The sequence below is a fragment of the Liolophura sinensis genome, chromosome 2 (genome assembly GCF_032854445.1).
Source record: "Liolophura sinensis isolate JHLJ2023 chromosome 2, CUHK_Ljap_v2, whole genome shotgun sequence".
Lineage (NCBI taxonomy): Eukaryota > Metazoa > Mollusca > Polyplacophora > Chitonida > Chitonidae > Liolophura > Liolophura sinensis.
Window position 1 is genome coordinate 1,009,651 of NC_088296.1, and position 144,179 is coordinate 1,153,829.

The 144,179-nt window shown below is 41.7% G+C and overlaps 5 protein-coding genes and 1 long non-coding RNA gene across 6 annotated transcripts; 4 read left to right on the plus strand and 2 right to left on the minus strand.

Moving 5' to 3' along the window:
* The first annotated feature begins 1,415 nt into the window (after positions 1-1,415).
* On the plus strand, positions 1,416-9,923 carry LOC135462868 (uncharacterized). The gene is made up of 4 exons (XR_010443503.1): positions 1,416-1,603; positions 5,978-6,075; positions 6,726-6,802; positions 9,785-9,923. It is a non-coding gene; the product is annotated as an uncharacterized LOC135462868 (long non-coding RNA).
* Positions 9,924-15,955: 6,032 nt separating this feature from the next.
* Positions 15,956-23,395, plus strand: LOC135462913 (H/ACA ribonucleoprotein complex subunit 2-like protein). Its single transcript, XM_064740221.1, has 4 exons — positions 15,956-16,136; positions 18,768-18,837; positions 20,243-20,348; positions 22,736-23,395. The coding sequence occupies exons 1-4, from the start codon at positions 15,983-15,985 to the stop codon at positions 22,859-22,861; spliced, it is 456 nt and encodes a 151-aa protein (XP_064596291.1). The 5' UTR covers positions 15,956-15,982; the 3' UTR covers positions 22,862-23,395.
* Positions 23,396-24,796: 1,401 nt separating this feature from the next.
* On the minus strand, positions 24,797-29,460 carry LOC135462806 (serine/threonine-protein kinase Nek8-like). The gene is made up of 2 exons (XM_064740075.1): positions 28,317-29,460; positions 24,797-27,069 (listed from the first exon to the last, which is right to left on the minus strand). Exons 1-2 carry the CDS (start codon positions 28,737-28,739, stop codon positions 25,408-25,410), a joined length of 2,085 nt encoding a protein of 694 aa, XP_064596145.1. The 5' UTR covers positions 28,740-29,460; the 3' UTR covers positions 24,797-25,407.
* A 79-nt stretch (positions 29,461-29,539) lies between these two features.
* On the plus strand, positions 29,540-69,893 carry LOC135462720 (CTD small phosphatase-like protein 3). Its single transcript, XM_064739941.1, has 12 exons — positions 29,540-29,564; positions 49,132-49,285; positions 55,354-55,465; positions 57,389-57,517; positions 57,857-57,982; positions 58,774-59,005; positions 59,726-59,837; positions 60,456-60,542; positions 61,129-61,271; positions 62,087-62,213; positions 63,182-63,277; positions 64,311-69,893. The coding sequence occupies exons 2-12, from the start codon at positions 49,154-49,156 to the stop codon at positions 64,371-64,373; spliced, it is 1,359 nt and encodes a 452-aa protein (XP_064596011.1). The 5' UTR covers positions 29,540-29,564; positions 49,132-49,153; the 3' UTR covers positions 64,374-69,893.
* A 1,240-nt stretch (positions 69,894-71,133) lies between these two features.
* On the minus strand, positions 71,134-94,057 carry LOC135462680 (superkiller complex protein 8-like). The gene is made up of 11 exons (XM_064739904.1): positions 94,029-94,057; positions 90,229-90,256; positions 89,894-89,999; positions 88,874-88,959; positions 87,213-87,299; positions 86,569-86,717; positions 82,227-82,320; positions 75,571-75,664; positions 74,436-74,528; positions 72,787-72,865; positions 71,134-72,460 (listed from the first exon to the last, which is right to left on the minus strand). Exons 1-11 carry the CDS (start codon positions 94,029-94,031, stop codon positions 72,371-72,373), a joined length of 909 nt encoding a protein of 302 aa, XP_064595974.1. The 5' UTR covers positions 94,032-94,057; the 3' UTR covers positions 71,134-72,370.
* An 18-nt stretch (positions 94,058-94,075) lies between these two features.
* LOC135462681 (tetratricopeptide repeat protein 23-like) lies at positions 94,076-120,549 on the plus strand. The gene is given in 14 exon segments (XM_064739905.1): positions 94,076-94,128; positions 95,097-95,273; positions 96,417-96,585; positions 100,644-100,767; positions 101,428-101,584; positions 101,969-102,094; positions 103,792-103,918; positions 104,808-104,890; positions 111,846-111,870; positions 111,872-111,932; positions 113,441-113,568; positions 115,901-116,050; positions 119,095-119,177; positions 119,965-120,549. Coding segments are annotated over 13 exon segments (1,497 nt in total). The 5' UTR covers positions 94,076-94,128; positions 95,097-95,124; the 3' UTR covers positions 120,080-120,549.
* The last annotated feature ends 23,630 nt before the right edge of the window (positions 120,550-144,179 follow it).

The following is a 144,179-nucleotide window of genomic DNA, read 5'->3' on the forward strand; positions in this document are numbered from 1 at the left end:
CATTTTCCAGAGTCATTCTCTTGACGGCGGTCAGCATTATGGCGGTTAATGCTGAAATGACGCTTCGAGGAGGTGCTATAAATTTAAAAACGACCAATATTTGCAAACACAGATTACCCGTTATAACGGGTACTATTATTTGTCGCCATGACTACTAAATGCATTGAGATATTTACCATCAAATCATCATCACATAATCGATACCTGAGGCCTTGGTGGTTCAGCTGTCAATAGAACGATAGTTTCAGCGCAAACATTCGGACTCTGGCTGCGCCAGTGGTCACAAACTCGAAACTGGAGGTCACAGGCTCGAAACCGGAGGTCACAGACTCGAAACCGGAGGTCACAGGCTCGAATCGGGCTTTCGCTGGGTCAGCTGAAGCTTTATTTGATTTGACTTGATTGGTGGTTCACGCCGTACTCAAGAATATTTCATTTATACGACGGCGGCCGGCATTATGGTGGGAGGAAACCGGGCACAGCCCGGGGGAAACCCACGTACGGCCGGACAGGAAGCCAGCATAAGCTGAACTTGAACTCAAAGCGACCGCATTGGTCATTATGCTCGGTCATTACGCTGAGCTAGCACGCTAAACAACTGAGCCACGGAGGCCCCAGTTGAAGCTTTACGTCAGGAGGTTTGTGACGTATTGACGAAGGGCAATGGTTTACTCCGGGCACCCCGGTGTCCTTCACACATAGGCCTAAACACAACAGCGAACGCAAAAGTTTTTTAAAAGTCTATATCGCGTTAAATATTAAGTGAATAAATCAAAAAATATAATCTCCTCTTTTCATCTTGTCGAAAACTTCCAGCCGAACATACGATACAAATACCGCATATTCACATGAAATAACGATTAGCAACAGAGAATCTACGAACGCAGTAAATGTAAACAAATGTTTGAGAAGTATTTTCAGCCGTGGGGGACTTTTGATGCAGTGGTGTTAACGTCAAACCTTACAGTCATGTATACTGAGTGTTATCCCGTAAGGCATGACGCTGCAAACACCAGAAGAGGCCTTGGGATAAATTGCAGCCATTTAACTGAATTTTCTTGCTAATTTTAATTTCCTCAGTACCCGCGTATGTACAAGAGAAATGAAACCTTCATGATGAGCTTATGACTCTAACTTTACCTCCACCATGCATGCGACGGAAGAAACGGTTTCCTTTAGTCATGGCTTCCAATCCTACCAGGGATTCCATCGCGGATCGCGGAAGTGGGACCTCCGTTTAGGGTGACATGCTCATTGACCCGTGCTGTCAACACTCTGTATTGATATGCGTGAGCTATGATACACAGATGCATGTATGCTAATAATGAGGGTACGCAAACACTCAGGTACATAACTGGATAACATAACGACGTCACAGTGACTTGCTAAATCGTTGATCCGGGCGTCTACACAGTAGTATAGAAAGTGTCGTTGAAAACATCGGGGAACTGAGCGATTATAAATACTTGTAGCCATAGGTGTTTGTTACTTGCTATAGCTCACATCTGATCGGTGGTCGCGTCATATCAGAATTGCCTTGAGCGGGACGTAAGAAAGCAGGACCAGTCTGCAAAATGCCCGTAAAGGTACACGTGGAGTATTGGTAAGTCGTGATATAGTTTAGAACATGCATACAGTTATTTATTTATTTATTTATTTGATTGGTGTTTTACGCGGTATTCAAGAATATTTAACAAGTAGGCCTACGAAGGCGACTAGTGTTTTGGTGGGAGGAGTCCCAGGGAAAACCCACGACCATCCGCAGGCTGGTGACAGACCTTCCCACATACGATCGGAGATTCCTATATATATAACATTTGGGAATGTATATATGGCTTATGTATAATACCGGTATGTGCTTTGTAACGCGAGGAATGGCCATATAGATCTATGCACACTGTGGGGACTCGTGCAAGCTCTACCATTCATAAAACCGGCCGCCATCGAGTACAAGTGAAGGTTTCGTGGAGTGCGGAGTTTAAAAACAGTGAGACAAATAAATAAATAAACATCGAGAGATGTAAGATGTTTCATGAATTTCTCTGTTGATAGTCTCTGAGACTTGATAGTCTCTGAGTGTTTATTTTAAACACGTGTCACACTGTAAAGACAGAACACTGATTGTTGATTGAAAAACACTTTTCTACATTACTCGGACTGTAGCCAACTTTATGGTATTTTGTTATAAAATATCTTGTTTTCTCCTTATCTGACCCATGCTGATAACCGCTGATGTACATATACGAGAGGGTATATTAAGTTTGTGGACCTGTCGATTCAATCAGTTCTATATATAGAACTTTACGGTTGATATATTTAAGAAAGTATGGCTTCAGTCACGGCGTATACGCTGGAAGTGCCCATTAGTTTTGTACGAAGCTGCAGACCGAGTCCTAAAACAATGGACGCTTTCTTTTTTACTGCAGTTATCACAGCATACACCCAGTGATTGTAGCCAGTGTTTCCATTCTAGTATTCACATGTATTTTACACTAATTTGCTGTTTTTAGTCCCTTTCGATTTCCAAATAAAAAACTGTGGTCACATTTTGGCTTTAGTTTAATTCTTTATTGCCCTTCTAACCATACGCTCAAAAAATTAATCCGTTGATTTTAACAGAAAGTCTGCTGTCTGAATTATGCTAGAATATATTCTGTTAATGCAGCAGATTGTTCTGTTAAGGTGAACATAAAGTCAGACACTATTAAGCAGAATTAATTAATTAATTAGAGTAGTATTCCAGAGATGTTCTAAAAATATTTTAAAAAATTCTACACCGTTTATGAACAAAGTAAATAGTAAACAATCGTCAGTACCTAGCCACTCATTTGGTGACGCCATTTTGCCATGTTATACCTATCTAGAGTGACGTGACAAAACCTAGGAGCTCTCCCATACCATCGGTATGGGAAAATACAAAATAAAACGCCTGATTCCCAGCACAAGAGTATCAGCGGTAAGGGCCGATTTTTCTTTTAGATCGGCACTCGGTTAGTGTGATGTTCGTGGACACAGGCGTCGTGTTTTAGCCGTCCTGATGGTAATGCAAAAGTAATGCACAATATTCTTCTTCAAGCAATCACTCCCCCGAGGCTCACCCTGACAAGTTACTGCAGTATCATGGCCAACATTTACGCATTGTGACATGGGCAGCCGTTCTCAGTTCCCAGCTCATCAATGTGTACTAATACATGAATCAGTTTAACACTTAAATTGAACGAAAAATCAAATTTATTGTATTGATATCTGTCTATTCAATATAAGGCACCACACTGACAATCGAGAGCTAATAGTTCCTTTTTTTGGACGTCACATCCAATTATCACGTGACGCTTTCAGCGCTAGTGAGTGGCCAAATTGATAAGGACTTCTACAACATGGCTACTTGGAGTGAATTGTCCGTCAGTGTCATATCCCCAACGCTGAACTTCATCTTCTCGGCTCTCAAAACAGAATTTTTTACATATTTTTCTGTGATAACTGTGTCCTATATCCTTTTTTCTATGTATATATACTTGCAGACCTTACGTTCACTTTAAAAGTAACACACATATTCTATTAATTCAACATAACGATTCTATTAGACTGACAGAATATTGTGTTATAATAACAGTATACATTCAGCGCCCCTCATTCAGACGACATACTGTCTGTTAAAATCAACAGATTCATTTTTTGAGTGTAAAACCTTCGTCTTACAGATAGTTTTCTTGAATCCTGTAAAACATTGTATAACATAACTTACGACTGACAGTTTCATGACAACTATTAAAGACACTGCCCCATACATGGTAAACATACTTGACCCAGAATTATGACAGCTTCGTTTTCAAGGAAGCCCTGGAGTTGAACATTGCTTTATTGGTATACCGGTACTATATACAGAAATGGTGTTGTAATCTGTTGGTTTCTTCTAACTGGATTAAGGGAAGGGGTGCTTGTTATGGTCATACAGATATTTTCAACACCAGTTATATCTACATATTAAAGTAACATATCTCTTCCTTATACATGTATGTGTATGCCGCACAGGTTAAATGTCATTATACGTATAACTAAATGTACAGGTGTGAACCATTTTATGTATGTACATCAAGCTCCCACCCCCACCTCCCCGGTATTCTCAGGTCCCGGCCATGCTTTGAAGTTAAAGGTTCGAATCCAATTCTCTCTGCCAGGTAATTAGCAAAAGGCGATGCATAACTTCGGACAATACGTTTCTTTTCACCCATCATGGCATTATTATGAGATATTTCGTGTAGTTTCGACCTTTTCTTTCCTTCTCAAATTGTTGTCGGAAATATCTGTATTTTTCAGGTTGCTCAGTGTATGAAACACGCTCTCATGTATTGACCATCGCTAGCTCATTCACCCAAAGCGTTGTTGTCGTAGTCGATCCACACCTGATCAGTCAGACCACAGTTCGAATCCTAGTTCGGCCGCGTCTTCGTACCTGCATGGCGAAAGTCGGCCATTTACTACGGGCACTGAACCAATAAAACTGACCGACTTCATATCAGAGAAAAATTATTTAGTACAGCAGTTTTTTTAGTTAAACACTAACCAAAACAATGAAATAAATCTTATATATACGTTTTTCCATGGCATGTTTTCCTACCTACCATTTCTAGTTTACAGGATATGAAACATTTTATGCATGTCAAGCCACACAGATATGATTTTTTCCCTTCGCCCTGCAGGAGTTAATTGTCTCCTTATCATCGCTTTTCTTAATCCATTGCTATGAAAAATTTCCACCTTATTTCTTCTTTCCCCAGTTGTGCTTTTTAAGATGTTCATCTCTGTTTTCCAGAACACTGGTATGAAACTCCTCATGTATTTAGCCGCTGTTCATCTCTGATTTTCGGAACACCGGAATGAAACTCCTCATGTATTTAGCCGCTGTTCATCTCCGTTTTTCAGAACACTGGTATGAAACATGTATTTAGCCGCTGTTCATCTCTGCTTTTCGGAACACCGGTATGAAACTCCTCATGTATTTAACCGCTGTTCATCTCTGTTTTTCGGAACACTGGTATGAAACTCCTCATGTATTTAGCCGCTGTTCATCTCTGTTTTTCAGAACACTGGTATGAAACTCCTCATGTATTTAGCCGCTGTTCATCTCTGTTTTTCGGAACACTGGTATGAAACTCCTCATGTATTTAGCCGCTGTTCATCTCTGTTTTTCGGAACACTGGTATGAAACTCCTCATGTATTTAGCCGCTGTTCATCTCTGTTTTTCGGAAGACTGGTATGAAACTCCTCATGTATTTAGCCGCTGTTCATCTCTGTTTTTCGGAACACTGGTATGAAACTCCTCATGTATTTAGCCGCTGTTCATCTCTGTTTTTCAGAACACTGGTATGAAACTCCTCATGTATTTAGCCGCTGTTCATCTCTGTTTTTCGGAACACTGGTATGAAACTCCTCATGTATTTAGTCGCCTGTTCATCTCTGTTTTTCAGAACACTGGTATGAAACTCCTCATGTATTTAGCCGCTGTTCATCTCTGTTTTTCGGAACACTGGTATGAAACTCCTCATGTATTTAGCCGCTGTGTTTCTGATTAGTGTTTCTGGCAGAAGCACCATCAGTGTGACTTTAATCCCTAAGCATTCATTCCTTCTAAAGGATAACAATACCTGTCAGAATACTGAAATGCAACTATGTCATGTATTCCGCCGCTGTGCTTTTGATCGTGACATACGGCTGAAATACTACCATTGTGGCGTTGAAGCCCTATCATTCTTTTATTTTATTATACGGATAGAAATAGCTATTTTTCAGAACTCTGTATACTGCTATGAAACGTCCCATGTCTTTTACATTATTCTGTGTTTCTCCCCGCAACACATCGCTGAAATACTGCTAATCCGATGTTAATCCCTAATCAACCCTTCATTCTTAAGGTCAGCATCACAGTTTTTTTTTAGCATAAATATATTTCTCCTTTCTGTGTTTTCCCGTGAGCAGCGGCTCCTGAGGGCACTCCTCCCGGTACCGGGAGCTCCGCAGGGTCATCCTGCGTGAGGTGCCCGATGCTGAGATCGACGGAGGTACCGGCCGCTCAAGTAAGTTCTGTGTAAAACTATATCTAATGCATTCTTCACTCACAACATTCATATTGAAACCAAAACCACGGATTCCATAATAACAAGTCTGTCAAGTTTAATTTTATCCTGTTCGTTCATATATTCAGTTGTTACTCAGAGTTACCTGTAATTTCTCTTAGCGACGGTTACTGTGAAGTTGCGAGAGGGTGAGGATCGAGTTGAGGTTGGATCACATACAAGCACACCTTACTGTACCCGAGAGTCTTGCCAGATGTAGTCGTTTTTTCAGTTTTTTAACCAATAATGAGCGGACGGATTTTTTCTCAACACATTTTGCTCAGATCGCTTTTTATGTGCTCGGTAAAATATCTTGTGTGATGTAATCTATGTGTGAACGGCCCTTCCATGGACAGATGACGAAGTTTATCAGTAATTAATCAAATTTGTCAGTCAACAAACAAACCAGATCTGACATCACTTGGTCAGTCAATGAATGTTTAATAAGGTCTTTCGCTGGTCGAGGAGTGAAAAGCGCTACGTTCTTATCCATCGTATGTATATCCAACAAAGAGGCGAGGTGAAAATTCAGTTCTCAATGGAGCATTTCCGGCAGTTATAAATACATGTATATCTACAGAGTAAAGTCAAACAAACATTTCTTTTCACAGCATCGTTTGAGATCACGGTCAATGGCCAGCTGATTTTCTCGAAACTGAAGAACAAGGGATTTCCCGACTTTGATGAGGTAAGATCTATGGACCTCCTGTCTGTGGTGATGTGAGTTTGGGAATTCCTGTTTGAATGTAAGGCAGAGATTTCCTGACTTTTATGACATCAACTCTGGGATTTCCTGTTGATGTGAGTTTGGGAATTGAAGTCTGAATGTAAGGTAGAGATTACCCTACTTTAATGACGTAAGCTTCGGGGATTTCCTGCCTATGGTGAGGTGAGTTTGGTAATTCCTGTTTGAATATAAAGCAGAGATTACCTGACTTTTATGAGGTGAGTTTTTGGATTTTTTTGTTTTGTTGCGAGGGAGATTACGAATTCCTGTCTAAATGTACGGTAGAGATTTCCTGACTTTCATAAGGTAAGTAGGGTTTCCTGGCTATGGTGAGGTGAGTTTGGGAAGCCCGGCTCTAAGTCTTACACTAAGAGTAAATGTACGGTAGAGATTTCCTGACTTTTATAAGGTAAGTAGGGTTTCCTGGCTATGGTGAGGTGAGTTTGGGAAGCCCGGCTCTAAGTCTTACACTAAGAGTAAATGTACGGTAGAGATTTCCTGACTTTTATGAGGTAGGTGGTATTCAATGACGAGTTTGGGAAGACCGGTCTTACTCTAAGGAAGAAATTTCATGACTTCACTGTGATGTATTTGAATTTGGGATTCCCTGACTGATTCCCATAACGTATATTTTTATTGTATATAAGTGATGAGATATGCCTTGGGATTCCCTGTCTTAGATGAAGGCTACGAATTGGGGAATTCCTGTGTTGGATTAGGTTTAGGCTTTGGGGATTCCCTGTCTTAGATGAAGGCTACAAATTGGGGAATTCCTGTGTTGGATTAGGTTTAGGCTTTGGGGATTCCCTGTCTTAGATGAAGGCTACGAATTGGGGAATTCCTGTGTTGGATTAGGTTTAGGCTGTGGGGATTCCCTGTCTTAGATGAAGGCTACGAATTGGGGAATTCCTGTGTTGGATTAGGTTTAGGCTTTGGGAAATTCCTGTCCTAAATGGGGTATACGCCTTAGAGAATTCATGTCTTTGGTGAGCATACGCTGTGGGGATTCCCTGTCTTGGATGAGGTATGCACTTAGGAGAGTCGTGTCTTGGATGAAGTATATACTTTGGGGACTTCCTTCCTTGGATTAGATATGCGCTTAGGAGAATCGTGTCTTGGATGAGGCTTATACTTTGGGGGCTTCCTGTCTTGGATGAGGTCTGCGCTAAGGAGAATCGTGTCTTGGATAAAGCATATACTTTGGGGACTTCCTGTCTTGGATGAGGTATGCGCTTAAGAGAATCGTGTCTTGGATGAGACATATACTTTGGGGACTTCCGGTCTTGGATGAGGTATGCGCTTAGGAGAATCGTGTCTTGGATGAGATATATACTTTGGGGACTTCCGGTCTTGGATGAGGTATGCGCTTAAGAGAATCGTGTCTTGGATGAGGCATATACTTTGGGGACTTCCTGTCTTGGATGAGGTCTGCGCTTAGGAGAATCGTGTCTTGGATGAGGCATATACTTTGGGGACTTCCTGTCTTGGATCAGATATGCTCTTAGGAGAATGGTGTCTTGGATGAGGTATATAGTTTGGGGACTTCCTGTCTTAGATGAGGTGTCCGCTTAAGAGAATCGTGTCTTGGATGAGATATATAGTTTGGGTACTTCCTGTCTTGGATGAGGTCTGCGCTTAGGAGAATCGTGTCTTGGATGAAGCATATACTTTGGGGACTTCCTGTCTTGGATCAGATTAGCGCTTAGGAGAATCGTGTCTTGGATGAGGTATATACATTCGGGACTTCCTGTCTTGGATGAGGTCTGCGCTTAGGAGAATCGTGTCTAGGATATGGGTATACGGTTTGTTGAATTCCAATATTGGGAATCCACGGTGTAGGGTTGGGATTTGCTGACTTTAATGACATATTTAAATGAATGATCCTCCTTGATGAAGTAGATGTTTTGGGGTTAGACATTCCAGGACTTTGATATATTAATTTTCCGAAATTCTTAACTCTGTAATTAGACAACTTTTATCAATACCGGCTTAAATAGTTCCCGTATTTAATACATGTTTAAGCCTAAGTTTAGGCATTGGATTACACTGCAGAAGTCAATTTTGTGATTACTGATCTTTGATAAGTTCTGGTTTAAGGAGCATTTCCCATAAAATCGCTGAGAGGCGATTGTTCTTTCCTGTAATGAGTCACAATGTCTCGGTAGTTTTGCTCCCAAATTAAACACATGGTTCACAAGCACCGTGGCGTAACAGACGAGAATGATACCTTTTTACACAGCTTGGAACCCAGATGTACATCCGAGAAATGTGCCTATGTCTTGGCTTGAATAGTGTACATTTAGATGTTCCCTAATTTTGACGATTGAAACTTACTTATTCCTTGAATTGGATGTTCTATAGAGTCAAGGAATCCTGAACTATTTGATTTATTTATTTATTTGATTGGTGTTTTACGCCGTACTCAAGAATATTTCACTTATACGACGGCGGTCACCATTATGGTGGGAGGAAACCGGACAGGGCCCGGGGGAAACCCACAACTATCCGCAGGTTGCTTCCAAACCTTCCCACTTACGGTCGGAGAGGAAGCCAGCATGAGCTGGGCTTGGAAACCTGAACTAGGATGGGGAAATTGACAGGGGTTTCCTGTTATGATAGTGTAAATTAATCTCCTACAGTTAGGTGATAAATAATTGAGGACTTTGCCACTTTTATAAGGCGATTCCATGCAAATTTCCCGTTGAGATTTGTCAACAGGGCTCATTTTCACAAAACTTGGTAAATCAATTTTTAGCAACTCACCTCGTCAATCAATTCACCATACAGGTCTAATTTCAAAACGACGAAGTTACCTGAAATGTAAATGACGAAGTTTTGAGAACGTGCCTCTTGAAAGTTATTTTCAAATATGAAGTCCAGATTTAAAAAAGACGAAATGGTAACGATCGACTTGTACGTGTACACATGCGATTGTATTTGCAGATTGCGGATACCGTCAAACGGGCCAGTCGTGGAGAAAAAGTGGAGGAAACTGACAAGACTGTCAGTTGCTCATGCACTATTCTGTAGCGGAAGTCTCAGGAAGTTATGGGAGATGTATTAGCGCTATCTGGTGACGGATGATGAGGATTATATCATATATACCTAAACGCAGGTCCATTTTTCTGTAAAATTTCCAAATTGTATATTTTCGTACTTTTCCCATTTTTTCTTATAAGTGACATATTTATTGGACATGGACAATGACTGCACTTCTAAACACCTAAAACTTGCAAGTCTAGTTTATCGTGGAATTAAAACACTAATAAGGTGAGGAAAAAAATGAACATGAACATGTTCAACAACTGAAATGTGAAATTAAAATCCACTGACATTTTGTACAAACCGTATAAAAAGGCAAGGATGGAATGTGGTAAAACAAAATATACGTCCCCGGGGTGCTATATACGCAGTTCCCGTGGAAACGGTGGTCAAGCACTAATCTTTGGGCGTCAACAGAAAAAAATCTTTTCAATGACGGGGAGACGGGAAACCACGTAACGTGAACCCGACTCCGCCTGATGATCCAGAAGAATTCTTTTGCGCGCAGATATCAGTGTTTTTTCATCGATTACCATGGTAACTAACTCCCAAATATGTAGTAATTATTTTGTTAGAATATTTATACTCAGTTGGAGCTCTAATTTGTCCTGTAGTACATGTTTTGTAATGTGTATATATTTGTATATTGTTTCCACCTCAGTACTGTTGATACTTTTAAATACTCAATTGTTGTGGGCCTGCACTTGCCATTTTCTGGTGCTGTCCTTATCTCAGCATTGATTTCGTCTGCAGGCAGAAATTACGTTATTCAAACGTTACTGCTACATGTAGGCCTTTATACATGTATTTTCACACCTACACCACTCTACTGCTACACGTAGGCCTATATACATGTATTTTCACATCTACACCACTGTGCTGCTACATGTAGGCCTCTATACATGTATTTTCACACCTACGCCACTCTACTGCTACACGTAGGCCTCTATACATGTATTTTCACACCTACATCACTCTACTGCTACACGTAGGCTTATATACATGTATTTTCATACCTACACCACTGTACTGTTACACGTAGGCTTATATACATGTATTTTCACACCTACACCACTGTACTGCTACATGTAGGCCTATATACATGTATTTTCACACCTACGCCACTCTACTGCTACATGTAGGCCTCTATACATGTATTTTCACCCCTACACTACTGTGCTGCTACACGTAGGCCTATATACATGTATTTTCACATCTACACTACTGTGCTGCTACATGTAGGCATATATACATGTATTTTCACACCTACACCACTGTGCTGCTACATGTAGGCCTATATACGCGTATTTTCACACCTACACCACTGTGCTGCTACACGTAGGCCTATATACACGTATTTTCACACCTACGCCACTGTACTGCTACATGTAGGCCTATATACATGTATTTTCACACATACACCACTGTACTGCTACACGTAGGCCTATATACATGTATTTTCACACCTACACCACTGTACTGCTACATGTAGGCCTATATACATGTATTTTCACACCTACACCACTGTACTGCTACACGTAGGCCTATATACATGTATTTTCACACCTACACCACTGTACTGCTACATGTAGGCATATGTACATGTATTTTCACACCTACACCACTGTACTGCTACATGTAGGCCTATATACATGTATTTCCACACCTACACCACTAGGCCAAAAGATCCTTCAAACGTCATGCAGTCCGGATAATACAAATAAGCAAAACCTTCAATGATTTGTTTTGTAGACTTCTTCACTGATTTGAGATATCGCCTGTGTATAAATCCTTTGCGTGTTGGACATCCGGCCGATTCCACAATGATAACTAGTTCTGACTTCAATCAGAGTTTCTCATGCGATGTTAAAGGTTATTTTGGGGCCCTTCGGATTAAAATTTTCACCCCGCCATAAATGTCATGTTAGTGCAAATATGGCAGTATACCAAAAACTGAACATTGTGCATTTTAATAGTGAAAAAAAACTAAGAAAAGAGTGAGGTAAATAGACTGAAAACGTCCTTCACAGATACGGTCGCACAACTGAGTGACGGCCTTATGGCCACATATGGTCCATCCACACGAAAGAGACAGGAAATACCACTGATACTTGGCTAACTCTTCCATATAACCTAGGCCGCAATGACCCGTATATCACCCACTCTAAATTTAAGCGTAAAATCAGTATACATACTTATATACCAATATATGACTCTGAAGTTTTCTCACAAGTACATATATAAATGTATCTTAAATATTCTGTTTTTATTTATAACTTGACTTCACAAAAGGACTTCTGTCATTGCTAAGTAATATGGTTGTAACTTAATTATTGTCTGTATTGTCTTCAATTTGTTTTCATTATTGCTACATAAAAGAAGATTGTATACAGAGACATTTGTGCCTTGAAGTTTTGTCTTCTTTAGTATGTAAATCAAACCAATCGAACCAATGTGACGTATTTTCTGTGAACACCATCGATTTTCGAGAGTATTGATTGAGTGAGTGATCGGTATCTAACGCCGTTCTCAAGAATATTCCACTTAAAATGTGACGGCCGTAAGTATACTGATTTTGCAGAAACTGGAGAATCTGGTATAAACCAAACTTGCAGAACTTCCATTCGTGAGAAACAGATTTATCCATGGGATATATTTTGGTAGATAACAAACGATCTCTTGGAACGAAATCCATGTAAGTGGACCTAAAACGGCCTTGCGATCGCAGCTGACACCACCATCAAAGCTCCCAGATGAACATGTGACGACGGATGATCAGTTCCACGCTCACTTTACATCACTGCCACCATGTGCGAGATAGACTTGACCTTTGGCACCTGTGCATAGCACGTAGGCACGTTTAAGCTTAATCTCATCACCTGTGAAAAGCTCTGCATATGTGGAATAAGCTTTGAATGTTTAAATTTGCACCACTTTCCGACTTATTTCTCTTGCGAATTAGTCCCATCATTTATCCAATACCCACGTCCTCCTCTGTACATGTAAGATGGGAAATTGTAAAAGTGATCGGCCCTGTGTAGGATTCGAACACACGACCCCATCGGCGATGATTGTTATTAGTCACAATCTACATCCCTGACCTAGTACATTTTTAAAAAAAAAAGCCTCCTGTAGTATAACGGTGTATTACAGTTTCTAAACAAAGAACTATCTTATAACGTCCATATGTAAGTGAAACACAATGGCATAACCATCCACCAACTAGGTCTGCGTGTACATGTAACGGGTAATGTGTAAGTAAAACACTGAGTAATGTTTAATACGGCATAGCCATCTACCAACTAGGTCTGCGTGTACATGTAACGGTTCATATGTAAGTGAAACACCGAGTAATGTTTAATACGGCATAGCCATCACTCAACTAGGTCTGCGTGTGCATGTAACGGTTCATATGTAAGTGAAACACTGAGTGATGTTTAATACGGCATAACCATCCACCAACTTGGTCTGCGTGTACATGTAACGGTTCATATGTAAGTGAAACACTGAGTAATGTTTAATACGGCATAACCATCCACCAACTAGGTCTGCGTGTACATGTAACGGTTCATATGTAGGTGAAACACTGAGTAATGTTTAATACGGCATAACCATCCACCAACTAGGTCTGCGTGTACATGTAACGGTTCATATGTAAGTGAAACACTGAGTAATGTTTAATACGGCATAACCATCCACCAACTAGGTCTGCGTGTACATGTAACGGTTCATATGTAAGTGAAACACTGAGTAATGTTTAATACAGCATAACCATCCACCAACTAGGTCTGCTTGTACATGTAACTGTTCATATGTAAGTGAAACACTGAATAATGTTTAATACGGCATAGCCATCCACCAACTTGGTCTGCGTGTACATGTAACGGTTCATATGTAAGTGAAACACTGAGTAATGTTTAATACGGCATAGCCATCCACCAACTAGGTCTGCGTGTACATGTAACGGTTCATATGTAAGTGAAACACTGAGTAATGTTTAATACGGCATAACCATTCACCAACTAGGTCTGAGTGTACATGTAACGGTTCATATGTAAGTGAAACACTGAGTAATGTTTAATACGGCATAACCATCCACCAACTAGGTCTGCGCGTACATGTAACGGTTCATATGTAAGTGAAACACTGAGTAATGTTTAATACGGCATAACCATCCACCAACTAGGTCTGCGTGTACATGTAACTGTTCATATGTAAGTGAAACACTGAATAATGTTTAATACGGCATAGCCATCCACCAACTAGGTCTGCGTGTACATGTAACGGTTCATATGTAAGTGAAACACTGAGTAATGTTTAATACGGCATAACCATCCACCAACTAGGTCTGCGTGTACATGTAACGGTTCATATGTAAGTGAAACACTGAGTAATGTTTAATACGGCATAACCATCCACCAACTAGGTCTGCGTGTACATGTAACGGTTCATATGTAAGTGAAACACTGAGTAATGTTTAATACGGCATAACCATCCACCAACTAGGTCTGCGTGTACATGTAACGGTTCATATCTAAGTGAAACACTGAATAATGTTTAATACGGCATAGCCATCCACCAACTAGGTCTGCGTGTACATGTAACGGTTCATATGTAGGTGAAACACTGAGTAATGTTTAATACGGCATAACCATCCACCAACTAGGTCTGCGTGTACATGTAACAGTTCATATGTAAGTGAAACACTGAGTAATGTTTAATACGGCATAACCATCCACCAACTAGGTCTGCGTGTACATGTAACGGTTCATATGTAGGTGAAACACTGAGTAATGTTTAATACGGCATAACCATCCACCAACTAGGTCTGTGTGTACATGTAACGGTTCATATGTAAGTGAAACACTGAATAATGTTTAATACGGCATAGCCATCCACCAACTTGGTCTGCGTGTACATGTAACGGTTCATATGTAAGTGAAACACTGAATAATGTTTAATACGGCATAACCATCCACCAACTAGGTCTGCGTGTACATGTAACGGTTCATATGTAGGTGAAACACTGAGTAATGTTTAATACGGCATAACCATCCACCAACTAGGTCTGAGTGTACATGTAACGGTTCATATGTAAGTGAAACACTGAGTAATGTTTAATACGGCATAACCATCCACCAACTAGGTCTGCGCGTACATGTAACGGTTCATATGTAAGTGAAACACTGAGTAATGTTTAATACGGCATAACATCCACCAACTAGGTCTGCGTGTACATGTAACGGTTTATATGTAAGGGCAGCACCGAGTAATGTTTAATACGGCATAACCATCCACCAATTAGGTCTGCATGTACATGCAACGGTTCATATGTAAGTGAAACACTGAGTAATGTTTAATACGGCATAACCATCCACCAATTAGGTCTGCATGTACATGTAACAGTAAACTATATTAGGCCTGCACGAGTATCTCCGAAAAAACCCCCCAGTTATTTCGACTCCATATTTTACAGTCTGATCACTGGTATGAAATGCCACATTATCCAATCAAAATGAGTTGTTTTCGGAGGTCAATCTAACCAAGGAACTATTTTTATACCTGGAGTTCCAGTGGAAACTAATCCGGAGTGAGACATTTTCTTTAGACCTACAATTTACGACCAGCAATTAACTAACTGTCGGCATGAATATTTATATACATCTAGTCATAAACAAGAGTAACGAGAGCAACCTTCCAGTGCTTATACTAGCAATGGCTAGGGGGAATTTCCCTTTAGCTTAGTTGAAAGAACGCTGGACTTCGACTGATGAGACCCTAGTTCGAATACTAGTGTGACCAGCGTTGGTAAATCCTTTAACCATTGCACATAGGTAATGACTCAAAAACGTGTTTCCAAGTTTAGTGTAATAATGGCCATAAGCCATAATGATAATAATAATGGATATACGTTAAAACCCAGGCATTCATGCATTCATTCATTAACTATGTCGGCCAAAAGTTCAAGGGAGGCAACTGGAACATCGATTGGATGACTGAATGACATTGTTCGCCCACCAAGAGTTGTCTTCGCCTGGCATGTTAAAGCGACGAAACCTGTACACACACACACACACACACGTGGGGACGAAGTTAGAAATGGGGAAGACGAAGAAACTAGACGAGTCAACAGCCGAGGACGGCACAGACGACAAAACCGTCTACCAAGAAAAGATAAAGTTCCTGAGTCCGATATCACAGCCGCTGGCATCCAGAAAACTAACGAAAAAACTATACAAAGTCATCAAGAAAGGTGAAGACCAAAGTGTAACAACAACAACGCCACTGTCGCCAGCCGGTTCAGGCATGGTGTTTTACGCCGTACTCATTTCACTTATGCGACGGCGGCCAGCATTATGGTGGGAAGAAACCCACGACTATCAGCAGGTTGATGGCAGATCTTCCCACGTACCGGATTTTAAATCTAAGGTCAACTCCTCGGTGACGGAAAGCAAACTTAAAATCCTAAGTAAAATATAAAGTCTAGACTTGGTTTCAGGGAAGGCAAACCATCATTCAGTGTGAAAAGAACATCATATGGAGGGCTTCTGTAGCAGAAGGGTGGAGTGCCTGGCACAATTCCAGGGCTAGTCTTCTAACAGTCTAGCTCAACCACAGTGTTATGCCTTAGCCAGTATTCGAGACTGCTCAGAAACTGAGGCTGTGAATGTTCCTACATGTATTCTTAGTAAAACCCACGTGTTGTTCGATTGTTGGCCTAGCTTGTTAGAAAGAAACCCGAAGAAACATTAAACCGTTATGTTTGACTTCGCTATGACGTTGGTAGCCTAAAAGTGCAGCTAGAATTCAACTTTCTCTTAGAGAAGATGTAAACTACCCACGTCAAACTGAAGCCAAACTGAAGCCAAACATGGTGGTGGAGGAAACCTTAAGTTGATGAGTTTTATGTTTATCTTCAGGTTTCTTTATAAGAAGGTAGGCCAACAAGGAAACAGTATGTGTATTTGCTAAGAATACATGAAGGCAGATTCAGAGCATAGGTTTGATGGAGTGCTCCAAGCGCTTCAGTATGATCTTGTCTACAGCCAGATAATAGCATAGAGATGTGGTAGGGCTAGAATATTATAAGGCTAGCCCTAGAAGTACGGTCTGTTTTCCTCAATTTTTGATATTTACCTGTCTAATCAGTGATTAATCATCACACTTAAAAAGTTGTCGTCAATCGATTTGTCGCAAGCACAGCATTGGTCCGATATTTTCTTAAGCCGTGCTAATGATTCCTCGTTATCAAATGACTGAAAAATGTTAAGTACGATGTTGAACTCTGACCATACATACATACTGAGTGAGTACCTGAGATTCTTTGTTAATGCTTAAAGCTACTCGCTGTGCTGATAACCTCGACATATTTGACAAAAGCAGGTAACTGTATCCGATATGGGTTTGGGCCCATGCTTGGCGAGAAGGATTTAAAAACTTTCTGGAGAGTTCAGAGTGATTGCTAAAAGCTGTAATCTCACCTTGCATTCTGAATTGGTATCTATTCCACCAATCTTGCTAATTTCACAAAGTGAATCCATTTCACCCATATTTTTGTTCAACTTTCCCTCATTTACATGAAAAGATGACAAATAATGTAACTTTGGTTGTTTCAGAAGATAGTTGGAAACTAGATCTAAGACAGTGTGTTCTGGCCATGTCACATCTGTGTTTGGATTTGTACTTGTGTTTTACTGTGTTCTGGCTGTGTCACATCTGTGTTATGATTTGTACTTGTGTTTTACTGTGTTCTGTCTGTGTCACATCTGTGTTTGGATTTGTACTTGTGTTTTACTGTGTTCTGGCTGTGTCACATCTATGTTCGGAGTTGTACTTGTGTTTTACTGCGTTCTGACTGTGTCGTGAGTTGTACTTGTGTTTTACTGTGTTCTGGTTGTGTCCCATCTGTGTTATGATATGTACTTGTGTTTTACTGTGTTCTGGTTGTGTCACATCTGTGTTATGATTTGTACTTGTGTTTTACTGTGTTCTGACTGTGTCACATCTGTGTTAGGATTTGTACTTGTGTTTTACTGTGTTCTGGCTGTGTCACATCTGTGTTAGGATTTGTACATGTGTTTTACTGTGTTCTGGCTGTGTCACATCTGTGTCAGGATTTGTACTTGTGTTTTTTCGTGTTCTTTCCATGTCACATCTGTGTTATGATTCTTACTTGTGTTTTACTGTGTTCTGTCTGTGTCACATCTGTTTGGATTTGTACTTGTGCTTTACTGTGTTGTGGTTGTGTCACATCTGTGTTTGGATTTGTACTTGTGTTTTACTGTGTTCTGGCTGTGTCACATCTGTGTTTGGATTTGTACTTGTGTTTTACTGTGTTCTGGCCATGTCACATCTGTGTTTGGATTTGTACTTGTGGTTTACTGTGTTCTGGTTGTGTCACATCTGTGTTTGGATTTGTACTTGTGTTTTACTGTGTTCTGGCTGTGTCACATCTGTGTTTGGAATTGTACTTGTGCTTTACTGTGTTCTGGCTGTGTCACATCTGTGTTTGGATTTGCACTTGTGTTTTACTGTGTTCTGGCTGTGTCACATCTGTGTTTGGATTTGTACTTGTGCTTTACTGTGTTCTGGTCATGTCACATCTGTGTTTGGATTTGTACTTGTGTTTTACTGTGTTCTGGCTGTGTCACATCTGTGTTTGGATTTGTACTTGTGTTTTACTGTGTTCTGTCTGTGTCACATCTGTGTTTGGATTTGTACTTGTGTTTTACTGTGTTCTGGCTGTGTCACATCTGTGTTAGGATTTGTACTTGTGTTTTACTTTGTTCTGACTGTGTCACATCTGTGTTTGGATTTGTACTTGTGTTTTACTGTATTCTGGCTGTGCCACATCTGTGTCATGATTTGCACTTGTTTTTTACAGCCAATAAACAGAAACAGCTGCGAAAAGGAGTTCGGGAAATCCAGAAGTTCATTCGGAAAGGAGAGAATGGGTTGGTACAGATTTTCAGTCCAGTCTAAAGTTTGTGTAAGTGAGAAGGCCTGCCAGCAATGTGTGGATGGTCATGAGTTTCCCCCAGGATCTTCTCGGTTTCCTCCCACCATAATGCTGACCTCTGCCGTATTAGTAAAATATTCTTCAATCAAATAAAAAATAAATCTAACATTTGTTTTCGGCCAATGTGGCATGTATACCTGTCAGGTAAATAATTTGTGGTTGTTGCTGGTTGAAATACCACTTAGGTGATCAATTCATCGTTCAGTCACTCAGTTTTCACACATTCCATCCTTGCTGGGGACACAAACTCTGCTTAGATCGTGAATCCATATGACTTCTTGTGTTTTCACACATTCCATGCTTGCTGGGGACACAAACTCTGCTTAGATCGTGAATCCATGCGACTTCTTGTGTTTTCACACATTCCATGCTTGCTGGGGACACAAACTCTGCTTAGATCGTGAATCCATGCGACTTCTTGTGTTTTCACACATTCCATCCTTGCTGGGGACACAAACTCTGCTTAGATCGTGAATCCATGCGACTTCTTGTGTTTTCACACATTCCATCCTTGCTGGGGACACAAACTCTGCTTAGATCGTGAATCCATATGACTTCTTGTGTTTTCACACATTCCATCCTTGCTGGGGACACAAACTCTGCTTAGATCGTGAATCCATATGACTTCTTGTGTTTTCACACATTCCATCCTTGCTGGGGACACAAACTCTGCTTAGATCGTGAATCCATGCGACTTCTTGTGTTTTCACACATTCCATCCTTGCTGGGGACACAAACTCTGCTTAGATCGTGAATCCATATGACTTCTTGTGTTTTCACACATTCCATCCTTGCTGGGGACAAAAACTCTGCTTAGATCGTGAATCCATATGACTTCTTGTGTTTTCACACATTCCATCCTTGCTGGGGACACAAACTCTGCTTAGATCGTGAATCCATGCGACTTCTTGTGTTTTCACACATTCCATCCTTGCTGGGGACACAAACTCTGCTTAGATCGTGAATCCATGCGACTTCTTGTGTTTTCACACATTCCATCCTTGCTGGGGACACAAACTCTGCTTAGATCGTGAATCCATGCGACTTCTTGTGTTTTCACACATTCCATCCTTGCTGGGGACACAAACTCTGCTTAGATCGTGAATCCATATGACTTCTTGTGTTTTCACACATTCCATCCTTGCTGGGGACACAAACTCTGCTTAGATCGTGAATCCATATGACTTCTTGTGTTTTCACACATTCCATCCTTGCTGGGGACACAAACTCTGCTTAGATCGTGAATCCATATGACTTCTTGTGTTTTCACACATTCCATCCTTGCTGGGGACACAAACTCTGCTTAGATCGTGAATCCATGCGACTTCTTATGTTTTCAGACTTGTGATCTTGGCTGGGGACACAAACCCCATTGAGGTGATCTGCCACATGCCCCTGGTCTGCGAGGAAAAAGGGATGCCCTATTGTTACACCCCCTCAAAAGAGGTATGTCATAAAGCATTGCCATAGTTATGCACAGTTCTTGGCCTCCTGATGTGTAAAGAATCCAATTCGAAAATCTTGACTTTCTTGACGTGTTCTTTGCAAGTCTGTAGTGGACAGTACCACCGAGTGATTTATGCTGGAATGCTACATGGAAACATGGCACTGTATGGTTTATCCTGTACTGTATTGAGCAGAGAGGCCTCTACCAGAGTACAGCCCCACTATGCTGCATGGTTCACAACTGCACGGCTGTTCTGCAGTACTACAAGGTTGATTGCTGCCTGACAGAGCCATGGGTGTGCAGCCATTGACTGCACAATCCACACATGAATTATCTCCCTTGTCACACAACAGCAGCTATTATGTCATGCATGAGACTGTGGCATGAGATTAGAAGTGAGCCTATTGATGTAGGCCTATACAGTATGTAGGCTATAGGTCCAAACTCTTTTAATTTAGTGGACAGCATAATTACATGTACATAGAAAAACATGACATCTTTCAGCTAAAATAACGGAAAAGAACATACCAAGTTTGATGATTGAAATGTTGACGTTAGCCTAAGGTCGCTTCATGACCCTCGGGCCATGGAATTAGATTTGTCCTAAATACATTCAGACAAGGGTTAACTGTGAACTGTTGCCAGTTGTTGACAGCGCAGTATGGTCTGCAGCTGGTCAGTACCATGTGACCACGGCTTAACTGTGTACATGTGTACTGTAAATGTCCAACCTTTTCAACCAATAAAACACTTCTTTCAGTGGAATTTATGCCTATAATTATCATGAAACTAATGTCAAAAATGATTTGTTTGTGTTGCTAAAGATACAAGCTTCATTTAACTGTGCAGGTTATTTCTCTACACCTCATAATTCTCTGAGAATGTTTCAAATATTGGTCACAGAGATGGTTGAAAATATGGCAGGATTAGGCTATATGTAGGTACAATAAAGGGAAATACTTTTTCTGAATAAATTTTCAGAAATATATCCAGGAGACTTACTCCAGTTGTAATGGGGGCCTCAGGGGCTGAGATGGTTACCCCGCTGGGCACAGTTGTGAGGGGGCCTCACAGGATGAGATGATTACCCAGTGATGGGGCCAGTTTCACAGAGATGTTGTACATGTACGATAATCCCACATATAGGAGTACGATAATGTAATAATGACGTACAAAATATTGTATGACAATGTACGATCAAAAAATGTCGTACACTGCTTTGTGAATCCAGGCCCATGTTTGAAGGGAGCATCTGACCATTGATCAGTGGGGTTGCATGTTCACATCCATCTTTCACTGTTTTCTCTTAAAGGCAAAGAAGACGCTGAAATAAAGTATTTATCAGATAAAAAACCATTAAACACTGTCCAGGAAAACTTTAATTTTTTGAAATATTTTTCTAACCCACTAAAATGCATTTAAAACAAAGGATTCTATGGTGTTCGCTTGGGACCCAGAGGGTATCAGTGAGGGTACTGATATCAGTCGCAGCCATATTTTGGCTTGAAATAGTGTGTGTCAAATGGCAAAAAGCTGAAGTGACATCACAGGTTTCAGTATGGTCAGAAAACGCCACAATAGAATCCAAAGTGTTAAATGCATTTTACTGGGTCAAAAATTATTTAAAAAAAATATAAAATCAAAACTATTTTCCTGGACAATATTTAATGGCCTTTCATCTGATGTGTAAGCCTGCTTCATTCTAGTGTGTCATTTGCGTTTAAGTCAAGGTGTTTGTCATGTCCGTCTGGCAGGGCTGGTGGGTTACTGTGGGATAGGGTAAGGTGGGTGGGTTACTCTGGGATAGGGCAAGGCTGGTGGGTTACTCTGGGATAGGACAAGGCTGGTGGGTTACTGTGGGATAGGGCAGGGCTGGTGGGTTACTGTGGGATAGGGCAGGGATAAGGTAAGGTGGGTGGTTTACTCTGGGATAGGGCAGGGCTGGTGGGTTACTCTGGGATAGGGCAAAGCTGATGGGTTACTGTGGGATAGGGCAAGGCTGGTTGGTTACTGTGGGATAGGGCAGGGCTGGTAATTTACTCTGTGATAGAGCAAGGCTGGTGGGTTACTCTGGGATAGGGCAGGGCTGGTGGGTTACTCTGGGATTTGGCAGGGCTGGTGGGTTACTGTGGGATAGGGCAGGGCTGGTGGTTTACTCTGGGATAGGACAGGGCTGGTGGGTCACCCTGGGATAGGGCAAAGCTGATGGGTTACTCTGGGATAGGGCAAGGCTGGTGGGTTTCTCTGGACTCTTCAGTTCCCTCCACCCATAAACCTGACTGCTTTCTTATAAGTGAAACAGTCTTAGGCATGAGCATCAAGCAATTAGTCACTTCATTTGTGATGTCCTGTCTAATGCCTAACCCCATCTGTTTGTTGGTTTCAGGACCTGGGTGCGGCCCTGGGGTCCGTGCGCCCCACCTGTATGGTGATGGTCAAGCCGCACGATGACTACCGGGAACTCTACGACGAATGTTCTGCCGCCCTCTCAGAACTTCCACTTCCTGTCTGAGCTCCGGGGGACCTTCTTCACAGAGAAGGGGCTGTCTTATCTTGACAAACACTTCAGACAAAAGTCTCAGAAACTGTCACCGTAACCTTTTTTGTCTTTTTTGACAGTGGAACCAAACGAAATGGATCATTCCGTGCCATCCTATAAGAAGTGAAATGCTACAGCTCAGTCTGAAGTGTTGTTCTGAACTGTTTCATCTGAGCGCCATCTGTCTAGAACACTAAGACTGAGATAAGACTCACTCTGTACTGAGGGCCAGCTATTATGGCTCGTACAGATGGTTACATGCAGGGCACAGCCAGACTTGAGAACCAGGCCCCAGGATCACAAAGTGATCTTAGACTTAAGGCAAAATTTCAAGTAACTGTAACATTGTTACAAGGTGAAAATTTTGTTGGAAACGTAAACTGTGGGTAAGTTATTGTACAACAATTGAAGGTTTGCCTTATGTGTAAGATCGATATGTTTGTTAATAGCCAGTGATCTATCATTTGTTTCATTCAGAGCCCAGAAAGTTCAAGCATCTTCAAATAAAACATCTCTTAATCATTAAATGTTGGGGAGTTAGGACTTTTTTCTTTAACCAGGTCAATTCTTATAATTTTGTGTTGATTTTCAGAAAAAGTAGAATGTAATTTCTCTCTTGAACAATTTTGTTATTGGTTCAAATGTCAGTAAAATGTCAGTAAATGCTTGACGAGGTGCCATGGGTTCTGCAAAACCACAAAACTAATCCCCCTTATATTTATTTATTTGATTGGTGTTTTACGCCGTACCCAAGAATATTTCACTTACACGATGATGGCCAGCATTATGGTGGAAGGAAGCTGGACAGAGCCCGGGGGAAACCCACAACCATCTGCAGGTTGCTGACAGACCTTCCCATGCAAGGCCAGAGAGGAAGCCAGCATGAGCTGGACTTGAACTCACAGTGACCGCATTGGTGAGAGGCTCCTGGGTCATTACGCTATCTCACTTAGAAGTGATGTATTTTATGACACACTTCTTTTAGTGCTACATCCTACTCAAGTACACTTCTGTAAAGTGCTTTGCTAACCATATGAACGCGACTTGATGTGCTAACATGCAAATTTCACTCTGAGGCATGGTTTTGCCTTGCATACATTTTATGTATTTCAGGCCAAGATTTTTCAGCTTGAAGACAAAAGGCATAAGCATAAATTTATCTCTGCCAGCCAATTGTTACAAGAAGCCAGGGCACAGTATATCTGTGCCACAAGGCAGATTTCTTTCGGCTTGCTCTACAAATTTCTAAGCTGGACAAGCTGACTTGATGATAGTGAAATTTCTTACAGGTGTGTGTATTTTGGGGATGTACTTGTACGGTGGTGGTTGTGGGGGGGGAGGTGGGGGGCGGAATGGGTGTCTTCTGTAGCCTAGTGATTACCATAGCACACCAGAATGACCTTCGAGGCTCTCACCAGTGGTATTGCTGTGAGTTTTAGTCCAGTGGTGCGAGCTTCCTCTTTGGTCATACATGAGAAGGTCTTCCACCAACCTCAGCTCTGCACGGTTTTCTCTCACCGTAATGCTGGCTGCTGTCATATAAGTGAAATATTGTTGAGTACAGCAGAAAACACCAATCAAATAAATGAACATACCTGTTGTAGTTCCACGTCTATCGACCATGTGAACCTTACCATTCTTCTTCAGCCTTACTGCATGTGTGCAAGGTGTTTATTCAAGCATACTCTGAAGGCATTATACTTACTGTGAAGCCCTGACAATGGTCAATCCAACCAATGAGCTGGACTTGAACTCACAGCGACCACATTGGTGAGAGGCTCATGGGCATTACGCTGCGCTAGCGCACTAACCAACTCCCTCCACCAATAAAGTTTACATCTCGTGTATAAGAGTAATATATTCTTAACAGCATACAACTGCTGTGAAAGCACTAAGAAAAAAAAAACATAGATCAAATAAATTCATTAAAAGTCTCCACTTTGAAACAATGTACAGTTAAGAATCCAAGAAATGTACATTAAAAGAAAGACAGAAGATGAACAAGATTCTTATGCTGTATAAATCCAGGAGTATTCCACGGAGAGCAGTACCTTTAGACACAGCCAGTATCGTACAGGATGAAGGTTTATGGCATGAAATAAAATGAATAAAGATTAATGATCAATGATAAAATGAGAAATGAAAAAAGAATGGCGACGGTATACTTTGTGCTGAGCATTAACGTGATCACAATCCCTACCAAATGTACATGTCCCGCATGTACCATGTAGCACTTACTGCACATGCTGTTCAATTTCAGAAATCCAAAACAGAAAAGAAAAAACAAAGGATGATCCACCTTTTCCTTTAGTCCACTCTTGGTGTTTTTGTGGCTGTTCAGTTTTTAAAGGCTTTCTGATCATGTGCATTGATCCTTCAACAGGATAAATTGCTGAGATAGGCCACATTAAAACATTTTTTAAAGTTTCAGTTTCATGTTTATACCCTTTTCTGACATTGAAAAAAGGTTTATTCTGTCCACAAAACAACTGTTTAAATGTTGGTGGGAGGTCTTTTGATCATTCTAACGGACTAGTTGCCCTTGAAATGGGTTTAGTGGCAAGCAACGTGTTGCCATGGCTACACGATAAGGAGATGACGGTGAATGGATCCTCCCCAGAGAAGGTCACAAGATGAGGGCAGGAGGTTTCTCCGTCCCGCCTTCCCAGACGGCCTCGTGATGCCTTCCCCCAGGAGAACACCCTACCTTCCCGAGTGACAGCCACGGTGAATGTGTCCCCACATGCCACAGCACACACCAATAAGTCATTCAGAGAATCCACGCACCTTGGCATGCACGAATCGTCATCAGACGTTGCCTGGACTCCGAGCTGACCAAACTGATTGGAGCCGAAGGTGAAACACCGGCCATCCACAGTCACCAGAGCTGTGTGCGACGTACCCATGGCAACCTCTTTGACAGCCAATGAGCTTAGAGGCAGTGTCATAACCGGACTGAAGCTTAGTACTTCCTCCACAGAATGAACCGGAGTAGGCTCCCCTCCCACCAAAACCTCATCCATGCCCAGTTTGTTGTAACGGTTGCTCCCACAGCACAGGAGCTTGTTGTCTGATGTCAGGATGACGGAGCAGTCCACTCCGCAGTGGACAGAGCGCGCGCTCAAATTGTTGGGAATGGGCACGGGCTGCGGTGTGCACTGTGTCTCCTGGTTCCCCAGCCCCAGACGGCCATTGTCCCCACGGCCCCAGGCAAACACTTCATGCTCGTTCGTCACTGCCAGAATGTGTGACGCACCACACGACACTTGAACCACCTCATACCCCAACAATGCCTCAACAATCTTTGCCTGAGACACCTCGTTGAAGTTTCCATGCCCGAGACAACCATTGGCGCCGCTGCCGAATGTCATGAGGATGCCTCTGTCAGTGAGACAGGCCGTGAACAGGTCCCCGCAAGCCACGTGCTGAATCACCACAGCAGACTGCCCCTCCAGGTAACGCGGCACGAAGCTTGGCGCCTCCGTCGACGTCCCCGGGAGGATACCCTCCCCAACACCCAGCGACTCCCAGACAAACAAGCGGCCATTCCTTGTCACCGCTGCCTTCTTTGTTCGCCCAGCAGCCACCTGCATCACCTGCGTGTCACTGCTGGGTAGTGGGAGTTTTACAGGTGCATTTAGCCCGCCACCCCAGCAGTACACAGAACTAAGCGTGGTTGGCTTCCCGCTCAGCGAATCCCGTGCGAGCACGTGACTTCCTCTGATGGACATTCTACCACGCGCCGTGGCGGGGAGGCTGGAGAGTGGGCGGTGTACACGGGTGCATGGAATCCTGCCCATGTCCGTATGAAGGTTCATGATGGGGTTTATCAGCAGGGGCTGGGCCATGATCTGGTTGATATGCGGTCGTTTCAGTGGGTCATGGTAGAGCGTGCTGAGGATCAGCGACCGCAAGTCCTCACTGTATGTCTCCGAGATCGGTGCAAATGTCCCCCGCATGATCTTCAGCACAAGCGCTGGCAGGTTAGCCGCCTCAAATGCACGCTTCAAGCTCGTCAATTCATACAGTACGCACCCCAACGCCCAGATGTCGCTCTTCTGGTTGTATGGTTTGCCCTCACACAGCTCAGGGGAGATGTAACTAGGCGTCCCCACTACTGTGTAGGCCTTACTCTTACTACTCAGCACCTTAGAAATCCCAAAGTCACCAATCTTCACCACCTGTAATCAAAAAGCACACAGCCAACTTCATAAGCGTGAAAGTTTGAATTCCAGTTCCCATTTTTATTAGGACTCCTTTTTCATAGTGTTTTGTCAGAGATTCTCATAGCTTCTTATCCCGGAAATCCATTTTAGATTACTGTACATTTAAACTGTTGCTTGATACTTTTTCTCAAGACAAATGATTGAATTCTTCAGACAGGTACAGATTCTACTAATCACTTTAATCAGCAATCAGATTTGAATTACTGTCTCCTTTTTATCTAGATTTTGTTTTGTCGCTTTAACACTGTAACAGGAATTGTATTACAGGAATTTTTATATTGGGTTCCATTTGAAAAATGAGTCTTGCGTTTGACATGTTTAATGACTTTTCAGCAGTGCCAGGTCAAAAACTGAGCACATAACCAGCCAAAGAATGGCAGCCTGTGCATTTAGATGTACATGTATGTAGATTACTGTACCCCAGCAACCAGGCTTACCAGCTGTTCATTTGGAATACAGTGACCTCTGGATCTGCAGTCAGCACATGTATCTCTAGCCTCGACAGAATTTCCCTTTAAACACGTACAAATACATGTACGTGTAGTCTAGAGGTAGAAGAGTGGACGGTAAATCCAGAGATGGTTGATTTTAGTTACATGACAAACCTCCTCTCATTCCCAAAAATGAAAAACGAATTGAGCTTATATCATAACCATGCTATATCACTAAATCCATGATGCTGAAGTAACCAGACACCAAGCGGAACCCAAGTACCTTATGCACCAAGTACCTTATGCTTAACCCTAAAGATCCCGACAGTATCATCATAGCAAATCTGCTGAACGCGCTAGCACAGCACAATAACCTTCCAATCTCACCAATGTAGTCGCTGCGAGTTCGAGTCTAGCTCATGCTGGCTTCCTCTCTGGTCATACGTGTATGTCAGCAACCTTCAGATGTTTTGGGTTTCCAAAAGGCTCTACCTGGTTTCTTTCTGCCATAATGCTGGGCACCGTTGTATAAGTGAAATATTGTTGAGTACCCATATAGAGCAAAACTTCAATCAAATAAAAAAAATGTCTTTCTTGTGACTGAGGATAGTGAAGTTCATCTTGCTGCCATTTGTCCAGTTTTTCACCCTCTTCTTCATGTTAAAAACGGGGCCTTTAATGGACCGATGTCATATCCTCTACAGGTACTACCTGATGTACACAGCAATATGAACTTCACAACTCCCTGACAAACCCTGTCTTACAACTGACCTGTTTCTTCTTGTCGAGCAAGATGTTCTGCGTTTTCAGATCACGGTGCAGAATTTGCTTCGAGTGTACGTGTCGCAACGCCAGCACCATCTGTGCAAAGAACTGCAGTATCTCCTCTTCGTCCAGTAGATTCCCATTGCGCTGTTGCAGATACTCAAAGAGCGTCCCTCCCTGGGCGTACTCCATAACGATCATCAAGGCTTTATCCTCCAAGAAGTTTTCATAGTACTGTATGATGTACGGGTGGTCTAACATTGACAAAACCTTCACTTCATTCAGTGCAGCTTGGCGTTCCTCTTTCGTCATCTGCTCCACCGGGATCTGCTTTATTATCACTAGCTTTTTGTCGTGGAGCCGTTTCGTCAGATGAACTGTCCCGTAAGCCCCACGGCCCACAACTCTTATTTTCTCATATTTCTCCATGTTACAGACTCAGTTTTCCAATCTCACATTTCCCTTAAAAAGTACAAGAAAGTTTTGGCATCACCAAGCAGGGGCCTACCATACTGCTGATGTCACTCACTTTTGTCATGAATATCATCAAATATAAATGACACCATTTTCAACATGGTACATACTGTAGTTTAGTTAAAATCACCTTGTCTCAAGAAATAAGCTCTTCTTGGTAGGAAGGGTGATGAGGAATTCAATATCAGTGATCTTGATGCTGAAATCTTCAGAATTAAACGGTGACGTATGGATGTCAACTTGACAATGGTGTCGTGTTGTTATATCACTATCATAGTACAAACGACAGAGGTGTCTGCAAAACTTTCTTCAGACTTAACTTTTATGCCGACATATCGAGAAGTTATTTTTCTTGCCCCTTCCAAATGTATGCACGTTATTTTTGAAAGTAAATGTTTCTTATTTGTGTCGCAACCATTATATTTACACTTTTTGTTGCTGTTCCACTAAAACTAAAACATCAACTGACACAGCCAAGAACTTGACCTAGTTTTTTTCTCAGGCCTCAAAGCCATCTGAACTTATGCTGGGCCTGTCATCAATGGTCTCGTCGGCAAAATACTTCTTGGTGTCAGGTTTACTACTCCATCGTGGCCAAGATATTGTCCAGCTACCGACTGAGAAGATTCTACACTTAAATTTGAAGAAGACGTCCAAAATCTCACGAATCTTTCTCCATCACCGTCCAGACGGCCGGCAGACAGTGCGCATGTGCAATGGGTTATTTCCGGCTACTACGGCCTACGCGCGAAATGGAGTCGAAGTAAACATATCTTCGGGGTAAGTTGATAACTTTTCTCATCTGTCTGTCGGAAATTTCACACGATCGCGGACGCAGCGTGTGGCAAACGATAGGGCGATCATTTCTGCGCGTAGACTAGCTTATTAAGGTGCTAATTGATGCACAACTGAGTCTGTCTTGGTAATTTTCTTGTGGGTGGCGGGTAGCAGAAGCCGGCATCGCGTACATGAAATGGCAACACTGAAAATGATGTGTCCCAAAATTAGCCTATTTTTTTTTTCTCGGGCCTTCCGAAAGCCAAGTAGTAGATATTAATGGATCCCTTTGACCGTTGTTGTAACATTTGCAGAAAGTACTCCGTAGACTATGTTGGTTTCAAACTCTGTTTTTATTTGGTGAAATTTTGACAATGTTTCTGTTTTTGATGGAAAGATCTTTTTTTCGTTCAGGCCATACACAAGTATCGAGGCCGTCAGTGAAGCGCGGGGAGGGTCTCGAGGTGGGGGGGAGGGGGTCTCTGTGGTACACTTACAGAAAAGCAACTTTACATGTACAGTAGTACGGATTTGATTTATGTGTGACATGAAAAGAATAATAAAATCAGTGAAAAAGGAATTTTACAGCTGAACACATGTGGAGTAAAAAAATGTTTGTATCATATCCTTTGAAATATTTTATCAATTTTTCAGGAAATAAGTGATGAAGGAAGCAGTTGTGTTAAGAGATTTAGAGTAATTTGAGTTTTATGAAAATTGTGTTTCATCAGTTTTGCTGGAAGTAGGTGATAAACAGTGGAGTTAACTAAGAGGAAGTGATATTTAATGTAAAATTTCAACTCTCATTAAGTTATTCATTTTGCCAGATTCCTGAAGTTTTGTTGCCATTTGAAATGTTTTATGAGGTTTTTGTTGGAAGGCACGTGTATGATGATATCCTTTGTATAAAATGTAAGTTTCAAAACCAAAAGTAATTTTATGATATGTAAATTTGATGAAGAATGATTTATTTACTGCTACGTAATTTCCAGGCAGATTTTTAAGGTGAACACGGTATCCCTGTCCTGTTAATACCCACAAAAGTACAACATATCAGTGGTTGTGGTTTTAAATACATTTAGACGACTGAGCTTCGACTGCATGTACATGTAGGCTATGTTTGGATAGTGATTTAATGTATAGCAGGATACTCCTTCACTTTAACAGATCCCAGTGTCACATCAAGTCTTTAAGTACGCAAGTTGACTTGTTTACTATAATGTAAGGTGGAAAGTCCTTTTAGAAGAGTTGAGACATCAAAGAGGAGAGAAACTTTTGAGGATACATGAAAAGATACTAAAAAACGAGTATTGTTCTGTGGAATATGAAGTAGGATATGCCAAAAATTGAGATAAAAAAAGTTTAATTGTGAGGCATATTTTATATTTCCTAATAACCAATGTGTCTTTATGGCATATTTTCCATCAATGGTGGGAAATATTTCGAAATGGTGCCCTAGATGAACATACTAGGAACACCCGACCAGCTTAGTCGCCCAATTTGGGTTGTCACCAAGCAAAGTGGTTTTGACTGCTCTCACCATTGACATCACCACAGTAGGCTACTTTATCCCAAGACTGACCTGGTGGGGTGGGGGTGGGGGTTGGTGGGGGGGGTGGGGGTAGGAAAACTAGTTTAAAGCCCTTTTTACGCCCCAAGAAGGAAAAGGAGAAGCTTTTTTGTACTTCTACATGTTAGGCTACATTATACACTCGGTATTAAGAAAAAAAAAACAGAACGTTTCATGTATCCTTTAAGCTTGCTGGATCGGGGTGTGATGGGGAAATTTTTCTGGAAATTCTGGTACATTTGATGAAGAACGATCCCTGACCTTATTGTCAAGGTCAGCTGATATTCAGAGAAACTTCAAGACATGATCATTTGAATAGTGTATAAAAGACATTGATTTATTTGCAGTAGTTGTGAGGGAATGTGGACTTGAGGAATATTTTATTTCACACCTAAGTTTGGCCTGTAAAAATGCACCTGCAGAAGTTATCATTGGACTTCATTATACGTCAGGTGCCATAACAATCTAGTTTTTGTGATAAGAAACTGACAGCAAAAAACCTCCTAAGTTGCCCTATTTTGAGTCAATCAAAATCAAGTAAAAGTGTCATTTGAAAAGCTAAACCGTAGGTGAAATGCATATATGTACGTCTTAATGAATCGGTTTAGGTCTTCATAGAAATTAATACATGCTGGAAATTAGAGTGGCCATGAGCTTATTTATAGTTTACAAATAGAGCTAAGGGAAGTAAGTCTGAATATTTAATCAGGCAGCAGGTAAATAAGGTGTTAAGTAAAAATGTATATATAAAGTCATGAATTTTGTTTGACACTGTGCTTCATTCATTGTCATTTACATTACTTTCAACACCACGTGGGTGGGTGGGGCGGGAAGGGTAGATGGGATGGAATGGTCTCAGTGTCTTTGAGCTACCCTATTACAAAACTAAGGAAACCGAAGAAAATCTGGTGATGAGACAGCATGATTTCAAATTCCATCTGGATGTATGAAAACAACAGAAAAGATCTGAGCCCTCTGACAGCAGATTGCACAGCTCACTTGATCCACATCAAGGAGCAAGACAATGCCCAGGGGTCGACTCAGGTTTCAACAGCTGCTTGTTACATGTACATGTATGCCATTTTATTTTGTGCTAGTCAGCAATTTGAGCACGTGAGTTTCTTAAAAATAAAAAGAAAAAAGAACAAAAAGTTCATCAGCAGTATATGGATATATATATATATATATATATATATACCTGTATAGCATTATATGCCGGGAGATCATTAGAAGGCAGGTACCAGTTATGATATCATACATGTACCTGTAGCCGCCTAATGTTATAAAAAATTAGCCAGATACATCCAGCTAGCCACCGACATGTTCTTTCTCCAAAGCACTTATTTTTCTTCGAACATTTTAGTGCTCTGTCACGTTGATAGCTACTGTTCCAAGGTTGCCTTTTCTCAATTTATAGTTAATAATGAAAGCCCTGTGTACGGCCTGTCTGACAAGACTGCGTTCTCCTGTGTCTGTGGATAGCACATGTTCACGCGTGACAAAGCTGCGTTCTCCTGTGTCCGTGGACAGTACATGTTCCGCGTGACAAGGCTATGTTCTCCTGTGCCCGTTCACAGCACATGTGCACGTGTGACAAGGTCTACGTGTACATTATGTGGTGTGTTCTGACCAGGCTGTGTGTTTCTAACCAGCCTGACATCAGCCACTATATAAAGCTTGTCACTGCTCTCCTCCTCCTGTCTATTGATTGAACAAAACAGCCAGAATCGTGTTGGCGGCCGTGCGTGGGTGTCTGGCAGGCTGATGGCAGAACACAAAATCAGGCACATGTACATGTAAGCAAGAAAAAAAAACATAGACAAGGCCGAACACAATTACATGTAGCAGGTTCTGTATATAATTGGGAATGTTAATGTTTGGGAATGTGTACAGGATCTGGTGGTGTCCTTCACAATGACTCTTCCACTGAATTCAGGTGACCAAATGTAAAAAACAAAAATGAAATGAAGCTGTACATTCGCACATGAGATCTTGGTACATGTAAGTATGTGCTTTCACACTGATTAACTGTTGAACTAGGTGACAAATGACTTAATTTTCCTAACTCACATGTTTAGTTGATGTATTTCTTGCGGAGTAGGTGTGGAAACAGACCCTCAGAAACTGCCACAGCTGTTTCCTTCTGATATGCTTGTAATTGTATGAATCAGTTTTTAATCTAGAATTTTAGCAAACCCATAAGCTATGCCATTTTTGAACATTTCACTTCACTTGCTCATTCAGTTTACAGTGTACATGGCAAAAAGGCAAAACAAACCTTATGTGACGTCCTAGCAGAAACATGTCATCGTGCGTTCTTGGGTGATGGAAAACCTTGTGGTTGATTGGCTGAATTTGATTACTTGACAGCTGGCTTGATTTTCTGTGTGTATGTGCCATTTTGTTTACTTCAAATTGCAGTATCTGGGATATAAATAATCATGAAAACATGTATGCTTTTTAAACTTTTTGGTGAGATACATTTTGATACATTTGGTCTGCTGTTGTCTTTCGTTTAAAGAATCAATTGAAAAACAAAATTTACAAATTTTCAAGCTTCACCTTGATGATTTTCTCTAACTGATGCCCAACTTTTCATTAGTCATTAGTGTTAACGAAAAATTATGGCCTGAAAGATTTGAAGACAGTAAGGAGACCAGCCTTAGAGCCGGCTTGCAAATTTCTCAGCTGAGGGGGTGGGGCATATGCAGATTGGTGGTATTCTTTGTGTTCAGTGCCAACTTGTTTAGCTGTAATTTTAAATGGTCACATGCAGAAATTTGATTGGCTGATAACTAATGTCATTTAATCTAAAAAAAAAAAATGCTTTTTATCTCGCGAGATTTTCATTTTTGTCTTGTTTTGCCTGTCAAGACAGTTTCCATTGACATATATATGTACCTGTCAAACCGTATGTAGAAAGCCAGACTGAAAACTATGAGCGGAAGCTCAGGCTGCCCTTGTACAGCTTTTGGCACTACCCATCACCAAGGCATTGTGGACATTCATGACCCAGGCACCCATGTATATGTAAGTCTGAGGACAGAGACAACACCATTGGAATCCTTCTGGGGTGGCTCACAGAAAAGTTGTTGCCAACACCTCATACCCTTTCTATTACACTGTTGAAGTCTGCATAACTATCTTTGTTGAACAGCGTACTTCTTATTGTGGCTACTACATCTAGGTTGTATGTCAGCTGATGCACTGCGTAATACCTTAGCGGTAACAGGCTACCAGCGACCCATGAGGGTATGCAGTAACAGCAACTACAGAGAGGGTTTCTGTTAGTCATGATTTGCCATATAAGTGTTCAGTGAAATCGATTTTTGCATTTGAGTTTCAGAGTGTCTATGAAAAATAGTTTTCTTCTAATACCCATATTTTAGGCTTTTTACACTAAATGAAGTTTGACATGACCTTTTTTTTCTTGATTTCATTAGCAGGTCATGCACAGGCCACTTCATCAAGCACTGTGTTTGATGACGGTCAGGTCATGCATACACATGCATATATACAGAGAAATATGAATATGATAACCTGTAACTGTTTACCTTTGTCCAAGAAAAAAATTTATGTTTCACTTTCTTTTGTACTTTGAGGACTTATGAGCCACAAGTGTCACTCTTGGGTTTCGGTAAATTCTGTTTTACCCTATTTCCTCAAACTTTTAAAGTTTTAAAAGCATGAAAAAAAGCAACTTTCAGCGCAATTTATGCACATTTTTAATTTGATATTGGTGACAAAACTACATTGGTTGGATTGGTCACTTACAGGGCCTCACAAAATGTATAATTTTATCAGTCAATATGAACTAATGCCTTTAGAATAACTTTTTAACAAACACAGAAGAAATGATGTGAGAATAATTTCCTTACAATTCATGACAGAATAAATAAGACCACCCCACAAGACATTTGCAACTGTACTGACATCTACATGTACATGTATGTAGGCTGATATACGTTGAAAACACGGAGGAAAGGCATGTGTACAATGGAGAATGCACAGTGTGATGATGTATTGGTATGTGTGTACCAGGGAGACTGCACAGTGTGATGATGTATTGGTATGTGTGTATAACAGAAACTGCACAGTGTGATGATGTATTGGTATGTGTGTACCAGGGAGACTGCACAGTGTGATGATGTATTGGTATGTGTGTATAACAGAAACTGCACAGTGTGATGATGTATTGGTATGTGTGTACAACAGAGAATGCACAGTGTGATGATGTATTGGTATGTGTGTACAACAGAAACTGCACAGTGTGATGATGTATTGGTATGTGTGTACAACAGAGACTGCACAATGTGATGATGTATTGGTATGTGTGTACAACAGAGACTGCACAATGTGATGATGTATTGGTATGTGTGTACAACAGAGACTGCACAGTGTGATGATGTATTGGTATGTGGTTACAACAGAGACTTCACAGTGTGATGATGTATTGGTAGGTGTGTACAACAGAGACTGCACAATGTGATGATGTATTGGTATGTGTGTACAACAGAGACTTCACAGTGTGATGATGTATTGGTATGTGGTTACAACAGAGACTTCACAGTGTGATGATGTATTGGTATGTGTGTACAACAGAGACTTCACAGTGTGATGATGTATTGGTATGTGTGTACAACAGAGACTTCACAATATGATGATGTATTGGTATGTGTGTACAACAGAGACTTCACAATCTGATGATGTATTGGTATGTGTGTACAACAGAGACTTCACAATCTGATGATGTATTGGTATGTGTGTACAACAGAGACTTCACAATCTGATGATGTATTGGTATGTGTGTACAACAGAGACTTCACAATGTGATGATGTATTGGTATGTGTGTACAATGGAGACTGCACAGTGTGATGATGTATTGGTATGTGTGTACAACAGAGACTGCACAGTATGATGATGTATTGGTATGTGTGTACAACAGAGACTTCACAATGTGATGATGTATTGGTATTTGTGTACAATGTATTGGTATGTGTGTACAACAGAGACTGCACAGTATGATGATGTATTGGTATGTGTGTACAACAGAGACTGCACAATGTGATGATGTATTGGTATTTGTGTACAATGGAGTCTGCACAATGTGATGATGTATTGGTATGTGTGTACAACAGAGACTGCACAGTGTGATGATGTATTGGTATGTGTGTACAACAGAGACTGCACAGTGTGATGATGTATTGGTATTTGTGTACAATGGAGTCTGCACAATGTGATGATGTATTGGTATGTGTGTACAATGGAGTCTGCACAGTGTGATGATGTATTGGTATGTGGTTACAACAGAGACTTCACAGTGTGATGATGTATTGGTATGTGTGTACAATGGAGACTTCACAGTGTGATGATGTATTGGTATGTGTGTACAACAGAGACTTCACAGTGTGATGATGTATTGGTATGTGTGTACAATGGAGGCTGCTCAATGTGATGATGTATTGGTATGTGTGTACAGCGGAGGCTGCACAATATGATGATGTATTGGTATGTGTGTACAACAGAGACTTCACAATGTGATGATGTATTGGTATGTGTGTACAACAGAGACTTCACAATGTGATGATGTATTGGTATGTGTGTACAGCGGAGGCTGCCCAATGTGATGATGTATTGGTATTCATATGTGATGTAGCGATGTGATACTTGTTTATTACAACACAATGCTGTAAGTTATCCTGAAGAATGGGAGACAAGCAAATTACAGTTCTCTGTCTATAACTCTGGTCTTAATAGAGTGTAGAGTAGAGAAACAGGTCATAGCCATCCTCACTGACCAATGAAAAGAGGGCTTACAATACACGTAAGTGACAACGAAAAAGTTCTTCAAAAGCTGTAACAAGTAGGTTATTTGTCCATGCACATGCATGCTTTTTTTTCTTAGAAATCAGTCATGTTGACAAAACTGAACAAAAAGCCTTATTTTATTGCCCTTTGTGTATTAATGTATAAATTAATTAGTAATCCAGCAAAGTCCTGGAAGTACTTGTACATGTATCTTATATCTAGTGCTAGCGAGCTAAATTGATTTACATATGATACTGTGGCAAGCGGGCACCCCCCTCACTATCCCCATTTTGACAAGTGGAAGTGGTGCAGTACTGCGTAGACCATGTGTAGGTATGTGTGTCAGTGAGCTTAAGGACTTGTGAGTCCAGGTGATCCATTGAGCAGGAGCATCGTTACACTATCACAGGTGAGGTATCCCCGTGAGGCGCGTGGCTTGCCCCCCCCTCCCCCACCCCTCAGGTCTGGCTGTGGTAGTACACTGTACAAGCAAGGATGTTAGTTTAGATTTGCCCTGGTTACTATTCTCTCCAATACAGAGTCCCAACTCTGTGAGGCCAAAATATTGGCCGTCTGCCAGTAGTGGTTACTCCATGGAGGGCCTGGAGTGGGATGACCGCTTGTCGGACTTCAATGATTTGCCGTTCTAATGTGTATAGATGTTTCTTCAAGGTGCAAACAAATACGGAGACTTTGATGGGGTTGGCTGACCGGCCAGAGGCGGTTAAGATTAACAAAGCCTGTCTGACCCGTGCGGATAATTTTGTCAGTTTTACTGATGTTCTACATTCTGTGCATGGACAAAATCCTAATCTCTGTCCTCCCTTGGCCGATAATTGTGACAAGCAATCGATTATTGATCGATCGGGAGCTCAGCGTTTTCTGTGAACACTTGTCAGAATGTAGGTCAATGTATGCTCATGGTTTTCTCCAGCACAACCTGGTGTGGGCTGTCTGTAAGTTTGCTTGTACGAGGGTCTCTACCTGGGGGGCCCTCTACTACACCATCCCATTCTGAACTTCTTCCCTGTTTACTGTACATCATATGCACTGAGAAGCCTGCAGAGCCAATTTCATAAATTTCTCTGTGGATGAATATGTTGGGGGTTTGCCTATAAATAGCGGGTGTTGAGTATTGGGGTCAGGACTGCTGTGCTGTATGGAACTCCACATACACCTATACACTGCAGTGTAGACAGCCAGTAGCTGTCTGTAATAAACCTGGGGTATCACAGACTACATGGTGTGTACACTTGTCAGTGTGTGTGCATACATGTGCTATTATGATGATGAGGATGATGCTAATCACAGTGTGTGGGGGTGGGGGTGGGGTGGGGGGCAGAAGAGTGTGGGAGATTTCCAGAGGGCTGTTATTCTCTTGGGCATTTAGGTTAGGATCTTAAGCGAAGACATCCACGGGATGAATGCTGCCTGTGTAGATGCCATTTTTCTTACACCTTCCCTGTGACATTTCTTACAGGTTTACATGGTTCAAGAAAGAAATCAATAATTAAACGCCTGATATGACCACTTTTTTTTGGCCCTGTGGAATACCGTCTGTTGTTTGTTCCATTTATCTCGTATTCCTGACATTGTTTTATTGTCTACATCTTTTAGCTGACCAAAGGCTCCTTTCACATGTACCAGGTATGTTATGACAATTTTGAAAAAGGTGTCCAAGATAGGCAAGAGTGTTTAAATAGGGCAGGGTAGAGTGTTCAAGATAGGCAAGGGTGTTTTAATAGGGTAGGGTACAGTGTTCAAGTTAGGCAAGGGTGTTAAGGTAAGACAGGTATGTTCAAATGAGACAAGGTGTTTAGGACAGGTTGTCCAACTTAGGCAAGGGTGTTAGCGTAAGACAGGTATGTTCAAATGAGGCAAGGGTATTAGGGTAAGACAGGTATGGCCAAATGAGACAAGGTGTTTAGGACAGGTTGTCCAACTTCGGCAAGGTTGTTAGCGTAAGACAAGCATGTCCAAATGAGACAAGGTGTTTAGGACAGGTTGTCCAACTTAGGCAAGGGTGTTAGCATAAGACAGGTATGTTCAAATGAGGCAAGGGTATTAGGGTAAGACAGGTATGGCCAAATGAGACAAGGTGTTTAGGACAGGTTGTCCAACTTAGGCAAGGGTGTTAGCGTAAGACAGGTATGTTCAACTGAGGCAAGGGTGTTAGGGTAAGACAGGTATGTCCAAATGAGACAAGGTGTTTAGGACAGGCTGTCCAACTTAGGCAAGGGTGTTAGCGTAAGACAGGTTGTTCAACTTAGGCAAGGGTGTTAAGGTAGGACAGGCATGTCCAAATGAGACAAGGTGTTTAGGACAGGTTGTTCAACTTAGGCAAGGGTGTTAGCGTAAGACAGGTATGTTCAAATGAGGCAAGGGTGTTGGGGTAAGACAGGTATGTCCAAATGAGACAAGATGTTTAGGACAGGTTGTCCAACTTAGACAAGGGTGTTAGCGTAAGACAGGTATGTTCAAATGAGGCAAGGGTGTTAGGGTAAGACAGGTATGGCCAAATGAGACAAGGTGTTTAGGACAGGTTGTCCAACTTAGGCAAGGGTGTTAAGGTAGGACAGGTATGTCCAAGTGAGACGAGGTGTTTAGGACAAGGCGCCCAACTTAAGCAAAGGTGTTGGGGTGGGACAGGTATGTCCAGATGAGGCAAGGTGTTTAGGACAGGGTGTTCAACTTACATATATGTGAGTTTGGAAATTTTAGAACAGGCTGACCTAAAGACAGAGATGACACCTTGGTTGATATCCATGGAGCATTCATACATCTACATAGTGCAAGACATTTTTTCTTTTTGTTTTTTACCTGCAAGTTGTGCACCGCTAAATGTATGGGATACACAAACACACTAAAATGAAAAGACGTGTTAACACTTCGAATTAGCACTTTGTTTAATACATTGTCATAATATCAGAGCTAATCAGTTCCTTTCTCATGCTTCTGCAATTGTCAGATTTTTGCCACTTGGCTATTGATGACTTGTTGTTGCAACATTGTCATTCTACACTCCTACATGGCAATGCTTTCTTCAGCATGTTTTTCCGTGTCGATAGTTTCTGTGGTTTGTTTAACAACATTTTTACATGATTTCTGATTGTAACTGCTACTTTTAAAGATTTCTTTCAAATTTTATCAGCACTTCATCACAGTTCACTTAATAAAAGTATATATAAGAAGTGAAATACTCCACCAAATTTTATCCCACCCTGAGATAATCTGTTTTCAACACGTGATACATTGGCCAAAATCCCACTTGACTTCTAGGGGTTAATTTGTGGGTTAGGGTACCTTTCTATTAATGTGCAAACAATCACAACAGTGGCAGAATTTTGATAGACTTTATATGAACTTTTAAACACAAATCCTAAAACATGATTGTATCACCTATCAGATTCACTTGGTTGCAAGCGGTGCTGTTACAGGGAAATGGTTACCTGCACTTCCGTAAATCCTCATGCACTTTGTGCTCGTCTGCATTGGGAATTCCAGACCTACAGGGAAAAGGTTACCTGCACTTCTGTGAATCCACATGCAGTTTGTGCTTGTGTGCATTGGGAATTCCAGACCTACAGGGAAATAGTTACCTGCACTTCTGTAAATCCACATGCAGTTTGTGCACATGTGCATTGGGACTTTCACACCTACAGGGAAATAGTTACCTGCACTTCTGTAAATCCACATGCAGTTTGTGCTCCTGTGCATTGTGACTTTCACACCTACAGGGAAATGGTTACCTGCACTTCTGTAAATCCACATGAAGTTTGTGCACATGTGCATTGGGACTTTCACACCTACAGGGAAATGGTTACCTGCACTTCTGTAAATCCACATGCAGTTTGTGCACATGTGCATTGGGACTTTCACACCTACAGGGAAATGGTTACCGGCACTTCTGTAAATCCACATGCAGTTTGTGCACATGAACATTGAGACTTTCACACTTACAGGGAAATGGTTACCGACACTTCTGTAAATCCACATGCAGTTTGTGCACATGTGGATAGAGACTTTCACACCTACAGGGAAATAGTTACCTGCACTTCTGTGAATCCACATGCAGTTTGTGCACATGTGCATTGTGACTTTCACACCTACAGGGAAATGGTTTCCTACACTTCTGTAAATCCATGTTCATTTTGTGCTCGTGTGCATTGGGAATTCCGCACCTACAGGGAAATGGTTACCGGCACTTCTGTGAATACACATGCAGTTTGTGCTCGTGTGCTGTTGTAAACTGCATGTGTGCCTTGGGAATTTCAGACCATTTTCAAACATGTGCACATATACTGTACATGTGTGTCCTGGCTAAATACTATTTCCATACCTTTTTTAATATGAAAAGTGAAACAATGAAACCATAATTAATGGTCATTATAATGATCATTATTTTAGCATGGACTAACAGGCTGTACACTTCATGTAGGTGTGTGTGATTAGCCACAAGGGACCATTTCAGCCCCTCTGTGTATAGTATTATACTGGGCTGTACACTTCATGTAGGTGTGTGTGATTAGCCCCAGGTGACCATTTCAGTCCCTCTGTGTATAGTATTATACTGGGCTGTACACTTCATGTAGGTGTGTGTGATTAGCCACAAGGGACCATTTTATCCCCTCTGTGTATAGTATTATACTGGGCTGTACAGTTCATGTAGGTGTGTGTGATTAGCCCCAGGTGACCATTTCAGTCCCTCTGTGTATAGTATTATACTGGGCTGTACACTTCATGTAGGTGTGTGTGATTAGCCACAAGGGACCATTTCAGCCCCTCTGTGTATAGTATACTGGGCTGTACACTTCATGTAGGTGTGTGTGATTAGCCCCAAGTGACCATTTCATCCCCTCTGTGTATAGTATTATACTGGGCTGCACACTTCATGTATGTGTGTGTGTGTGATTAGCCACAAGGGACCATTTCAGTCCCTCTGTGTATAGTATTATACTGGGCTGTACAGTTCATGTAGGTGTGTGTGATTAGCCCCAAATGACCATTTCAGTCCCTCTGTGTATAGTATTATACTGGGCTGTACACTTCATGTAGGTGTGTGTGATTAGCCCCAAGTGACCATTTCATCCCCTCTGTGTATAGTATTGTACTGGGCTGTACACCTCATGTAGGTGTGTGTGATTAGCCCCAGGTGACCATTTCATCCCCTCTGTGTATAGTATTATACTGTGCTGTACAGTTCATGTAGGTGTGTGTGATTAGCCCCAGGTGACCATTTCATCCCCTCTGTGTATAGTATTGTACTGGGCTGTACAGTTCATGTAGGTGTGTGTGATTAGCCCCAGGTGACCATTTCAGTCCCTCTGTGTATAGTATTATACTGGGCTGTACACTTCATGTAGATGTGTGTGTGATTAGCCACAAGGGACCATTTCAGCCCCTCTGTGTATAGTATACTGGGCTGTACACTTCATGTAGGTGTGTGTGATTAGCCCCAAGTGACCATTTCATCCCCTCTGTGTATAGTATTATACTGGGCTGTACACTTCATGTAGATGTGTGTGTGATTAGCCACAAGTGACCATTTCATCCCCTCTGTGTATAGTATTATACTGGGCTGTAGAGTTCATGTAGGTGTGTGTGATTAGCCCCAGGTGACCATTTTAGTCCCTCTGTGTATAGTATTATACTGGGCTGTACACTTCGTGTAGATGTGTGTGTGATTAGCCACAAGGGACCATTTCAGCCCCTCTGTGTATAGTATACTGGGCTGTACACTTCATGTAGATGTGTGTGTGATTAGCCACAAGTGACCATTTCATCCCCTCTGTGTATAGTATTATACTGGGCTGTACACTTCATGTAGATGTGTGTGTGATTAGCCCCATGGGACCATTTCATCCCTCTGTGTATAGTATTATACTGGGCTGTACACTTCATGTAGGTGTGTGTGATTAGCCCCAAGTGACCATTTCAGTCCCTCTGTGTATAGTATTATACTGGGCTGCACACTTCATGTAGGTGTGTGATTAGCCCCAAGTGACCATTTCATCCCCTCTGTGTATAGTATTATACTGGGCTGCACACTTCATGTAGGTGTGTGATGAGCCCCAGGTGACCATTTCAGTCCCTCTGTGTATAGTATTATACTGGGCTGTACAGTTCATGTAGGTGTGTGTGATTAGCCAAAAGGGACCATTTCATCTCCTCTGTGTATAGTATTATACTGGGCTGTACAGTTCATGTAGGTGTGTGCGATTAGCCCCGGGTGACCATTTCATCCCCTCTGTGTATAGATTATACTGGGCTGTACAGTTCATGTAGGTGTGTGTGATTAACCCCAAGTGACCATTTTATCCCCTCTTTATAGTATTATACTGGGCTGTACACTTCATGTAGGTGTGTGTGATTAGCCCCAAGTGACCATTTCATCCCCTCTGTGTATAGTATTATACTGTGCTGTTCAGTTCATGTAGGTGTGTGTGATTAGCCCCTGGTGACCATTTCATCCCCTCTGTGTATAATATACTGTGCTGTAGAGTTCATGTAGGTGTGTGTGATTAGCCCCAAGTGACCATTTTATCCCCTCTGTGTATAGTATTATACTGTGCTGTACACTTCATGTAGGTGTGTGTGATTAGCCCCTGGTGACCATTTTATCCCCTCTGTGTATAATATACTGTGCTGTACACTTCATGTAGGTGTGTGTGATTAGCCCCAAGTGACCATTTCATCCCCTCTGTTTATAGTATTATACTGTGCTGTACACTTCATGTAGGTGGGTGTCATCCGAGCATTCACAGCACTGCATCACTAAAGCCTGTCAGTGTAAAAACCCAAGCCTACATATTGTTAACCAGCTGTATTAAATTGGTGGATGGCTTTACCTTAAGGCAGACCTGAGCTTTTTGGTAAGGTTTTAACTTGACCCCTGACCTTTGCCTTGTTGTAATAGTTTGTCAATCCCTGCTGACCCTCCCAGTCTTCAGCAAAGCAGATCCTTCTGGTTTATTGAAGATAAGAACAATGTAAACAATGTCAGGTTGAATGTTCCCAAACCTTCAGGTTGGGAAGACACTGGCAGCTGTAGATGTACATGTGCCAGACCGTACACTGTAACTCACAGACATTTCTGTTTTACAATCTTGCCACCAGGATCTTGGTACTGTGAAGCTTAGACTTCCTGAATCGACATTGCTGTGGAGCACATGGACTTAAATTAATGCTGCACAATTATTTTAAGGATTTGAAAACAACCGATTTCTACCAGTTGAATTCCTACCCGTTGGATTTCTACCTGTTGGATCAGGACGTAAGGGATGTGCTTTTGAAAGTAGGACATGTACATGTAGGTATAATGTATGTACTTGTGAGTGTTCAGAGCGATTCATCAAATTCAACTAGTAGATGGAAACACATCTAAAACAGTCTTTTCCAAAGACACTTTCTGGTGATGTGAATTTTGCAAATGCAATATTACAATCTCATGAAATACCAGTTTTGTTTTGACTGGTCGACTCATGCAGTTGTGACTTAACCCTGAATGTTTGTGAATTACTGTACATTTACATGTGGGTTTAATAGTGAAAATTACTGTTATTCAATTGTTTTTAATGCTGTTCAGTGTCCCGTTCTCAAGAATTTTCAGTGGTCGAAATTAGCACGTCTGCATGCCTGTACTCTTCCCATGGAAAGGTTTGTAGCCTTCCGTCCACTACCTCTACTGAAAGAGCACACAAATCACATTCCAGAATGACTAGTGGAAACGACTCATCCATTGTAAGCATACGTGTACATGTTGTAAAGTTAATGTGACGGATTGATGCAGGAATGTAAATTCTGGCCTTTGAAGTTTCGCCAAATCTTTTAGTATTAGAGATCAGGTTTGTGCACTTGGTGAGGGATTGGTGACACAAGGTATGATACTGCTGAAGTAGTTTGGGTTTGGTCGGAAATTCCATACATGGTTAGTCTGCACGCTTACGCTTTGACCAATGAAAAGTTGTACTAGTTAGCCAAAATATTTTGCTCCAAGTTCATAGGGTAACATGGATTACATGTAGGTCACTTTTCCCGCTGATAAGAAAACCAGGGGCCTTGTGATAGAGCGTACATGTGGAAAGCTGAATCAGTAATCATAATATTATAAATAAAGGCAAACGAGAGAGCCTCTATGGCCAAGGTTTTTAGCACACCAGCATGGCGCAAAGGCCCATTGGAGCCTCTCACCTATGCAGTGGGTTCAAGTCCAGCTCATGCTGGCGTATGTGGGAAGGGCTGCGGATGGTCGTGGTCTTCTTCCAGGCTCTTTCCAGCTTCATCCCACCACAATGCTGGCCACCATCGTATAAGTGAAATATTCTTGAGTATGGCGTAAAACACCAATCAAATAAACAAATAAGTAAAAGCTTTGTGTTTGATATGGACTAAAAATAGAGGCTAGCCCAACCACAGCTACAGTGTCTGCTGTACATGTACACATACATGTTTGACCACATAACACTGAAAGCTGCTTGGGGCACTGTTGTAACTTGTGCACTATCCATGTTATTTATCCTGCGTGTATGTGACCCCTGTGACCTCATAACACTGAAAGCTGCTTGGGGCACTGTTGTAACTTGTGCACTATCCATGTTATTTGTCCTGCGTGTATGTGACCCCTGTGACCTCATAACACTGAAAGCTGCTTGGGGCACTGTTGTAACTTGTGCACTATCCATGTTATTTGTCCTGCGTGTATGTGACCCCTGTGACCTCATAACACTGAAAGCTGCTTGGGGCACTGTTGTAACACGTGCACTATCCGTGTACATGTAGCTATTTAATTCCCGGATGATTTGATTGGAGTCCTGTGTTTATCCTCTAGCTTTGTCTGATTGCCTTTAGTGTGCTTTTGTCAAACCAATATTGATGATAAACACCGGAGTTTGGGAATTCTTCTGATAGTGCAACGTCTAAAACAACCCAGTTGCCCAAATATTAGAAATTTTTGCGTCATTACAAAATGACATGAGTGTGTGGTATTTTTCTGTAGAAGTAAAGGCTACAAGCTTTTCGTTAATCCCGCCCCCAGCCTTGTATGTTAAGTGAATGTTTAAAAATAACAACAAAAAAAAAAATTAAAACCTACCAGAATATTTAAATGAGACGCTGTGAATTTAGTGGAAATGGATCATGCGCACAGCACTCTGTAAACTTCATATGTAAACAAACATGGCTGATTACACGCGTAAAAGAAGGACTTATGGCTCGTAACGGGATCCGCTAAAAAGAGGCATGTTAAAGAGCTTGACAGGTTGACAAGCAAGTATAGAGTTATACTTGCTGGTCATTTTGAATGGTGGAGTACATTGAAGAAAGAAAAGGGCCTTACGAGGATGTTGCTTACATAGCGCTTGTTGAACTTGCCGCTTACCTGCATACTGCTGCAGCTTACTTTCTGGACCACCCCATTCGGCCTTAAAACACTGTTATGAGACGCATTTTTTATCGAGCTTCCTCTTTTTGTTGCATGGCAGTTATAATACAGTACATGTATGTATATCTTCAGAATAATGATTAGATGGAGCAATATCGGTTGAGTGGGAAAGATAGCAAGATCGCGCTGTCACTGTTACCCACACGGACCGTGTTTGACATGTTTGTTTTGACCGGAACTTTCCTAACGCTGCACATATGCTTCTGCCTTTCCAGTAGACTGTTAATGTGGCAAAATGGCTGCCTGCTTTGTGTTGAAGTCGAATAACAGCAGGACTTCTCCGGGCTTGTACAAGCTACATGCTCAATAAATATTATTTATTTCAAAGTGAGTGATTTCGTTTTAAAACTTCATTGAGACATCGCAATCAGAGATTGTTTAAAAATCCAAATTGTGGGCGACTATGTCACTTTAAAACCAATCAAATAAATTACCACATGCACATAATCATGTAGCATTGAGTAAGACTGTATTTGCACATGAATTATTGTTAATTTCTCATGGTTTTTCACCAGTGAATTAGCCCAGCCTGCATATAGTCCGTCTCAGATGTCCACGCAGATTTAGCCGGGACAAGGTGAGGGCTGTCGCATACTCCCGCAGCTAAAAGATGTGATTTTACATCAGGTGCCAACGGCGCTGTTGAGTCGACAAACACATGTGTATTCAATCTAGTAACTACCATCAGAAAACCTCATTTATGTACGTTCGTTTGCGAGAACTGCCACCTGTCTTGCCAATATCTTCGTGAATGTGCGAGATCCGTGAAACGCTGATGGAGCTTATTACCCTCTTGTGCTACAGTCTGTTCAGCAAGCTGATTGGTTGGTTAAACAATCCATGAAATTTTGTGTTAATATATCGATGAATTCACAGAAATTCATTATTAAAGGAGTCAACAGAAAAGATTTTCTGTAATTGATGGGCTGATGTTTCAGTGGCATCACTTTTTAGAGCCCTCAGTTAAGAGTGCTCAGCCTAAGTGTAAATGTACTGGTATCTTTACTCAGGTAAGCACACAGGTACAATAGTTTGTACACATTCACAGACAGTACACCTGAGCCACATGTATAACTGTCAGCAAGGTAACCTGACCTTATTTATGGCCCCTCCCCCCTCCCCTCTCCCCCCATCAACTACTGTCAACATCCCCCCACCCCCCAAGGCCTGTCTGTTTTCTTACTATAAGTTGGCAACCAGCCAAGACCTACATTTCTTTAAGTATACCTGAACAGACTGTGTTTTGGTGTGTACACACACATTGATACATTGTAACTGTCATGCCTACATTGTACGCTGTACATGCACTGACACTACATGATCCATACTGTAATAGTGCTGTACTACATGTGCATTTCCTGAGATTTGACGGAAATATACATGATGTACTTGCAGGTTACTTAGACATGACACATATAAGTACGCATTCTCTCTAAAACGAGAACAGATTTAGGCTTGTTACTAAAACAGGTGCCTGTTTCTGCTGCATATGCACATATTTATGCCCATGAACACTGTATGGATTTAGAATAGAGAGAGTTTTACATGGACCACTTCAGGTACATGTAGCAATGTTCGTACACAAGGCATTCATATATTTCCTTCCTTCACACATCTACTGTTCATAAGTAGAACTGTTACAAGATTTTCTATTAAAAACTAAATCTAACGTGTAACAAACTCAATATTACATGTATACATGTGCTTTCAAGGCCCAAATTCCCAATATCTAGCATAAAGTAACAAAGTTTGTCTTCCAGAGTACAGTGATTTTTTGCCTTCCATCCAGCAGTGGCACATGCACATGTAGGCTATATGGTCATGATACCAGTAAATAAATGCAACATGTGAAAATGAAAACATCCTTAAAATGTAAAAACAAAACCAAAAAAAAAAAAAATCAAATCAAATTTTTTGTCATTTTGGGCAAAAAGAAAATTCTTTTTAGGCATAGTGCAATGCTATCAGAAATGATAATAATGATAATGAAGATAGGAATTTTAGAGAAATTAACATGAAGGGAAAATACAATTTCCATCAGAATACAGATGAAAACTTCTTTGTATACATAGTTTCAGTGGTGCCCTCTTTGGATACATAGTTTCAGTGGTGCCCTCTTTGGATACATAGTTTCAATGATGCCCTCTTTGGATACATAGTTTCAATGATGCCCTCTTGGATACATAGTTTCAGTGATGCCCTCATAAGAATTCGGACAGCTATGACTCCATGAAGCTGCTAAAGGCCAGGGTTTTTTTATGGATCCTTGGTGACACTATGTTATCTTGATGACAGCACTTGCAGTAATGTGCCATATTGACGATTAATGAGTCATGAAACTATGAATTAGCACTACAGCCACAACAATTTAAACTTTTGTTTGATGGGTAGAATGAGTGCTTTATTAAATGTGGCAAGAAGGAAGAAAAATAAAAATGAAAAATCATCTAGGTAGCGGAAATCACTTTCTCAGCCATTGTTTGTGTGAAAGACAAATCTACCTGATCAGAAGTCATGAAAAACAGAAGAAAAAAATCAGAGAAAATACCATCAAGATCTGACAAAAAAAAAATACGTGGCTTTTCAATTTGTTTTTTTTTATTCCATTTTTGGATTTTTTTGGGTTGGACCCATAAAACACAAAATAAAAATGGTGTCACCTAAAAGAAGAAACAAAAAACAACCTTAAGTGAATAAAATGTGTTGCATTTTTCAAATTTGTGACCAAAAGATCATTTTGCTCTGTTGACAGGACAGAGCGTGTTGTGTGGGTGATGCGACTCCGTGGTAAGCCAGAGGTGCCCGCACCCGGGGCTATGTCGGGTAGGGGCTGCATGGCCTTGGCGGCCGGCAACCATGGTGACCAAAAGGTCAAGCGAACACCGATAGAGGTCGATGGTACAGAGGTACGTTGTCTGTTGTTTTGTTCTCACACAATCAGGGCTTTCATAATTTTTATTTGATGCATTTTTTACGCCATACCCAGGAATATTTCACTTATGCAATGGCTACCACTTTTGTGGTGGAAGAGACCCCACAACTACCCGTAGGTTGCTGGCAGGCCTTCGAGGTATACGACCGGAGAGGAAACCCTCCCACCATAATGCAGGCCGCCGTCATATAAGTGAAATATTCTTGAGTACGGCGTAAAACACCAATCAAACAGCTAATCTGGGCCACGTACATGTATGTCCCACTTCGTTTTGGGGCATAGGGCTACACTCAAAAAGTAGCCAGCTGCCTGACGAGGATAAAACAAAGTAGCTTACACATAGAAGCTTTGATCAGTTCAGACAGCTACATGCTTAGTTTTTCCAGAACAGTGGCGGTGCATGTACTGGTATCCACCCTCATTTGATTTCCCTGGCATACACATAGTATGTATCCAGATAATGGGTTACTGTATTTATGCACGCATCTTTTCCTGCATTAGGTGTACAATGTACATGATGCATGTACATGTACAAGTATCAGTTGAAATCATTGAATTAAAATAAAAATCAATTGAAGCTTTACAACACATGTAAGAAGTCAACTAAAATCTAGTACAGAATCAATTTAAATCTTGGGCACTAAGAAATCAAGATCCAGTGGATAAATTAGTTTTCTAGATTATAAAATTTAATATTTTTGCCTTATGGCAGTACTTTTGCGTTGAATGCAGTTGTGTCTGTAATGGACTGTTGGACATTTTTACATTGATAATCAGCTTAGTTCTCATTATATCTAACACAACAATGACTGAAAGCTTTTAGCAGATACAACTCATTTCCTGCGTGACGTTAAATTAACTTTTTTGGGTAACTGTGTAGAAAAAAAAAGTTCAGAATAGGGTAAGGACCTTGTGATGTGATATATGAAATCAAAAAAGTAACAGAGTTGAATGTTTGTCTGTTATCTTGTCATACTTTCACTCAGTTGTAAGCAAGACACTCATCTGTTGAAACTAGGAGTATCATGCATGCAACCACAGTGATCTCCCTTTGATGCACTCTCTCGCTTGCTCTCACAGAAAAGGTATTATTGTGTCTAAGGACATCCCCTCCTGTTCCTGGTTGCAGCCGTCAATCAGTGTGGTTGCCATGGCGACATGGCTGTGAGTCAGCGTGGGGACGGGGTGTGTGTGTGTGTCAGATCAATAGTCTGGTGTAGTAAGGTGACTAAGGCTGCGACGACAATGCCACGGCTACACACAGATATCGATCCCACTCTGATGGAATGTGTGTACGTCTACTGACGGCAACACGCGATGAATGCCTGTGTTACGACCTGATGCGGTCACCGTGGCGATCGCAGATCTCCCCCCTGCCCCCCTCTGGCTGGCACAGAGCCAGTGTTGTGGTACAAATAATAACACAGCACATCCATGGCCGACAGCTTTTTGTGGATGTATGGTGCCATATGTGTTAAGTCAGCTACTGGTTCATACACTGTATAAAGCCACTCAGTATTGTGTAACAGTGGTTATACATGTAAGTGGCTTTCACTACCAGCTGGTTGGCCAGACATTTTACACCCACCAGCTGGTTGGCCAGACATTTTACACCTACCAGCTGGTTGGCCAGACATTTTACACCCACTATCCATCAGTACGATGAGATCCTTCCGATAATTTTTACATCATTTTATAGTTTTTTTGAGCAATTTTGCAATGTAAGTACAAAGTCAATGAGACCTGTTTTTCACTATGTCTTTCAGAAATAAAAAAAAAAAGAAAAAAAAAGTCATAAGGACGTTGATAAAAAAAAAAATACATCAAGGATTGTTATTGTGGTTTCTGAGTTGGACTATGGGGGGGGGATAGAGGGGGGGGGGGCTCCGTGGCTCAGTTGGTTAACACACTAGCGCAGAGTAATGACCCAGAAGCCTCTCACCAATGCCGCCGCTGTGAGTTCAAGTCCAGCTGATGTTGGCTTCCTCTCCGGCTGTCCGAGGGAAGGTCTGCCAGCAGCCAGTGGATAGTCGTTGGTTTACCCGAGCTTTGCCCGGTTTCCTCCCATCATAATGCTGGCCGCCTTCATATAAGTGAATTATTAGTGAGTATGGTGTAAAACACCAATGAAGTAAATAAATAAATTTATGGTGTGAAGAGAACTTCCAAGAAAGAATTTGAATTTGACTAAACAGTGTTTCACATTCAAATGTCATCTTCTACATATATAGAATTAGATCTCCTCCCTGCCGTATATTTATGCCATTTTTCTCTCATGCAAGTTCATGTATTCCTTGATCACAAACAAATGGCATACCCAATGACGTACCCAATCCAAAAATACACCTATTCTTATCCCATTATAATGCATCTAACTTAACCTAAGCAAAAAGTATAATTTTGAACCTTTTTTCAACTTTTTGGCAGATTAAAATTTGATATTTTCCCAGAATGCAGAAGAGAACCCTTACCTTTTGTACAGATCTACATATACCTGTAGATGAATACCTGTCAAAATGTGAATAAAATCTATGTACATTTACTTTTTCATCTTTGTAAAATCAACAGCACAATCAAAATGTATTCCAGTCCAGATATACATGTAGTTTAAAGGCCTGAAACTGAGACCATATCATCAATTTCTTTCCTCTATTACAATGAATAAAATGATAGGTCCATAGGTGTACGTTGTATGGGTTTCTTCGTATACCACTACAAGTATGTGTCCATCTACATATCTGATTTTTTAAAATCTCTTGAAAGATCTATTGAACAGCTGTGTGTTACAACACAAAAGGCATGTATCTGGCAATCAGCATGCACATATACAAATTTTCGAGTCACATGTTAAAGAACAGTCGATCGATCAATCAATCAATTGATAGATCATTTTGACAGGTCAAAGTGTTCTTGCTGAATGGATGAGGCTCCAGAATGGTGGATAGAATTGAATGTATATTCAGAAAGACTGTATATCCAGACAGAATGTGTATCCGGATAGAATGTACATCGAGACAGAATGTATATTCAGACAAAAGGTATATTCAGACAGAATGTATATTCAGACGGAATGTATATCCGGATGGAACGTACATTCAGACAGAACGTATATTCAGACAGAAAGTATATCCAGATAGAATAATGTGGTACCGGTACTTGAAAAATACTAAACTTTTGGTTCGAAGACTTAATTCTTATAGGAAATTAATTCTGATAAGAAATTACTCAAACTTTACAAAAAGCACTTCAGTGACCCTAGATGGTGGATGAATCAGTTGTAATTGACCCTAGATGGTGGATGAATCAGTTGTAATTGACCCTAGATGGTGGATGAATCAGTTGTAATTGACCCTAGATGGTGGATGAATCAGTTGTAATTGACCCTAGATGGTGGATGAATCAGTTGTAATTGACCCTAGATGGTGGATGAATCAGTTGTAATTGACCCCAGTTGGTGGATGAATCAGTTGTAATTGACCCCAGTTGGTGGATGAATCAGTTGTAATTGACCCCAGTTGGTGGATGAATCAGTTGTAATCAAGCAAAAAGTGTCACATGACAAAAAAAGTTAAACTGTAGATGAATTGCAGTATATAGATTGGGGGCAGAGGTGGTGAGCAAGCAAGGCGCAATCACCTAGGAACCTTTAACCCAATGCGTTTGCTGTGAACTATATTCCAACTCATGCTGGCTCCTCTCCGATTGTACACGGGAAGGTCAGACAGCAACCTGCGGATGTTTTTGAGTTTCCCCTGGCTCTACCCAGTTTCGTCCCACCATACATGTAATGCTGGCCGCCGTGGTGTAAGTGAAATGTTCTTTACTACAGTGTAAAGCAATCAAATCATATATAGCATAATGAAGAATGGTATAGAACTAGATCAACTAATCTTTTCCTTGGATTTTTCCTCAAGGTTCTATTTAAAGCTGCTATTTAGTGTTACTTTGATTGTGTGTGTTATCTTATCTCAACATCTACATGTATGTTGTATCGATTCAACGTTTTACTACCTTATCTGGCCATATATCTCCGACCTGAGTCTTGTGACCTGTATGGTACAGGTATTAAGAACAAGGTAGCCCAGGTAGTACTAGTAGACTCGTGTCACCTTGATCTCCTTGTTATCTCACCTGGTCAGGTAGGCTGGTATTAAAGTCTACCTGAGCAGCTGAGACGATTAAACAAATTCTCAGAGGAAGAATGGTTGTCACTTATGGGTGTCTTGTAAATCAGGATGACACTAATGTATGCATGGCTTATCTGGGTTTTCTTGTACCTGTAGATGCACTTGTCTTGTACCTGTAGATGCACTTGTCTTGTACCTGTAGATGCACTTGTCTTGTACCTGTAGATGCACTTGTCTTGTACCTGTAGAAGCACCTTTCTTGCACCTTGAGATGCACTTTTCTTGCACCTGTAGGCACACTTTTCTTGTACCTGTGGACACACTTCTTGAACTTCATACTAGCACACTGTATGTATCTGTCTTTATGTTATAGTTTGTTTATTATTTGGTTTGTGTGTAATGGTTGTGTTCAAACCGCTAAGGACAGTTTGGCCTGGAGGCATTTTACAAGTGAAATGGTACTGTAATGAATTATCATTACAAAATTTTGTGTGGCAACGGAAGGGGATATGCTATGACGTGGATTTAAGCAGCTAGAGGTAGGAGTGAGCAGTATTTAACTTATTCAGTAGCTGTGAGGTTTATTGTTGGAAATAACCGGAGTAAACCACCAGCATTCTAAAAGAACCTTCTCATGTATAGTCTTAGTCTTATTTGAACCAGCAAAAGCTGGATTTGAACTCTCGACCTCAGTAGTCAAATAACATGAATGTACTCTGCCTTGTATTGGTGTGCTTCCACATGTACTTGTAAACAGGTACATGTATTTCTTGAACCTATTTGCCTATGTTGTTTTTTTTTTTGTTCATGTTTTACAAAAATGATAAGACGTGCATGTGACTTATTGTTCTCACCGTGAATTGCGATCAGTCCTAATTCATGTAAATGGCAAATGAAATGCCTCTTGACTGCATATAGCTAGCATCTATAAAGCCTAAAGATAGCTAAAATGGGAAAATATGTCAGGTGAAATTTTGTACACGTAACAGAGCAGGTGCATACCATTAGTGCCCCCCAGATATCAGATTGTAAATGTTCACTTTCTTTCACTTTTACTTTCACGTAAGATATATAAGTCATAAGATATATGCCTAATATAGATATATATATATATATATATATAAGAGTTTGCCCAAGGTTAGTGCTTAACATTGGGTGCACCATTTTTTTTGTATTTTTTTTTTGAAAATTCTTCAAGAGTATGTCAAAGAAATTAGCTAAAAAGGAGTGTAAAACTAACTTTTCGTAACTTGGTCGTAAATCTCAAGCCTTGTGAAGGGCACAGAACAAAATACTCATGATGACATAGTTATTCAAAATTAATGAGGTTAATGAGTTGTCTTATCCCATTGTTACGTAAGTTCAAATTTTAAATTGTCCTTGTTATGTAAGTTTAAATTTTTTTCTCTCTTTTTTAGCTTTGAGGTTATTTCGAGTTTAAGGCTTTCATAAAACAGTTTTATAAATCTGCACTCAATAATTCACACAAGTATTTATTTATTTATTTAATTTGAGTGGTTTTTACTGCGTACTCCAGAATATTTAATTTATATGATAGTGGCCAACAATATGCTGGGAGGAAACCGGGCAGAGCCCGGGGGAAACCCACAACCATCTGCAGGTTGCTGCGAACCATTCCACATAAGGCCGGAGAGGAAGTCGGCATGAGCTGGACTTGAACTCACAGCAACCCCATTGGTGAAAGGCTCCTGGGCCATTACGCTGCGCTGGCATGCTAACCCCCTCGGCCCCAGAAACCCCAATTCCTGAAAATACTTTTGAGACCATTGTCTGGCATTTTTTTTTCAAATCCTTGGCCACTGATCCTATCAGGAATCGAACAGCTGAGCAAATTGAGGACTTTGTGACTGCATGGGTACATGTAGTGATTCTTACTTTATGCTCCTTGTTACAGATGGCAGCTGAGACGGGCCGAAAGAGACAGCGTAAGGAGAATGGGGCCATGAATGACGACCCATTTATCACGTCCACACCTCAGCAGCCGCGGGGCCGCAAACGCAAGAAAGGTTCGTATACAAGTACTGTTGTTTCTCGTGCTAAGTGCTGATCTGACGTACTCTGTAAAGTGCTGAATATAGCATCATTAGTACTGACGCAAATGGACAGGGTCAGCAAAGCCATTTTTGACGTCCTTTTTAATATCCTGTTTGTAAAATGACCAAAAATGGTATTTAATGACATTTACATGGATTTCCCTCTAAAAATATACTTATAGGGGCAAAATTTTGGTCAGTTACCATAATCTGTATCAAAAGTCAGAAATGGCTATGTGGAATCGTTTCCCTCTTACATGTGTACACAGATGTAAACTACCTATGAGTGTGAATAGGCCAAATACACTGACTGCTGGTTGATAAGTATATGGATATGCCATAGTCATGGCTGCTCAACTGCAGTCAGAGTCAAGCAAGTTTTTCTCCATGGTGTGGCACAGGTAGTGGCCCGAAAATCAACTTCACCTACCTCTAGCTGCTTAAATCCACGTCGTAGCATATCGCCTTCCGTTGCCACACAAAATTTTGTAATGATAATTCATTACAGTACCATTTCACTTGTAAAATGCCTCCAGGCCAAACTGTCCTTAGCGGTTTGAACACAACCGCCATTTGCCTCGTTGTTTGACCGGATCACATGGAAACTTGAATCATCACTAACAGTCGAACTCCTGGACTCCATAGTTCATAATTGACTTTATTTAAGATAGTGCAAAATTATATTGATATATTAAACCCAATTCCAAAAAATTAAAAATTGCATTTGCAAAAATATTGTATGAGACTAAGGTTATCACTGTTAGAAGAAAATAAAAAAAATCGCTTTTGGGCAGGTTCCTAAAATTGTATTTGCCCATTTTAAATACACGGTGGCTGTCTTGAAAACATGACGGTACCGCATAGCCTGGAGGCATTTTAAGCGTGAAATGACCCTTTATTGGATTACCATTACAAAATGTTGAGAGGCAAATGGAAGGGTAGATGTTATGGCGCGGATTTAAGCAGCTAGTGGTGGGTGGAGTGCTTATTGGGGCCGCTACTTGCGCCACACCATGGAGACACACTTGCTCGACTGAATATGGTGCATCGGAATATTTCTCAACCAACAGTCAGTGTACTCAGACTCAGTGTACAAGTGTGAAGAAAAGCTCTCCAATGGTGTGCCAGTAGTGTACTGGTGGTGTTGCCTTAGTGTGCCTGTGTTGAGCCCATGGAATGGTCGCTTTTGGAGCATTTGCTGACAGCCCACCTGTTCACATTATACTGACATCGGGCCAGCTAGTCTGGTTTCCTTGCCTTGACATCTGGTTGCTGAGCGCCAAGCGAGGCATCTTAGCAAGTGGAATTATAACCCGCCTTGGGTCTGAAGCTGAGTCTCGGGACATAGAACCAGTAACCACTGTGCCATGAACACAGTCATTAAGCCATAATTCATTGAGTCCATCAAAATGAAGGTTCAATCCCATCCAGGGACAGGATTTTGTGTATTCCCTGCTCTCACTTTTTTGTGGGATCTTCGTGGCAGTAAGTGGTCGTTAGCTTCACGTGTGGGGAAAAAATCATGAGTGACTTGCCAAAGGCTGGCTGTTGACTGCCAACACTCTGGTTGCCCTTCCATAAAACTGGCTGCTATCATATGAGAAAAAAACGTGTTGAGTATGGGAGTATCAAGCAAATAACCAAAAAGTGAGATCTTCATCATGAGTGTGTGCCATTTGTCCATCTGGCCCCAACTCCAGTAACGTCAGATCAAGTGAGCCATATCAGGCAACAACACATCTGTGGCCACTGCCTCCTCCAGGTAGTGGAGCAAAGGGAGTGCATCCATGATGGAATGCCAAATGCCTGGTACAAGTGAGCCAGTGGCATGCCACTAGGACTAGCCTGGTTCTTAATGAGCTTGTTTTCACTGACTGCCTTGCTTTTCTCCAACAGGACCAGTGGCTGCTGTGAAGCCTGACCCGGTCAAGTCCTCAGCCTGTCCTGACCCAGCCAGTCCCCCCAGGACAAGTCTCTTCGGGACAATTTTCTCACCTGTCTATCAGTTCTTTGGACAACAGAATGGTGAGTACTTTGTGTAAATGTGCTATTTCTACCACTGTGCATGGTATCAGCAACCCTTATATCGGGAATGCATCTTATATACCGTAAATGACCATAAGTTTGGTCTGTGACTATCTTGCCCATTTTTCCAGTTTCCAAGAGTTCTGTTGATTTTAGAAAGGCGTCTACTTGGAAATTATAAGATTCAGCTCCAAAAATAATATTTTGTTACATTATTTGCCTCTAAAAATGCACTTTTTTGGGCAAAATTCTAGGTCATTAAAATTTAGGGTAACTGATGCCTTACATGTAGTTTTCATACGTAGCGAGTAAATGTGAGGAATCTGTGCACGCTTTCAGGACTAGACAATGGTTGTGAAGAGTCCAGCTGTATGGAAACTGTGGAAACAGTCGCAATGGCAGCAAAACTGCCCGATGTGGAGATGACAGATTCGTCCGAAAGTGAATCAGATAGTGCTGCTTCAAGTGAGTCCGTCCATCTGTCTGTCTGTTTGTCTTCCTGTCTGTTTTTCTTCCTGTCTGTTTTTCGTCCTCTTTGTTTTTCTCCCTGTCTGTTTGTCTTCCTCTTTCTCTTCCTCTTTGTTTGTCTTCCTCTTTGTTTTTCTTCCTCTTTGTCTTTCGTTGTCTGTCATAATGATAATAATAATAATATTAAAACTTTATTTAACAGGGTAGTGGGATAAAATAAAAAAATGACCAGGGAAATGTTGTATGCAAATGATGGAATGCATCAGTGAAACAATTTTTTAATGTTCAGATCCTTGAAAAATTCTGTAAGCAAATCTGTTATAAGTGCTGTGGATTCCTCCATCGTCAGATGACTGAAAAATTGTTAAACGACGTTAAACCCCAAACACTAAACCCCAAGCACTCACTCACTCACTCACTGTTACCAGTGTATATCCTTATTACAGTTGAGTATAAATTGTTAAGTACAATGTTGAACCCCAAGCACTCACTGTTGAAAGTGTATATCCTTATTACAGTTGAGTATAAATTGTTAAGTACAATGTTGAACCCCAAGCACTCACTTGCTCACTGTTACCAGTGTATATCCTTATTACAGCTGAGTATAAATTGTTAAGTACGACGTTAAATCCCAAGCACTCACTGTTGCAAGTGTATATCCTTATTACAGTTGAGTACAAATTGTTAAGTACGACGTTAAACCCCAAGCACTCATTCACTCTAAAGCAGTGTTTGGGACATTGATACTCACAATATGTGCTCGTAACTTACCTTGTTGTTGTGGTTAGGTAAAGAGAATGAAGAGCCGGAGAAGCTGAGCTGTAAAATGAGATGTAATGAGAATAGCGCCGAGGCCGACAAGGCTGTCGAGGAGAACAACAACAACAACAACGCCCTGGCGCTGGAGTGCCTTCCCCTGGCAAATAGCGGCACCTGTGAGATGACGTACTGCCCAAGTCCTGAGGAAGAGGAGGCCGCTGAAGAGAGCATGGAGGAATGGGAGCATGAACAGTTTGACCCGTGAGAGTTACTTCCCCCTTGTTCTGTGTATCGCAGATATTGTCTGACATCTCTGACTGAGCTGACACCGTGGTTTTGTTCCTTGATTGTATATTATATATTATTGTAGTCTGTTTATGGAAAATTAAGAGAACATGGTCACGTAATGTTTTGTACAAAGCAAAAGATAGAAGTTTGAAAAGGATCTGTGCACGGACACATACTGTAGAGACTTCCCTAATTCCTCAACCTTTTCACATATGAAAAAGCAACTTTCAGTGCAATTTCTGAACATTTTTAATTTGATTTTGGAAACAGAACTACATTTTGTGGATCAGTCAGTTTCACGGCTTCACAAAGTATTCAGAATTAAAATAATTTTATCAGTCAACACAGAATAATATCTTCATACATGTATATGCTTGAATAAACATGTGCAGGTTGAAGAATCACATCTCCAGACCTTGACGTAGCAAAGATAGATGTAGCAACAGCAGGAGAGTTGATCTGTATACAAGTTGCCATAGCCAGGGGTTCGCGTTCCTGTCATGCCAATTGGCTGACCTCAGACTTTCCTGTTTGATTTTATCAGAATAAGCCAAACACATGAGTATCATCATGAAGCTCTGGTAAATGTTCAGAGCACTCAAATGTCACCCACTCTTTGCGGACAGCAGCGGGTGAATCATTTACTGCAGAGTTATGCCCTCTTAGTACAAGCTCTCCCAATTTCTTTAATAGGTATCACTTCATAAGGAATCTTCCTCCCCTGACAGAAGAGCTCCGTGCTCGAGTGCCCGCCCTCCCTTTGAAGACTCGCAGTTCTCCCGAGTTCTCATTGGTCCTAGATTTGGTGAGTTACCATCTGCATCTCTTTGGTTGTCTGAGGCTTGAAGGGATACAGAATGTATGCTTATTGGCTGACAGTGGAGATAGGATTACCTGGGTTAAACCTTACAGCCTTGGTTATGTTTGAATTAATCTGCCATACCTAAAATTCATCTTATGCTGGGCATAAGATTTTTATTCCTTGTTTCAGTGAATGCGATGGATATTAGTTTGAGTCAATCTGTCTGTCTGTCAGGCTTTGGTTTCAGTAACTTGTCATCTGATTTTGCTAGAATTTTAAGTGCAAGTTGATCTTCATCTTGTAGCCTCAGATCAAGTTTTACACTCAACTGGATTCATGAATTTTCTGGGGTTATTTTTGCAAGTTCAACAATATCATGAATTATTATCGGTTGTTGGTTTCTGTGTAATACCATTTTTCAACAATTGCCTGAAGTCTTATCAGTTTTTGGTTTCTGTATGTTACCTGTGTCAAATATCGCTTCAAGTCTTATCAGTTGTTGGTTCTTTATATCACCTGTGTCAAATATTGCCTGAACTCAGTACATTGTAGTCTTGTGGAGCTAGAGGACGCAGTGTTTACCTTCCGTGTTTTATTTCGTATTTTGCCTGTATATTGCAGGATGAGACACTGGTACATTGTAGCCTTGTGGAACTAGAGGACGCAGCTTTTACCTTCCCTGTTTTATTTCAAGACGTTACATATCAGGTGAGAAAATAGTTAAAGCCATTTCTCCACTTCAGGGTTGACACAGGGCCCGAAAACTTGGAAGGCCCTGGGAAATAAAGCTAAAATCTCCAGACCCTGGAACACTTTGAAAAATTAGTTAGTTTTTTGAAAAGTACAGAATTGTGACTCCATAATTCCCACATATTCTTCTGTTACTTCGCAATAGTATCCCGGTTCTGATTGGTAACCTGCCCTTCTTTGATGGAATGAAAGACCTCACAAACGTTTTGTTATTAAATAGAATATTAATTTAAAGTGTTAATAAAGTGCCTTCCCCAAGAGAAGTGTATATACCAGGTACAGGTCTTTCTCACTAGTTGTTTGCATTTGATAAATAAAGAGCTATGTAGGCCTTGAAAAGTCATTAGATATTCAGTCAAGCATCCCCATGTCCTTAAACATTTCTTGAATTTAGGTGTGCTAACCCCCTTGGCCACGGAGGCCCCTAAAATATCATTTTACTACATTTGTGAGCTTCTCAAAGTGCATGTTTACATTCCAAGTTTTAGGTGTAGTACAATGACACTTGTGTCATATCCATGTTGGTTTGTCGCTGTTGTTACAGGTGTACGTGAGAACGCGGCCATACTTCCGGGAGTTCCTGGAGAGAGTCAGCGAGTGTTTTGAGGTGATACTCTTCACTGCGTCCAAGAGAGTCTATGCTGACAAGCTGGTGAATCTGCTTGACCCACAGAAAAAACTCATCAAGTGAGTGAAAACTGATTGTCCATGAGTGGCCACTTCCTCAAAATCCCGTTATAACTGTATTTGTGAAAGACGTTTCCAAGGATACTGCAGCATGATGCAACAGGGGTTATAAAGTGAAGGATTTGGGCTCGTCTGTAAAACTTAGTCACTTTTCTCGTAATTACCCTCATGTTTTGGCTATAATCTATAGCTGAGAGATGGGTCACGGAAAAACACATGCAGGCTGCAGTTACATGTGGTAGTCACTTTTCTCGTAATTACCCTCATGTTTTGGCTATAATCTATAGCTGAGAGATGGGTCACGGAAAAACACATGCAGGCTGCAGTTACATGTGGTAGTCACTTTTCTCGTAATTACCCTCATGTTTTGGCTATAATCTATAGCTGAGAGATGGGTCACGGAAAAACACATGCAGGCTGCAGTTCCATGTGGTAGTCACTTTTCTCGTAATTACCCTCATGTTTTGGCTATAATCTATAGCTGAGAGATGGGTCACGGAAAAACACATGCAGGCTGCAGTTACATGTGGTAGACACAGCACTCTGTTCTTTGTACTTCCTGGCGGTATGATTTACAGGAACTATTGCAAAAAGTTGATGTACTTTTGTGAAAGACAGTAAATTTGGTTTTCCAAAAGAACACAATCAGATAACTCCCATCTGATTGATTATTTCCCCCAGGATGTGCCAAGAACGTATCAGAGTGGACAGACATGCTGTTTATCTTATTATCATTTATTGATTTTTTTAATGCAAATGAATGTCTCTTAGAGCAGTGTTTCATCCCACTTATCTGGCTATTGTTTTTGTTGCAGACATCGTTTGTTCCGAGAGCACTGTGTGTGTGTCAATGGGAATTACATTAAGGATCTGACGATTTTAGGGAGGGACCTGTCCAAGACCATCATCATAGACAACTCCCCACAGGCCTTTGGCTATCAGGTAATTGTCTACTCAAGCTGTCAATCAGTTATATAGGGGAGGAGCTTAGACAACTCATGGACAACTCACCACAGGCTGGCTATCGGGTAGTTCTCTAGTCAAACTGTCAATCAATTATATAGGGGAGGAGCTTAGACAACTCATGGACAACTCACCACAGGCTGGCTATCTGGTAGTTCTCTAGTCAAACTGTCAATCAGTTATATAGGGGTGGTGTTTAGACAACTCATAGGCAACTTCCCCACAGGCCTTTGGCTATCAGGTAATTGTCAGCTCAAGCTGTCAATCAGTTATATAGGGCTGGAGCTTAGACAACTCACCACAGGCTGGTTGTCAGGTAATTCTCTACTCAAACTGTTCATTAATTATATAAGGGCGGAGCTTAGACAACTCTTAGGCAACTTCCCCACAGGCCTTTGGCTGTCAGGTAATTCTCTACTCAAACTGTCCATCAATTATATAGGGGCAATATTTAGACAACTCCTAGACTCCCCTTAGGCCTGTGGATATCAGATAATTCCATACTCAAACTGTCAATATATAGGGGCAGAGCTTAAGCAAATCACTGGCCGGGGGCTATCAGGTAATTCTCAATTCAAGCTGTCAATCAGTAAAAAGGAGGCGGAGCTCAGACAAACCACAGAAAAAGGCCAAGGAAAACTCACCACAGGCCTTTGGCTATGAGGCAGTTCTCTACTGAAGCCGTCAGGCTGTTATGTTTGGGTGTTGCCCATGGTAATACCGTGGCTTTTCAGTGTTTGGGTGGGAATTTTCACGTTTGAGTACTTGTTGAAGTCGATCATAACAGACATCTTGCGGATTTCCTCGACCCATAAACCTCATCGCCACATTATGGACAACTGTCAGCTATTCAGCAGAAGTCTCCAATCAGTAAATGGGGTAGATAATTACATGTATTACTCATCTGTGTGTTTCTCTAACGGACCGTTGTTGTTGTCTGTCTGCAGCTGGACAATGGAATCCCTATAGAGAGCTGGTTTGTGGACCGCAAAGATTCAGAACTCATGAAACTTCTCCCGTTTCTGGAAAGTCTTGTGGAATTGGTAAGTTTCACTGAACCTAAATGATAACCACTACCTTTGGTGATGTGAAATTTGGCTACGTCCTTCAGAGGTACCTCTTTGTTCGTGTGTCTTGTTTGTGTATCTTTGTGACATTCAGGGATAGAAAATAAAGTAGAAATGTAGTGCACCTACTGTGGGGCATGCTATTTCTTCTTATCGCATGTTCACCTGGTGTTTTACCAAATTGTGAGGGCATTTCTCCTGCTAGAGTGAATAAGTAATGTTTTCTTTGAAACCTTGATGTTGGTATACCACCAGCATTATGAAATTCGGATTTATCACCACAATCAAAACCTTTGTGATTTATCACCACAATCAAACCCTTTGTGATTTATCACCACAATCAAGCGTTTGTGATTTATCACCACAATCAAACCCTTTGTGATTTATCACCACAATCAAAACCTTTATGATTTTATCACCAAATACAAACATACAAAAAGACTGAAGAAACAGGATACATGTTATTAATGAAGAAGACACCAAATGTAAGGCATTTCTCAAGCTTTTTTTCTGGGGTCTTGCTGCTTTTGCCATATCTAATACCCTGGCTTGTGACGGGGGCTCTCTGCCTCAATTGGTTACTACGCTAATGCAGCGTAATGACCCAGGAGCCTCTCACCAATGCGGTCGCTGTGAGTTCAAGTCCAGCTCATGCTAGCTTCCTCTTCGGCCGTAAGTGGGAAGGTCTGCTGGGAACCTGCGGATGGTCGTGGGTTTCCCCCAGGGCTCTGGCTGGTTTCCTCCCACCATAATGCTGGCCGCCTTTATATAAGTGAAGTATTCTTGAGTACGGCATGGAATACCAATCAAATAAATGAAATAAATACCCTGGCGTGTGAAACAGTTTACATTTACATAGAGGGGCCTCGATTTCTTCTTTTCTAATATACCATAATAGAGCCATGAGTCTAAAGCTGTATGTAGGGCACATGTTCTTGCGCATTTCACAATTCTCTGTTTTATCAGACATTTGCCTAACTGTTTCTTTATTTTTACCTGTTAATTTCAGAAGCAAGATGTTCGCCCCCATATTCGCAATCACTATCGGTTGCACACTTTATTACCTCCATAAACCAGAGAGTGTCTACGTGGACCCCCCGAGCACCCCATGCGATCTTGTTGCACTGGTGTTGCATCGCTGTTGAGACACTTTCGCGCACCCACTTCGACCTTCGACCATAACCACGACTTTTAAAAAAAGCTATGTAAATATTGGCATTTTTTTGGTATGTTTTAATCAGTTTTGATTTCGCAAAGCAGTATTTTAGAATTGTTTTTTTGGGCTGTACATTTTTTGCCTGGTTGTTCTTTTTTTTTAGTTTATATTTGAAAAATTTTTAGCCTATGTTATTAGTTTTGTTGATGATGTCTAATTGACAACATGATCCTGTTGTCGTTAAGCCTGACTGCTCTGTTTCCGTGGTAACATCAGGTCATTATTGTAGGAAACATTGTTGTGACCTGGCCTATTCCCGTGAGCCGTTGTTGTCGTTTACACGGTTAGGTTCCTCTGTGGATAAGTCCTGTAGTATAAGTCCTCCTTGGATGCATTGGTCCAGAACAGCAGCACTGTAGTTACCAGATACGATTTAAGTGCGGATTATCAGAAGGGAACAGAATAAAGACCAACTTCTGAGACATGAAAAAATGCCCATTTGACAGGCACTTATGTGTTTCTTACATTTACACATTCGTCACATTACACTTTGATGGATACAACAAACTCTGTCATGTGGTCCTGGGCCCATTTGTTCAAAATTGTCTGAAGACTTAATACTAGATTTGAACCAAGGGCCGAATCCACTCTTCTGACTTAAGTCAAAATTAAAAACTTTGTCATAATGTTCGGCTTTCGGTAACGGAAGTTGTCTTAAGATAACATTGAGGAGGTGATCAACATTTTAATTTACAGGGCTCTAAAATCATATTTCAAATTTTTGACTTAAGCCAAAACTGGCTTTGTGGAATCTGCCCCAAGTTTTTTGTGCGACTGAACATCCAATATCAATCAAATCTGCTGCTGTTGCATTTGGTCCCTGTACAACTCTAATGGTTGCTGCAATGATAAATGATAAATAATATGGGTTAATACCAGTATTAGCCAATACACTTTTGAACAACGAGGGGCCCAGGTAGAAAAAAATTCAGTTAACAATTATCATGAATACATGTTTGTCTATGGAAGGCCAGTTTGTTAAAGTACGGTACACAAGGCTGTTGTGTGCATTTTATGAAAGCATGGGTAGAAGTCAACATGTCCACATGTCCCAGGCATGTTAAATTTCTTCAGGGCAAGTTGTTTTAATTATCATTGTTGCCCATGAGCTTATGGGATTTTTTTTAATGTTTCCCCCAGGTGCAAGTGATTAGTTATTTTCCACCCCTGAGCAGGGGGAGATAACTTTATTTCCCTGTGGATTTTTTTCATGTTGGGTGATCAGGTAGTCCTTATAACAATATGAAACTTATCTCACAAGCTGCCTGAAAACTGGTGTAAGACTGATATCCTGTCTTGTAATGGTACAGTATCCGTTTCACAACAGACACCTTTAAACTGGGTGTCAAGGCGAGGTTTCAACTCAACCCATCTCTCTCCGAAATGGAACTGTTAACGTGAGACTTGAAGATTGGTAAGAATGAAGGTTCTTACCAGGCCATTTTATTTCCATACACGGAAAACTTATCAACATACAGGATATCATATGGCATATGCACATTTGTCAATTTCGATAATGTTTTTGGAGTCATTGTAGAATACTGCAAAAACCATGTTTCCTACAATGTATCAGAGATTTCATAACAATCTTTATTTTCCCCACAACTTTTGTCTTTATTTTAAGTGGTTCTCTAGGCCTTTCTTTCTTTTAACTTGTTGTTAATAACATGTCTAACTGGACGCACACATTTCTTTTGCCAAAAAAATTAATAAAACAGCAAAAAACAAAACCAAGAGACAGATGTTATAAATTGTACAAATTGTTTCATTGTTAGTATGTTACCTGTATACATTGTAGATGATCGTCAGTGTTGATGTCTGACATTTTTACCCATTATATTCGCCTCATCCTCAACAACTGTATTGTTGCCATAGTCTTCAGCATTTGTGGCCATGGTGATGATCTTCAGCACCTGTTGCCATGGTGATGATCTTCAGCACCTGTTGCCATGGTGATGATCTTCAGCATGTGTTTTGTCAGCATGTTCCTTATCCATGGGTCTTCAACATGCATTGCAATGCTAGTTTATACAACCAGTTTAGTTTATAATAATTTGGTGGAATTGATCATACTTTCGCAGAGTTTGTAAGTCAGTGGAATTGATCATACTTTCACAAACTTTATGAGTCAGTGGAATTGATCACACTTTCACAGAGTTTGTAAGTCAGTGGAATTGATCATACTTTCACAGAGTTTGTAAGTCATTGGAATTGATCATACTTTCACAAACTTTATAAGTCAGTGGAATTGATCATACTTTCACAAACTTTGGTAGTCAATCTTGAATCATGAATCACTTCACATTATTGTGCTAAGAGTGAAGTCATATACACAAAAAAGGTAAGATAAGTTCAATTTACCATGTTTAGTGAAAGAGTCCCCTGGACCGTGACCAAAGTTGAATGGTAATGCCGGTAAAAAACTCTCTCCTGTGCTTAAGATTTGATTCAGATCTGAGACAAATATACTACAGGGATTGGAAGCTGCTTTGTGTTACATACATGTAGCATTTTGTATTAGCAGATTAATGTTAAAATATATCTGACCTTTTTTTTGGTTTGTAAGAAAGACAGATTTGCTACAGTGTACAGTACTTGTTATCACACTGAGGCAGCGTGTTTACACACATTTGGATATTCATGAAAACGTTGCTTCCAGTTCCCCATGATATATTTGTACCCGGTACAACCCTCACATGACACGCATCACCTCACTCTGCTCCTATCATTCCCTCCATCGCCACCTCTCCCCTTCCTTAAGGCTAATGTATATTTTCACAAGTGGACCCTTGTCATCGTGACCCATTGTGCAGCGTATTGTCACAACCTTTGCTCTGGTTTTTGGACTATCTAATTTGCACGTTGTTGTTGTAACCATGGCTAAATTTAGATTTGTTCTTGTACAAAGATGTAGGGTTTTATTTTTCCGCCTACTTGTAAGGTTTTCATGTAATTTGTTTTCAGTTTGTCGACATGTTACTTTTATTAGCTCACCATTGGTTGCCATGGTGACCAGTCACTCTGTACTCTTAATAACCTGTGTACAGATTTTTAAAACAAATCATGTTATGTTACGCAAGTGAAGGTTTTAGCATGCTGTAATACCTGTTATTGTACTTGTGGTTTTACGCATAGTTAATTGGGTTCCTGGTTTTTAAACTGTAACAGATTCTTTGAAAAAGAACTTGAATTTTTAACTGTGTACTATACATACTTTACCAGGTTATATTCTCCAGAAGGAACCACGCTGTTTAGACGCGTATCATCTGTTTTTTGTTTTGTTTTGTTCATATTAGATTATTAAACCATTTATGGTCTCTTCACATCACAGACAATTCTCTTTTGTTCTGTGCACCCAATTTTACTGTGTTAACGAGGGATTTATTGCTTTAGAAAGTCTTGGATACATTTACACTGTAAAACTAACCAGTCATTCAGATGCTTCAAACAGAGGATCAAGACTTTCAGAATTAAATGGCAGTATTGTAGAAGCCAGTTTCACATCAGTCACTTACATCAGTTTCTCTCAACCCAGTTTTCAAGTGTAGCAGAGAGTCACTACCACTTACCTGTTTGGTGAGTGAAATAAAGGTTGTAAACCAGTCCATCAGAGCACCTCATTTAAATCTCACACCGTGACATAGGCAGCAACTCCGCTAGCATTTCTGATCACATTGTCTACTGTAACGTTGTAATTATCATTGATCAGTAGCTAAGTAATTTGATTTTTTTCTTTCAACAGCGTTTTGAGTCATAATTTAGATGATTTTTGGGATGAGAAGAAAGTTTTTTGTGTGTGTGTGTTTTTTTTCTATCATGATCAACTACATATAAAATATTTTGCCGTGTAACACTTGGCCGGAATTTCCAACACGGGCAAACATTTTGTCATTGCTGCTCAGTTGATGCATGAAGATGGAGAAAAGCTGTAAAACTTTCCGGTGATCATAGAGAAACACAGTTCTCTGTGAATGTAAAACGTGTAGTGAGTATACACATGTAGACAGTATAAGAAGAAGGTTAGAACTTCATTACAATTGCTGTGTTCTGAACTGAATTTTCATTGTCAAGAATCAAGTGCTTGAAATTACATTCACTTATTTTTTTGTCACAAAACACATGAATTGGTATTTAGTGTGCATTCTGAGTGCTGAAAAATGCATGCTTATAGTTGACTTCAGAGTCATGCAGGATGTTTGTGAACTTGTGAGTTGAAAGGACAATTTTGATTAGTTCTGAGAATGACCTCGCCAACCAATGCAGGAAGTTTGTGAACCTGTGTGTTAAAAGGACAATTTTGATTAGTTCTGAGAATGACCTCGCCAACCAATGCAGGAAGTTTGTGAACCTGTGTGTTAAAAGGACGATCTTGATTGGTTCTGAGAATGACCTCTCCAACCAATCAGAGTTCATCTTACTGGAATCTGGGAATATGGATACATTTAATACTTCCGACTTCAGATAGATGGATGTTATTCAGAAAGTGGTGTAAGTAAGAGGATTGTGTTATCTTTTATGTGAGATTTATACTTTCCAGGTAGAATCCTATAACACAGATCATCATAGGGGTATGACTGCATATTGGCCATATGTCAACTCTCCCTGCTTGTTTTTTGTGCGGGAATCTAGCCTGTTGGTCACATGCTTGACTCAGAAGTAGCCGGTTCAAAACCCAGAATGGTCTTAAATTTGTCTTTGTTTTCAGCACTAAAATTAGCAACAAGCTTTAAAGGGTCTAGTTCTAGTGGATTGGACTTGAGGAAATGGATGAAGATATATCCATTGCTGTGTACATGAATACTTAAGAGTAAAGCTGTAGCTGGCGTTAATGTGTAAGAACACTACTGGCTGGACAAAGTTGACGAGGACAAGTTAAGTTTAGCAGTCCATGGAAAACTTTCCATATCAGATGACAGTCACACTGAAATGGCTCTCTGGATCTCCATGCATTCAAGACCTGCCCCCTTTTGTCTGATTTTAACAGGGCTGCTGAAGGACAGCTAAAGTTTATGCTGTGCTCATGTTGACATCCTACCAAGTGTTAATTAGGTGAAATAATAATTGTAAGTGGTAATTAGATTACTTTGATCATGAGTTTGGAAATGTTCTCATAGCCTCCATGACTGAACCTGTACATTGTAAAACACCTTTGTTCGACTGGCTATGTGAAAGAATGGTGATTATGTACGTATACATGTATTGGGGTGTCTAGAGCTGGTATTTGTTGTTGTTGTTTATAGTTTTGCCCATCACTACGTGGCGTTTGTTAATCCTTGGTAGCTGCTCTATCTCAACCCCCGATGTAATGTCAGTATACCATGATAACAAGACAGCTGTCAGAAACTCACTGGTTATGTACATAAAAATCATACATATTCCAAACGTGGTGTCGTTTTTCTCTGTTCTCTGTTTGGTCTTTGTTCTGTTTTTGTTCTCTGTTCTCTGTTTCACTAAATGTGGTTTCAACATTAATTGCAGCTTGTTCACGTACTGTCTGCCATTTTGGGCTTAAGTTTGAAAACCTCAATCTTTAACATTTTAAGCTGGCTGTTTAAACTTGGCAGAAATTGAAGGCACAGAACCAACGGTCAAAATTTGATTGATTTGATGCATATGGTTAAGGGTTTAATTTGGATTGTAATGTCAGGATAAGTCCTACATGGCTTTCTGAAATGGGCCCATAGGTGGCATGTTGTCACTGAATATTTTCTGTGATTAAGCAAGGTGTCCTGTGTGGTGTCTTCAGCATAATAATTTAGTGAGGCGGCACTGTCAAATTGGCAGCAATGTTACAGTGGGATATACTTGTATAAAACGATAAAGAAGGTCATGAATCAATGAAACATCACAGGCTAACTGGACCAACTGGTACATCAGAGATGACAGGTCATGTTATGCCAAATCACACTTCTCAATGGGAGTTTTCACATATCTGACCACATCGTCACACCAAAGCAGACTTACTGTAATTCTTCAACCTTTTCACGTTTCCTCAATACATCATTCAATAATTCTTCAACCTTTTCACATGTTTCCATTGAGTTTATTCAAGCATATTCTGAAAGTATTATTCTGGATAAGCTGATAAAATTATAGTTTTTAAGAAGCCCCGAAATTGGCCAATCCAACCGATGTAGTTTTGTCTCCGGACTGAAATTAAAAATGTGCATAAATTGCTCTAAATATCATTCTTTCTTAAGCGAAAAGGTTGAGAAATTAAGGTACATGAATAACGTGGTATGCGTCTTCTCTACAGTGTCACCTGCAGATTGTAGTCTTCCTGTCTGACATTTGTGTTATCTTGTGAGTTAGCCTCTTATACTAAGCCCGTTGAGCCTCAGGTTTATTCAGACTCTAGGATGCAGTACACCATCATGTTCAGCGCACATATATGTTCCAGAAACCTTCATATGTGTGTTAAACTTATAGTCATGAGTGTTGGCAGGAACCTGGCGAAGGGGATTTGCCCTCTCAGCCCAGACTGTCTCGCGTACGACTAGAGAGGAAGCCAGGATGAGAGCACTGGGTTGTTTTGGTTATCAGCTGCTACCTCGACTGGGTCAGCAAAGGCTGCCACTGAAGCACACAAAATCATGACAAAGCTTATAATGACACATAATGAATTTTATTTATAAACATAATGAGGATGATCTTTAAACATTTATGTGAGAATACAAATAAATGCCAAAGGTACAAGGAAAAACATGCTGAAGTCAGCAAAAACACTGAACATTATCGCCAATGTTCCAAAGTGAACACAAAAATAAATTTCTCTCCCAACACAGACGGTTTGAACCCAGTGTACTGTAGTTTACTGACCTCTGACCTCTGTAGGAAACATAAGAAAGCATTATCAACCCGGTCACACTGATGTGTGGCCACAATAGCATACTTCAATCAACACTGGTATGGGCAACTTTTCCTGCTATAGACAAACTGTATTTGACATTTATTTATTTGCTTGGTGTTTTACACTGCACTCAAGAATATTGATTGTATCTGACATAGAATTTCACCCCCAAAAGCTGATTCTTATAGGAAAATAAAGGTCATAACATATAACTTTCGGTGCTAAAACTTACATTTTTCCATTATGATATTGTCCTGCCTTAAAAACCAACATCAAACCATCTTTGATAAATCAACAGAACGATCAGATTCAGGAAAATGAGTAAGTTAGTCATTGAAGAATTTCTACATCAAATACAGTAATATACCCTAAATGCCCTAAAACTTTGCCCACAAAAGTACATTTTTAGAAGCAAATAAATGTCACAAATTATTATTAATGGTGCTGAAACGTACAATTTTCCAGTAGAATATCATCCCATGTCACAGAAAACTTCAAATCACCTTTCTAAACTCAAGAGAACTCTCAGAATCTGGCAATATGGGCAAGTGAGTCATGGACGAAATTCATGGTCATTTAGGGTAGGCCTCTCAGCTGTTCAGTCTACTGTTCATTCCTGCTGTTGTTCAAGCCATGACAAGAGAACAAGGGTCAATACAGCTTGGACCTGAGTCACCATCACAGGGCAAAAGGTACCCCATTGGGTGGGCTAGTCAAATTTGCTTCTCTACTGGCAGCCATTTCACCATCTCCATCCCTTATAAGCCACAACCATTCCCTTTGTAGAGGTAACTAGAAGTACCATCCTGGATGACCATTTGTAGTTTAGGGTATACCAGCAACTTTCTGTCGGACAATCATACATGTCCATGTATGTACAAACTGAATGTGTTTGGGAATTGACAAATCTGTTTCGTGGTACACACCATTACTACAAACAACCCATGATCACTCGCCCCACCCAACCCAAACCCCCGCCCTCCAGAAAGCTGTGGATGCTCCGTCATGTGGGACAGTCGTAGATGTGAATGGCTCTGTCGTCTGACACAGATGTTAACTTGGACCCGTTACTACTGAATCGGGCACTCCACACCTGGGAAAGATACAGGTAAGACATTACCCTCAATTATAAACTGATGAGTGGGCTTTGTTTCAAGCCACATTTGCAAATATTTCCAGGATAATGTAACAAGTACATATGAAATATGTACGTGGTTTTCAAAGTGAAAATTGAAAAGATAACTTCCTATAAATGGAAAGTTAAATGACTATAGTCGCACAAGTACATTTCATCACACACGTCTGACAGATACAAGGAATAGACTTTCTTTTTACTAGCTTTAGGACATGGCGTAAAAAAGCCAAAAATAAGAGGGAAAACTAGGACATTGGCTTCATATTTAAATATTGTGTGCTGACCTGGTCTAAGTGGTCATAGAAGGTGTGTACACAGGTCCTGGTGGAGGCTTCCCATACCTTGACTGTCTTGTCTGAGGAGCTGAAACACAAAACATGGATGTGAGCCTGTGAGGGGTGGGGGAGAGACAGTGATGGGAGTGAGGGTGTGGGGAACAGACAGTGTATACAGGTCCTGGTGGAGGGTTCCCAGACCTTGACTGTCTTGTCTGAGGAGCTGAAACACAAAACATCAATGTGAGCCTTTGAGGGGGTGGGGGAAGAGACAGTGATTGGAGGGGGGGCGTGGAGAGGAGAGAGGGGGAAGGGAGAGACAGTGATGGGAGGGGAGAGACAGTGATGGGAGGGCAGGAGAAAGGGGGTGGGGGACAGTCAGTGTACACAGGTCCTGGTTGAGGCTTCCCAAACCTTGACTGTCTTGTCTGAGGAGCTGAAACACAAAACATCGATGTGAGCCTCTGAGGGGGTGGGGGAAGAGACAGTGATTTGGGGGGGGGGGGGGCAGAGACAGAGATGGGAAGGAGGAGAAAGGGGGTGGGGGACAGTCAGTGTACACAGGTCCTGGTTGAAGGTTCCCTGACCTTGAGTGTCTTGTCTGAAGAGCTGAAACACAAAACATGGATGTAAGCCATGAAGGAGTGGGGGAGAGACAGTGATGGGAGGGGGAAGAGACAATGATGGGAGGGGGAAGAGACAGCGATGGGAGGGAGAAGAGAGGGAGGGGGTGGAGACAGTGTATACAGGTTTTGATGGAGGGTTCCCAGATCTTGACTGTCTTGCCTGAAGAGCTGAAACATAAAACATGGGAGAGGAGAAGAGAGAGGGGAGGGAAGAGACAGTGATGGGAGGGGAGGAGAAAGAGGGGAGGGGAGAGACAGTGATGTGAGGGAGGAGAGAAAGAGGGGAGGGGAGAGACAGTGATAGGATGGAGGAGAGAAGGGTGGGGGAGAGGCAGTGATGGGAGGGAGGAGAGAGGGGGTGGTGGAGAGACAGTGATGAGGGGGAGGGGAGAGAGTGATGGGAGGGGAGGAGAGAGACAGTGATGTGAGGGAAGAGAGAGAGGGGAGGGGAGAGACAGTGATAGGATGGGAGGAGAGAGAGGGGAGGGGAGAGACAGTGATATGAGCGAGGAGAGAGGGGGTGGTGGAGAGACAGTGATGTGAGGGAGGAGAGAGGGGGAGGTGGAGACAGTGATGGGAGGGAGGAGAGAGGGGGAGAGGAGAGACAGTGATAGGAAGGGAGGAGAGAAGGGTGGGGGAGAGACAGTGATGGGAGGGGAGGAGAGAGGGGGAAGGGATATTGATACACCTAGTAATTTTACACGCAGCAATGTCAAAACCTTGAACAATATTCAGCACAAGTTAGATAGTCATTGTGAATTTGCTGGTTATGCTATACACAGTATCCAGTCACCAGTGCTGGTTCTATTCTGTACAGTGTTCTATTCCAGTCGGACTGTCATTACATAATAATCAGTGCGATTCAGGTTGTCATTTACAAGTTACACTCTGACCACTACTGGATGAAATCCACAAGACTTGCACAAGACTTCACAAGCAACTGTGCTTCATATATGGCATTATGGAGAAATAAATATACAGAAAGATCGTTGGCTAATAAAGTTTTCTTTAAGCCACAGAATGCTGTCTTACCAGGAAGCAAAGTGTGTGTTGTCACTACTGAAGGCCACGCTTAGGACCCAAGAGCCGTGACCTGAGAGAGTGCCTGCCAGCTGGGCCTGGTGCCTGAAAGATAAACATTCATACATAAACATGGTTATTAATTTATTATTATATGTTAGGGAAGGGGCGTGGGAAGGGGCGTGGGAAGGGGCGTGGGAAGGGTGGTGGTGGAGGTGCATGCTGACCAGCATACAGCCAAACAGTTTACCTGATTATCCATTAAAACAATATGCAGTTAGCCCGTCATAAAACTTTTTTTTGAAATAGGATTTGGTTTTGTCATAAAGTTTGCTATGTAATGAAACAAATTATTTTTGAGAAAAACCAGCAGCATTTGCCAGGTAATATCTGACAGTAACTGCCTAGTGATAAGCCACAATCACGGTGGTGTATGGATGGAGGAAACCGAGTTGGGCCCTGAGAAAAAGCAACTTTGCCAGGTAATACCTGACAGTAACTGCCTAGTGATAAGCCACAATCACGGTGTATGGATGAAGGAAACCAAGTTGGGCCCTGAGAAAAAGCAACTTTGCCAGGTAATACTTCACAGTAACTGCCTAGTGATAAGCCACAATCACGGTGTATGGATGGAGGAAACCGAGTTGGGCCCTGAGAAAAAGCAACTTGCCAGGTAATGCCTGACAGTAACTGCCTAGTGATAAGCCACAATCACAGTGTATGGATGAAGGAAACCGAGTTGGGCCCTGAGAAAAAGCAACTTTGCCAGGTAATACCTGACAGTAACTGCCTAGTGATAAGCCACAATCATGGTGCATGGATGGAGGAAACCAAGTTGGGCCCTGAGAAAAACCAGCAGCCTTTGCCAGGCACCCGACACAGCCCGGATACACACGTAACCACCGACCTTTGCCAGGCACCCGACAAAGCCCGGATACACACGTAACCACCGACCTTTGCCAGGCACCCGACAAGCCTCTTGACTCAAAACTGAAGAAGAAGCAGCGAGAGCTAGTTTTGAACACACAACCTCACTACTTTGGTCAAGGACCAGATCATCGCTGCAAGCCAGTGCTATAACCATCTGAGACAGTTATTCCCCTTGATGGTCTACATACACATGTAGAATGAGTCCTGAAAAACTCACACGTCATAGATCTTTATGTGAGAGTCGTCCGAGCCTGTGACAAGCAGCTGTGAATCTGGGGAGAAGGTGATGGAACGAATGGGCATGGCATGACCTGCAAACACATGGAAGAATAAACTGATACTTTTCATTCCAACACAGAATCATTTCTGCTTGGCTGGTGTCAGAGACTGGCAGGTCCAGGCTCCGCTACCAGCCAGTCAACGTCGATTCCATATCTCTTTAAATTTTTAACTTATATTCAATGTAGGGTTTATATTAAAACTAATTCAACCTTATTTATTTATTTGTTTGTTTTTTTCAGTGCTGTTTAATATCATATTCGAGAATATGAACTTTCATGTCGGTAACCTCTTTGTGTTCTCAGTGTCTGGGCTAAAACCAACATAGGCCTTCTGGTGAGAAGACTTACTTCACAGGACTAAACACTTTGTGTGTTCTCACTGTCTAGGATAAAACCAACATAGATCTTCTGGTGTGAAGGCTTACTTCACAGGACTAAACATTTTGTGTGTTCTCACTGTCAGGGATAAAACCAACATAGGCCTTCTGGTGTGAAGACTTACTTCACAGGACTAAACACTTTGTGTGTTCTCAGTGTCTGGGATAAAACCAACATAGGCCTTCTGGTGTGAAGACTTACTTCACAGGACTAAACACTTTGTGTGTTCTCAGTGTCTGGGATAAAACCAACATAGGTCTTCTGGTGTGAAGATTTACTTACAAGACTAAACATTTTGCCCCCTAACACATGCATGTGCGGAAGCTCATCAAAGTCACAAAATATGTCAGTATCACATCACCCAGCCTTCCAAACAGAATCAGTATTATATCACTCAGCCTTCCAAACAGGGTCAGTATCACATCACCCAGCCTTCCAAACAGAATCAGTATTATATCACTCAGCCTTCCAAACAGGGACAGTATCACATCACCCAGCCTTCCAAAAAGAATCAGTATTATATCACTCAGCCTTCCAAACAGAGTCAGTATCACATCACCCAGCCTTCCAAACAGAATCAGTATTATATCACTCAGCCTTTCAAACAGAGTCAGTATCACATCACCCAGCCTTCCAAACAGAATCAATATTATATCACTCAGCCTTCCAAACAGGGTCAGTATCACATCACCCAGCCTTCCCAACAGAGTCAGTATTATATCACTCAGCCTTCCAAACAGAATCAGTATCATATTATCCAGCCTTCAAAACAGTGTCAGTAGCCTTCCAAACAGAGTCAGTATTATATCACTCAGGCTTCCAAACAGAGTCAGTTTCACATCACCCAGCCTTCCAAACAGAGTCAGTAGCCTTCCAAACAGAGTCAGTATCATATCATCCAGCCTTCCAAACAGAGTCAGTATCACATCACCCAGCCTTCCAAACAAAGTCAGTATCACATAACCCAGCCTTCCAAACAGAGTCAGTATCACATCATCCAGCCTCCCAAACAGTGTCAGTATCACATCATCCAGCCTCCTAAACAGTGTCAGTATCACATCACATAGCCTTCCAGAGTCAGTATCACATCACATAGCCTTCCATACAGAGTCAGTATCACATCACCCAGCCTTCCAAACAGAGTCAGTATCACATCACCCAGCCTTCCAAACAGTGTCAGTATCACATCATCCAGCCTCCCAAACAGTGTCAGTATCACATCACCCAGCCTTCCAAACAGTCAGTATCACATCACCCAGCCTCCCAAACAGTGTCAGTATCACATCACCCAGCCTTCCAAACAGATTCAGTATCACATCACCCAGCCTTCCATCCAGAGTCAGTATCACATCACCCAGCCTTCCAAACAGAGTCAGCATCACATCACATAGCCTTCCAAACAAACCGTCAGTATCACATCACCCAGCCTCCCAAACAGTGTCAGTATCACATCACCCAGCCTTCCAAACAGAGTCAGTATCACATCACATAGCCTTCCAAACAAACCGTCAGTATCATATCACCCAGCCTTGCAAACAGTGTCAGTATCACATCACCCAGCCTTCCAAACAGTGTCAGTATCACATCACCCAGCCTTTTAAACAGTGTCAGTATCACATCACCCAGCCTTCCAAACAGTGTCAGTATCACATCACCCAGCCTTCCAAACAGAGTCAGTATCACATCACCCAGCCTTCCAAACAGTGTCAGTATCACATCACCCAGCCTTCCAAACAGAGTCAGTATCACATCACATAGCCTTCCAAACAGAGTCAGTATCACATCACATAGCCTTCCAAACAGAGTCAGTATCACATCACCCAGCCTTCCAAACAGAGTCGCTCAGTCGGTTAAAGCGCTAGCGCAGCGTAATGACCCAGGAGTCTCTCACCAATGCGGTCGCTGTGAGTTCAAGTCCAGCTTATGCTGGCTTCCTCTCCGGCCGTACGTGAGAAGGTCTGCCAGCAACCTGCGGATGGTCGTGGGTTTCCTCCGGGCTCTGCCCGGTTTCCACCCACCATAATGCTGGACGCCGTCGTATAAGTGAAATATTCTTGAGTACGGCGTAAAACACCAATCAAAAAAAAAAAAAAAAAAAAAAAAATCCAAACAGTGTCAGTATCACATCACCCAGCCTTCCAAACAGAGTCAGAATCACATCATCCAGCCTTCCAAACAGTGTCAGTATCACATCATCCAGCCTCCCAAACAGTGTCAGTATCACATCACCCAGCCTTCCAAACAGTCAGTATCACATCACCCAGCCTCCCAAACAGTGTCAGTATCACATCACCCAGCCTTCCAAACAGTGTCAGTATCACATCACCCAGCCTTCCAAACAGAGTCAGTATCACATGACCCAGCCTTCCAAACAGTGTCAGTATCACATCACCCAGCCTTCCAAACAGTGTCAGTATCACATCACCCAGCCTTCCAAACAGTGTCAGTATCACATCACCCAGCCTTCCAAACAGAATCAGTATTATATCACTCAGCCTTCCAAACAGAGTCAGTATCACATCACCCAGCCTTCCAAAAAGAATCAGTATTATATCACTCAGCCTTCCAAACAGAGTCAGTATCACATCACCCAGCCTTCCAAACAGAGTCAGTATCATATCACCCAGCCTTCCAAACAGTGTCAGTATCACATCACCCAGCCTTCCAAACAGAGTCAGTATCACATCATCCAGCCTCCCAAACAGTGTCAGTATCACATCACCCAGCCTTCCAAACAGTCAGTATCACATCACCCAGCCTCCCAAACAGTGTCAGTATCACATCACCCAGTCTTCCAAACAGTCAGTATCACATCACCCAGCCTCCCAAACAGTGTCAGTATCACATCACCCAGCCTTCCAAACAGTGTCAGTATCACATCACCCAGCCTTCCAAACAGAGTCAGTATCGCATCACCCAGCCTTCCAAACAGTGTCAGTATCACATCACCCAGCCTTCCAAACAGTGTCAGTATCACATCACCCAGCCTTCCAAACAGAATCAGTATTATATCACTCAGCCTTCCAAACAGTGTCAGTATCACATCACCCAGCCTTCCAAACAGAGTCAGTATCATATCACCCAGCCTTCCAAACAGTGTCAGTATCACATCACCCAGCCTTCCAAACAGTGTCAGTATCACATCATCCAGCCTCCCAAACAGTGTCAGTATCACATCACCCAGCCTTCCTAACAGTGTCAGTATCACATCACCCAGCCTCCCAAACAGTGTCAGTATCACATCACCCAGCCTTCCAAACAGTTTCAGTATCACATCACCCAGCCTTCCATACAGAGTCAGTATCACATCACCCAGCCTTCCAAACAGAGTCAGTATCACATCACATAGCCTTCCAAACAAACCGTCAGTATCACATCACCCAGCCTCCCAAACAGTGTCAGTATCACATCACCCAGTCTTCCAAACAGTCAGTATCACATCACCCAGCCTCCCAAACAGTGTCAGTATCACATCACCCAGCCTTCCAAACAGTGTCAGTATCACATCACCCAGCCTTCCAAACAGAGTCAGTATCACATCATCCAGCCTCCCAAACAGTGTCAGTATCACATCACCCAGCCTTCCAAACAGTCAGTATCACATCACCCAGCCTCCCAAACAGTGTCAGTATCACATCACCCAGTCTTCCAAACAGTCAGTATCACATCACCCAGCCTCCCAAACAGTGTCAGTATCACATCACCCAGCCTTCCAAACAGTGTCAGTATCACATCACCCAGCCTTCCAAACAGAGTCAGTATCACATCACCCAGCCTTCCAAACAGTGTCAGTATCACATCACCCAGCCTTCCAAACAGTGTCAGTATCACATCACCCAGCCTTCCAAACAGAATCAGTATTATATCACTCAGCCTTCCAAACAGTGTCAGTATCACATCACCCAGCCTTTTAAACAGAGTCAGTATCATATCACCCAGCCTTCCAAACAGTGTCAGTATCACATCACCCAGCCTTCCAAACAGTGTCAGTATCACATCATCCAGCCTCCCAAACAGTGTCAGTATCACATCACCCAGCCTTCCTAACAGTGTCAGTATCACATCACCCAGCCTCCCAAACAGTGTCAGTATCACATCACCCAGCCTTCCAAACAGTTTCAGTATCACATCACCCAGCCTTCCATACAGAGTCAGTATCACATCACCCAGCCTTCCAAACAGAGTCAGTATCACATCACATAGCCTTCCAAACAAACCGTCAGTATCACATCACCCAGCCTCCCAAACAGTGTCAGTATCACATCACCCAGCCTTCCAAACAGTGTCAGTATCACATCACCCAGCCTTCCAAATAGTGTCAGTATCACATCACCCAGCCTTCCAAACAGAGTCAGTATCACATCATCCAGCCTCCCAAACAGTGTCAGTATCACATCACCCAGCCTTCCAAACAGTGTCAGTATCACATCACCCAGCCTTTTAAACAGTGTCAGTATCACATCACCCAGCCTTCCAAACAGTGTCAGTATCACATCACCCAGCCTTCCAAACAGAGTCAGTATCACATCAACCAACCTTCCAAACAGTGTCAGTATCACATCACCCAGCCTCCCAAACAGTGTCAGTATCACATCACCCAGCCTTCCGAACAGAGTCAGTATCACATTATCCAGCCTTCCAAACAGAGTCAGTATCACATTATCCAGCCTTCCAAACAGAGTCAGTATCACATCACCCAGCCTTCCAAATAAACGGTCAGTATCACATCACCCAGCCTCCCAAACAGTGTCCGTTTCATATCACACAGCCTTTCAAGCAAAGCCACTATGTTAATCACACACAAAATTTTAGACCGTCTACCATATGTGTGCCATGTAATAACAAACGTCTCACCTTCCAATGTGTGCAGAAATTTTCTTGAAAAGTACCATATGTACCATGTAATAACACATGTGTCACCTTCTTATGTATGCAGAAGTTTTCCTGTTGAGTACCATATGTACCGTGTAATAACACGTCTCACCTTCCAATGTGTGCAGAAGTTTTCCTGTAGAGTACCACATGTACCATGTAATAACACATGTCTGACCTTCCAATGTGTGCAGAAGTTTTCCTGTAGAGTACCATATGTACCATGTAATAACACGTTTCACCTTCCAGTGTGTGCAGAAGTTTTCCTGTAGAGTACCATATGTACTGTGAAAAAACACGTCTCACATTCCAATGTGTGCAGAAGTTTTCCTGTAGAGTACCATATGTACCATGTAATAACACGTCTCACCTTCTAATGTGTGCAGAAGTTTTCCTGTAGAGTACCATATGTACCATGTAATAACACTTCTCACCTTCCAATGTGTGCAGAAGTTTTCCTGTAGAGTACCATATGTACCATGTAATAACACGTCTCACCTTCCAATGTGTGCAGAAGTTTTCCTGTTGAGTACCATATGTACCATGTAATAACACGTCTCACCTTCCAATGTGTGCAGAAGTTTTCCTGTAGAGTACCATATGTACCATGTAATAACACATGTCACCTTCCAGTGTGTGCAGAAGTTTTCCTGTAGAGTACCATATGTACCATGTAATAATACGTGCCTCACCTTCCAATGTGTGCAGAAGTTTTCCTGTAGAGTACCATATGTACCATGTAATAATACGTGCCTCACCTTCCAATGTGTGCAGAAGTTTTCCTGTAGAGTACCTTATCTACCATGTAATAACACATCTCACCTTCCAATGTGTGCAGAAGTTTTCCTGTTGAGTACCATATGTACCATGTAATAACATGTCTCACCTTCCAATGTGTGCAGAAGTTTTGCTGTAGAGTACCATATGTGCCATGTAATAACACATCTCACCTTCCAATGTGTGCAGAAGTTTTCCTGTTGAGTACCATATGTACCATGTAATAATACACGTCTCACCTTCCAATGTGTGCAGAAGTTTTCCTGTAGAGTACCATATGTACCATGTAATAACACATCTCACCTTCTAATGTATGCAGAAGTTTTCCTGCAGAGTACCATATGTACCATGTAATAATACATGCCTCACCCTCCAGTGTGTGCAGAAGTTTTCCTGTTGAGTACCATATGTACCATGTAATAATACATGCCTCACCTTCCAATGTGTGCAGAAGTTTTCCTGTAGAGTACCACATGTACCATGTAATAACACATCTCACCTTCTAATGTATGCAGAAGTTTTCCTGTTGAGTACCATATGTACCATGTAATAATACATGTCTCACCTTCTAATGTGTGCAGAAGTTTTCCTGTAGAGATGTCAAAAATGTTGACGATTCCATCTATGGCGCCACAAGCAATGTACCGACCGTCGGGAGACTGGAAGTACAGAAACATCAAATACATACTCCTGGTATATCAGTACAGCACATAAACTACTGCCAGTGTATGGTGCACATAAATGCCAAGTACATCTTATGTGAAACATGCACATATTCCTCAGATTGCCAAAGCTGACACAGACTAGTGTAGTGAGCAAACTGAATAAACTTATTCTCACCCTCACATAGGCTATACTCAGCACAAACTTTCCCCTGGTGTGTCATACTTACATAGGCTATACTCAGTACAGACTTTCCCCTGGTGTGTCATACTTACATAGGCTATACTCAGTACAGACTTTCCCCTGGTGTGTCATACTTACATAGGCTATACTCAGTACAGACTTTCCCCTGGTGTGTCATACTTACATAGGCCATACTCAGTACAGACTTTCCCCTGGTGTGTCATACTTACATAGGCTATACTCAGTACAACCTTTCCCCTGGGGTGTCACACTCACATAGGCTATACTCAGTACAAACTTGCCCCTCGGGTGACATTTTCACATAGGGCTATACTCAGCACAAACTTTCCCCTGGGGTGTTATACTCACATAGGCTATACTCAGTACAACCCTTCTCCTGGGGTGTCACACTCACATAGGCTATACTCAGCACAAACTTGCCCTCGGGTGTCATACTCACATAGGCTATACTCAGTACAACTTTTCCCCTGGGGTGCCATACTCACATAGGCTATACTCAGTACAAACCTTCCCCTGGTTTGACATACTCACATAGGCCATACTCAGACTCAGACATACCCCTGGTGTGTCTTACTCACATAGGCCATACTCAGCACAAACTTGCCCCTGTGGTGTCATACTCACATAGGCTTTACTCAGTACAAACTTTCCCCTGTGGTGTCACACTCACATAGGCTATACTCAGTACAAACTTTCCAATGGGGTGTCATACTCACATAGGCTATACTCGGTACAGACTTTTCCCTGGGGTGTCTTAATCACATAGGCCATACTCAGTACACACTTGCCCCTGCGGTGTCATACTCACATAGGCTACACTCAGTACACACTTGCCCCTGGGGTGTCATACTCACATAGGCTACACTCAGTACAACCTTGCCCCTGGGGTGACATACACACATAGGCTATACTCAGGACAAACTTTCCCCTGGGGTGTCAAACTCACATAGGCTATACTCAGCACAAACTTGCTCCTGGGGTGTCATACTCACATTGGCTATACTCAGTACAAACTTGCCCCCAGGGTGTCATACTCACATAGGCTATACTCAGTACAAACCTTCCCCTGGGGTGTCATACTCACATAGGCTATACTCAGTACAAACTTGCCCCTGGGGTGTTATACTCACATAGGCTATACTCGGTACAAACTTTCCCCTGGGGTGACATACTCACATAGGCTATACTCAGTACAAACTTTCCCCTGGTTTGGCATACTCATATAGGCCATACTGAGAACAAACTTTCCCCTGGGGTGTCTTACTCACATAGGCTATACTCAGTACAAACCTTCCCCTGGGGTGTCATACTCACATAGGCTATACTCAGCACAAACTTGCCCCTGTGGTGTCATACTCACATAGGCTTTACTCAGTACAAACTTTCCCCTGTGGTGTCACACTCACATAGGCTATACTCAGTACAAACTTTCCAATGGGGTGTCATACTCACATAGGCTATACTCGGTACAGACTTTTCCCTGGGGTGTCTTACTCACATAGGCCATACTCAGTACACACTTGCCCCTGGGGTGTCATACTCACATAGGCTACACTCAGTACACACTTGCCCCTGGGGTGTCATACTCACATAGGCTACACTCAGTACAACCTTGCCCCTGGGGTGACATACACACATAGGCTATACTCAGGACAAACTTTCCCCTGGGGTGTCAAACTCACATAGGCTATACTCAGCACAAACTTGCTCCTAGGGTGTCATACTCACATTGGCTATACTCAGTACAAACTTGCCCCCAGGGTGTCATACTCACATAGGCTATACTCAGTACAAACCTTCCCCTGGGGTGTCATACTCACATAGGCTATACTCAGTACAAACTTGCCCCTGGGGTGTTATACTCACATAGGCTATACTCGGTACAAACTTTCCCCTGGGGTGAAATACTCACATAGGCTATACTCAGTACAAACTTGCCCCTGGGGTGTTATACTCACATAGGCTATACTCAGCACAAACTTGCCCCTGTGGTGTCATACTCACATAGGCTTTACTCAGCACAAACTTTCCCCTGTGGTGTCACACTCACATAGGCTATACTCAGTACAAACTTTCCAATGGGGTGTCATACTCACATAGGCTATACTCGGTACAGACTTTCCCCTGGTTTGGCATACTCATATAGGCCATACTGAGAACAAACTTTCCCCTGGGGTGTCTTACTCACATAGGCTATACTCAGTACAAACCTTCCCCTGGGGTGTCATACTCACATAGGCTATACTCAGCACAAACTTGCCCCTGTGGTGTCATACTCACATAGGCTTTACTCAGTACAAACTTTCCCCTGTGGTGTCACACTCACATAGGCTATACTCAGTACAAACTTTCCAATGGGGTGTCATACTCACATAGGCTATACTCGGTACAGACTTTTCCCTGGGGTGTCTTACTCACATAGGCCATACTCAGTACACACTTGCCCCTGGGGTGTCATACTCACATAGGCTACACTCAGTACACACTTGCCCCTGGGGTGTCATACTCACATAGGCTACACTCAGTACAACCTTGCCCCTGGGGTGACATACACACATAGGCTATACTCAGGACAAACTTTCCCCTGGTTTGACATACTCATATAGGCCATACTGAGAACAAACTTTCCCCTGGTGTGTCTTACTCACATAGGCTATACTCAGTACAAACTTGCTCCTGGGGTGTTATACTCACATAGGCTATACTCGGTACAAACTTGCCCCTGGGGTGTCATACTCATATAGGCTATACTCCGCACAAACTTGTTCCTGGGGTGTCATACTCACATTGGCTATACTTAGTACAAACTTTCCCCTGGGGTGTCTTACTCACATAGGCTATACGCAGTACAAACCTTCCCCTGGGGTGTCATACTCACATAGGCTACACTCAGAACAAACTTGCCCCTGGGGTGTCATACTCACATAGGCTACACTGAGTACAACCTTGCCCCTGGGGTGTCATACTCACATAGGCTACTTTAAGAAAAAACTTGCCCTTGGGGTGTCATACTCACATAGGCTACACTCAGTACACACTTGCCCCTGGGCTGATATACTCACATAGGCTATACTCAGCATAAACTTGCCCCTGGGGTGTCTTATTCACATAGGCTATACTCAGTACAAACCTTCCCCTGGGGTGTCATACTCACATAGGCTATACTCGGTACAAACTTCCCCTGGGTGTCATACTCACAAAGGCTATAGTCAATAACAAACTTCCCCCTGGGGTGACATACTCACATAGGCTATACTCAGTACAAACTTTCCCCTGGTTTGACATACTCATATAGGCCATACTGAGAACAAACTTTCCCCTGGTGTGTCTTACTCACATAGGCTATACTCAGTACAAACTTGCTCCTGGGGTGTTATACTCACATAGGCTATACTCGGTACAAACTTGCCCCTGGGGTGTCATACTCATATAGGCTATACTCCGCACAAACTTGTTCCTGGGGTGTCATACTCACATTGGCTATACTTAGTACAAACTTTCCCCTGGGGTGTCTTACTCACATAGGCTATACGCAGTACAAACCTTCCCCTGGGGTGTCATACTCACATAGGCTACACTCAGAACAAACTTGCCCCTGGGGTGTCATACTCACATAGGCTACACTGAGTACAACCTTGCCCCTGGGGTGTCATACTCACATAGGCTACACTAAGAAAAAACTTGCCCTTGGGGTGTCATACTCACATAGGCTACACTCAGTATAAACTTGCCCCTGGTGTGACATACTAATATAGGCTATACTCAGTACAAACTTTCCCCTGGGCTGATATACTCACATAGGCTATACTCAGCATAAACTTGCCCCTGGGGTGTCTTATTCACATAGGCTATACTCAGTACAAACCTTCCCCTGGGGTGTCATACTCACATAGGCTATACTCGGTACAAACTTCCCCTGGGTGTCATACTCACAAAGGCTAAACTCGGTACAAACTTTCCCCTGGGGTGACATACTCACATAGGCCATACTCAGTATAATCTTTCCAATGGTTTAACATACTCACATAGGCTATACTCACATAGGCTATACTCAGTATAAACTTTCCCCTAGTGTCCATGGAAGTCTGTTTTCGCCCCGTGTCCACACCAAACAGGTTCACCTTTCCGTTGTGACTTCCTGTAGCCAGAAACCTGGAATCTGGCGAGAAGGCGATCGTCCATGCATCCACTGTCCAGGGGAGACAACTCAACAACATTAATATCTGCTCAAAGGGAGACCGCTCAAAGGCATAAGAACTGTATGTGAGTGGAAGATTTTGTTAAAATTTTTGACAATCCAAGCACACAAATCCTTCCAGGAAATTTATCAAGTATTTGGTAGTACATGACAAGACTGGATCCGTTCATGTAGCGTACATGTACCATACATGACAAGACTGGATCCGTTCATGTACCATACATGACAAAATCATAAATAACAAAATCAGAGAAGTCTCAAAAACTCTTTCATGACAGTCTGACTGATAGTGTAGTACACCCAAATCTTGTTACAGCGGATCAAGATACTGGAAGCTAGGATTGTGGGCAGGATAATGACTGAGTAACAGACAGACATACAGACAGACACACAGACAGACAGGCAGGCAGGCAGACAGACAGAGAGGCAGACAGACAGGCAGACGGAGACGCAAACAGACAGACAGGCAGACAGTCATGTACTTACCTGGCCCAGCATCTATACTCTTGGCCTGGTTACCTGTTTCCACATCCCAAATCTTCACATGACTGTCTAAGCTACTGGAGGCTATCACTGAATACAGGTTAAGGCCTAGGCAGTCAAAGTTTTGTAGCTACAACATGTAACTACCTTAATGCCATACATGTAGGTCTGTCCATACAGTACTAAAACCAGATTCTTTTTATAATTAGGTCGATGATCAATCACATACAGGAAATTTTCAACCTACCTGTTAAACAACTCACTGAAAGTGTTAAAACTGAAGTTGGGTGATTGTCAGTTTTAGACTCTGGCATAAACCACCAGTCTTTGACAATTAACTGAAAAATTTTTTCCACATCTAAGGCACAGACATGTGCAGTGCAGGCCATTGACAGGGGTCAAAATAATAAAAAATTATACAAAAATTATAAAATAATTATAAAATTATATTTTTGTGAAGCCCTGAAAATGGTAAACCCAACCACTGGAGTTGTCTAAAGAATCAAATTAAAAACATGCTCTTTCATATGTGAAAACATTGAGGAATTAGGGGATTTTTGGAGCATTTTAATCTGAAATTCGCCTCCCAACATATCCACACATTTTACCATATTACCACGGAGACCTCAACAGGCATTGCTGGTGATTTTGGCATCTCTTTGTCTGGGTGTATACTCAGATTATTATCATTATTATTATTATTATCAGATTATTATTATCAACAGATTATTCGAACCTTTGGATTCCATGGTATGTCACAGGACATGGTTTCCTGATATGAGTGAAAAATGTCGTTATCCGTCGTAATAGCCAATGAATACTCCATATCAGCAAAATTCTTCGCAAATGAGTACAAATTCAATTGTGAGATCTTCCAGCAGAGGTAGAAGATGGAAGGCTACGGGACACAGGTTAACTGACAGCTAATATGGTGGAGCCCACAAACATATAGATTTATAACTGGATGATGTGGTATTCTGAAATGTAGTTGCTGTCAGTCAGATTACTTTCCAGTGGCACTTGATCAAATTTAGTCTGTCTCTAGTTCATGTAGCTACACGTAGTGTTTGTCGTCAAATTTTGGCCTAAAATTACATTTTTAACTAAAACATACACTGTCCCAGTAGTATGTCACCGTATATATACATTCCCAACTGACCTGAAAACACCAAAGCCCAGTAGTATGTCACCATACATATACCTTCCCAACTGACCTGAAAACATCAAACCCCAGTAGTATGTCACCGTACATATACCTTCCCAACTGACCTGAAAACACCAAAGCCCAGTAGTATGTCACCATACATATACCTTCCCAACTGACCTGAAAACATCAAACCCCAGTAGTATGTCACCATACATATACATTCCCAACTGACCTAAAAACATCAAACCCCAGTAGTATGTCACCATACATATACATTCCCAACTGACCTAAAAACACCAAAGCCCAGTAGTATGTCACCATACATATACCTTCCCAACTGACCTGAAAACATCAAACCCCAGTAGTATGTCACCGTATATATACATTCCCAACTGACCTGAAAACACCAAAGCCCAGTAGTATGTCACCGTACATATACCTTCCCAATTAACCTGAAACATTTTCAGGTCAAAGACAGTAGTCTGTACTCCATGTACGGTACTTTGTGCAAGGATACATGTGCCCGTGTTGTCCATATCCACAGAGACCACGCCCAGCTGATGTCCCTCAAGCACATGTTTCAGTTCTAACTTCTCATCTGTCCTACAACAAACAATAAAATAATTTCATTGTTTTTTTTTTTAGTTTATTGGCAAAAAATGTATTTAGTGTGCACTGACAGAGAGCATCTTCATTGCCCATAAGACTGAGCATAAACAGAGCAATGTAAGTAGGAGCCAGGATGATGAATGATTGATTAGCTGTTTCAGGAGGAATGAAAACATTTAATTAGGCCTATTATCTGATAAATGCAAATTACTTTATCCAGTCAGATAAAATTTACTTTTGAATAAAATGGATGCTAGGCGAGTCAATAAGACACCTCTTTTTTGAAGCCCTTATACAAAGAAGCTACATCACATCCTGAGTTACCTCCCTTGTCATAAGGCAGCTATTATAATGTAATGCAGCCTGCTTTTTGAGGCATGGAACGAGGAGGCATCAAACATCTGCAGGCCCATGCAGTATGTTTATTAGGCTATGACAGTGACAACTATGTTTGGGGAACAGAGTGAAGAAAAACGTGACAGGTACTGACAGTCACAGAAATGTCAAGAGAATTCAAATTAAGTTGATGTTTTTCAGCTTAGATAGACTGTACATATTTAACGGAGTTCTGGGAAGTTTTCTGTAAAACATGTTACATGTGCTGTTTGTATAGTAGACAAATATTCTGTACATGTACGAAAACTGTAATTATGGATTTCGTCAGAAATTCTGTCGGAGATTTCCATTATTCCAAACCACTAGTATAATATATGTCAATGCAATAAATGATAAGAAGCCCTATTTTTAATAACAAAAACAAAACAAAACGTATTTTTCTGATGGCCCAACCTTGCTGTGTTCATCACTGCTACTGGCAGGCAGATAAATGTAGACATAAACACACACCCAATAATGGAAACACATATTCAACCACAAATAGACTAAACACGACACGGCTCATTTCCCACTTTGATGACCTTGAACTTACCATCTCCAGACCTTGACCTTGTCATCCACCGAGCCAGTCACAATGTTTTCATGATCATCTTTTTCACTCTTTGCCCAGGCACACGTCCAGATGCTGTCTTCGTGTGCTGAAAAGTCATGCGGAAGTTTTAAGAGATGAAAACAACTTTCTTTCAAAAGAATGATGGCAATGAAACTGCCATCTTAATCAAGGTTTGATTAGTTCATCAAATCATACAGCACGTTCATCTGCAAATAAAATAATATCACCCAATCAACACAGTGCATCCCTGGTCTTTATAGTGTCAGTTTACTGCAAAGTATACCAGAAGCAAGAAAAGTGGAAAAACAACTTACCTTGTTCTTGCTTAAATATAATGGAATACTGAAACAAAATAACACAAGTGATTTAAAGCATAAATATATATGTATATCATACATATCTATATAATTCAAAATATATGTAACAAAACAAGGGTCAGGGAATTCAAGAATTCAAATGACAGTTCCCATTTCCAGTCAAAGCTGGGCAATCTCAACTACTGAGAGTCTGGCGCTGGTCCTATTAATTCCAAGATGAAAATATCACTTATCTTTACAACTCAAACCCATCCCATACCCAATGTTTGGTACACACTGAATCCCCAAGCCAAAACCAACTTTGACAAACGCTCCTCTACCAATAACAGAACAGACGACCATCATGTCTGAACCTCTAGCAAGGTACTCGCTGGCAATTTGAAACTTTCTTAAATCAGGACATTTGTCCACACCAAAATAATTAATTTATTTTATAGTCTGTTTGCTTCAAATACAAGTATACTCTGGTCACCTAATTTAAGCTGTCTTTCAAACAGTCAGCTCGCTGGAGGTTCAAATTCAAACCATGGCACAAATCTGTGGACACATTCAAGCTAAAAGTTTTCAATGACTGGCTTATTGTCTGTGATATGTTATAAGGCTGGCGTACTGTCTGCTATGTGTTATAAAGCTGGCGTACTGTCTGCGATGTGTTATAAGGCTGGCGTACTGTCTGTGACATGTTATAAGGCTGGCGTACTGTTTGTGATGGGTTATAAAGCTAGCTTACTGTCTGTGATGTGTTCTACGGCTGACTTACTGTCTGTGATGTGTTATAAGGCTGGCTTACTGTCTGTGATGTGTTATACGACTGGCTTACGGTCTGTGATGTGTTATCAGGCTGGCTTACTCTCTGTGATGTGTTATAAGGCCGGCTTACTCTCTGTGATGTGTTATAAGGGCGGCTTACTGTCTGTGATGTGTTATAAGACTGGCTAACCATCTGTGATGTGTTATAAGACTGGCTTACTGTCTGTGATGTGTTATAAAGCCGGCTTACTGTCTGTGATGTGTTATAAGACTGGCTTACTGTCTGTGATGGGTTATAAAGCTAGCTTACTGTCTGTGATGTGTTCTACGGCTGACTTACTGTCTGTGATGTGTTATAGGACTGGCTTACCATCTGTGATGTGTTATACGACTGGCTTACGGTCTGTGATGTGTTATCAGGCTGGCTTACTCTCTGTGATGTGTTATAAGGCCGGCTTACTCTCTGTGATGTGTTATAAGGGCGGCTTACTGTCTGTGATGTGTTATAAGACTGGCTAACCATCTGTGATGTGTTATAAGACTGGCTTACTGTCTGTGATGTGTTATAAAGCCGGCTTACTGTCTGTGATGTGTTATAAGACTGGCTTACTGTCTGTGATGTGTTATAAGGCTGGCTTATTGTCTGTGATGTGTTGTAAGACTGGCTTACTGTCTGTGATGTATTATAGGACTGGCTTACCATCTGTGATGTGTTAAAAAACCGGCTTACTCTCTGTGATGTGTTACAAAGCCGGCTTACTGTCTGTGATGTGTTATAAGGCTGGCTTACTGTCTATGATATGTTATAAGGCTGGCTTACTGTCTGTGATATGTTATAAGGCTGGCTTCCTGACTGTGATGTGTTATAAGGCTGGCTTACTGTCTGTGATGTGTTCAATGAATCAGGCCTTGACATTTCTAAATTTCTAAGTTGTAAAAGTACATGTACATGACATTTTCCTCCTCAATGATATAGGCAGCTACATGTATCCAGACATAGGCATCTGCATGTATCCAGATATAGGCAGCTATATGTATCCAGACATAGACAGCTAGACATATCCAGATATAGACAGCTACACATATCCAGATATAGACAGCTACATGTATCCAGACATAGGCAGATACATGTATCCAGACATAGGCAGCCACACGTATCCAGACATAGGTAGCTACACGTATCCAGACATAGGTAGCTACAGGTATCCAGAGATAGGCAGCTACACGTATGCAGATATAGGCAGCTACATGTATCCAGACATAGGCAGCTACACGTATCCAGATATAGGTAGCTACACGTATCCAGACATAGGTAGCTACAGGTATCCAGACATAGGCAGCTACACGTATCCAGATATAGGCAGCTACATGTATCCAAACATTGGTAGCTACACATATCCAGACATAGGCAGCTACATGTATCCAGATATGGACAGCTACATATATCCAGACATAGGCAGCTACATGTATCCAGACATAGGTAGCTACATGTATCCAGATATAAGCAGCTACATGTATCCAGACATAGGCAGCTACATGTATCCAGACATAGACAGCTACATGTATCCAAACATTGGTAGCTACACATATCCAGACATAGGCAGCTACATGTATCCAGATATGGACAGCTACATATATCCAGACATAGGCAGCTACATGTATCCAGACATAGGTAGCTACATGTATCCAGATATAAGCAGCTACATGTATCCAGACATAGGTAGCTACATGTATCCAGACATAGGCAGCTACATGCATCCAGACATATGCAGCTACATGTATCCAGACATAGGCAGCTACATGTAATCAGATATAGACAGCTACATGTATCCAGATATAGGCAGCTATATGTATCCAGACATAGGCAGCTGCATGTATCCAGACATAGGCAGCTGCATGTATCCAGACATAGGCAGCTGCATGTATCCAGACATAGGTAGCTGCACGTATCCAGGTATAGGCAGCTATACGTATCCAGACATAGGCAGCTGCATGTATCCAGATATAGACATCTACATGTATCCATACATAGGCAGCTACATGTATCCAGACATAGGCAGCTATATGTATCCAGACATAGGTCGCTGCATGTATCCAGACATAGGCAGCTATATGTATCCAGACATAGGTCGCTGCATGTATCCAGAGCTCTACATACTAATTTAGTATTGTCCAGATTCCTGACATAATCGGATAATGGACTTGGACCAATCAGTGATAAGGCCAACTGATTCACCTACATACAGAACTGCAGCTCTCCACTTTCTAAAGAAGCTATGGTGTGACAAGTGCAGACATTGGGTGGCACCTGTCCAATCTAAAAGAAGGCTATGTAACAATACTGGCCTTGCGTCATTGAAGTCTGGATGCTTACAATGTTAATTTCATACTTAACGAAGGCTCAGGCTGATTGCCTTTGTTATCGAACAAGTCTCGTGCAGATAAAAGACACCTAAAGACCTGGTACGTCCCTACTCGATTTAGAATACATTTATTAAAGCCATGAAGGCTTCCATGGTATGGAAGAGAGAAGTGTGCAGAGAGCAGGTCTTTAGGTTGGTGTCTGTTATTTGTGCGACACTTGTTCGATAACAACAATCAGCCTGGACCTTCGTTGAGTACGAAATTGTAAGCGTCGTGACTCAAACGACGTTAGGCCAACACAGGAAAAAGAATTGCAGTCTTTCAGGGCTAGGGTTAGCCGATAGACAAAATTTCAAGCACTGCCAAGTGTGTCATACTAACACATACATGTACATGTCAAAGTCCCACAGCCCAACAGTTATCAATAATACAATAAAACTTCAGCGTCAAAAAAATCGACAGACAAACGCGCGTCATTCACTTCCCACAAACGCCATATGTTATTCGACGTCCAGATTCCGTTGTCCACGTTTTATGATGACTACAGATTTGGAAAATCGGGAAACTTTTTGGACGATTCTCTTAACGATAACAAAAAACTTTGTTTCAAAAAAATAAAAAGAAGTAAAAATTGACTGCTGTGAAGGCAAAATTGGTCACATTCAAGCTAGTCGGCAACCTACCATCGCTTTCGTTTCGTCTGTTGTCCGGGAGAAGCGACCTCTGGCGGAACAGATGCGCGGTTATTGGCGAAAAATCCCTCATTAACTACGTCTGACTCTGGTAAGTTATATTTTACTCTGCATTTGAAAGATAACTAAGTGTTCATTTTATCATGTCAGTACACAATTTAACCAACATGATGTTTATATTTTGGATTAAAGAGTACTCCAGAGATTTTCGCCTGGCCATGTTAGAAATGTAAACAGTCAGTTGTCAAGGAAAATCTCCACTTGTTTTGTTCAAATTCATGACTTTACGGCTGTTTCCCTAAGGTAAATTGTATTTACGCAAACAGTGCAGTCCATGATTGTAGCTCTGTTTTGTCATTCAGACAGTTTTAATTCCTTTACACTGTGACTGGATGTGACACCATGTACAGTCCCACGGTTGTTGTTGTTGCATTCTATTGAAATTGTGTAGTAGACGTTTACAACATGCTGGTATAGGCCACTCTGCATGTTGAGCTTTGTCACTACTGTGACAATCCAGTTAACTGTGACATTGTTTAGAGGCAGGATTTAGTACGTGAGAAAAATCTGTGATTCCGAAATAGATTCCCCCGCCCCCGCCCGCCCATGAAGTGTTACTGTATTGCAACTGCATAAGGTATAGACAATCTATGTGTGTACTCAAGACCACAGACATTCAGATATTTGCCAGTTTGTTTAGGCCTACATGGCCCCGTTACACACTCCTAGGCCGTAGCTGCCATCTTCCTGCTGATAACAAACAAACATACATTCATACATACAAACAAAGATACATACATAGGCCTACATACGTACGTACGTACGTACGTACGTACATACATACACACACACACACACACACACACACACACAGACAGACAGACAGACAGACAGACAGACAGACAGACAGACAGACAGACAGACATACATACATACGTACTTTACCACCAATTAAGGAATTAAATAGCCTAAGTAATCACATGAAACTGCTTGTCTTCATATTTGTCGTTTCAATCATCCCGGGATTAATACACTTCTAGCTGACTCCTTCACACGCAGATCTAGTCCTGAGACAACCTTAAGCAAGATGAGTGAGGAGGACGCACCGGCCGGAGAAACAGAGCTGGGCATGGCACCAATTGTTGACATTCCTGGAGGCAGGGGAGATAACCAAAGGCGGGTCCAGAGTCCTGCAGTCACCCCAGAGAACACAGATGATGAGGGAGATCTGGAAGGGTATGTGGGTCACCAACAATTTATGGGTGGGGAGGAGTTAGTGAGCAGGACAGCTTGTGCATTACATCTCTGCAGAAACAGATGGGCTAGTTTCTACATTACATGTACAATATATCATGGTATTGAGGCAGTATTGCTTAAGAAACTGTAGATGGTGGGATGGGGGTGGGGATGGGGACGGTGGAATATGTCAGTCGCAGTGATAAAGTTGTATACATAGCATATGTACCAAGTAATATCCATCTGCTAATATCCATCTGCTGTGGACACATGTTAATAGCTGAGCTGAGGTAGAAATATAGAACACATCTGTTGCTATTGCTTTATTATTAACTGAAACCGCAACTGTACCATACACGTCGACAGTTATCTCCTCATGTGTCTGAAGTAAATTGTGAAATAAAAGTGAACACAAACACCTTACATCAACCTTAAAGTCTCAAAGGTCAAACATGAGGGAAACAGTGAGTGACTGGTCACTGATAGGACATAAGTGCATTTTGTCTTATTACAAAAGTGCATTTATCAGCTGGCCTTGATCTGATGTATTGTCAGGAAAATAAAACATTAGATGTACCTTTGATGTTTATAAAGCAGTGAGAAGTGAACAGGAAAGAAGAGCATACTGTCATCTTTATGTATTCTCTGATCTGTAGGAATTGTTTAGCCCAAGTCTTTTTGCAGTTTGCAAGAAATAACTTTTATGTTATCACATGTATAAGGATCACTTTCAGTAAGCTAATATAAAGGTTTTAGATCTGGATTCTACACATATGTGTACATCTGTAAATATAATTTATATTTTGGGGGTAAATTTACTGTATAGGTTTGACCTTTTCATCCACTAAAGCACCTTTTTTTCAGTGGAATTTATGCATACAATTACCATCAAAATGACACCAATATTGATTTGTTTGTGTGACTGAAGATGCAACTTCATAAAACTTTGCAAATTATTTCTCTACACCCCATATTTCCCAGAATGTTTCAAATTATTGATTGCAGACGTGGATGAAAAGGTTGAAGGATTATTTCAAACAAATTTAATTAAGTGAAAATGACTGTAAAGATTGAGCACAAATACTCATTATACTGTTGTGTACATGTGTATGTAAATTCTTTCCTCCACCATGATTATGGCAGATCTGAGGTGTCTAGTAACCATAGTAACCCAATCTCAGCACGGGAACGACGACGGCGTAGAACCCATGCCAAAGGGAAAAATGGTCGCTCAGGAATTGACATGACTCCGCCAGATAAATTGTTACGAGAGGCCGGAAGGCGTGCCAGGAAATATGCCCAGCAGAAAAAGGTATGCCAGAAAATATGCCCAGCAGATAAAGGTATGCCAGAAAATATGCCCAGCAGATAAAGGTATGCCAGGAAATATGCCCAGCAGATAAAGGTATGCCAGGAAATATGCCCAGCAGAAAAAGGTATGCCAGGAAATATGCCCAGCAGATAAAGGTATGCCAGGAAATATGCCCAGCAGATAAAGGTATGCCAGTAGACTGGTTCTGTGATTTTGGAAGAGCTTCATTCATATACAGGTTTTTATTTTATGCTTGGTTTTCAGTCACATGATAGTTGTGGGTTTTATTGGTGGTGGGTTATGATAGTGGTGAGTTTTATTGGTGGTGGGTTATGATAGTGGTGAGTTTTATTGGTGCTGGGCTGCGATAGTGGTGAGTTTTATTGGTGGTGGGTTGTGATAGTGGTGAGTTTTATTGGTGGTGGGTTATGATAGTGTTGAGTTTTAATGGTGGTGGGTTATGATAGTGGTGAGTTTTAATGGTGGTGGGTTATGATAGTGGTGAGTTTTATTGGTGGTGGGTTATGATAGTGGTGAGTTTTGTTGGTGGTGGGCTATCATAGTGGTGAGTTTTAATGGTGGTGGGTTATGATAGTGGTGAGTTTTGTTGGTGGTGGGTTATGATAGTATTGAGTTTTGTTGGTGGTGGGTTGTGATAGTGGTGAGTTTTAATGGTGGTGGGTTATGATAGTGGTGAGTTTTGTTGGTGGTGGGTTATGATAGTGTTGAGTTTTGTTGGTGGTGGGTTATGATAGTGGTGAGTTTTATTGGTGGTGGGTTATGATAGTGGTGAGTTTTGTTGGTGGTGGGTTATGATAGTGTTGAGTTTTGTTGGTGGTGGGTTATGATAGTGGTGAGTTTTGTTGGTGGTGGGTTATGATAGTGTTGAGTTTTGTTGGTGGTGGGTTATGATAGTGGTGAGTTTTAATGGTGGTGGGTTATGATAGTGGTGAGTTTTATTGGTGGTGGGTTATGATAGTGTTGAGTTTTATTGGTGGTGGGTTGTGATAGTGGTGAGTTTTATTGGTGCTGGGCTGCAATAGTGGTGAGTTTTATTGGTGGTGGGTTGTGATAGTGGTGAGTTTTATTGGTGGTGGGTTATGATAGTGTTGAGTTTTGTTGGTGGTGGGTTATGATAGTGGTGAGTTTTATTGGTGGTGGGTTATGATAGTGGTGAGTTTTATTGGTGGTGGGTTATGATAGTGGTGAGTTTTGTTAATTGGTGCTGGACTATGGTAGTGGTGAGTTTTATTTGTGGTGGGTTATGATAGTGGTGAGTTTTATTGGTGGTCGGTTATGATAGTGGTGAGTTTTATTGGTGGTGGGTTATGATAGTGGTGAGTTTTATTGGTGGTGGGTTATGATAGTGGTGAGTTTTATTGGTGGTGGGTTATGATAGTGGTGAGTTTTGTTGGTGGTTGGTTATGATAGTGTTGAGTTTTGTTGGTGGTGGGTTATGATAGTGTTGAGTTTTATTGGTGGTGGGTTATGATAGTGTTGAGTTTTGTTGGTGGTGGGTTATGATAGTGGTGAGTTTTATTGGTGGTGGCTTATGATAGTGTTGAGTTTTGTTGGTGGTGGGTTATGATAGTGGTGAGTTTTATTGGTGGTGGGTTATGATAGTGTTGAGTTTTGTTGGTGGTGGGTTATGATAGTGTTGAGTTTTGTTGCTGGTGGGTTATGATAGTGGTGAGTTTTATTGGTGGTGGGTTATGATAGTGTTGAGTTTTGTTGGTGGTGGGTTATGATAGTGGTGAGTTTTATTGGTGGTGGGTTATGATAGTGGTGAGTTTTGTTGGTGGTGGGTTATGATAGTGTTGAGTTTTGTTGGTGGTGGATTATGATAGTGGTGTGTTTTTTTGGTGGTGGGTTATGATAGTGGTGAGTTTTATTGGTGGTGGGTTATGATAGTGTTGAGTTTTATTGGTGGTGGGTTATGATAGTGTTGAGTTTTCTTGGTGGTCGGTTATGATAGTGGTGAGTTTTCTTGGTGGTGGGTTATGATAGTGGTGAGTTTTGTTGGTGGTGGGTTATGATAGTGGTGAGTTTTGTTGGTGGTGGGTTATGATAGTGGTGAGTTTTATATGTGTTGGGTTATGATAGTGTTAAGTTTTGTTGGTGGTGGGTTATGATAGTGGTGAGTTTTATTGGTGGTGGGTTATGATAGTGTTGAGTTTTGTTGGTGGTGGGTTATGATAGTGTTGAGTTTTGTTGGTGGTGGGTTATGATAGTGGTGAGTTTTGTTGGTGGTGGGTTATGATAGTGGTGAGTTTTGTTGGTGGTGGGTTATGATAGTGTTGAGTTTTATTGGTGGTGGCTTGTGATAGTGGTGAGTTTTATTGGTGGTGGGTTATGATAGTGGTGAGTTTTGTTGGTGGTGGGTTATGATAGTGGTGAGTTTTGTTGGTGGTGGTGAGTGAGGCCACTCAACTCAACTTCTTGATACCAGGATGACTTGAGCAGCATACACATATCGACCGGAGTACAACATAAGTTCAGTTTGTTGTCTGTTTTGCCTACACAGGCACTTAGGTTGAGCTGAGTTGGGTTCAGTTTCCATGTATGCCAAACTTATACACTGGCACAACAGAATGTGATGTTGCATCATTCTGAGCAATCCCCATTGATGTGGAGGTTTTGCTGAGTAGCTGTTAACAGCATAACAGCTTAGCTGTTAACAGCATAACAGCTAAGTAGCTGTTAACAGCATAACAGCTATGTAGCTGTTAAAAAGTGTGATTTTTGCCACTACATATATTGTACCATTCTGAATGTTTTTTAACATTCCGTATTATACGTATGTGATTGTTTTGGAGTTTCTTCATTGTTGTGCTTGTGTATGTGTTCACACTGAAAATCAGTGCTGTCCTCATAGCTAGCTGGGTAAAGCCTACATTTATTGGGGCTGTTCACAACTGTGTTTCATAGCTAGCTGTGTAAAGACTACATTTATGGGGGTTGTTCACAACTGTGTTTCATAGCTAGCTGTGTAAAGCCTACATTTATTGGGGCTGTTCACAATTGTGTTTCATAGCTAGCTGTGTAAAGCCTACATTTATTGGGGCTGTTCACAATTGTGTTTCATAGTTAGCTGTGTAAAGACTACATTTATTGGGGCTATTCACAATTGTGTTTCATAGCTAGCTGTGTAAAGACTACATTTATTGGGGTTGTTCACAACTGTGTTTCATAGCGAGCTGGGTAAAGGCTACATTTATTGGGGCTGTTCACAATTGTGTTTCATAGCTAGCTGTGTAAAGACTACATTTATTGGGGTGGTTCACAACTGTGTTTCATAGCGATCTGGGTAAAGGCTACATTTATTGGGGCTGTTCATAATTGTGTTTCATAGCGAGCTGTGTGAAGACTACATTTATTGGGGTTGTTCACAACTGTGTTTCATAGCGAGCTGTGTAAAGACTACATTTATTGGGGTTGTTCACAACTGCGTTTCATAGCGAGCTGGGTAAAGGCTACATTTATTGGGGTTGTTCACAACTGTGTTTCATAGCGAGCTGTGTGAAGACTACATTTATTGGGGTTGTTCACAACTGTGTTTCATAGCTAGCTGTGTAAAGACTACATTTATTGGGGTTGTTCACAACTGTGTTTCATAGCGAGCTGGGTAAAGACTACATTTATTGGGGTTGTTCACAGCTGTGTTTCATAGCTAGCTGTATAAAGACTACATTTATTGGGGTTGTTCACAACTGTGTTTCATAGCTAGCTGTGTAAAGACTACATTTATTGGGGTTGTTCACAACTGTGTTTCATAGCGAGCTGGGTAAAGACTACATTTATTGGGGTTGTTCACAGCTGTGTTTCATAGCTAGCTGTATAAAGACTACATTTATTGGGGTTGTTCACAACTGTGTTTCATAGCGAGCTGGGTAAAGACTACATTTATTGGGGTTGTTCACAACTGTGTTTCATAGCGAGCTGGGTAAAGGCTACATTTGTTGGGGCTGTTCACAACTGCGTTTCAAGACTAGTCCATATAACGCCAATCATTTCAAATCATTAGTTAAACCAGTGTGCTGACCTGTGCTCTCCTGCAGGTGGATCATTCCATCCATGAGTACATCAGATGTACAGCTCTGGCGCAGATAGTGCATGGTCCCAATCACTGGAGAGTGGCCAAGTCATACGCAGACCTGGGGGAGGCATATTTTACACAGAAGGGTAAGCTGTAGAATGCTAAAACTCTTGGCTATACATCTTCCACACTTGAGCAACAATCTTCCTTTCTTATATTGTTACAATATGGCTAAAATCCTGCCAAAGTCACATTTAAACAGTCAATCAATCATTCATTCTTTTCCTACATCAGAAAAAAATTCCGTCACTCTCTGTCTCTCTGCACTATAGGTTATACTTCCCAGACTCTGCACCACTGTGAGTGGGGAAATGACATCATGCTGAGTGGGGTACACACCTCATGCTCAGACCAGGAGAAAGCTGACATCTATACTCTCATCAATCAATCAGTCAGTCAGTCCATCACTCTCTATCTCTCTGTACTGTAGGTTACACTGCCTAGACTCAGTACCACCGTGAGCAGGGATGTGACATCATGCTGAGTGGTATACACACCTCATCCTCAGACCAAGAGAAAGCTGACATCTACACTCTCATCAGTCAGTCAGTCATTCAGCCCTTCATTCTCTATCTCTCTATACTGTAGGTTACACTGCCCAGACTCAGTACCACTGTGAGCGGGGACGTGACATCATGTTGAGTGGTGCACTCACCTCATCCTCAGACCAGGAGAAAGCTGACATCTACACTCTCATCAGTCAATCAGTCACTTAGTCCATCATTCTCTATCTCTCTGTACTGTAGGTTACACTGCCCAGACTCAGTACCACTGTGAGCGGGGACGTGACATCATGCTGAGTGGGGTACACACCTCATCCTCAGACCAGGAGAAAGCTGACATCTATGCTACCCTGACCAAAATTTACCTCACCTTGGGGAAAGCACTTACTCAGATGAAGAAGTATCCTTTTAATTGAGAACTAGATCTGAAAAGAAATCAGTGATATTTTCTTTGCTTGTTTGTGTACTTATATGTACATATATTAAACAGGTATAAAGGCCTTTTATTTGACTTTTAATACCTGATTTAACTTTAAGCGAAGTGTTTATGTAACATTATATTAGCTCAGTCCTTTGCTGTTATAATGTGTTTTGGTCATCTCCAGTAGCTTCTGAGTTCCGGCAATGCACTATTGATCAACTTTTGATTAAAACTGTATAAAATAATATATAGAATATTTGCACAATGAAAGTTAAATGCATTAAAAACATGTGCATCAGTGAGAACATACAGATTTTGCTGTGATTGGTTTACTCTGCCTAATTTCTCCTCAACTGTGTAAAGATATAAAGAAGCTGAACAGTCCCTCAAGAAAGCCGACAAAGTGATCGGAGAGAGAGGCCAGCTGTCATGTGTGAGTGACGAGGAATGTGATCAGGTGGAGATAGAACTGTCATTAGCTCAGGCCAGGTAAGACAAGTGACAGTCTCAGGTGAGGTAGTAATCTTTGAGGGGGGGCCTCCGTGGCTCAGTTAGTTAGCCCACTAGCTCAGCTTAATGACCCGGAAGCCTTTCACCAATGCGGTCGCTGTTAGTTTAAGTCCAGCTCATGCTGGCTTCCTCTCCAGCCATAAGTGGGAAGGCCTGTCAGCAACCTGCGGATGGTCGTGGGTTTTTGCCGGGCTCTTCTCGGTTTCTTCCCACCATAATGCTGACCTCCGTCGTGTAAATGAAATATTCTTGAATACGGCGTAAAACACCAATCAAATAAATAAATAAATAATCTTTGAGGTACATGTAACAATCTCAGGTGAGGTAGTTATTAATCTGGTAATAATGTGAGGTACTGATCTGTCCAGTAACAATCTTAGGTGACAGTTAACAAGCAAGGTAACAACCTCAGCTAAGTTAATAATTGGACATGAAACAATTTCAGGTCAGGTAGCAATCAGACAGGTGACAGTCTCAGGTTAGGTAGTAATCCGACAGGTAACAGTCTCAGGTCAGGTAGCAATCAGACTGGTGACAATCTCAGGTCAGGTAGTAATTAGACAGGTAACAGTCTCAGGTCAGGTGGTAATGTGACTGGTGACAATCTCAGGTCAGGTAGTAATTAGACAGGTAACAGTCTCAGGTCAGGCGGTAATGTGACTGGTGACAATCTCAGGTCAGGTAGTAATTAGACAGGTAACAGTCTCAGGTCAGGTAGTAAAACAACAGGTAACAGTCTCAGGTCAGGTAGTAATTAGACAGGTAACAGTCTCAGGTCAGGTGGTAATGTGACTGGTGATAATCTCAGGTCAGGTAGTAATTAGACAGGTAACAGTCTCAGGTCAGGTAGCAATCAGACAGGTAATAGTCTCAGGTCAGGTAGTAATTAGACAGGTAACAGTCTCAGGTCAGGAAGTAATCCGACAGGTAACAATCTCTGGTCAGGTAGTAATTAGACAGGTAACAGTGTCAGGTCAGGTAGCAATCAGACAGGTAACAGTCTCAGGTCAGGTAGCAATCAGACAGGTAACAGTGTCAGGTCAGGTAGCAATCAGACAGGTAACAGTCTCAGGTCAGGTAGCAATCAGACAGGTAACAGTGTCAGGTCAGGTAGTAATTAGACAGGTAACAGTGTCAGGTCAGGTAGTAATTAGACAGGTAACAGTCTCAGGTCAGGAAGTAATCCGACAGGTAAAATCTCAGGTCAGGTAGTAATACGACAGGCAACAATATCAGGTCAGGTAGTAATCAGTCCAATGACAATCTCAGGTCAGGTAGCAATTATACAGGTAACAGTCTCAGGTCAGGTAGTAATCAGACAGGTAACAATTTCAGGTCAGGTAGTAATCCGACAGGTAACAGTCTTAGGTGAGGTAGTAATCAGTCCGATAACAATATGAGGTCAGGTAGCAATTAGACAGGTAACAGTCTCAGGTCAGGTAATAATCAGTCTAATAACAATATGAGGTCAGGTAGTAATCAGTGAGGTAACAATCTTAGGTGAGGTAATAACCAGGTAATGCTGTCTGGTGAGGTAGTAATTTGACAGGTAACAATCTGAGGTGGGGTAGTAATCTGTCATGTAAGTCAAACACTTGCCCTTGAGGTAATGTGCTCCTCTGTAAGTCAAGTGGTCTGCTGGATAGGTAATCTTTAGCTGTGTTGTTGTTGTACAGGTTGTTCAGCGCCCAGAAGAAGATCGCCCTGGCACAGAGCCGGTACGGGGAGGGCCTGGAGCAGATACAGCGCTCCCTGGGGGATGATCACATTGACCTGATTCCAGTCTACCAGGAAATGGGCAAAATATCCTTTACTAACACTGATCAGTTATGACAAGACAAGAGGATGTTATAAAATGTTACCCTCTTTTGGTGCTAAAACATTCATTTTTACATTTGGATATTATCCTACATTTCAGATCAACTGCAAAACACGTTTCTAACCTCACTGTGTTCATGTAACTGTGTAGTATGAAAGTTCTGCTCATAGTAAAAGTATTATTGTTTACATGCTAGTGCAAAGAGGAAAGAAACTCCCAGGTGTGCTGCCCTGCTGTACAGCCAGGCGTGCTATCCTGCTGTGCAGTGATTACATGTGTATAGCTTAGGTTCATTCTCTCCATGATTAGCACGCAGCACAGCACAATTTCTAGGACCAATGCAGTCAATGTGAGTTCAAATCCAGCTCATGCTGCCTTCATCTCTGGTTGTACACTACTATCCACAGTGAATGATCTCAGCAAATATCACAAAAAAAACAATTATTTTTTGAGGTATTCAGATTTCAAGTTCTGCAGAATTTCCTTGTTATGTTATGTGCCTAAAATTCATGATTAGAAGTTCATCAGAGTTGATTTGACAGTGTTTTCCAGTGTTTACAAAAGAATTTAATTGACTGATTTAATTGAAAAAAAATATTGTATCTAGCAAGGAAAGGAGACAACTTTTAATGTTGGACTTCAGTGTGCTATAAACTCATTAAATCATGACAAAACATATTTGATTCATATGTGAAATTTCAGATGAATTTCTGATCAGGTAAAATACACTGTTGATATTTAAAAATATGAAACTTAAATTCTGTGGAAAGAAAATATAAAAATACAGTTTGAGGAAAAAAGAGGACTGCACCTTGCAGACCAACAACAACATATTTGTTAATAGGAAGAATGATTCTCCTTAACTCTTGCCATTTGGAACAGATGAAGGGGCGCCATGCCAACCACGACCATGCCATTGAAATGTTTCTACAGGCGCACTCAGTGGCAGCTGCAAAGTAAGTTGATTTTAATACAGATGGTGAACTTAATTTCCAATATTTGTGGAATCAGCCTCCATGCTGTGTGTAATATTCATGTGTGCAAGGTGGAATCAGTCTCCATGCTGTGTGTAATACTCATGTGTGCAAGATGGAATCAGTCTCCATGCTGTGTGTAATACTCATGTGTGCAAGGTGGAATCAGTCTCCGTGCTGTGTGTAATACTCATGTGTGCAAGGTGGAATCAGTCTCCATGCTGTGTGTAATACTCATGTGTGCAAGGTGGAATCAGTCTCCATGCTGTGTGTAATACTCATGTGTGCAAGGTGGAATCAGTCTCCATGCTGTGTGTAATACTCATGTGTGCAAGGTGGAATCAGTCTCCGTGCTGTGTGTAATACTCATGTGTGCAAGGTGGAATCAGTCTCCGTGCTGTGTGTAATACTCATGTGTGCAAGGTGGAATCAGTCTCCGTGCTGTGTGTAATACTCATGTGTGCAAGGTGGAATGAGTCTCCGTGCTGTGTGTAATACTCATGTGTGCAAGGTGGAATGAGTCTCCGTGCTGTGTGTAATACTCATGTGTGCAAGGTGGAATGAGTCTCCGTGCTGTGTGTAATACTCATGTGTGCAAGGTGGAATGAGTCTCCGTGCTGTGTGTAATACTCATGTGTGCAAGGTGGAATGAGTCTTCGTGCTGTGTGTAATACTCATGTGTGCAAGGTGGAATGAGTCTCCATGCTGTGTGTAATACTCATGTGTGCAAGGTGGAATCAGTCTCCGTGCTGTGTGTAATATTCATGTGTGCAAGGTGGAATCAGTCTCCGTGCTGTGTGTAATACTCATGTGTGCAAGGTGGAATCAGTCTCCGTGCTGTGTGTAATACTCATGTGTGCAAGGTGGAATCAGTCTCCGTGCTGTGTGTAATATTCATGTGTGCAAGGTGGAATCAGTCTCCATGCTGTGTGTAATACTCATGTGTGCAAGATGGAATCAGTCTCCATGCTGTGTGTAATACTCATGTGTGCAAGATGGAATCAGTCTCCATGCTGTGTGTAATACTCATGTGTGCAAGATGGAATCAGTCTCCGTGCTGTGTGTAATACTCATGTGTGCAAGGTGGAATCAGTCTCCGTGCTGTGTGTAATACTCATGTGTGCAAGGTGAATCAGTCTCCATGCTGTGTGTAATACTCATGTGTGCAAGATGGAATCAGTCTCCATGCTGTGTGTAATACTCATGTGTGCAAGGTGGAATCAGTCTCCATGCTGTGTGTAATACTCATGTGTGCAAGGTGGAATCAGTCTCCATGCTGTGTGTAATACTCATGTGTGCAAGGTGGAATCAGTCTCCGTGCTGTGTGTAATACTCATGTGTGCAAGGTGGAATCAGTCTCCGTGCTGTGTGTAATACTCATGTGTGCAAGGTGGAATGAGTCTCCGTGCTGTGTGTAATACTCATGTGTGCAAGGTGGATGAGTCTCCGTGCTGTGTGTAATACTCATGTGTGCAAGGTGGAATGAGTCTCCGTGCTGTGTGTAATACTCATGTGTGCAAGGTGGAATGAGTCTCCGTGCTGTGTGTAATACTCATGTGTGCAAGGTGGAATGAGTCTCCGTGCTGTGTGTAATACTCATGTGTGCAAGGTGGAATGAGTCTCCGTGCTGTGTGTAATACTCATGTGTGCAAGGTGGAATGAGTCTCCGTGCTGTGTGTAATACTCATGTGTGCAAGGTGGAATCAGTCTCCCGTGCTGTGTGTAATACTCATGTGTGCAAGGTGGAATCAGTCTCCGTGCTGTGTGTAATACTCATGTGTGCAAGATGGTATCAGTCTCCGTGCTGTGTGTAATACTCATGTGTGCAAGATGGAATCAGTCTCCATGCTGTGTGTAATACTCATGTGTGCAAGATGGAATCAGTCTCCATGCTGTGTGTAATACTCATGTGTGCAAGATGGAATCAGTCTCCATGCTGTGTGTAATACTCATGTGTGCAAGGTGGAATCAGTCTCCATGCTGTGTGTAATACTCATGTGTGCAAGGTGGAATCAGTCTCCATGCTGTGTGTAATACTCATGTGTGCAAGATGGAATCAGTCTCCATGCTGTGTGTAATACTCATGTGTGCAAGGTGGAATGAGTCTCCGTGCTGTGTGTAATACTCATGTGTGCAAGATGGAATCAGTCTCCATTCTGTGTGTAATACTCATGTGTGCAAGATGGAATCAGTCTCCATGCTGTGTGTAATACTCATGTGTGCAAGATGGAATCAGTCTCCATGCTGTCGTGTAATACTCATGTGTGCAAGATGGAATCAGTCTCCATGCTGTGTTAATACTCATGTGTGCAAGGTGGAATCAGTCTCCATGCTGTGTGTAATACTCATGTGTGCAAGATGGAATGAGTCTCCATGCTGTGTGTAATACTCATGTGTGCAAGGTGGAATCAGTCTCCATGCTGTGTGTAATACTCATGTGTGCAAGATGGAATCAGTCTCCGTGCTGTGTGTAATACTCATGTGTGCAAGGTGGAATGAGTCTCCATGCTGTGTGTAATACTCATGTGTGCAAGGTGGAATCAGTCTCCATGCTGTGTGTAATACTCATGTGTGCAAGATGGAATCAGTCTCCATGCTGTGTGTAATACTCATGTGTGCAAGGTGGAATGAGTCTCCGTGCTGTGTGTAATACTCATGTGTGCAAGATGGAATCAGTCTCCATTCTGTGTGTAATACTCATGTGTGCAAGATGGAATCAGTCTCCATGCTGTGTGTAATACTCATGTGTGCAAGATGAATCAGTCTCCATGCTGTGTGTAATACTCATGTGTGCAAGATGGAATCAGTCTCCATGCTGTGTGTAATACTCATGTGTGCAAGATGGAATCAGTCTCCATGCTGTGTGTAATACTCATGTGTGCAAGGTGGAATCAGTCTCCATGCTGTGTGTAATACTCATGTGTGCAAGGTGGAATCAGTCTCCATGCTGTGTGTAATACTCATGTGTACAAGGTGGAATCAGTCTCCATGCTGTGTGTAATACTCATGTGTACAAGGTGGAATCAGTCTCCATGCTGTGTGTAATACTCATGTGTACAAGGTGGAATCAGTCTCCATGCTGTGTGTAATACTCATGTGTACAAGGTGGAATCAGTCTCCATGCTGTGTGTAATACTCATGTGTGCAAGATGGAATCAGTCTCCGTGCTGTGTGTAATACTCATGTGTGCAAGGTGGAATCAGTCTCCATGCTGTGTGTAATACTCATGTGTGCAAGGTGGAATCAGTCTCCGTGCTGTGTGTAATACTCATGTGTGCAAGGTGGAATCAGTCTCCATGCTGTGTGTAATACTCATGTGTACAAGGTGGAATCAGTCTCCATGCTGTGTGTAATTCTCATGTGTGCAATATGCCAGTCTTTAGTGTGCTTGTGCCTCATTCTTAGTGACAGTAAGCTGTCAACAAGGTTTCTATGACCATCTGCTAATGCTAATTGTAAACAACTACTTTTCCACCAAGAAGACTGTGAAAATCTGTGCTTCCAATGTGAAAAAATTCCTCAGTTACTTGCCAAAGCTTGGTGGTTTGTTTTGTGCTTTGTTTACTGCCACCCGTATATCGGAACGTCATATTCTATCAAACAAATTGTTGAGTATGGCATGAAATAACTATCAAATAAATAATAAACAGTCAAATAAATAAATAAATCAGTACCACTGTGAACCAGTCAGTGATCTCAGCAGCATTTTCTCACTCCTAGAACATTTTCAGTGGGCTTCTGTCTTTCCACTTTCATATCTGAGCTCCCTATCTGGTAAGGGTCTAGACTTGTGGAAATGGTGACAATGTTAGTGGGGCTTTAGTGGCCAAGTGGTTTAAGGTGCATGCCTTTCAGTCACACAAGATGAAGGTTCCATGAAGGTATTGGGTATGGAAATTCTCTTGATTCCATTCATTTAATTGTTCTCAGGGTCCCAGTGGGTGTTAGTGGCCCACAGTGCTATCATTCATTCCTTGTTCTCAGGATGACAGTGGCTGTTAGTGGTCCACATTGCTATCATGCATTCCTTGTTTTCAGGGTGACAGTGGCTGTTAGTGGTCCACAGGGCCATCATTCATTCATTGTTCTCAGGGTGCCAGTGGCTGTTAGTCGTCCACAGTGCAATCATTCATTCATTGTTCTCAGGGTGCCAGTGGTTTGTTAGTAGTCCACAGTGCTATCATTCATTCATAGTTCTGAGGGTGCCAGTGGCTGTTAGTGGTCCCCAGTGCCATCATTCATTCATTGTTCTCAGGGTGCCAGTGGTTGTTAGTAGTCCACAGTGCCATCATTCATTCATTGCTCTGAGGGTGCCAGTGGCTGTTAGTGGTCCACAGTGCCATCATTCATTCCTTGTTCTCAGGGTGCCAGTGGTTGTTAGTAGTCCTCAGTGCTATCATTCATTCATTGTTCTGAGGGTGCCAGTGGCTGTTAGTGGTCCCCAGTGCCATCATTCATTCATTGTTCTGAGGGTGCCAGTGGCTGTTAGTGGTCCCCAGTGCCATCATTCATTCCTTGTTTTCCAGGGTGACAGTGGCTGTTAGTGGTCCACAGTGCTATCACCCATTAATTGTTCTGAGGGAGCCAGTGGCTGTTAGTGGTACCCAGTGCCATCATTCAATCATTGTTCTCAGTTTGCCAGTGGTTGTTAGTGGTCCATTTTGCCATCATTCATTCATTGTTCTCAGGGTGCCAGTGGCTGTTAGTGGTCCATAGTGCTATCATCCATTCATTTTTCTCAGGGTGCCAGTGGCTGTTAGTGGTCCACAGTGCCATCATTCATTCGTTGTTCTGAGGGTGCCAGTGGCTGTTAGTCGTCCACAGTGCCATCATTCATTCATTGTTCTGAGGGTGCCAGTGGCTGTTAGTGGTCCACAGTGCTATCACCCATTAATTGTTCTGAGGGAGCCAGTGGCTGTTAGTGGTACCCAGTGCCATCATTCATTCATTGTTCTCAGTTTGCCAGTGGTTGTTAGTGGTCCATTTTGCCATCATTCATTCATTGTTCTCAGGGTGCCAGTGGCTGTTAGTGGTCCATAGTGCTATCATCCATTCATTGTTCTCAGGGCGCCAGTGGCTGTTAGTGGTCCACAGTGCCATCATTCATTCATTGTTCTGAGGGTGAGAGTGGGCATTAGTGGCCCACAGTGCCATCATTCATTCATTGTTCTGAGGGTGCTAGTGGTTGTTAGTGGTCCACAGTGCTATCATTCATTCATTGTTCTCAGGGTGTCAGTGGTTGTTAGTGGTCCACAGTGCCATCATTCATTCCTTGTTCTGAGGGTGCCAGTGGCTGTTAGGGGTCCACGGTGCCATCATTCATTCATTGTTCTGAGGGTGCCAGTAGCTGTTAGTGGTCCACAGTGCTATCATTCATTCCTTGTCTCAGGGTGCCAGTGGCTGTTAGTGGTCCACAGTGGCATCATTCATTCATTGTTCTGAGGGTGCCAGTGGCTGTTAGTGGTCCACAGTGCCATCATTCATTTATTGTTCTGAGGGTGCCAGTGGTTGTTAGTAGTCCACAGTGCTATCATTCATTCATTGTTCTGAGGGTGCCAGTGGTTGTTAGTGGTCACAGTGCCATCATTCCTTCCTTGTTCTGAGGGTGCCAGTGGCTGTTAGTGGTCCATAGTGCTATCATTCATATCATTGTTCTGAGGGTGCCAGTGGCTTTTAGTGGTCCACAGTGCCATCATTCATTCATTGTTCTCAGGGTGACAGTGGTTGTTAGTGGTCCACAGTGCCATCATTCCTTCCTTGTTCTGAGGGTGCCAGTGGCTGTTAGTGGTCCATAGTGCTATCATTCATTCATTGTTCTGAGGGTGCCAGTGGCTTTTAGTGGTCCACAGTGCCATCATTCATTCATGTTCTCAGGGTGACAGTGGCTGTTAGTGGTCCACAGTGCCATCATTCATTCATTGTTCTAAGGGTGCCAGTGGCTGTTAGTGGTCCACAGTGCCATCATTCATTCATTGTTCTGAGGGAGCCAGTGGCTGTTAGTGGTCCACAGTGCAATCATTCATTCATTGTTCTGAGGGTGCCAGTGGCTGTTAGTGGTCCACAGTGCTATCACCCATTAATTGTTCTGAGGGAGCCAGTGGCTGTTAGTGGTACCCAGTGCCATCATTCATTCATTGTTCTCAGTTTGCCAGTGGTTTGTTAGTGGTCCATTTTGCATCATTCATTCATTGTTCTCAGGGTGCCAGTGGCTGTTAGTGGTCCATAGTGCTATCATCCATTCATTTTTCTTGCCATCATTCATTCATTGTTCTCAGTTTGCCAGTGGTTGTTAGTGGTCCATTTTGCCATCATTCATTCATTGTTCTCAGGGTGCCAGTGGCTGTTAGTGGTCCATAGTGCTATCATCCATTCATTTTTCTTAGGGTGCCAGTGGGCTGTTAGTGGTCCACAGTGCCATCATTCATTCATTGTTCTGAGGGTAAGAGTGGGCATTAGTGGCCCACAGTGCCATCATTCATTCATTGTTCTCAGGGTGCCAGTGGTTGTTAGTGGTCAACAGTGCTATCATTCATTCATTGTTCTGAGGGTAAGAGTGGGCATTAGTGGCCCACAGTGCCATCATTCATTCATTGTTCTCAGGGTGCCAGTGGTTGTTAGTGGTCCACAGTGCCATCATTCATTCATTGTTCTGAGGTAAGAGTGGGCATTAGTGGCCCACAGTGCCATCATTCATTCCTTGTTTTCAGGGTGCCAGTGGTTGTAGTGGTCCACAGTGTGATCTCGCATAGCCTTACATGAAGTTGAGGGCACTGTATTTGCCTCTTATTCATGTGACATTTCATCACGTCTTTGAGAGTTCTCCTGTTTCTTCCACAGATAAAAGTGACCTTATATAAGTATGAAATCTTCAGTATGGCATTCAAATGACAACAGTCAAATGAATATTGAAAACAAATTGCCTTGGTTACTTTGACAGTTACAAGGAGGGAAGTTTGGAACTGGCAGGACACGGCTCTTGCTGTCGCTAAGGCATACGCATCAACAGGCAAAGAGGAGGCAGAAGGTGAGCACTGAGGCAATAAGCCGTATGATAAGCCGTACATGAAATTCTTGCAAGAGTCACAGTATTTTGCAGGAAAGTTGGGCAAACAGATTTAGGGAAGGGCCTTGTCACCTTAAACCAGACTTGTGTGCAAGACATTTGGCCGTTTTGTAATTTGACGCAATAAATTTCATTATCAAATTGCATCTGATACTTTGTGAACAAAAATTGCGATATCAGTGACAACAGTTGAGAGAAATGTGCAGTAGAAGTGATGAGCCTTCCTGCTTGATACCAGTCAGTGGAAGTCGGAGGATGGAACCATGGTCGGGTCATAACAAAGACTTTAAAAGTGGCACTTTCTGCGGCCTCGCTTGGTGCTCAGCTCTGAGAGGTTAGAGCAAGCAAGCATGACGGGTTGGGCCTGTGTCAGTATAATAACTGGGTGGAGTGTCATGTCTGGTGTCTTCGGCATGATACTGCAGTCAGCCAGAGGCAGCAGCACTTTGGCAGCATGGACTCTCCTTTCCACAAGAAGATACGGTCTATGTACACACACCTAATGAGTCCTCGTCATCATGTGACAAAAATTGTTAATTTTGATGTTAAACCCCAAGCACACATACATACATACATACATACTCTTGTCTCTGAAAAGATAAGAGACCTAAAGTTCATCTCTGTTATCTCCAGGTCTCACTGTCTGGTGTAGCCTCGATGATAAGTGGTCGACTACACACATTTGTCTAATTTAACCCACTATAAAACAAGACACATATCAGTATGTCACCTGTGGGGAAGCTGGTCGGGACGGTGTTTGTACCCGTGACCCCGGTTTCCTCCACCTATAATACTGACGGGCATCCTACACAAAAGAAAGAGTGAATGATGATGGCTTAATACCACATTGTTATTAAACAGTGCAGGCATTGTGGCGAGAAGCCGTCAGCAAGCATTTCTTGAATCTGATGTTAAACAACAATCAGAAAGCTTAAAGGTGCAGAGAGATGAGTGCATGATCATACTATGTGAATTAAGGTTCGGTCTCTGATCTCCATGTCATTCCCTTACCCCCTCCCCCTAGCCTCCGTGGTGAGTATTGACAATTCCCATGTGGTTCTCACAGTTTGCCACCAATATGGTAAACATCATATCAGGGAAAGATCAGTGACTTACCACAGACACTCTCGGGTAAAGTTCCTCCAGACATAAAACGGGCTGTCATCATAGAGGTGAAAAAACTGTTGAGTATGGGGTTAGACAGCAACCAAATATTAAGAGCCATCATAAATAAAAATATGTTGGTTGGGGGTAGCTGGACTAAAAAGTTTTTTTTGTTTTTTTTTATAATTTTCTCTCAGTGATAATTTCTTTAAAATGCCTAATCATTTTATTAGCCAGAATAAAAAAAAGAGTTTCCGTACCAACTGACAATATTTTTTCCTGATAGGGCTGCATTGCCCGCAACAAATAGATAAATATCTGTAAGTTCTGCCCTTGATCCTTTTGTCCCTCTTCCCCTCCCGCAGCCTCCGCGGAGAGTTACCTGATCGAATGCTTGGCTGTCTGCACCACAGGCTTTGGCCCTGGACATCCCAAGACTTTACAGGTGCAGGACGAGCTAGCCAGGCTGTATGGACGGACGGACAGACAGGAGGTAAGTGACATCTCTTAGGTTGTATCTTCAGTTAGCCCTTCCTTCAGAGGGAAGGGCTAACTGCTGGGTTGTCACGGGAGAAATACTGGCCCGCTTGTTACCGCTTTTCCAGAATTGGGCGAGGGCGTCTTAGCTTTAAACTTTTGCAACCCCCTGTTTTTCCATTCCTTTGGAAATGCTCTGTATCTTCAATCAGCATGTAGTTAACAGCCCAGCAGGACTTGATCTAGTTTGAATGTTTGGGTACCCTTTTCAATTCAATACTTCTCTGTTTCACCATTTTTATATGCCAATACTACAAACTGTGCAAATTTTGTCATATAAGATCACAAACTCTATATCATGTGATATTGGCTTTTGGGTGACAATAGACACCCAACAGTGCTTGTGGGAATGTTGTGGGAAAGTTGTGGGAACGTTTCTGCTCATTGAAGACCACTTGTCTTATCCCAGTATCTGTGTATAAAGTCTGTGTGTCACATATTTTCAGTAAGTACTGTAGTTTGGTGGTTTACCCTGGGAGATTCCTCCTCTAAGGTCAGTTCTGTAGTTGGGTGGTTTACCCTGGGAGATTCCTCCTCTAAGTTCGGTACGGTAGTTGGGTGGTTTACCCTGGGAGATTCCTCCTCTAAGTTCAGTACCGTAGTTTGGTGGTTTACCCTGGGAGATTCCTCCCCCAAGTTCAGTGCCGTAGTTGGGTGGTTTACCCTGGGAGATTCCTCCTCTCAGTTCAGTACCGTAGTTTGGTGGTTTACCCTGGGAGATTCCTCCTCTAAGTTCAGTTCTGTAGTTTGGTGGTTTACCCTGGGAGATTCCTCCTCTAAGTTCAGTACCGTAGTTTGGTGGTTTACCCTGGGAGATTCCTCCCCCAAGTTCAGTGCCGTAGTTGGGTGGTTTACCCCTGGGAGATTCTTCCCCCAAGTTCAGTTCTGTAGTTAGGTGGTTTACCCTGGGAGATTCCCCCTCTAAGTTCAGTACTGTAGTTTGGTGGTTTACCCTGGGAGATTCCTCCCCCAAGTTCAGTGCCGTAGTTGGGTGGTTTACCCTGGGAGATTCCTCCTCTAAGTTCAGTTCTGTAGTTTGGTGGTTTACCCTGGGAGATTCCTCCTTTAAGTTCAGTTCTGTAGTTAGGTGGTTTACCCTGGGAGATTCCTCCTCTAAGTTCAGTACTGTAGTTTGGTGGTTTACCCTGGGAGATTCCTCCCCCAAGTTCAGTGCCGTAGTTGGGTGGTTTACCCTGGGGAGATTCCTCCTCTAAGTTCAGTTCTGTAGTTTGGGTGGTTTACCCTGGGAGATTCCTCCTTTAAGTTCAGTTCTGTAGTTAGGTGGTTTACCCTGGGAGATTCCTCCTCTAAGTTCAGTGCCGTAGTTTGGTGGTTTACCCTGGGAGATTCCTCCCCCAAGTTCAGTGCCGTAGTTGGGTGGTTTACCCTGGGAGATTCCTCCTCTAAGTTCAGTTCTGTAGTTTGGTGGTTTACCCTGGGAGATTCCTCCTTTAAGTTCAGTTCTGTAGTTAGGTGGTTTACCCTGGGAGATTCCTCCTCTAAGTTCAGTGCCGTAGTTTGGTGGTTTACCCTGGGAGATTCCTCCCCCAAGTTCAGTGCCGTAGTTGGGTGGTTTACCCTGGGAGATTCCTCCTCTAAGTTCAGTTCTGTAGTTTGGTGGTTTACCCTGGGAGATTCCTCCTTTAAGTTCAGTGCCGTAGTTGGGTGGTTTACCCTGGGAGATTCCTCCTCTAAGTTCAGTTCTGTAGTTGGGTGGTTTACCCTGGGAGATTCCTCCTCTAAGTTCAGTACTGTAGTTTGGTGGTTTACCCTGGGAGATTCCTCCCCCAAGTTCAGTGCCGTAGTTGGGTTGTTTACCCTGGGAGATTCCCCCTCTAAGTTCAGTTCTGTAGTTTGGTGGTTTACCCTGGGAGATTCCTCCTTTAAGTTCAGTACTGTAGTTAGATGGTTTACCCTGGGAGATTCCTCCTCTAAGTTCAGTTCTGTAGTTTGGTGGTTTACCCTGGGAGATTCCTCCTTTAAGCTAAACAACAGTCTGTTTTTTTTTTTCATTTTACTAGTGTTGACGATGTACTCGAGATTTCTTCCCTTAATACAGGACAGGTCTGTAAGCGGCGGAAAACGGGTCACCCAGAGTAAATCTGGTCCAACAATCTCTGTCAGGCACCTTTACACTCCTCCAGTTGACCTACTAGAAGTCCGAGTTAAAGCAACATGCCTCAGACATGCTACATTATCAATCAATGGGTTGAACCTTTTGAGTCATTAAACATTATTCAAATGAAACATTGAATATGTATTGTGTTCCACTCTCCTTTCCAACACAGGAGGCGCTTTCAATTCTCCGCTCCACCTTACCCCACAAGTGTGAGGCGTTTGGGGATTACTCAGAGCAGGTGTCTGACACACACAAGCTGATGGCCTCTATCCACCTCTCCCAGGGAAACATTGAGCGTGCTCTCCGTTTTTACAAAAAGGTGAGTCTGATTTGGGCATTATTCAGGTGTCTACATGTTGATCGCCTGTCTCCACCTCTCCCATGGGAACATTGAGCACGCCCTTCGTCTACAAAAAGGTGAGTCTGGTTTGGGGATCACTCAGATGTCTGACACACAAGCTGATCGTCTTTATCCACCTCTCCCAGGGGAACATTGAGCACGCCCTTCGTCTACAAAAAGGTGAGTATGGTTTGGGGATCACTCAAATGTCTGACACACAAGCTGATCGTCTTTATCCACCTCTCCCAGGGGAACATTGAGCACACCCTTCGTCTACAAAAACGTGAGTCTGATTTGGGGATCACTCAAATGTCTGACACACAAGCTGATTGTCTCTATCCACCTCTCCCAGGGAAACATTGAGCGTGCTCTCCGTTTTTACAAAAAGGTGAGTCTGATTTGGGGATTATTCAGGTGTCTACATGTTGATCGCCTGTCTCCACCTCTCCATGGGAACATTGGGCATGCTGTTGCTGTGTTTACAAGAAGGTGAGTCTGGCATTCTGATTACTCAAGTGTCTGACACACACCAGTTGATTGCCTCTTTCCACCTCTCCCAGGGGAACATTGAGCACACCCTTCCTCTACAAAAACATGAGTCTGATTAAGGGATCACTCAGTTGTCTGACACACAAGCTGATTGTCTCTATCCACCTCTCCCAGGGAAACATTGAGCGTGCTCTCCGTTTTTACAAAAAGGTGAGTCTGATTTGGGGATTATTCAGGTGTCTACATGTTGATCGCCTGTCTCCACCTCTCCATGGGAACATTGGGCATGCTGTTGCTGTGTTTACAAGAAGGTGAGTCTGGCATTCTGATTACTCAAGTGTCTGACACACACCAGTTGATTGCCTCTTTCCACCTCTCCCAGGGGAACATTGAGCACACCCTTCGTCTACAAAAACGTGAGTCTGATTAAGGGATCACTCAGTTGTCTGACACACAAGCTGATTGTCTCTATCCACCTCTCCCATGGGAATATTGAGCGTGGTTTGCGTGTGTACAAAAGGGTGAGTCTGATTAAGGGATCACTCAGATGTCTGACACACAAGCTGATTGTCCTCTATCCATCTCTACCAAATGGGAATATTGAGTGTGGCTTGCGTGTGTACAAAAGGTGAGTCTGGTTTGGGGGTTACTCAGGTGTCTGACACACAAGCTGATTGTCTCTATCCACCTCTCCCATGGGAATATTGAGCGTGGTTTGCGTGTGTACAAAAGGGTGAGTCTGATTAAGGGGATCACTCAGATGTCCTGACACACAAGCTGATTGTCTCTATCCACCTCTCCCATGGGAATATTGAGCGTGGTTTGCGTGTGTACAAAAAGGTGGGTCTGGTTTGGGGATCACTCAGGTGTCACACACACAGGCTGATCGTTTCTATCCATCCTCACCCATGGGAATATTGAGCGGGTTTGCGTGTGTACAAAAGGGTGAGTCTGATTAGGATCACTCAGATGTCTGACACACAAGCTGATTGTCTCTATCCACCTCTCCCATGGGGAATATTGAGCGTGGTTTGCGTGTGTACAAAGAGGTGAGTCTGGTTTGGGGATCACTCAGGTGTCACACACACAAGCTAATCATCTCTATCCACCTCACCCATGGGAATATTGAGCGTGGTTTGCGTGTGTACAAAAGGTGGGTCTGGTTTTGGGATCACTCAGGTGTCACACACACAAGCTAATCATCTCTACCACCTCTCCCATGAGAATATTGAGCGTGGTTTGCGTGTGTACAAAGAGGTGAGTCTGGTTTGGGGATCACTCAGGTGTCACACACACAAGCTGATCGTCTCTATCCACCTCACCCATGAGAATATTGAGCGTGGTTTGCGTGTGTAGAAAGAGGTGAGTCTGGTTTGGGGATCACTCAGGTGTCACACACACAAGCTAATCATCTCTATCCACCTCACCCATGAGAATATTGAGCGTGGTTTGCGTGTGTAGAAAGAGGTGAGTCTGGTTTGGGGATCACTCAGGTGTCACACACACACAGCTAATCATCTCTATCCACCTCTCCCATGAGAATATTGAGCGTGGTTTGCGTGTGTACAAAGAGGTGAGTCTGGTTTGGGGGTTACTCAGGTGTCACACACACAAGCTAATCATCTCTATCCACCTCTCCCATGAGAATATTGAGCGTGGTTTGCGTGTGTAGAAAGAGGTGAGTCTGGTTTGGGGATCACTCAGGTGTCACACACACAAGCTAATCATCTCTATCCACCTCTCCCATGAGAATATTGAGCGTGGTTTGCGTGTGTAGAAAGAGGTGAGTCTGGTTTGGGGATCACTCAGGTGTCACACACACAAGCTAATCATCTCTATCCACCTCTCCCATAGGGAGGAACCTGTATGAATGGAACAATGAATGAATGATTGTGGTTTAATGCTACATCAGCAATATTTTAAGCCATGAATGGAAGAGCCTGTATGAAGAAAGAACCCTTTATATGCAGAACACAACAACATCCTATGCAGAACACAACAACATCCTATGCAGTACACAACAACATCCTATGCAGAACACTACAACATCCTAAGCAGAACACCACAACATCCTGTGCAGAACACAACAATGTCTGATGCAGAACACAACCACATCCTATGTAGAACACAACTATATCCGATGCAGAACACAACAACATTCTAAGCAGACACCGAAACAGCCTATGCAGAACAGAACAACATCCTATGCAGAACACCACAACATCCTATGCAGAACACAACACCACCTTAAGCAGAACACAACAACATCCTGTGTAGAACACAACTACATCCGATGCAGAACACAACAACATTATATGCAGACACCGAGACAGCCTATGCAGAACAGAACAACATCCCAAGCAGAACACAACATCATCCTAAGCAGAACACAACAACATCCTATGCAGAACACAACACCCGATGCAGAACACAGTTTTCAGCTCTTTAGTAACATGCACTTCTTTTCATCTTCAAACTCTTCATTAGTCTTGTGAGGTAAAGTCAGCCAAAGTTAATCCACATATCTCTTGCAGTGTCACAATGTGGAGAGTTTGGTGTTGGGGACGAATCATAGGAAAACCAAAGACACGCAGCGCACAATGGACATTTTGATGGCGTGAGTATATTTGTCCCCAAGAAGTCCTGTTTTCTTCTTATCATCAGAGAAATGAATCTTCATTTTGAACAGAAAAATGGCCTTATTTCTCAGTAGTTTGAAATGCTTTACTAAAGTCAGACTTTGTCTTAACTTCAAACTAGTTGACGTCTCTAAAATTGTCACTTATCTCAGGAATTTTTGTTTTAATGCTCAGTATTGTCTCCAGTGTAATGAAGATAGCTTTGTGAGATGGCGCAGGGACGGATCTGGAAATTCTTACGTGTAAATTTTGACCTGTAATTTCTGACTTTGGAAAATTGCTCAAACACTATAATTACATGTGACGTGTGAAAACATTCCCCATAAGGTTGTCCTGAGTGCTGATTTCATGTTTGTTCTCCTTTTCACAAGTCCAAACATTTCCCACAAGTTTGTCCCGAGTGTTGACTTCATGTTCGTTCTCCTTTTCACAAGTCCAAACATTTGCCACAAGTTTGTCCCGAGTGTTGACTTCATGTTCGTTCTCCTTTTCACAAGTCCAACATTTCCCACAAGTTTGTCCTGAGTGTTGACATATGTTCTCTCTCTCATTGTCCGTTTCAGAAGACCAAACATTTCCCAAAAGTTTGACTTCCATGTTGACATGTGTTCTCTCTCTCTCTCTGTTTCTGGAGCCCAAACATTTCCCACAAGTTTCACTTCTGTGTTGACAGATATTCTCTCTTGCGCTGTCTGTTTTAGGAGCCCAGACATATTTAACAAGTTTTGTGTGTTGACATATGTTATCTTTCTCTTCCTGTTTCAGAAGCCCAAACATTTCCCATAAGTTTGTGTTGTCCAAACAAGACGAGCTTGATAAACGGCCAAGATTCAACGCAGTTGTCAACAGAAGCAGTCCCGTGGTTGGAACAAAATCTTAAAATGTATTTTTTCTAAACTGGACTATGTGAAATTGATATATTTATAAACATATTTATTTACATCACTTTAGATATACTTCTTACATTCCCATCCTGAAGTTAACATTTTGAGTTTCAACTTAGTGAAGTAAAATTTTACCATCTGTAGTTAGTTTAAAAACCATTTTCATGGGCTATAAAAGTAGTGGTACAACAGGAGAAGCAACACAACATGTGGTTAACCAAAACTTGGTTTCGTGATTAAATATGTGTAGTTGGCAGAGTTTTGGCACAGCACCATTTTCTGTTCATACATCAGAGGGTTATTTTTACAGCGAGCATAATAACAAATGTTATTGCATTACCTGATGATTTTTAGAGCATTTTAATCTGAAATTCGCCTGGCAACGCATCCACACATTTTACCGTGTTACAGTTGAGACTTGTAATAAGATTTTCTGGTGATTTTGGTATGTCTTAATCTGACATTCCTGACATGTTGTATGTTTTACCGTATTACCAGTGAGACTTGTAACAGGCTTTGTTGGTGATTTTGGTATCTCTTAATCTGACATTCCTGACATGTTATATGTTTTACCGTATTACCAGTGAGACTTGTAACAGGCTTTGTTGGTGATTTTGGTATCTCTTAATCTGACATTCCTGACATGTTATATGTTTTACCGTATTACCAGTGAGACTTGTAACAGGCTGTGTTGGTGATTTTGGTATCTCTTAATCTGACATTCCTGACATGTTGTATGTTTTACCGTATTGCTATTAAGACTTGCAACAAGCTTTGTTGATGATTTTGGTTTCTCTTTAATCTGACATTCCTGATATCTTGTATGTTTTACCGTATTGCCAGTGAGACTTGTAACAGGCTTTGTTGGTGATTTTGGTATCTCTTTAATCTGACATTCCTGACATGTTGTATGTTTTACCGTATTACCAGTGAGACTTGTAACAGGCTTTGTTGGTGATTTTGGTATCTCTTAATCTGACATTCCTGACATGTTGTATGTTTTACCGTATTACCAGTGAGACTTGTAACAGGCTTTGTTGATGATTTTGGTATCTCTTTAATCTGACATTCCTGACATGTTGTATGTTTTACCGTATTACCAGTGAGACTTGTAACAGGCTTTGTTGGTGATTTTGGTATCTCTTAATCTGACATTCCTGACATGTTGTATGTTTTACCGTATTACCAGTGAGACTTGTAACAGGCTTTGTTGGTGATTTTGGTATCTCTTAATCTGACATTCCTGATATCTTGTATGTTTTACCGTATTATCAGTGAGACATGTAACAGGCTTTGTTGATGATTTTGGTATCTCTTAATCTGACATTCCTGACATGTTGTATGTTTTACCGTTTTGCTATTAAGACTTGCAACAAGCGTTGTTGATGATTTTGGTATCTCTTTAATCTGACATTCCTGATATCTTGTATGTTTTACCGTATTACCAGTGAGACTTGTAACAGACTTTGTTGGTGATTTTGGTATCTCTTAATCTGACATTCCTGACATGTTGTATGTTTTACCGTATTACCAGTGAGACTTGTAACAGGCTTTGTTGGTGATTTTGGTATCTCTTAATCTGACATTCCTGATATCTTGTATGTTTTACCGTATTACCAGTGAGAGATACACTTTTGATGTGCTGGCTCCTGATTTTGGAACATATACATGCATTTCTTCCATTTCTGGAACCTGTCTACCATTTCGAATAACATACCACTTCGTTAGCTGTGTTCCCAATGGGATATACATTGTTTTAACAGTGTACCTTAATTTTTTTTTCATTTAATCTTCCATTACTGATATTCTATCCGTGTTACATTTTTAACAATGAGACGTGTGACATTAGGCTGCTATTCCGGAAAAACTCTATAGTGTTACCTACGAGATGTATTGAAAGTTTTATCGTCTGACTTCTTGTCCTTTTTAACCTCTGTACCCACCATTCCAGATCGCGTACCCGTTTATCTGTGTTCCCATGTTTACACGTTTAACAAGATTTGTGTACCACCTTGAGGTTTTAGAACCGTTTAAACAATACGGTCGCTATGAGCCCCAAGTTCATTTCATGCTGGCATGCTCTCCGGTCATACGTGGGAAGCTCTACCTGCAACCTGCGGATGGTCTTCGGTTTCTCCGGGACTAGGCCATGTTTGCTCGCGCTACAAGGCTTGCCTCTGTCATATAACTGAAATATTCTTGAGTATGGCGTAAATTTCCCATGAATTAAATAAATCATATTCTTGCTTTGACCTTTTGTGTGATTTTGAATGCTAGTTGTTATCCGAGCATGTAGCTCATAACATTTTATAATGTTTATATCGACCTATGTAACAGTAACAGTTTTGAACGTCAATAAAGCTTAGTTTTTGAACTTATGTAGCCATGAAGCAGTTTTAACTTGCATGTTATTTAGACAATGTTTTTACTTCCGTTTCTTTGCGAGTAAAGTCTGTAGGCGCGCGTAAAGCGGTAAGTTCCCCTGTGTCCGCGGTCTAATACCAGCAGGTTTATGTCAAGCGCGTTTTTAAGGTTGGTTGTTTTCTTTCAGATCCGCCAAGTTTCCACCTCCAAATTGAAGCTTTCTTCAATGTAACGTTAAACCGAAGTAAAATAACAAAATAATTCTGGATATTTCATTGTTATGTACTCGTGTAAATCATTCCTGGACCGACCTTGTATAAGTGAAACATTGTCGTAAGCAAAACGTGTAATAAATACTGAATCAATCATTCCTGGAAGTTTGTGCTTACTGTGTTTCCTATGGTATCTTTGGGTATTTGTAAATCCGGTAAACAGCTTTTTCAATAACGATGATGAACAGTTAAGCGCAAAGGTAGGATTGGAATCCAGCATGTGTTGAGCAGTGAACTTGGAACTGGACGGTTATCTTCCCATTGCTCCAGTGTATTTATGTGACTAACACTTGTGTCTATGATTCCGCTAACACTGGGCTGGGGGATCTACATGTATATGCATCGTGATGGTTGCAATCGCCACGTTGGATGTATGTTTATTTATTTATTTTATTTGATTGGTGTTTTACACCGTACTCAAGAATATTTCACTTATACGACGACGGCCATGATTATGGTAGGAAGAAACCGGGCAGAGCTCGGGGGAAACCCACGACCATCCACAGGCTGCTGCAAGACCTTCCTACTTACCGTTGCATGTATGGACAGCGAAACCAAACTACATACTTGAGCTTGACGCGATCTCCTTGACTAGCCTATACTGATTACTTACACGCCCCTATACATTTTCTGAATTCGCAATAGCGTTTTACCGCCACCAATGAAAACTGTTGACTACTCAATACTTTTTATTTTAAAAGAATTGATCCTATAATTTCTTACTCGGCTCTTCGAGGTTTGGATTGAACATTGTCTTGACAATTTTTGAAATGTCCTTTATGCATGGTTGAGAATTTGTACTTGAATATACACCAAGCATAGATTTGAAAGACACATTCACATTGTTCAGGGTACTACGGGAGCTAGTAGATCAAACCTAAGAACGTTTTCATCGCTTTTCTTCAGAGACATGACCAATTTAATCATGACTCACCGAATTTTCAACATTCTCCTCCTCACCCTTTTCTCAAAACCTTGTTGGCAAGAACGTCTAGTGCGGAATCAGGTACAAGCTCATCTCGAGTTTTCTCTGACCCAGATACAACGTACTGTCGACGCCGTATCTAAGGATTTTTAAATCTGGCAGCTATCCCCTTCCCATCCTTTCCTCAAAACCATTCATCTTTTTTTAATTATCTTGTCAGCCGTAAGACATGGAGGACTCTGGAGTTTTTATGTGACACATTTTTTTTTAAGGTGAACCTCAATTTTATCGTCCTCCCCGTTCCCCTATGCGGTTTTCACTGCAACAAAAACTGGTTCAGGAATGTAGAATATCCTGACGGAATCCGGCAATTCCATCCCTTGAGATTTGGATCCGCTTTATCTGCTGACCACGTTTTGCTTAATTTACTTTTCTGTACTGTTCTCCATTTGTAGGTGGCACTAGGCCCATCTAGGCGGAAATAACCTTCGCTGACCTTTGTAGTCGTGATGACATCACTTCCGCTGTCCGGTGTTTCTGTATAGTATAGGTACATAACCCAACCAGGTGTTAATCCTGCACACACCACGGACACTCTAATCCGATTATATCTTTGTAAGAACTTGTGAAGTTGCTCAGTTTCCCGGAATCTGAACACCCAGCTGGTAGGATTAACAGCAGATTGAATGATTTCCTTTTATTACGACCGTTTCTGATCCAAGCTTTGCGCAGTAATTTTGTTTAACAGTATTTTAACAGCGAACTAGGTCGTGAAAGCCGACCACACGGATTTAATTTTCTATATATATATTCCTATTGTAGTTTTTCTCAGGATGATGGCTAGGAGTTGGAAGCTTGTGCTACTAAGATATGTTCTAACAATATATGACCTGTATGATGTGCAGTATGATAACATTAGGTGACGGACTTTCCCACTCACGACACACAGGTTTTCATTCCAAACCGGTAAAAAGTTAAACGGAAGAAAATAATATCTGATCAGTTATTGGTATACTTTTACTGCTCATATAAACACATCGGTGCATGGTTTTTCAACTGCGCCATGTTTATACAGCCTCATGTCCCGGCGGAAGCGGAATTAGATAGATACTGCGGCGCATAGTGCCGGCGATCTTCGACGCTACAAGCATTGATTAATGATTAGTATGTTTGGCAAATTTAAGAACTTGGAATGGAGGCGCTTGATACAAGAGACTAGATTTATGAGTTTACAAACAGCAATGTTTGATGACGTAGATTGTAAGCGCGATTTTAGTCAATTCGCATGTAGACGAGATCTATATACACCACATGCAGGGCTTTTCGTGGCTGTGCTATCCATTACTGGATTGTCATCGAAGTTAAATCCATCTCTGTTCTCACGCAATCGGCGCGAGAGGAAGTATTGGTGGTACTTGCAACATGCACATCCCGATAAGATGTGGCATGTACGGAATCAGCAGTCTCCGTTTATTCTAGAGATCTGGGATATGTTAGCTTCATTGTCCTTTATAAGTGATTATATGCCGCCAGGAGGCCGTCTATATAACGTTTCGTCAATGTAAACGAGCAGATTCTAGGAAGTTGAATGTGTTTTTTTCATCTGTGAATAAATACAGGTGTGCTAATTGGTGAACGCAGCCCCCATTGTGATACCTGCTCAGCGCAGAGCCCTGCCCATTTTCAAGTACGTCATTAGTAAAAAAAATTGAATTATTCTATGAACCTTGTAACATCCCCAAAATGGTAACATGATTAGGGTTTCGAACAAAAAAGAATGTCTTGTATGCTCTGGTATTTAAGGAATGGTCACCCCTACTATTCTGTACTACATAGCGTATGTTAGACCGTGCAAACGACAACACGAGCATCCTCCAGACCGCTTGATTTCCTCTGTTACAGTTTGATCCGATGTCTTTGTCCAGGATCAGAACAGACTGTTCGTATGTGTCCTGACATAGAGGTTATTCACAAAACTGGTGGTGGTGTTGTTGGTTATAACTGACTACATTTATAACCAATATACCAAATTCAGCGCAAGACTGAGGGAACGTGAATATTGCACATGCGCACATGTGCCCACGATCTTCACATTCCACGCATATCAAACATGTTTTTGGATGTTCCAACTGCAGACTTCATGCTTATTCTAAAGAAAGCTTGAAAAAAATATGTTTTCGTCAAAAAGAGCAAATAATCCTCATCATCTGTAACATTTTTTTTGACGTCAGTGACGACCTTGACTATCGTCTGGATTGGGGTCACGAACCGTCCTTCCTAAAGGTCGTTTGATGAGGAAAAAGAACAACAGAAGTTTGCCGCACCACTGCAAAACAAACAACCTAACAAGGACCGCAGCAAACAGCACAAGAACCACAGCAATGCGTCATGTGGAGACTAAATATATCTGAATGCGTCTGATACTGAACATGAAACGATGGCCAAAAAATGACCGAAGTTTTCTTCAAGACACCACCAGGAAATATATGCGATGCATGGAGAAGAAGACAAAACCTGGGAGACGTACCGTTGAATTCGTACATGTGTCCAACAGCCTATTACTAAGCAACATATGTACATAATATATGTTTCTCTACTTAAAATAGACTTTGAAATATGCCCCCCCACCTCCCTGCGCCCTAAACCGTTGACAATATCGGTAGTTTTAGTAGATTAATACTTAGAAGCATGTTTTGATCATCAACAATTATAAAATGGCATGAGAACCGATATGTTAACTATTTTTGATGAACTCATTCAATACCGCTTTTTATCCAACGTTTTGATCTGTATATAAATTTATCATTTAGTTATATATGTATCTGTTTTAATTGCTTTATAATTAAGCAGTAGGCTCAATAATACGTCGAGTTTTTCAGTCAAGTGAAGCAGTGAGTTGCTGCTAATGACTATCCAGGTTTATGCATGTATATACTTAGTTATATGCACATAAATTTCGTTAAAATATTTATATGTTTTTGTTTTTCCAGAGATATGATGGCATTAATATCCATTTGTGTTTTTTCACTATTTTTAGCCTCTGATATGATTGATAAATGTGCATTGTGACAATTTCGTTTCTTTTCTTTTTCTGCACGTGCAGTCTTTTTTATGTTAAATTCCAGAAATAAGGCCACCTAACTTTAGATAATAAACATGCAATGCTTTGTAAAGTACATCCAAGCAGCGTGAATGACATAACTTCAACAGAGAAGACAAGATGGATCATCTTCCAGTTCAATTAAGGAACTTTTTCTGTCGTCAAGCTCTAGTTAATATGTTCCTTTTAGTCGTTTCAGAATGAATAAAACTCCTTAAAACGTGGTAATTTTGTGAAATTTCATTGAATTAAATTAAGCCGTTAATTGCGGTGTCTGTGGTCAATAAGCCAGGTATGTGGTATTTACCGCGAGCAGCGCGCCACTGCATCTCAGCATCAACACTCGGATAACATGCTTCAAATAACACCCATCTTTTAAATCCCTTCTCCCCACTGAGCCATCGTGCCGTGTTAACTCTTCCGCCTGCCCATACCGGACTTCGTCGATACCCACCCTCCTTAGCTGGGCAGACAGCACGACAAATGCACTAAAAATACCTCAGCGCACGAAATCTTTTGCGGGGAAATTTTTAACTTTGTTTTCCATGCACGTCGTAGGTGTATACGTAACACGGAACGCTGTGAAATCGTCTCTATATAAAACCGGGACATCCATCCGTCCCTTCAGTTTTCGTCTTGAAGCACAATTATAGCTAAAAGCACATGCGCACATGAGTCACACTGTACGTACACCATATCTGGTATAGTTCATGTATGATATATACAGCCGTGTTATTCAACATTGACAGACCTACCTACCTCCTCACCTGTGTGACCGGACACAATGGCCAGGTGGGCTAACCTGTTGACGTTCTGGGGGCTCGTGACAGGTAAGTCATTTGCATAAACATCCTTCATTTTTATTTAAATAATTTTCTTTGGACCATCCGTAAAATTACTTTTTAAAATTCACACTGAAAAGAACAGAAATGATCGCAGACCATTTTTCTCACCAGTCTAAACCAGTCTAAATTTTCTCTAATTAAGGTTGAAGGGATGTTTCGCATCTAGGCATTAAATTCGACACGTCTATATACCACTCGTCAATCTTGCAAGAGGTCTGCATTTCCAAACCAACGTACAACACCAGTTCCCAAAGGAGTACGTAAAGATAATGTATGATTAGCAAATAAAGCTGGTAACATGCTATGGTACCGATATTCTTTCTTGCCCTTTCTCCTGGAATACAGTATTTTCCTTGTACTTTAACAACCGGCAGTGTACACATCGCTGCAGATTTGTTTAATTCGAGGAGTCAATACCCCAAAAACGTGCTAAAAATACCAAGAGATATTTTGTCTGAATGATGGTAGAATGTAATCACTTATCGCATCTAGTTATTCTGTTATGATAACTCACTATTCTGTCATGATAGCATATTATTCTGGTAAATGTAGTATAAATGTTTCATTAAAAATGCATTAGACTGTAATAACAGGATAGTATCTTGAACTCATAAACTAGCATGGTAAACGATTTGAATACCGGTACTAATTTCTTTAATTTGCCTATGACATTTCTTGCGTCTTTCCATCACCATTGAAAAGTGCTTCTCTTTGCCACAAGCCGTATTGTTTTTATATACTTTCTTAGTTCTTGGGTGCTTTGTGTTGGACGTTGTTTCGGGTATTGGCCTTGCTGTTACTGGTAACCCGCTGGTATAGGCTTACGAATGTCTGCTTCTACTGCTAGATTCCTGTTAATATACCGCTACTTCAGTTAGGTGTTTTTTTTTCCTAACTGCTCATGTAAATGAATAAACAGTAGCAATGTATAGGCTCTCTCCCACTAGCACCATGGGTTAGGCAGAATTTGTTTTTAAAAAATGCGTTGAAATTAAGATAATAAAAGACTGCAGTTTGGAGGGTGCAATCCGCACATCGACGGCAGTGTGATGGTTGGCGAAATGGTAATGCGATGAAATACAGCCTTTAAGATTCGGACCGTATCTTTCCTAAAACAATGTAGACCTGTCGGGCTGAGTGTTTCTGTCGTATATGTTACCAGAAAGATTTTGTGTCTTATTAAATATTTTATATATATAATATTTTATATATATATATATATATATATATATATATATATATATATATATATATATATATATATATATATATATATATATATATATATATATATATATTATATTAAATACGTCCTTTGTACACATAATAGCATGCATAAAACAAAAACGGAACATCAATACATAAATTTAGCACGCAAGGAATTTTAAAATGCACGCTTATCTTCAAAATGAGTGACATAATCTATCGTCAGCAATATATGACTCACCCGGAAAAGCTTATAACAAAATCATGAACACCGAAAGACTTGCACCAACATCACAAGGTAAGCACGATCTGCGCACCATGGTCACCAGGGGGCGCTGTCTGACATCATGGCGGTGTGGGTACATGCAGTTGTAGGCATGAGAACACGTGTAAATGGCATAGAGATACATGCAAACAGAGCTTAGGGACAGTGGGTTACAGTATTTTACAAATGTATGAGGCCGAGCAAATTGGAATAGATCCTGGAACGGATTTTATTTTTAACTAAAGGGATAAAATCACAACACATTTGATCAAAGTAAGGAGGTAAATTTTATTCCAGCTAATTATCGTTTTGATAACAACAGTTTTTCTGAAGAGACATAATTCCTGGATGCAAGATATGAGAATGACACGTGTAATCAGGAACAACCAACGTTGACTGGATTTTGACTGATTTATTCATTCACTGTTTTATTTATTTGATTTATATTCAACGCCGAACTCATTAATATTTCATTTACACGACGGCGATAAGTTTCATGTATGGAAAAAAAACCGATCAAAGTGTCCGGAGAAAACCACGGATTTTTGGCAAATAACTATGAAGCTTTCTCTCGAGTGACGCGCAGATTTTTACCTTTATTCTTCTGTGTGCACAGTTGCCATATTGGCCGATGTCTGTCAGTCGCTTGGTGGCACTAAAACTTCGAGAAAGATGGGGATAAGGGAACATGGCATATCCCATGAGGGTTGGGTTTATTTTTAGTATTCCTAAACCAGGGACGTCTAATAAATTGCAGTTAACATCCCTGTTTTTTTTTACCTGATTCTGCTTAAACCATGGTGTTAGGGGGCGTGTAAATTGCTACTCTTTATGCATTTACATGAACACTTAGAATAAAACAATGAGTTAAACTGACAAGAGGCCGTATTTCACCGGTTACGTGTGACCATTTGTCAGCTATCTGTCGTAGCTGCTCTGGTGTTACTCTCTATCTTTAATTTTATTATAAACCTACACCGGGCCTCCATGGCCGAGGTGGTTAGCGTGCCAGCGCGACGCAATAAACCAGAAGCCTTCCACGTAGATAAATACATATAAACCTGCACCACTCCTGTCTGAGCGTACTTCGGTCTTAATCCGGTTTTAACGAAAATGTTTTTTCAGCATTAGTGTCTTTTTTCCTTCAAGTTTTTGGAACTTCAGATGTATTAGTGTGGTTGTCATATGGCGAATGATACAGACTGAGATAACGCCAGGCTTTTCAGTTTAGGCCTAACATGTTTTTCCCCATATATGGCTGAAATCTTGTCATTTTTAATGAGATCAATGCATACAGTGTCTTGACACATCATTGCAATGCGTAAAAAGCGTGATCAATTCTGGAAGGCATGTATTGTTTTCTACTGTCGTATCACTACTGCATTTTTACCTACTGCTTACGCCATGGTCCTAGGGGGCGTGTAAGTTGCTAATATTGACATTTACATGAAGAGTTAGAATAAAACCCTGACTGAGGTAACCTGACAAGAAGCCGTATTTCACCGCTTACGCGTGACCATTTGCCAGCTATCACAATGTCGTCGCTGCTCTGGTCTTACTCTCTGAGATGTACGTCTATCACATTGTCGTCGCCGCTCTGGTTTTACTCCTTATTCTGTACGTCTGTCATACTGTCGTCGCTGCTCTGGTTTTACTCTCTGCGCTGTACGTCTATCACACTGTCGTCGCTGCTCTGGTTTTACTCTCTTTGCTGCACGGCTATCACACTGTCGTCGCTGCTCTGGTTTTACTCCCCATGCTGTACGTCTATCACACTGTCGTCGCTGCTCTGGTTTTACTCTCTGTGCTGTACGTCTATCAGAATTTCGTCGTTGCTCTGGTTTTTCTCTCTGTGCTGTACGTCTACCACACTGTGGTCGCTGCTCTGGTTTTACTCCCCATGCTGTACGTCTATCACACTGTCGTCGCTGCTCTGGTTTTACTCTCTGTGCTGTACGTCTATCACACTGTCGTCGCTGCTCTGGTTTTACTCCCCATGCTGTACGTCTATCACACTGTCGTCGCTGCTCTGGTTTTACTCTCTGTGCTGTACGTCTATCAGAATTTCGTCGCTGCTCTGGTTTTACTCCCCATGCTGTACGTCTATCACACTGTCGTTGCTGCTCTGGTTTTACTCTCTGTGCTGTACGTCTACCACACTGTGGTCGCTGCTCTGGTTTTACTCCCCATGCTGTACGTCTATCACACTGTCGTCGCTGCTCTGGTTTTACTCTCTGTGCTGTACGTCTATCACACTGTCGTCGCTGCTCTGGTTTTACTACCCATGCTGTACGTCTATCACACTGTGGTTGCTGCTCTGGTTTTACTCTCTGTGCTGTACGTCTATCACACTGCCTTCGCCGCTCTGGTTTTACTCATTATTTTGTACGTCTTTAATTATATTATAATATAGTCGTTTATATTCTATACATTCAGGTTTTCCCCAAACGTTTGTCTTAAAGTTGTTCTTTTTGTAGATTATTTCGAGTATGATGTGATTTTTGCCTGTGCCGCCACTCCTTTTTTTTTTGTATTTCCTGAAAAGATTATTAAAAAGCTTTCATGATAATCTTTGCAGGACTTTAAAATCAGGTGTGAGAAAAGTTATGTCTGATGACTAACAAAGCTAACTTTTATAACAATATGACCATATACTGTGATTGTCACTAACCGGAAATGTTCCCCGCCATGACAGCACACCACACACGTGCTCTCGCGCGAGCTTGACAACATCAACAGCACGTGCTGCCAATGAGGTTGAAATACATTCGTTGTAAATACTAGTAAGCCGTGTTTGTTATAACAATGAGCGGCGACATTTATCTTCAGACAAGGCTTATATATACTCGTTGGAAATTATAGATTTGATTTTATTAGCTGGTCAGTGATATTTAACTCCATGTATCTTAACGATGCTTTAAAATTAGATTACACACAATATCAATAATACGCGAGTTGTACATATCGTATACACATATAAAATATATTTTTGACGTGACAATAAAAACAATAGGGTAGATTTAGAATCGAATTTTTTTGTTGCTGAAGGCAAAAAAAGTCCTATTCTGAAAACAATAATCTGTTGTCTGAGTGATGCTAGAATGTATTCTGTTATTCAAGCCGATTATTCGGTTAAATATAGCACACCTATTCTATTAATTCAACATAAAGTCTATATCAGACTAACAGGATATTTTCTTGAATATGTCACATTGTTATGTTATAACAACGAAAAAACATATTCAAGCATCGCTCAGACAACAGACTTTCTGTTCATATCAACCGATTATTTTTTTTTGAGTATGTAATGTTACCTTTGTCAAAAATTGTTGGGCAGCTTTTGCTGACATTAAATGACCTGTTAATTAGCCGTGTGGAATGTTAGTATGAATGACATCAGCATAAGTTCCATCCTAACTCAGAATGGTAATATAACCTGAAACACACAGCATAGAGCTAGGGTAAAACTTGGGCAGCCACGACAGTGTGATGATTGGCAAATGGTAACACGTAACCGGTGAAGTTCGTCCACCAGCCAAATTCCCGAAATCCAGACGCTAGCTTGACCCGTACAAGATGTGTACGAGACAAAATATAGCATGGCCTTAATGTTCACCAGGAATGACTTAAATGGCATGGAATAATGAGTTAAAAAGGAAAGGAGGTCGTATGTATGGGGGGGGGGGAACACATTGGTGATATTTTCCTTCCTAACGAATCACATTTCTATCAGATCTTTAAAATAGTGTTAAATAGGTATTAGTGAATAAAAATGAAATGCGAATAGATGAAAAAAATCATTGAAAGAGGACGAAAATTATATCACTTCAAAATATAAAAGAAAAGAATAAAGACTGTTAAAAAAAAGGCTCAAGATTATAATCTAACAGAAACATCACTACTAGACAAATCTATGTCCGAGAACGGGAAGGTAGGGTGTGGCGGTTGTGGCTGATAAACTGGTCCCTTCTCCCCGCAAAATGAGCCCACGAATGTCCAAACATGTTCAACCAATGACGAAAAAAATGTATAAAAGGAAAAATTTTTTTTTCATTTTTTGGCAAGAGTTATTTTTGGCATTACCCGTAGAACCATAGTCTTCGTTTTAGCATATCTCTTCACGTGTCATATAACTTGCTTGCTTCTCTGCACAGTGATCTGCCTGCTGGTGACGGTCGAGACGTCCTCTTCCGAGAGCTGGGATGATGACGGGATGCACGAGTCCAGCGACGACACGCCTAGACCGTCCATGAGCAGCCGAGGGTCGAGGCGAGACGGCATGCACGGTCGCGACGGTATGCATCATGGCGACGACGGTATGCACCGAAGCGACGACGGCATGCATCATGGCGACGACGGAATGCACCGAAGCGACCGCGGCATGCACGGCCGCGATGACAGAATGCACGGCCGCCGCGGCAGCTCGCCGGACTACACGCCATGGTGGATCAGACGTCGCTCCTCGAGGCCTTTCCATCCGGGGATGTCCAGTCGCCCGTTCCATCCGTTCTTCCCTCGTTCTTGGGGCAGCTACCCGTCCATGCGTCGCTCATCTTCATTCCCCTGGGGCATGGGCTCGTGGGGCTCGCGTCGATCACCGTTCTTCCCTCATCACTCCGACAGCTCCCGCGAAGGCGGTTACTCTAGCCTCCTCAGCCTGCGAGCACCGGAGTCTCTAGACGACCAGGGTCGGAGGGACTCCCTCCTGAATTCTCGATCGGACTCTTCTTCCTGGGGCCGCGGATGGAGCGACAGAACCTGGGGAATCCCTTCTTGGCGCGACTCCTGGGGAATGGACTGGTCGTCGCGTGACCGCAGCTGGAATCGCCCGTTCTGGTGGGACGACTCAAACTTCTGGCGTGTCGGGACTCCCGGGTGGCGACGCTCCTCCGGCTGGCGCGACGACGACTCTTGGTCTCGCAGCCGTTCATTGTTCTTCCCGTGGCGGTCGTCGCGCGATCCTTGGAGCTCGGGTGGACGCTCCTGGAACCGCTGGGACGATGACTTCGACGGCTTCTCTAGTCGCGAGAACGACGGTGATTCCGACGACTGGTGGTCCAGGTCAAGGTCCCGTGGGTGGGTCAGACCCAGCCCCTGGGGGAGATCTTGGGGATCTTCCTACCAGCATTACGACGACAGCGTCGAAGACCGGAACGCCTTTTACGATCCGTTCAGCTGGCTGTTCGGGCCTCAGCTAGTGAGCGGACCGGGTGTGAGCCCTCTCACGGCGCCCACTGTCACGCCTGTTACCCCGGGTCCTTCCCTTTCAAGCTCAGAGTCGCCCTCCATGGACGACCCCAAGTAACCTTCCGCACACACCCCCCCAAAATGTCGGTCATGTTTGAAACCTTTATGTTGGGACGGAGAATTACACGGGGGCTGCGTTATTCAGGCAGACGATTTTTGGATTGCTGTGGACGAAATACCGACGTATACTGCATGCTTTAGCGGCTTAGCCTGTTTGACGGAGGGAACGGTGTTGCTTAGCTTCTCTGAAGGAGTGTCTATCGCTGGTTAGCTTTTGTGAAGTAGGGTCCACCGCGTTTTAGCTTGGTTAATGGAGGATACAGAAACACATCTATCTATGCAATGAACATACATATAATAAAAACATATAATCAATCAGAATGTGGGTAATGAAAACATCCGTGTAAAAATACTCTCCTTTAGCTATTATTCTGGGTTTGTACAATAACACTCGATGACATAATCTGAAGCTTTTGTATACAGTACAATAATCACAAGAGATAAATAATCTACTTAATGCACTTAGCCCGCGATTTTGTATCCCGAATGTTTGTCTCTTCTATTTCGGTTTTAAGGGAGATAATTGTGTTGGGTAAAAACCTCTGACAAAGACCAAGGTACCAGTTGGGCAGAAAAAGTCTTACCATGACCATGAGTTAACTTCTAAACTGTTATCTGTTTGACCATTGTTGCTATGTTGAGCCAAGATGAAGAATGCCAGCTGTTTAAATTGATCACCCAGGAATACGCCGCTGTGTGTCTGCAGCGAAACCAGCAGGTTCTGGGTCATTTCCAGGTAGCGGAACTCTAAAGGCGGACTAAAATGGGAGATGACAGTGCCAGGAGAAAATGTGAGGACGAAGCGGAACTCTAGAGGCGAACGAACACGGGCGATGACAGTGTGAGGAGAAAATGTGAGGACGAAGCGGAGCTCTAAAGGCGGACGAACACGGGAGATGACAGTGTGAGGAGAAAATATGAGGACGACGCGGGACTTCAGTCCAGTTTCAAAGAGTTTTGGTTGTAAACAAAAATCTCCAGGCTTGACCAAAACGCTACGGGTTATTGTAGAGAGAAATATATATGTAACGCTCATCCACATTAAGAAGGATGAGAGGTCCTGGCAGACGTGGTAGAGAGCTTGCATGACCAACTTTTGACAGCCATATTGTGGCCATGACCTTATAATAACGTCCCGCCTTTTCCTGTTAAGATATTTATGATTAATCAGGTTTAATAAATCTTTTTATTTTGGATAAAAATATGCTCTTTAGATCTTTGTTGTTCTTTTTCGCTCACATGAAAGTCTGATAACTTGACTTCAGAGTTATTTGACATGAACGAACCAGAAGGATGGCGTCACATTATCCTCCTGCCTATCGCAGAAAGTGCAGAGAAACGCGGCTTTCTAAGCTAATTCCCCCTCACATTATTTTATTTACGCCTACAGATACGCGTAATCTTCTGTATATTCTTTTGAAAGATGCAGTTTAAAAATGAGTGAACAGGCTCACGTGCGAAAAGCAATAACTCTATCACCGGCCTCCTGCCGCGACGTTCCGACAAATCTGACGCGAGGTTCCATCAAAGCTGACGCGATGTTACACCAAACATGACGCAAGGTTACGCCAAAAATGACGCGGGGCTCCCCCAAAGATGACGCGAGGTTACGCCAAGATGACGCAAGATTACGCCAAAGATGAGGTAACGTTACCCCAAAAATAACACGACGCCCCCCCCCCCCAAAGATCACGCGATATTGCACGAAATATGACGCGAGGCTACGCCAAATATGACGCCAGGTTACGCCAAGGATTACGCTACACGCACCTAGATGGCGAGTAATATCGACGTACTGACTGGTGTTTAATTATTTATTTATTTATTTATTTGATTGGTGTTTTACGCCGTACTCAAGAATATTTCACTTATACGACGGCGGCCAGCATTATGGTGGGTGGAAACCGGGCACAGCCCGGGGGAAACCCACGACCATCCGCAGGTTGCTGGCAGACCTTCCCACTTACAGCCGGAGAGGAAGCCAGCATGAGCTGGGCTTGAACTCACAGCGACCGCATTGGTGAGAGGCTCCTGGGTCATTACGCTGCGCTAGCGCGCTAACCGACTGAGCCACGGAGGCCCCTTCAATTATTTAAGCCGTATTCAAGAATATTTCACGATGGCGATCAGTTTTCCCGGGTGGAGAAACCCGAAGTGCTCGCGGAGAATATATACTCTACGACCGCTATTTGCCAATTAACTGGGGAACTTTTCCCGCATATTCGCAGGACCAGCCGCTGCCTCGTTTGGCACCTCGCACTGAAATGTTATACAGGATTGGTTGGCCCGGGGTCAGTTTAATGTGACTGGTAATCTCTGATGTCTTCGGCATGATGCTTCAGTGGCGTGGGTATGTTCGACTAAATAAAAAGGTGGATTTTTTATTCGATATATTTTCCATTTTTTTAAATTTTTTTGAATCAGTGTCCTGTGGCACCAAAAAAAAACAAAAAAAAAAACAAAAAAACTCAAGTTGCCTTACCGCGTAGTTTCTTTGAAATAATTGGACGGACATATGAACCCGAGTCTACCTAATATAAATTGGCCATTGACAAATTCTTCAGGGAATCTTTCCATGGCTTTGCACCCTAACAATTAGCATCTTATAATGCATCGATCTCAAAATATCTTCTGGCCAAAAATCCTCCTGGTACTTGACATGACCGATAAACAAGTAAATTTCGGTTTAAAACATCATTACGCCTTACATGAATTACATGTCGCTTATCGCCACGAAGGCCACACATGGGAAGGTCTGTCACCGATCTTCGGACGGTCGCGCGTTTTCCTGGGGTTCTGAAAGGTTTCCTGGCCGCCGTCGTATAAGTGAACTATTCTTGAGTTCGGCGTAAAACACCAATCAAATAAATAAATAGATAAATCAAGAAGCAATGCAGCGAAAAAAACAGAAAAAAAGAATCATTGCTGTTAATAGCGATATATATTCCGATGATTATAGATCCGATCACAATGTGTAAGGGCACTTTACGTATCAGAAGACGGGGAGCAGATATTACATGAGAACAGCAGATATTACATGAGAACAGCAGATATTACATGAGAACAGCACGAGGTCTAGAACATCGTATACAAGTCGTTCAACTCCCAAACCGTTTACAGTGTCCACTCCTACAGGAAAGCAAAGCAAACACTAAAATGAAGAATGTATCAGATTTGAAGACCATCAAACACTGTCCCCAAAATAATCATATATATTTGTTTTAGAACGTTTCCAACACAGCAAGATGTCTTTCTACTCAGCAGGCATCAGTGATACCTTAATCCATATTCACATTTTGCGCTTCATATAATTCGTTTCAAGGTCCCATCTGAGAATGCATTCATAGCTTTCTAGGTCTATACATATTTCATACAGAAATCTAGCAGCCTGTGTTGGTGTTCTAAATAGCAAAACGTGATGTCACTGGTGACCATATGGTCAGAAAGTGCCACCATACAAGCCACAGTGTTACATGCACTTTACTTAGTAGCAAAAAAACAAGAAAAACAACAAGCAAACAAAATTTATCTGTTTTCATGGACAGTATTAAATATTCCTTCATCTGACAAATACCTAATGTTTTTGTTCTCTTTTTTTTGCCTTAAGATTTCATTCTCGTATATGTAAATATGTAGACTTTCACACATAGTTCCACATAAAACAATTTAAAGCAAAACATAGGGCCCCAGAGTTTTGGTTGTAAACAAGAGTTTCACAAAGTTTCACAAAGAACTCAAGATGTTCATACAAAACCCAAGAGTTTCACACAGAACCAAAGACTTTTGCAGAGAACCCAAGAGTTTCACACAGGACGCTAGAAATTCACACAGAACCTCTGAATTCCACACAGGCCCATACAGTTTCACACAGGACCCAAAGTATCACACAGAACCCAGAGAGTCAAGCAAAACTCCACGGTTTCACGAAGAAATCCAGAATTTCACAGTTTCACATAGAGCCTCAGAGTTTCACATAGTACACTAGCATTGCACATATAAGGCAGGCTATTGTGAATTGGTATTTCACTGCCGTCTTGGTGGCTTACAGGGCTTTGAAACACTCAGTAGAAACCATATTCACTTTGACCTTCATGATTTACAGGGCTTGGAGACACTCAGTAGAAACCATATTCACTTTGAACTTCATGATTTACAGTGCTTTGAAACACTCAGTAGAAACCATATTCACTTTGACTATCATGATTTACAGTGCTTTGAAACACTCAGTAGAAACCATATTCACTTTGACCTTCATATATATAGTGTACACAAATCCTCAAACGTGATATGATGTGCAGGGTTGCAAGGTAAATCATAACGTGTGGAAATGTACAACTCATCACACATGGAAATGTACACATCATCACATGTGGAAATGTACAAATCATCACACGTGGGAATGTACAAATCACCATGCGTGGGAATGTACAAATCATCACACGTGGGAATGTATAAATCACCATGTGTGGGAATGTACAAATCATCACACGTGAGAATGTACAAATCATCACATGTGGAAATGTACAAATCATCACACGTGGGAATGTACAAATCATCACATGTGTGAGTGTACAAATCATCATGTGGGAATGTACAAATCATCACATGTGGAAATGTACAAAACATCACACGTGTGAGTGTGCAAATCATCACGTGGGAATGTAAACCATCACATGTGGAAATGTACAAAACATCACATGCCGGACTACTTCTAAATCATCATGGGTAACACGTACACTGTATGTGTATCATCACAGATTGGCCTACACCAAAGCCGAGCATGTTATTATGAAGACGATGAGAGCATAGGCAGGTACACGGGAATCTAACCACATACATGTCTGTATTTATTTACCTGGCTTAAATTTGTTACTGCACTCACTGTTATCTAAGACGATGAGAGCATAGGTAGGTACGCATGTGAATCTAAACACATATATGTCTGTATTTATTTACCTGGCTTATATTTGTTACTGCACTCACTGTTATCCAAGACGATGAGAGCATAGGCAGGTACACGTGAACCTAACCACATACATGTCTGTATTTGTTTACCTGGCTTATATTTGTTATTGCACTCACTGTTATCTAAGACGATGAGAGCATAGGCAGGTACACGTGAACCTAACCACATACATGTCTGTATTTGTTTACCTGGCTTATATTTCTTACTGCACTCAATGTTATCTAAGATGATGAGAGCATAGGCAGGTACACGTGAATCTAACCACATACATGTCCGCATTTATTTACCTGGCTTATATTTCTTACTGCACTCAATGTTATCTAAGATGATGAGAGCATAGGTAGGTATGCATGTGAATCTAAACACATATATGTCTGTATTTATTTACCTGGCTTATATTTCTTACTGCACTCACTGTTATCTAAGATGATGAGAGCATAGGTAGGTACGCATGTGAATCTAATCACATATATGTCTGTATTTATTTACCTGGCTTATATTTCTTACTGCACTCACTGTTATCTAAGACGATGAGAGCATAGGTAGGTATGCATGTGAATCTAAACACATATATGTCTGTATTTATTTACCTGGCTTATATTTGTTACTGCACTCACTGTTATCTAAGACGATGAGAGCATAGGTAGGTACGCACATGAATCTAACCACATACATGTCTGTATTTATTTACCTGGCTTATATTTGTTATTGCACTCACTGTTATCTAAGATGATGAGAGCATAGGTAGGTACGCACATGAATCTAACCACATACATGTCTGTATTTATTTACCTGGCTTATATTTGTTACTGCACTCACTGTTATCTAAGATGATGAGAGCATAGGCAGGTACACGTGAATCTAACCACATACATGTCTGTATTTATTTACCTGGCTTATATTTGTTACTGCACTCACTGTTATCTAAGATGATGAGAGCATAGGTAGGTACGCACATGAATCTAAACACATATATGTCTGTATTTATTTACCTGGCTTATATTTGTTACTGCACTCAATGTTATCTAAGACGATGAGAGCATAGGTAGGTACGCACATGAACCTAACCACATACATGTCTGTATTTATTTACCTGGCTTATATTTGTTACTGCACTCACTGTTATCTAAGATGATGAGAGCATAGGTAGGTACGCACATGAATCTAACCACATACATGTCTGTATTTATTTACCTGGCTTATATTTGTTACTGCACTCAATGTTATCTAAGATGATGAGAGCATAGGTAGGTACACATGAATCTAAACACATATATGTCTGTATTTATTTACCTGGCTTATATTTGTTACTGCACTCACTGTTATCTAAGACGATGAGAGCATAGGTAGGTACGCACATGAATCTAACCACATACATGTCTGTATTTATTTACCTGGCTTATATTTGTTACTGCACTCAATGTTATCTAAGATGATGAGAGCATAGGTAGGTACGCACATGAATCTAACCACATACATGTCTGTATTTATTTACCTGGCTTATATTTGTTACTGCACTCAATGTTATCTAAGATGATGAGAGCATAGGTAGGTACGCACATGAATCTAACCACATACATGTCTGCATTTATTTACCTGGCTTATATTTGTTATTGCACTCACTGTTATCTAAGACGATGAGAGCATAGGTAGGTACGAACGTGAACCTAACCACATACATGTCTGTATTTATTTACCTGGCTTATATTTGTTACTGCACTCAATGTTATCTAAGATGATGAGAGCATAGGTAGGTACACATGAATCTAACCACATACATGTCTGTATTTATTTACCTGGCTTATATTTGTTACTGCACTCACTGTTATCTAAGATGATGAGAGCATAGGTAGGTACGCACATGAATCTAACCACATACATGTCTGTATTTATTTACCTGGCTTATATTTGTTACTGCACTCACTGTTATCTAAGACGATGAGAGCATAGGTAGGTACGCACATGAATCTAACCACATACATGTCTGTATTTATTTACCTGGCTTATATTTGTTACTGCACTCACTGTTATCTAAGATGATGAGAGCATAGGCAGGTACACGTGAATCTAACCACATACGTGTCTGTATTTGTTTACCTGGCTTATATTTGTTACTGCACTCAATGTTATCTAAGATGATGAGAGCATAGGTAGGTACGCACATGAATCTAACCACATACATGTCTGTATTTATTTACCTGGCTTATATTTCTTACTGCACTCACTGTTATCTAAGACGATGAGAGCATAGGTAGGTACACGTGAATCTAACCACATACATGTCTGTATTTATTTACCTGGCTTATATTTGTTACTGCACTCACTGTTATCTAAGACGATGAGAGCATAGGTAGGTACGAACGTGAACCTAACCACATATATGTCTGTATTTATTTACCTGGCTTATATTTGTTACTTCACTCACTGTTATCTAAGACGATGAGAGCATAGGCAGGTACACGTGAATCTAACCACATATATGTCTGTATTTATTTACCTGGCTTATATTTGTTACTGCACTCACTGTTATCTAAGACGATGAGAGCATAGGTAGGTACACGTGAATCTAACCACATATATGTCTGTATTTATTTACCTGGCTTATATTTGTTACTGCACTCACTGTTACCTAAGATGATGAGAGCATAGGTAGGTACACGTGAATCTAACCACATATATGTCTGTATTTATTTACCTGGCTTATATTTGTTACTGCACTCACTGTTATCTAAGACGATGAGAGCATAGGCAGGTACACGTGAATCTAACCACATATATGTCTGTATTTATTTACCTGGCTTATATTTCTTACTGCACTCACTGTTATCTAAGACGATGAGAGCATAGGCAGGTACACGTGAATCTAACCACATATATGTCTGTATTTATTTACCTGGCTTATATTTGTTACTGCACTCACTGTTATCTAAGACGATGAGAGCATAGGTAGGTACGCATGTGAATCTAATCACATATATGTCTGTATTTATTTACCTGGCTTATATTTCTTACTGCACTCACTGTTATCTAAGATGATGAGAGCATAGGCAGGTACACGTGAATCTAATCACATACATGTCTGTATTTATTTACCTGGCTTATATTTGTTACTGCACTCACTGTTATCTAAGATGATGAGAGCATAGGTAGGTACGCATGTGAATCTAATCACATATATGTCTGTATTTATTTACCTGGCTTATATTTCTTACTGCACTCACTGTTATCTAAGACGATGAGAGCATAGGCAGGTACACGTGAATCTAACCACATACATGTCTGTATTTATTTACCTGGCTTATATTTCTTACTGCACTCACTGTTATCTAAGATGATGAGAGCATAGGCAGGTACACGTGAATCTAACCACATATATGTCTGTATTTATTTACCTGGCTTATATTTGTTACTGCACTCAATGTTATCTAAGACGATGAGAGCATAGGCAGGTATGCATGTGAATCTAACCACATACATGTCTGTATTTATTTACCTGGCTTATATTTGTTACTGCACTCAATGTTATCTAAGACGATGAGAGCATAGGCAGGCACACGTGAATCTAACCACATACATGTCTGTATTTATTTACCTGGCTTATATTTGTTACTGCACTCAATGTTATCTAAGACGATGAGAGCATAGGCAGGTATGCATGTGAATCTAACCACATACATGTCTGTATTTATTTACCTGGCTTATATTTGTTACTGCACTCAATGTTATCTAAGACGATGAGAGCATAGGCAGGTATGCATGTGAATCTAACCACATACATGTCTGTATTTATTTACCTGGCTTATATTTGTTACTGCACTCACTGTTATCTAAGACGATGAGAGCATAGGCAGGTACACGTGAATCTAACCACATACATGTCTGTATTTATTTACCTGGCTTATATTTCTTACTGCACTCAATGTTATCTAAGATGATGAGAGCATAGGTAGGTATGCATGTGAATCTAAACACATATATGTCTGTATTTATTTACCTGGCTTATATTTCTTACTGCACTCACTGTTATCTAAGATGATGAGAGCATAGGTAGGTACGCATGTGAATCTAATCACATATATGTCTGTATTTATTTACCTGGCTTATATTTCTTACTGCACTCACTGTTATCTAAGACGATGAGAGCATAGGTAGGTATGCATGTGAATCTAAACACATATATGTCTGTATTTATTTACCTGGCTTATATTTGTTACTGCACTCACTGTTATCTAAGACGATGAGAGCATAGGTAGGTACGCACATGAATCTAACCACATACATGTCTGTATTTATTTACCTGGCTTATATTTGTTATTGCACTCACTGTTATCTAAGATGATGAGAGCATAGGTAGGTACGCACATGAATCTAACCACATACATGTCTGTATTTATTTACCTGGCTTATATTTGTTACTGCACTCACTGTTATCTAAGATGATGAGAGCATAGGCAGGTACACGTGAATCTAACCACATACATGTCTGTATTTATTTACCTGGCTTATATTTGTTACTGCACTCACTGTTATCTAAGATGATGAGAGCATAGGTAGGTACGCACATGAATCTAAACACATATATGTCTGTATTTATTTACCTGGCTTATATTTGTTACTGCACTCAATGTTATCTAAGACGATGAGAGCATAGGTAGGTACGCACATGAACCTAACCACATACATGTCTGTATTTATTTACCTGGCTTATATTTGTTACTGCACTCACTGTTATCTAAGATGATGAGAGCATAGGTAGGTACGCACATGAATCTAACCACATACATGTCTGTATTTATTTACCTGGCTTATATTTGTTACTGCACTCAATGTTATCTAAGATGATGAG

What these genes read in the sequence shown, in the direction of transcription:
- LOC135462913 (XM_064740221.1), top strand. Translation starts at nt 15,983, where the DNA reads ATGGGGAAGACGAAGAAACTAGACGAGTCAACAGCCGAGGACGGCACA. An exon ending in ATACAAAGTCATCAAGAAAG is followed by an intron (nt 16,137 to 18,767) that starts GTGAAGACCAAA and finishes TGTTTTTTACAG; the next exon opens with CCAATAAACAGAAACAGCTG. An exon ending in ATTCGGAAAGGAGAGAATGG is followed by an intron (nt 18,838 to 20,242) that starts GTTGGTACAGAT and finishes TTATGTTTTCAG; the next exon opens with ACTTGTGATCTTGGCTGGGG.
- LOC135462806 (XM_064740075.1), bottom strand. Translation starts at nt 28,739, where the DNA reads ATGGAGAAATATGAGAAAATAAGAGTTGTGGGCCGTGGGGCTTACGGG. An exon ending in TGCTCGACAAGAAGAAACAG is followed by an intron (nt 27,070 to 28,316) that starts GTCAGTTGTAAG and finishes TTTTGATTACAG; the next exon opens with GTGGTGAAGATTGGTGACTT.
- LOC135462720 (XM_064739941.1), top strand. Translation starts at nt 49,154, where the DNA reads ATGCGACTCCGTGGTAAGCCAGAGGTGCCCGCACCCGGGGCTATGTCG. An exon ending in GAGCATGAACAGTTTGACCC is followed by an intron (nt 59,006 to 59,725) that starts GTGAGAGTTACT and finishes TTTCTTTAATAG; the next exon opens with GTATCACTTCATAAGGAATC. An exon ending in CCACAGAAAAAACTCATCAA is followed by an intron (nt 61,272 to 62,086) that starts GTGAGTGAAAAC and finishes TTTTTGTTGCAG; the next exon opens with ACATCGTTTGTTCCGAGAGC.
- LOC135462680 (XM_064739904.1), bottom strand. An exon ending in CACATAAAGATCTATGACGT is followed by an intron (nt 74,529 to 75,570) that starts GTGAGTTTTTCA and finishes TTTATCTTTCAG; the next exon opens with GCACCAGGCCCAGCTGGCAG. An exon ending in AACACACACTTTGCTTCCTG is followed by an intron (nt 72,866 to 74,435) that starts GTAAGACAGCAT and finishes TTTGTGTTTCAG; the next exon opens with CTCCTCAGACAAGACAGTCA.